Source organism: Candoia aspera, chromosome 1 (assembly GCF_035149785.1).
Source record: "Candoia aspera isolate rCanAsp1 chromosome 1, rCanAsp1.hap2, whole genome shotgun sequence".
Classification (NCBI taxonomy): Eukaryota; Metazoa; Chordata; class Lepidosauria; order Squamata; family Boidae; genus Candoia; species Candoia aspera.
Window position 1 is genome coordinate 242,463,419 of NC_086153.1, and position 122,661 is coordinate 242,586,079.

At 39.8% G+C, this 122,661-nt stretch overlaps 2 protein-coding genes across 2 annotated transcripts; both read left to right on the top strand.

Moving 5' to 3' along the window:
• The first annotated feature begins 2,371 nt into the window (after positions 1 to 2,371).
• TSPAN32 (tetraspanin 32) lies at positions 2,372 to 35,613 on the top strand. Its single transcript, XM_063292987.1, has 8 exons — positions 2,372 to 2,444; positions 5,733 to 5,850; positions 7,707 to 7,804; positions 16,455 to 16,529; positions 29,336 to 29,437; positions 29,965 to 30,057; positions 32,363 to 32,446; positions 35,421 to 35,613. The coding sequence occupies exons 1-8, from the start codon at positions 2,379 to 2,381 to the stop codon at positions 35,529 to 35,531; spliced, it is 747 nt and encodes a 248-aa protein (XP_063149057.1). The 5' UTR covers positions 2,372 to 2,378; the 3' UTR covers positions 35,532 to 35,613.
• A 14,023-nt stretch (positions 35,614 to 49,636) lies between these two features.
• Positions 49,637 to 116,610, top strand: CD81 (CD81 molecule). Its single transcript, XM_063289345.1, has 8 exons — positions 49,637 to 49,876; positions 74,729 to 74,843; positions 94,845 to 94,942; positions 99,593 to 99,667; positions 105,484 to 105,594; positions 109,112 to 109,180; positions 110,097 to 110,186; positions 111,955 to 116,610. Exons 1-8 carry the CDS (start codon positions 49,811 to 49,813, stop codon positions 112,015 to 112,017), a joined length of 687 nt encoding a protein of 228 aa, XP_063145415.1. The 5' UTR covers positions 49,637 to 49,810; the 3' UTR covers positions 112,018 to 116,610.
• The last annotated feature ends 6,051 nt before the right edge of the window (positions 116,611 to 122,661 follow it).

The following is a 122,661-nucleotide window of genomic DNA, read 5'->3' on the forward strand; positions in this document are numbered from 1 at the left end:
AATAGAGACAGAAGGATCCCAAAGAGAAAGAAGACATTCCCATGGGAGTAGTAAGTACTTAGAGGCATGTGGCAGAAGAGAGTGAACAGACCAGGAGGAGATCCATGCCACTGGAGCTGGCCAACCAACTAGAGACTCTGAACATGGGAGACAAGCCCCAACCACCTGAGGGGGTCCTATCATCCTTACCTCTCCCAAACAGTAGAACGGACACTTAACTCTGCAGAGATTAAGAAAACCTAAGTTCTCCCCTGAGAAAAAAAGAAGAGTGGTGAGAGAAGACTCTTTAGTGAGAGAGACAGAAGTAGCTGTGTGGACCAGTTAAAGTATTGCAAGATCTATTTTTCTGGTGTATGCTTATTCAGGACATGGTAGAAAGACTGCAAAGGCTCATCAGACAGACTGATGGGTATCCATTCCTGCTTACCCACACAGAGACATAGGACGCTGCTCAAAGAGGATACAAATTTCAAAGAATTTCAAGTGATTATAAAGCCCTGGTTTGGAAGGGGAAGGTTTGGGGGCACAAGTGATGGTGCTCGAAGGACAAGAACAGAAAGCAAGATCCTGGGAATGAACAACTGGCTAAGAAGATAGCTGAGAATTGCCGATCATTAGGAACATGGGCCCACATAATAATGGAGAAGAGGATGGGGCAGGAAAGGCTTAGGGTTACTTGCAAATCCTCAACACATGATAACAGGGATAATAGACACACACACACACACACCATTATTTCACTGCCTATCCAAATCACTATGATGGTGCCATTTTGAGTTGAGTCCAGACCCATCAATAATTGTTTCCAACTTTCCCTCTTCTTTGCCAGCAGACAATACCCAGATAAGCAGAGATTAACACCAGATAAACCATCAAGCAGAAAACAATACCCTAATCAAGGAACTACCAAGGAGAAAACCACACCCCCACCCACACTGGCAGGGCAAGCTACTGCATATAAACAGGGAGCAAACCCCACACTCACCAGCACTGATGATGTTACCTAGTCGGGTAATGAAACGTCTGCAATGAAACGTCTACAAGCAAACAACCAAACTCAGAGAGCACCAAGGACTCCACAGTTCAACTCTGAGCTACTGATATACTCTTCTATTGGAATCTCTTCCTTCCAAGGCACACTAAGCAAGCCCATTGACTACAACATGCCCATTTATAACACATTGGAGTGAACAATTGGGCGGGTTATAGATGTCCATCCCACAGTCAGGTGAGTTAAGAACTATTCCAGATTGTTCCAATCTGTACCATGTTTTAGCTTTTCTCTGAGTCAGAGCATAGTTTTAGTAGCTCTGTTATGGGTCCCAAGTTTATAGTTGAATATGTTCTTACAAGTGTTACACTGACACAATTGTTTAGGCTATCACTGATGTAACTGTGTAAAAAGAGCAGATGCAATTAAGATATAATATTCTAATATTCACATGTATCTGGAGGCCTAATATACTAATATAAGCCTACAAATACAGGGGTCATTCATATTAAAGTAATATTTTCTGGGCAAATCAGTGAGTCTTTGGATTAAGGCTGCAATGCCTCATGGACTTTCCCAAGTACGTTTCAAATGACAAATATTTATTTACTAATTTATTCATTTATTGCATTTACATCCCACCACAGACCAATGACTCTTGACAACTTACACAGTGTGTAATGGAAAAAACTATTTAAAACATCCACAATATGATTAAAATGATTAATTTGAATAACAGTCATAAAACCACAAATACAGAAACCGCAAGCCTATGGTTAAAAAAAAATCCCTTGTGGAGTACTGATAAGATCCTTAGCACTGAAAAACCCTGAAATTTAAGTAGAGACTCCCTATAACCACCTAAACATTCAGCACCACTAATAACTATAGGTGGATATTAATATATTAGGGAATCAGATACACACGGCTTGATATAGGCAACAGTATGAATGATACACTCTATTCTTTACATACAAAGACAGACAAAAAAGCCTTTTAAAATATGCTAACATGCCAGTTAATTGTCCAGATAACTCTGTTATTCAACCAATGCCTATAGGGCCCTATGCATTGATACGGACAGGTATTTGCCTGTAGATACCACAGTCACTTCTATCACTAAATGAATGTTATACGCACAGTAATGGGGGGGGGCAACACTGGGAATTTTTTTCTATTAAAATAAATAGAAAAGAAATATTTTATTAAAATAAAAATTAATTTTTTTTATTTTATTAAAATAAAACAGTCACATGAAAGTATACAAAAACAAAAAACCAAATACAGTTCGTCGTTACGACTACATTTCCCAAGATGCAATGATGCAATTTTTTCTGGCAGTCCCTTTAGCAACTTCTCTAGCAGTCAGTGGTAAGAAGAGGAAGGCATGGGAAAGAGATCCTGGGTCCGGGCTATGAAATGCCAGCTGCTGGTGATCAGCCTCTTCATTATGGTAATAAAACGGGAAGCTAGGAAAATGTAGGTTGAACTATATCGATTGCTGCAATTTTAATAAGGTGGTAATTTCATTAGGAAAGTTATTAATGGTGCTGGACGTTTAGGTGGTTTTAGAGAGTCTCAGCTTAAACTGAGGATTTTGCAATGTTGAGGGTCTTATCATGACTCCACAGGGCTACATTGTTTCAACCAGAGGCTTGCGGTTTCTCTCTCTGTCAGCTGAAATGTGGCTAGGAAAGATCTTTTTTTATATAAGAATTTTATTAAGTTTCAAGCAAAGCTAAAAGCTACGGAAAAACAAAAAACTACAAAGAAAAGAAAAAAAACTAAAAAAGTGTAGAAACACAAGGGAAAATTTTTCAAAATTACAAAAAGAGGTGACTTCCGGCTTCTGAAATGTGGCTAGAAAAGATCTTGACGGTGCAGCCTTCATGCAAAAGCAGATGAATAGTCACTTCTTTGCCCAGAAAGTATTATTTTATTTCGGGTGAGAAATATTTAAAGGCTTAAAAAAAATTGGAAAGTGATGGAGCACCAGTTTTTAAAACAACTTTGCTCACTGATGTAAGTCTTGGGAGATTAGCTTTGGGTGACTTTTAGAATAACTTAGGCAGGGGGAGCAGAGCATGACTTCTGGAATTCTTTCCAAGCCCCTTTTCATCAGTGGCCATAGGAGGCATCTATTCTGTGTAATGAACTAACATGTGGCATCTGTGTATGAGCGTGTGCATTAGTCTCCCTAGAGACTAATCTGGGTGGCGTACATGTGAGTCGTGCATGTGTGTTTTGGCTCTCCCTTTGTGTTGCATCTGCATGTGTGTTCCCTCTGGGTCATGTGACCGGGAGGGAGGGAGCCTTAGAATGGAGCAATTGCCAGCATTCCATGCTGCTATCCTCCTGCCTCTCCCATAGGGATTCATTGAGGGTATTTATTCAGCAATATTTTTCTCTGCAGCCCTGGTTGAGTCAAGCTCATGAGCCCAAGCTAAGGTGCAGCCCTGGCCAGTAGGCAAGTAATGCATGTGGCAGACCTGATGAGATCCACGGGCCTCACTACACCTGTGGACATCTCCCCCAACACCTGCTCAGCCCTCTGATGCATCTGACAATTTTAACAACACTTAATGTTTGTTTTGAAAAAGCAAAATAGGATGCTAGCATGTTGTGCATGAGGCTCACAGGCATTCTTAGAAAATGGATGAAAATGGGAGATGGACACAGCCTAGTGCTTTGTTTCCAAGGGTGCCCACATGCCAGGAAAAAAGAGAAAATGACACTTTGGTGGCAGAGAGTATCCTGAGAGGCTAAAGGGAGTGGCAGGGAACAACCTTAGCATTTTGCCTTCTAGGAAATGACTATGTGATGACTAGCCAAATCAGTCATTTTTGAATACACAAGCCCATATGTAGCAGTCATCTAGTTAGCCCACTCTCAAAACTCCTGATGTGCCTACCAGCTTAAAATAGTTGCACCCTGATCATGGGCATACAAGCGGGGGGGGGGGAGGCAAGGGAGGGGGCACACATATGCAACAAGATCATTAAACAAATACCTTAACTTACATACTTGGTTCAAATGTTGGGATTGTGGTAAAGGGAAAACACCAGCCTCCTTGGGAGGAAGCCTTATCATCAAGGAGTGAGTATTCTCAGGGCTTGATGAGCATAAAAGCTGCAAGAGAGGGATTTTGAGTGGGGAGGTATCAGACTGTCCTTGAAAATAAGGACCTCCAGGTGTAGAGGACTTTGGAGAAAACCCAGGAGAAAGAATACAAGAACCGTTACGTTAATGTCAACTTAGTCCTGGAAGGGAGGAGAGAGTGAGAATGAAACTCAAGTTTGCCCTGCTTTGATTCTATTTGGTATAAGCACAGGGAAACTCTGACAGGGTTTTGAGGTTCGATTATCAAACCCTACAACAATAAGTAGTCCTTGAGGTGTCTGTTTCCTGACCTGGCCTAACTCGAGTGGAGTGGATGTGAGCCCCATCATTTTCATTAGTAAGAAATTATTACCTTGAGAAACAGGCTATGCCACAACAGAATGAGTGTTTAGCCAGCAAATGGGCCCTCAAATCCCTACATTATTACCTGATAGAAAAGCAAGTATGTAATGATGGTGTTTACAAGATGATGTCATCACCCGCATGCCATCATTGCGGTGTCATTGCAGTTTGCTGTACAGACCGCTGCCCCTGATATAGACTCTTCAAGAGATCTAACAGTAACAAATGCTGTTCATCGGGAATGGTGGATAGCTAATGGAAGGTTAAGTGAAATGATTCTTTTGTCTCCTTCTTCTGTGGCACTGAGAAATTTTCTGGAATCTACGTGGAACATCCTGAATAGGGAATGTTCTCTTGACACTCTGCTGCTGGCCCAAGCTCTCCGCCAAGTCTAAGTTGAGGAACTAGAAATTGTTGTCCTGGAAATTTGCTTCTTGAGATAAATAGTCTTAGCAACTTCTTTCCCTGTAGACTTCATCTCCTTTTCTGTATATTCTATCCCATTCTGTGAAGTGCAAAAAAGGTTGCAGACTTCTGGATTCAGTCCTGGAAGCAGATTGGGAATTTTCTTTACAGCCCTATTAAAAACTCCCCCTCAAGTATTCCTCAAGGCAAGTTTCTCTCAGTCCACAGCCCTGAACATCCCATGAAATGAAACTAAGCACATGCTTATTCCCTTCTCATCAGAATCTTTCAGAAACAGCAGCAGCACTCCTGCAAGCAAAAATCAACTATATATTTTACTGGAATCAAAAAGTAGTAGCAGAATCTAAGCACCTGGACCAAATCATACCTATCAATCCAGCTCAGGTAGCTACGATACAGGTGGTCCTCGGTTGACAACCATTCATTCAGCGACCATTCAAACTTGTGACAGCGCTGAACAAGTGATACTTAGGACTGGTCCTTAAAGCATCAACCTGGGGGAAGATTTGCTAAAATTCTCTAGAATTCTGAGAAGAGTACAGATCAGGGCTGCAAACATCCAAATAACCACTAGATGACAGCAAAGAACTTTCTTCATCTCTTCGCTGCCATACAGTGGTTATCTGGAGTTCTGTAGCTCTAATATGCCAACCCTAACTTAGTCCTACTTGCCTCTTCCTGCCAGCCCATATAGCTAATCAAACCCAACCCGTTCTATCCACGTTTTTAATAACTTAATTAAGTATGTCATGATAAAGAGAGACCAATGAGTTTCCATGGATGAGTATGGACTTGAGCCTGGGTTTTTCTAGCCTCATCCAACTTTGTAAACCTGCTTCTTTTCTCTTCTCAGCTGCTTGGGGTATCAGTTGGCATATTGGCCATTATCACCTACAGCGGGAAACACTTCACTGTCATAAATTCTGCCTCTTCAGAGACAAACTCCTACTACAGAAATTTCTGCACTATTGGTAAGTGTTGGGGAATTCAAGGTTCAGTCTCTTATAATTAAAATTAAAACTCATCTATTTAGCTGATGAGATAGGAATTTGTTCTGTTTGGTATTTATTTTAAAGCCTGATCATGATCTAAGTTTCTTTGTTTTATGTTCCTTATATGGGAGAAATTATACAGACTATTTATTTCAACTTTTTTTAGGCTATAGGTTTCAATTGGTTTAATCATAGATTGATCAGCTAATGAATTGCTTGGTTAATGAACAAATGATATTCCTGAGGATAAATTTAATTAGTGGAGTTAGTTAAGATGTTAGACTTTGACGGGGGAGACCCCCATTCAAAATGCTCCCTCAGCTTCAGAGAACATTGAGTTTCTCTGGGCCCATTACACTCCCTCAATCCAAATGTAGTTTACAGCCAAGTTGTTGTAAGGATAAGATTAAGGTAATCTTCTCATGTACTGCCCCAAGAGGAAAGGAAGGATATGAATGCAGTAAATACATGTGGTAAGAATTATTAAAATAAATGACGGTACTAAGGAAATGTAGCTTTGCAAGACGGAAGACTTGATAAAGCCACCTGTAATTGAATTTTAAAACTGAAGTTAAATCATTAAAAGATTAACAGTCAACGGTAATGATTTTACTCTATTAAAATGATATAGAGTTGGAAGGGCCCTTTTACCCATCCAGTCCAACCTCCTACTTACAGTTATAAGGGTGCTAAGCAGCAGAAAATAAAACATAATGGAATGTAGAGAGCTTAATTGCCCACATGCAGAGAGGATTTAGAAGAGAGAGACTCCTAAATTCTGAAATGGAGCTCAAATGTTCCACATATCTTGGTAGATGTTTGATGTTCAGGGATCTCGTCTGTTAAAGAACAAATAACATAACACTAATTTTCCACAACTTCACTAGCAAATGAATCTAAAAAATTTCATTAGTGGCCTTATTGCCTCCTTGTATACTGTAAGTTGATTATGAAAGCCACTGAGTGTCCTGGCTTGGACATAAAAGCAAGATACTTTCATATAATCCCTCTATTTACTAGTAGAATTCAACTCACTAGGAACTACCTTGGGAATTAAAATGTGAAACAAAGATACAAAAGTTGCTAGCTGCAAATTAGCCTTGGTTACAACACAGATAATTAGACAAATGTCAGCATCTAGCTGGCCTTGGCTGATCTCAAAAAGCCAGGTTGGTCAGACTTGCTTTGTTCTTGAATGGGGGACGCTATCAGGAAGTTCTAGTTCTGTAGATTAGACTGGGAAATTGAAGAAGACGACAGTGGCAAATGTTCCATATTTCTTCAGACTTGAGGCAGAAACTAGCAGTTCCCAGATCAGAGAGAGCTGTTATATAAACATAAAATAACCACTCAGTGTCAAGGCCACCAAATGCCACACTTACAAATCCATTAATTCAGAAAGGAAAAAGGCAATAATTTCATCCCCAAGATTATAAAAGTCATTTACATCTTCTCACTAGCAACGGTGAGTTGCTCTTGGGTATGACTTCATTCTTGGCTACCATAAAGATTCTAATCTAGCCAAGCCATGTCTTTGAGTCTTTTACCAGGTCTAGCTAAGGAGTCAGGCTAAGCCATGAAATGTCAGGAAATCTGTGATTTACTGCCAAGTCCAGGTCAGAGGACACTGACAATATTCTTGCCAAGAAAAAAATATGGAGGTGTCCATTTAGTCATCAGGCATCAAGAGTGACTTTACTTACTCTAATATAGTTACTCTGATGTAGTTACTCTGATGCATAACTACATGCTGCAGGATAGTTATCACAGAATTGAGGGCACCTTAATATGACAGCGTTTTGTATACTTTTTTCTGTGTTACCTCCATTTCACAGTTTTCTATGTCGGGATATGTCTGAGTATCATTCTGGCTATGGCTGCTCTGGTGAGCATTGTCGCCACAATAAAAGAATTGGAGGGTGCTATGGCAGCGGTAAGTAGGCTCAGTAGTTGAATAATTTAAACATCAGTTAGGAATTCTGGACGGGCTTTTGTAAAAGCCATTTTTAAAATGCAGTATTTTTGTATTTAAAATGGGAATGATTTCCAGGCAAGGTCCTGAATACCACAAGTGATTCCATCTTGGGATTCTGTCTTGAAATTATTATAAATATCAAGATATGTTGAAAAGTGCCTAGGTGTGACATCTTGTACAATCTATATTGGAAAAGGAAATAATACACATGAAAATATATGTTAAAATCAATGTAATGCAACCAAAATACATAACTGAATTAATGTGGAAAGTTTTTTTTTCTCCCTCAGTGTTTCAAATCTAAATTACCTAAAACAAAATCCTCATATATTATTAGAAATTTACATATTGGGTGCTAAAAATAGCTTCCTTACCATTAGCTTACACTTTGCTTACAATAAGGCTTTCTAGTATGTGATAAACTTGAGATGATAAATTAAATTTCGGAGACTTGGCTAAGTATAAAGATAGTCCTTCATGTTAAATAGTCTCCAATTCTGTTTCATAATGCCTCATTTTTAGAATTTGTCCAGATTTTCTGAAGTAAATTCTTCAGTTTCACTAACTGGTTCCACATATATATTATTTTTTTATTGTACCCTAAACTAACCATGCCCTTCATAAGCATAGCATTATCGCAACCAATGTGTCTGATAGAAGTGTTATCAGTGACATTAGATAATCTGGGAAATGCTTGCTATACATTTTCACACAATGTTAATCTGCTTTCAGCTTTACATTTAGAATCAATTAGGCTATGCTACTGGCACAACATTGGGCCAGTCACTTTCCCTCAGCCCTAGGAAGGTGGCAATGGCAAACCACTCTGAAAAACCTTGTCAAGAAAACTGAAGGGACTTGTCTGGGCAGTCTCCAAGAATCAGACCTGATTGAACAGATTAAAACAAAAACAAAAACTGGCACATAGATCCCCTTCTTGGAAAGCATATAGATTTACATTGCTACCCTGTAATTTCATTGCTGCATGAACGATCCATGCATGCATGTGCAACAGACAAAGGAAGGTTAAGTGTACCTCAAGGATTTACGGCATCAGTCCTCCCAAACGTCTCATTCCCTGTTGTTACTTGGATATAGTCATATTGTCTAGACTTGCCATGACATCAATATGTGGTTCTGAGCCGCACCAAGAGTCACAGGGTGAAACAATCCTTTTGAAAAGCTGGTCTATGCAATACCCCAAATGTGCTTACTTTATTCTGTGCAAGTTAGGATCTCGGATTTTGCAAGTTGACATGCATTTGCCTGCATCCCACCAGCCAGGAGGTTTATGCAGTGTACTGACACACTCACCCTCAGGTCGATAGGAGTTAACCATTTCCTAAATCTAGAGGAAACACATTGGCAAACTTCCTCTAACAATTCATGTCAGAATTCTGAGGGTTTTGTAGAAAACCCGCAGCTCCTCCTTGCAGCCTCATTCTAAAATGCATCTGTTAGAATATGTTAGCATAACCAAATATTCCCTTACTTTGTTGCAAAGGCAAAGGATCAGAGTTCACTATTAAGATCTTGGATTTATGGGAGGCCTCTTGCCAGCGTAACCAACTAATTGCTACTATTTAAGACATATGGTTAAATTATTCTGCATAAGCCTTACCTGCTGGCTGAGGGTGCTGGGAACTTATCTGGAGGGCACCACACTGAGGAAGATTGTCTTGTATTTGCAAGTACATCAGAATAACCGTTGCTCTGTGAAAGCTGCCAGTTCTAATCATTTGGGAATTGACTTAGCCTGAACCGCATTCGATTTGCAATGTGTTCCGTTTGTCCTTTAAATAATAGTAATTTCTAACTTAAAAAATAAGTAGAAGAGACTCCTCCCATTGTTTGCTTCTAGCCCCTCTTTCTGATTGTAGTCCCTGCTCCCTCCTTGTTACTGTTGACAACTCTAAGAATTGTAGAGCCTGGTTTTCCATTTCAGGGGAAACTGATTTTGAATTTCTACTACCTCAGGCCTACACCTACCTATTTTTCAGCTGAATGGCTGGGTGGTAGCCACATCATTTGCCTGTGCCCCTAAGGGCCCACAAAGTATTCAAGGGTGTGTGCATGGATACAGTACACGTGAAGTCATTATCTCATCAACTGTTTCTTTTAATAGAAAGGTATGAGACTGTCTTCTAGAACCAAAAGCAAAGCAAAGCAAAGAACCGTCAGTCAGAGAAAATAGAATACAGTATTCAAATGGTTCCAAAGATAGGTTTAATCAGTATTTGAGGAATAACATCCAATACCAAGAGAAGGTATGCATGGGAGTAAATAAGTCTGTGTGTGGATGTAGACAGACAGACAGACAATCACAGATGCAGCATCCAGGAATGCCATGTCATCTACAACACTCCCAAAGGACTCCTAGTCCAACAAAATATCAATTGATTTTTTTTAAAAATATGGCTAAAATCTCATACTTGATCAAATGGTGATTTCTACTTCTGCCTTAAAGTTCATGAGCTTTTGTCTCATCAGAGATCAGGTAAGAATGCTAGTCTCATGAGAATTCAGGCAAGAATGATGAAATCTTATGAGATTTGATGTTTTGGTGAGATTCTGGCATTAGAACATTTTTCATTTATTTTTGGCACCCTGTTATCACTCAAAATCATGTGATGGCTAAGGACTTGGACATATTGTATTCAGTCCCAAGCATCATGTTTTAAGAAGGATTTGGAAAAATTGGAACGCATTCAGAGAAGGGCAATGAAGATGATCAGGAGACTAGAATCTAAGACCAGTAAAGAGAGATTGAAGGATCTGGGTATGGTTAGCCTTGAGACAAGACCACCAAAGAGGCCAAGGATATGTTCAAATATCTGAAAGACTGTTACCCAGAAGCAGGTCAAGGCCTATTCTTTCTCATTCCAGAGTGCAGAACACACACACACACAAATGATTTAAGATGCAGGAAAGCAGACTACTATTGAATGTTAGAAAAAAACTCCTAACAATAAGAGAAATTGGCAGTGGAATCAGTTACCCAGGGAGGCAGTAGATTCACCTTCATTGGATGCATTCAAGTAGAAGCTAAACAGTAATTTTTCTGGAATGCTTTAATGAGGATTCCTGCATTGAGCAGATGGTTGGGCTTGATGACGTAAATGGCCTTTTCCAATTCTATGGTTCTTTACTACAACAATATTAAATCTTTCCATAGCAACAGCAACAGGTTCTGGTTGGATTCAAGTATTCTTATCATGCACTTACGTTTATTTTTCTGCAAGCCATCTTAAACACTGGACTACATATTACAGTTATTGTGTAGCTGTTTTGAAAAACAGTACCTATGTAATTCATAAGGAGACATTAAAGCTCATTAATGAAGACTGAGTTGCAAATAAATGTACATGTTAGTATTACAGAGCAGGCAGTGACAACTTACAAGCAGGTATCCTAGTGTCACTTTTGTGTATACCAGCTTTAACAAGAATCAGTGGGCTAAATGATTTCAAGGAAGTGAATTTTGAGTATGGAACAATATTAAATTCAATATATTCCAGTTATTATGAAAAAGTAAGGAACAATATACTGTTCTAATGAGCTGCAGTATTGATAGAACTGAACTGTGCTTGGGACTTTTCTTTTTTTTTCCTGTCAAGAGATTAGTCAGTGGATTTTATAACCAGCCTAAGGACTAGTTAATTATGACTGCTAAAAGCGTTTTGCAGAAGAAAGGTAAACATCTCTGTTTAGTTGGCTCTGTAGGCACACTAAAAGTGTTTGCTATATATTGCAAAGAAAAATTAATCACATGCAAACATACACATACTGAATTCCATACCCTGAATGATTCAGGTGAAATAATGTGCATATGCTTGGAACTGATAGCCTTCCTAGAGACAGCAACAGTTTTATATCAGTATATGAGAGGGCCCAGAGTAGTGATAAGCATAGACCACAGTGTTTGGTTTGGAAACCCATCTCTGAGTTTTGAAAATAATCCAATTTAGCTTAGTCCAATTGGAGGCAGGCTAGACTGACTAGGTGCCAAAATCCAGAGTCATTCAGAAAATGAAGCTTCATTCCTCTGGTTCTTTTGCATGAGAAAAACACTAGTAGCTTTCACTTTTTTTCTTGGCAGCAAAATGGGATGAATCAAGTCCCTTTCTGCATGATCATGTCCAAGTATTAGTCATCCCTACTATGTAAACGCTTTACAGCAGAACTACCTGCATCACTGTTTCCGTTGTGAGGGGAATCTGGCTATGTTCTGACAAACATTATCATAGTTGGTTGAAAACTTTCCAGTCCACACCCCCTGCCTCTCCCTGTTGTAGTATCATCCACCAGCTATGCAAGCACTCAACTCTTCCCACAATCCACTGTACCCAGACTGGCAATTTTCCAAAGAAAGCTACTCAGCTGAGTGGCTGTCTGAGGAGGAAACCTACCTATGTCCCTCACAATCTATTTGTTGGCTGTAAACACATCACAGTCACAAGTGACAGCAAGGAGGAATCTTTAACATTAGACCATTCTTTCATCACATTCTAACCTCTGCTGGGAAAGTGATAAAAGCTCTTGTGCAATGACACAATGACAGCAGAACGTCCTTCCAAACAAAATACGGTTAAAACTGGCAGAGGTGGGAAGACACATCTCATTAACTCTAGCGCAGCCTTTCTCAACCTTGTGACCCTGGAGGATCCCTTGAAATATTTTTCAGGCCTCGGGGAACCCCTGCACATTCAGGCTTAAATATAGGCCAGAAGTCACAAAATTATTATATTCTTTTCATGGGTAGGCCTGTATGTATGCACTAACAGTGTTCTTAAACTGAAAATAAAGAAAGAAACTTGCCTCTTTAATGTGAAGTTGCCCAAATTTGAAATATTTTTTTAAATAAATCGTGATCTCCCAGGGAACCCCTAGTGACCTCTCATGGAACCCGAGGGTTCCATGGTACCCTGGTTGAGAAACCCTGATCTAATGAGTTAAACATGCATCAAGGCAATTTGAGGGCCATACCAGACAGACAGTATATAAATTTGAGATTCAACCCTCCAGGGCTGATGTATGTATGTATTTACTTACTAACTGATTATGTTTTTATATTACTTTACTTCCCAAAAACTCATGGCAGTGCACAATTAAAATCAAAACATACCACATCAATTCAAATAAATCAACATAATTAATAAAACCCAATAGAATCACATATTAATAATAAAGTAAAACAAATATAAATATGCATCCAATCACCAGAAGTCAACACCCAAATGCGCTCCTGAATAGTCCCATTTTCAAGCCTTCCTGAAGTTCAGAACCAAAGGCATCTTCTGGATTTCTGGTGGGAGATGGTTCCAAAAGGTGTCAGAAAAGACCTCATTTCTCACACGGGGAGAAATCTCCTACAGGGGAGGTGCCCACAACATGCCCACGCAGGATGAATGTACCAGACAGGTAGATTAGTCAAGTGTTATAATGAGTATTCATGCAGAAAAACTCCAAATCAGATTTCCAAATCACCAACATCTCTAAATAAGAGAGCTAGAGATTGCAAAAGTTTCCATTTTCATTTTTTGTAACGCTTGAATTGATATTGCTGAAATAGGGATTTTGGAATGTACTGTGGCAATGTAATTCTGTAGCACAGTACATTGCTTCATCTCTGTGATCTCACAATTCATGATGTCAGCTGGTTGTCATGGATACTTAAACCAGATTTTTTTTCAAGCACTTCCTTTTTTCCATGGTTGTATAAACAAAATCTGGCCTGAACAAACTGGCCAAGCTCTCATTCTGAAAGGGAGTTTTAAGAGCTTGGGAGTCAGCTGGATACCCCTCTGTTGGGTTTCCTACATCGAGATAATTATTTCATATTTATTTGATAAACTACCCTGCTTTTCCTTCAATAGTTTCACATTTTTACTTACTTTTATTTTGCCAATCTATTATAAGAAACCAAGTGCATCATGAGAACTAAAGCTTTCCTTTATTCAGAAAACCATGACTAAACCCACTGAAATGGAGTCCTGCACAAAACCACTGAAATAAAGAATAAAGATTATTCTGAGGAAGAGAAAATAGGAAAGCACCAAGGAAGAGAATGCTTAGAAATTGTAGGGCTGAAAGCTGTAATCATTGCACTTTACTTAACTAAAAGCATTAGCTGATTAAAACTTGCTCACAGTTGTCACTCAGTGGGATTCAGGATGGTATGTGATTACTCTGGGGACTATTTTTGTTCAAATACATAAGCAACTAAGGAAATGAAAAAGAAAATATTAAAAAAGTGTTTCCTTCTAATAACAGATTGCTTGCGTTCCTTTTATATTATGAGATTTCTGTTTGCTTTAATGTACAAAATAATAGAGAAAAGAAAAAGAGCCAGTGCGATGTTTTGAGTGTTAGACTGGCATCAAGGAAGACCCAGGTTCAAGCCCCTCTTCAGCCATGGAGGTTCCCTGGGTGACTTTGAGCCAATCGCTCTTTTTCGGCCCAACCTACCTCACAGGGTTGTTTTTGTGGGGAACAACGGAAGGAGGGAACTCTCTGCAAGCCACCTTGAGCCCCTGAAGAAAAGGTTGAGTAAACAAATAAAATGATAAAACAGAAGACAAAATACATCAGAAAACACCTAATTTTGTAAAGACATCAATCCTTTACCTCCCAGAATAATCTCAGTCAGTCTTTCCATTATAGAGAGCCAATTCATAAGCAGAGAGCAAGTACATATCATAAATCTGGCACTCCGAGTCCAGTGTGGCACAGTCTTTCCACTGTAATCAAATAATCTTTGCTATGCTCCTTGCTTGATAAATGCATAGTTCTTCATATAATGATAAATTCCAAATTCTCAGTATCTAATTCAGCATCACATTGACATCTTCCTCTTCCCAAAACTATATCAAAAAACGTATGGATATTAAATAAAAATGGAACGGTTGTGAGATAAGTTGCCCCCATCATATACCTAACTATTCCCACCACCATTTTATACTTGTAGCAAAATGAAGTTGACAGCCAATCTGTTCTAAACTTATTATGAGGTGTCCAAAAAACTTGAAAAAATATTAATCTCATCTGATGGTCATAACAAACATGTTTAATGTTCTTAGAACCCTGAACTATTTATTTGCTTATATAGGATGCTTCCAATTTTTCAGTGATAAATAGTAAGTTATCTTATTGTCATGTACAGTTTCCCAAAGCCAATTCATGATGAGGCTTTACTCTGAAATGTCATTAAATTTTGATCAATTGCTGATGAATCCATATGGTGCATTAACTAAAAAAGCTTCATTTATTGTCCTAATGGTTTGGCAGGTAATTAATCCTATCAGTAAACAATCCTGTCTCTTGCAAAGCCTCATCGTATCTAGCAGGCCTGGAGAATTTTGAAAGCATTTGGAATTATGAGAGCCTGCAGTGGCTGAGGTCACAAAGGGGCAGCCTTTGAAAACTTGCTGGTCAACAATGACCGCTGTGAAGATTTTTTTTTTTTAATCCATTCAGTTGTGTCTGATTCTTGGAGACTGCCTGGACAAGTCCCTGCAGTTTTCTTGGCAAGGTTTTTCAGAAGTGGTTTGCCATTGCCTCCTTCCTAGGGTTGAGAGAAAGTGACTGGCCCAATAGCTAGCCATAAAATGCCTATTTACTATAAAGTGAAGTTGCTCCTTTCCCCAGCTAATATCCCAGGAGTGACTTTGTGTGCCCCCTGTCAGCCCTTCAAGGTAGTCCAGACAAGAAGCACCAACCATGAGCGCTAACACTACTTTTATTATAAGTTACATTGACAAAATCTTGCAGTCTGAAAGCACTCCTTCCCTCCTTTACTTTTACTTTCCAGAAAACTAGGGAAGGTCCCTTCTGAGACGCTTCCCACACCCCTTTTGCTTCTGTGGGCTGAGATACCTTTTGCATCTGCAGTTGTCTAGGCTGCAGTTCTTCCTCCTGTCTCCCCAGGTCACTGCCACATACCATTACACCTCCAAAACATTGCAAGAAATAGATTTGATGCTTAGCTTTATAAAAATCTGAATATGGAGGAGGAGAGAAAGGAAAAGGGATAGACAGCATGGGAAAAAATGTTGGGATATAGAGGAAAGTAAAAGTTGGGAAACTAAAAGAGATGAGTGAATTATATGTGTTGATGAGAAAGAAAAAGGGACTGAAACACCTTAAGCCAAAAGAACAGTAGTTTCGTATGTATGTTGGAATTTTTATCAAGTACAGCTGGCAGCAGGCTTAGCACTTTCTTTTAGCTTTGCATAATTTACATTCCCTGAAACCAACAGAAATGCTGGAGTACTTGCAAACCCAAACAGGAGGGAGAAGGTACATACACGCAAAACACACACAGTGGCAGAAAAATCCATTTGCTCTTAGAGGAAAAAAATTACTCTACGGCTCAGTGCCTTTCAGTTTAAATCAATTAACTACACTAAGTCTGGAAGTAATTTAGGGAAATAGAAGAAATACAGTTTTTCATCAGTAAGCAGACTTTTGTTCTGTTATGGTTATGAACAGCAACCTTTCTATTTCTTAAAATTTGTGTGTTAAAAGTATATAAAAACCAAATACTTGAAGTAGCGATGAGAGCACTTACTAAGGTACTTATTTTGATGATGGCTTTTGTTTGTTGTAGTGTTTTTTCTGTTTTGCTGTGGTTTTCTGTGCTTCAGGACTGGCCGCATATTGGACTGTTACCAAGAGTATTGTGGTAAGTGAGCAATGTGAAAAAGTAAATAGTTAAATGTTGCACCATGCATCAACTGCCAAAATTATTTTGTACTTTCAGATATATTAATTGCAACGTTCTCATTGATGTAAACTTAGAGCCATAAAACATTTCAAGCCACTCAAGTTTTCTTCAGGCACTTCTTTTTGTTGGTTTTGTTTACAAGCATCTGCAGCAGAGTCAGCAAACTCTATGACTCTCAAATAAAACATGCTTCTGAAATCTACTGCGTGGTATTATCCCATGGGAAAATCTCACTGGAACTTATAGGATATTTGGAAGGCTAATTTCCTGGATTATACATTGCTTCAGTAGGACTGTTATCCTGAAATGCAGAATATAAATAGGAATGAAGGGAAAGGAAAGTTACAGAGCCATTCCCCTTGAGTTTTTCATGCTGCTCCTAGTTTGGTTGGCTGGAGGGAGTACTGGTCACCTCAAGAAAGGTTCTCTGAGTTGTGAGGTCAGGAGTGGTGAGGATACTCTCAGGACAGCTCAGAAATGTTTCTAAGGTTTGGGGAGTGAAAATCATACCAGTGTGGAAATGCTTCTACATGGAAAAAGTTCTAGAACTGGAAGGATTTGGAGCAAAGCCAGAAAGAACAGAAAGCACATTACCCCTGAAATGTACTCTGAGAAATAGCTGTGCTATTTCTGTGAGTGGTTCCAGCTCACGTGGTTTCTGTCTAGGCTCTTCTGTCAGCCCTCCTTTGCACAAAACGTGACCTGCATAAAAGGCACGTGCATCTGTCTTCTCTTCACCAGTCCGCCTTGACAGAATCCTAAGCATATTCATACATAAATCACTTCTGTAGTGCTGTGTGAACTGGGTTACTGAGCTCAGTGGGATGAAGTAAGTACAGTTTACTCCTCTTACAAAGACTGGGTTTGGAACTGCAGTTTTAACCTGAACAGGTAGCTCATTCCAAAAGAAGAGAATATCAGTAGCTCAGTGTCAAACTGTGGAGTCCTTGGTGCTCTCTGAGCTTGGCTGTTTGCTTGCAGATGTTTCATTGCCAGACTAGGTAACATCATCAGTGCTGATGACGTTATCTAGTCAGGTAATGAAACGTCTGCAAGCAACCAGCCAAGCTCAGAGAGCACCAAGGACTCCACAACCAGCTGATTGCCCCCATCCTCTGGCAAGCAATAGCATTGGAAAGATACAGAACGATTCTACCACCTCTTGGTGAAATTTGTTTTGGTGTATCATTTAAAAGCACGTGATTCCTGTTTAAGCACAGTTGCCTCCAAGCTGGAAATATATTGTTTATCAACAAATGCATACAGTTATGCAGTCCTTGACATCCCGGTTTTATATTCCCAGCAAATATATTCAGTTAAATATATTATTTCAAAATATAATCCCAAGAATAATTTCACTGAGCTGGACTTGTCTGCACTAGTGGACTGTTGACTTCAATGAAAAAAAAAAAGAGGAAAAAGTACCTTTACTTGGAATGCAATGAGAAGAAAATGGGAATAGCTGCAGGTGAATATTCTACCTCCTGGACTCTCAAAATCTTAAAAGAACTGTGATTCAGAATCAGTATTAATGGAAGAATTTGAAATTTCATAATTTAGGACCTAGCTAGGGACGCGGTGGCGCTGCGGGTTAAACCGCTGAGCTGCCGATCGGAAGGTCGGCGGTTCGAAACCGCGCGGCGGGGTGAGCTCCCGTTGCTCGTCCCAGCTCCTGCTCACTTAGCAGTTCGAAAACATGCAAATGTGAGTAGATCAATAGGTACCGCTTCGGCGGGAAGGTAACAGCGTTCCGAGTCGTCATGCTGGCCACATGACCCGGAAGTGTCTATGACAACGCCGGCTCTAAGGCTTAGAAACGGAGATGAGCACCGCCCCCTAGAGTCGGACACGACTGGACTTTACGTCGAGGGAAACCTTTACCTTTACCTTTACCTTTAGGACCTAGCTATCTTTGTGATGTCCTGCTCTCAGTGCTATCTACCCATCCAGTAAGATGGGGGAGGGAGCTCTCTCTTCAGGTCCCTGTACTGAAACAATGGCATCATCAAGGACATCAAAACCAGATCTTCTCTGTTTCCACCGCTACCACCACATTCCCCTTGTGATTAGAGTAGCCCCAACTATTTAGCAGTTCAGAAGGTCATCCAGACCCATTTGCTTCAGGAAGCCTTTCGGGACTGAAACAGGGATAGGCCCACCATCAGCTTGTGATTGTCCTTTGAGAAGTAAAAATGATATTCTGGTTTCATGCTTTTTTTAAAAGAACAATCCTAGTCCCATAGAATTCAAAATTCAAATACATAATGTTATGAAAATAATCCAAAGCACCACTAAAACAGGTTATGTTTTTAAGCGGTTCAACAGATAAGTAGAATTTCCAGTCATCCTTCTAAAACTAATATGGAACTGGCAATACACATCACGAGATCAGTTTTAGTTATCAAGAACCTTAAAACCTGACATTATTATGAATTTTAGGAGCTGCTAAAATGCAAACCAAGCTTACAAGCAGCCTGTTAGGTCATTGGCATTTATACTGTATTTGGATAAATAACAGTGCAAGGGCATATACGTCCATAACAGCAGACAAACCTCACAAATCTCTTTATACAATCTATTATTGCATAATTGAGAATTGGGCTAGAGTAAAAAGGTTTTATTAGAAGCCTTTATAAGCACAAGCTGTGTCTGTGCAGGCAAAATTTGAATAACATAGAATCAGTGAGTTGGAAGATACTGTAAATATCACCTTAACTATCAGTGAAGAAAATCCATATTATACCATATTGACAGACAGCTATTTAGCCTCTACTTAACGCAGTTCTGATGATGGGAAGTCTGCCACTTTCTAAATCAGTCTATTCCTCAATCATTTTAATTCATGATTTTTAAAAGTTACAGGTAGTCCTCGGTAGTCTTCATTTAGCAACCATGATTGGGACTGGCAATTTGGTCATTAAGCAAAATGGTCGCTAAGTGAAACTGCAACTATCCTTATAATCAGCTTTCCCTTGCTTTACAGACCTGCAAAGGTTGTAAATGCAAGGATTGGTCGCAAAGTTACTTTATCATCACTGTTGTAACTGCAAATGGTTGTTAAATGAAGCAGTTGCTAAACAAGGACTACTTATATATACTAAGAGAGTCTATCCAGAGCTTAAGAAGGTGGTCTTACCAAAATTCTGCTTCCATGGGCTCAATATCATCCATCTATCCATGTTGCTTCAATTTAAGTTCCAAAAAACTGAATTTGTTGGGATGAAGCAAGCTAACAAGCATGAAGCTTAGTTAAAAAAAAAATGAGGAACTTTATGATGCTTTGCAGTCTTTGACAGGTGAGTTTGCCTGCGTCTGTTGGAAAAATAGAAAATAGCATTGCTGTTCAGGATATGAAACCAATTTTATTCATTTTTGTAGAAGGCAAATCTGGTAGACAGTTTGAATAGACTGTTCGATGCGTTCTTTGTAAACCACCTATGGTTAATCCAAAGTAGTTATAGACAAATTTCAGTGAAGATAAATATATTGCTAAACAAAGTACTGATAGGACAGATCAATAGATTACCCTGCTCAAGCAAACCTCTGAAGGAACAGGGCTGCTCCTGTTGCTAAAAGCAATGCAAATACTTGCAGTCTCATCCCGGCATTTCAAGTAGGTGGGAGAAGCTTCTGGGCATGCTCTGCAGCTTCCATTGCAGCTCATCCCTTCCTTCACTGGGTTATCTCCACATTCCTTTCCATGAAGTGAATATGAATAATGAAGTATTCCACAGAAGAGGGTGCCTGTTGAAACCCTGCATGATTTAATGCTCTGATCTTCAACCTTTCAAGTCTGCCTCTACTAGAAGCAGACAATTCTTCCTGCTACCATTTCTGTGGATACTGTAGGAACATCCAGTCATCCCCAACACAGAGTCCCAATTCAGAGAAGGCTGCATGGACTCAAATCAGCCACTCACATTTCAGCCTAATATATTGTGCAAACACTACCAGTATGGTTGGTTTGCAATTTGATGCATCCTGCAAACCCAGAAAATTGGCTTGCATAAACCATGGTTAGGTGAACTATGGATATGTGTGTCATATAAAACAGCCACTACCTTCATAACTGTTTGTGGTTTATCCTGTGCAGAGCAAAATTGTCAAGTCTAGACTGTGGACAGTAGTTTGGGATGAACAAAGCACTATATAGCTAGACTGCAGTTAGGACTAAAAGAGTGAGCTTTTAGGAGAAACCAGGATATGGAGTCAAATAGCTTGGAAAATACCCAAGAAGTTCTTGGAATGTTCTACTGACATAGGAAGTCCTTCTTGTCTTTATAGGACTATGCAAAGTTCTGAAGAGGGACTTTACTTGGTGATGCTTTGAGTGAAGCACTCTTTCAGAGTTGTTTCCAATACAATATGCTCTCCCTGCTACATTACTTTCTTCCAATGGTTTCTGGTTATTACAGTGAGCTACTGGGAGTGTAAGAAGATGGTTAAAAGCATGCTCAGGAGCCTCTTCCCATTATTGAACATACCATAGAAAGTCATCAGAGCAATGCAAAGCATGAACTGAATCATCAGTGCTTCACAAGATGATTAGAGTCACCTCTGAAGTATGGCCTTGACAAAACGAATTGCTGTCCCATCAAGCTGCCCCCTTATGCAGATTATTAAATGATCCAGTACCAAACTGAGCTAATGAAGAAGCCACCACTTAAAGCTGAAAAATTTATCAAAGGGATAGCTACATACAAATTCAACAGTTCTTGAGAAAAGCCTCACTGTAGCTGAGTCAGGATCCTTGCTCCAGCACCGAATCCTCTGGACTGCTACTGTGCAAACTAGGAATTATGGGTACGATATGCATATGTGTATATGGGAGATTGCAATAAGTTTAATTTCCTTTTCCTTTCTGAAGTTCCTTCTCCTTTGGTGCTTGGGAAGTGAGCCATGTTGCATGAGATTCTTCAGAGGATCTTGTCTCTTCATGTATCACTGTAGCAATGATGATGAAAGAACCTTTTGTGAAGCTGCCTTGGCCGGCAGTATTTTGAGTGGAGAGCAGAGCTTGGTAAACTCACCAAGTTTATTATGTCAAAGGGCCCCCAGAATAAGCTTTTAGTTTGCTATGTCTGACTGGCACTAGGTTGGGGAAATCTGACTTAATCTAATGTGCTCTAGTGGATTGTCTGCCATTGCTTGGTGACATTTATTATAAGACTTCTGGAACACTGTAGTAAGAAACAACTGAATTTGATTCCAGTGACAGTCCCGACTGAAAACACATGGTGTTGCTGTATTTTGAAAACACATGGCATTGCTGTTTTAAAGCCAAGAAAACAGATAATCTGGCATGCTAGCTAATAACCATCTTTCATAGATGTTAATATGGGGTGTTCTTTTGGAACTTTTAGTTGAGGATCTAATTATAGCTGTTTTGAGCTATACAAGCACTATTTTCCCACAAGTAGATTTATTATTAAAAAGAACTCTAGCTTAATAGGTTTGGAAATGCTTCACATATCAGGGGAAGGTATTTCTTAAAGCAGCTGTATCCAATATTGCTTGTTGTGACATGCACAGCCAGCTAGCCCACATTCCAGACACGATCCAAATGAGACATGGATCTTGGGCACATGGAGAGTCAGATTATCCTTGTCCCTCCCTCTGCTGGAGAGAGAGATTTTGGAGTCCTTTAAAATCAAGATGCAGAATTTGAGGGGGGAATTCTGGCAGATTTAATTTCAGTGTTATCTTCTCCCTCCTCCATTTCTTAACTCCACTGCCGACCAATCCTTGCCTTTTCCTCCCCATCAAATGACATTCTCCCCTCCCCAAAGATGTTTTGAGCACCCATACATTTTAGGATTATCCCAACTCACTTGATGCCTCTCTCTTACTCCTGAGTAGTGATGCTTTGGCTACTCAAACCATTACAAGAGTATAAGTGAGACCTGTGCCAAAATGTTACAGCATGCCCTGCTTTTTTCCAGGCAGGCTTCCAGCCCCTCCTCACTTCCCAGTTTTCTGTTTTTCTCAACATATTCCTCTTTCACAAAGCATGTTCAGTTTTTATTGTCCTACGTGCCAATCAGTCATGATTCCGTGTTTTGCACTGAGCACTTGAAAAAAGAATACATCTGAAACACATTGAGTGTGATTAATAAAGTTTTCCACACTAGTGCTTAGGGTTCCCTTCCCTTCCCTTTCCCACCCCCACCCCCTTTGATTTTTAGTACCTGTTGTCTTCTCCAGGTTCAATTTTTCTCGCCCATTTTTAATTTTTTTGGGAGGGAGATGAATTAATGGTATTGATGCATAGCATGAATGAAGACATTAATTTAGTATATTTAGTTGATTTTTATTAGTTATTGGATCCAAAAGAATTCTAATGTAAGTCAACATACCTTTAAAAAAACACAGCTAGGACCACTTGTATTGAAAGAGTTAAAAAAGAAAGAAGGCTAAATAAAGGGTGGGGGAGAGGGAGGGAAAAGAGAGATGGGACTGATATTTTTTTTCAGTCTTCTCCTGGAAGTTTATCTCAACAATTATTCTGTCTGACTGATTCCAAGGGAGTCCAGAAATGTGGAAACAGGCAACCCTTGAGAAGCTTGCCTTCATGATTCATTTTCAGAAGTTCCTCTCTGTCTTCTTTCTCTGGGACTATGGCAAGGAATAAGCAGCAATCCGTCTTACCCAACTATTGATAATCTGAATGCAAAATGAGAAAGGGAAACCAGTACTTTCATAGGAGAGTAAGGTTCCTCCTCCCCACAATTCTTGCCAGCAAAAGTTTCTGGCATTTCATCCAGTCCACCTTATTGCAAAGGGTAGGAATGAGCAGCCTATTCCATTACAGGCTATTTTACAGCTCGATTACGAGGGAGGTGGCCCAGAATGTGTCCCTTAAGATTCTGTGATGCTTCTCTCTACCAATACTTTCCTTTCTGGCATTCCACTCAGCTGCCTGAATTAGGAGTATCTTGCTTGCTTTTCAGATTTTCCCCATGAGATGAGAAAGGCTCGCTTTTAGAAATGACAGCCAAATATTTCAAGCAAATATTGAAGGGAGCTAACAGAGTATGTAGAATTGACTGCCTATTAATGGAAAATAAATCTGCACCAAGGCTTTTGTAAAACAGAAGTAAAAGGGTTAGCCTGTTAATGTCAACAGGAAAGACAGCTCTTTCAAGGAGAATCCAGAGCCTATTTCTCTGTTAAACTTAGACAAAGCATCATGCCTCGTTTGACGTCCAGAGTGGATCAGCCCTTGAAATGTTCTTGCTGCCCAAGGTTATTTTTCACTGTGTTTCAGAGATCTTGGTTTCTGCTTTAGAACTTCCATTTACAACGTTACTCATCTCTCATTTTATTTTGATGTAAACTCAATTTTCTACCAGTTTTTGTCCTGCCTTTCACATATTTCAGTTAAATGTTCCCTTATGCACATTCATTTTAAGAACTGGATCAGAATACGCCATTAAGAATAATTTAGTCATGAAACATATGTAACCTTATTTTATATTAGAGTTGCTTATTTAATAAATGCCCCTCAATCAGCCATCAAATATAATACATGTACAGTAATATATTCAAAACAAATTTAAAAATTTCCTTCTCACCCCTATGGATGGTAGAAAAGAAAAGAAAGAAAGAAAGAAAGAAAGAAAGAAATGAGGGAGGAAATGTACTCTTAATATAAAAGATGCTTCTTGTCATTATTTACATAAGAGGTACAAAAAGTATTGCATTCCCCATCGGGGGAGATGGGCGATGATATAAATTTAATAATAAATTAAAAAATAAATCCCATACTTTCCCCATCCCCAGCCTTCAAAGTCAGAAGGGCTTTAAATTTGATTGTTTTTTTACATTAATTGTTGGGGGGAGGGTGGATACTAGCCCCACCAACATAGGGAATGTGGCCCTTTATGTGCAGCTTACCACTGGTCCTTGAGCAACAGAAGTTGCAGCATCCTGATTTAAGTAGATTATGCATTGGAGTAGAGTAGTAAAAGTATGTTCTGCTGCATCTCTACATTCTCAAACCGAACTTACTGGTGATAACAAAAACCTTGTTAACAAAACAAACCACCATCCCGGTTTGCCAAAGATAGAAGTTATAAACATTGTATTAACTTAATCAGTCCTGCTAAACTAAGCTGTGGACCATAGCTTTATGGTCTACACAGTGTTTCTCAACCTTAGCAACTTTAAGATGTGTGGACTTCAATGCTGGCTGGGGAATACTGGGAGTTGAAGTCCACACATCTTAAAGTTGCTAAGGTTGAGAAACACTGGTCTAGCATTCCATGCAGAAGAACCAAGGTGCAATCTTTGGCTTTGCCAACTAGAGCTGGATAGACTTCTGCTGAAAGCTTGGAGAACCGCTGCTAGTCAGCGCTGGCAATGCAGTGCTAGAGTAGTCTGATTCAAAGTAAGGTAGTTTCCTATGTTCTTAATCTGTGTTCCTTTGCTAAGGAAGGGATATAATCAGTGTACCCCACTGAACTCAGAATATAGGACTGCACTTTTGGTCCATGGTGTGAAAATCAGTAACAAGGAAATAGTTCTATAATTATAACAATAGATGAAGCTTTTTAAATTACTCTGGCTACAGAAATCATCCTTGGCTATACATTTAAATAGAAATGCAGAAAAGAATAAGGGAAGAGTACATGTATATGTATGTGTGTGAGGGTAATTTTATATGTTGATTTTCTTTTAAAATTCTGACAAGGAAATTTTCTGAAAAAGAAAACTGATTATTTCAGTTGAACCAAAATTTTACTTTCCAAGCAATCCCATGCATGTTTTCATAAAATCTAGAGGCATTCTAGTGAGCACTGATCCAGGAAAATTTGCCTAAAATGAAACTTTATTTTAAATTAATTGTTAACACTTAAATCATCTGTGATAAGTGGGGAAACTGCCATACAATATTCTTAAGGAGAAAAATATTCTAAGAGGGTTTGCAGAATAACTGTGGTATTAATTTGCTGCAACAAAAGGAAGAGACTTTTGCCATTTTAGCAAATTTATTATTGCAGAAACTTTTTTTGACCAGAGTTTTATTAGATGCACCATTGAATCCATTCTGCCTTTGGGATGTTACTTCAGGAGAAATCAAAGAAAGATAAATAATGCAGACTACATAATAAATAATGTACCAAAATCGCACATGTAATTGAAAGCAATTGAAGTTAAAAGAGAACTTTCTGCTTTCCCTACTCATACTTCTAGCCAAAGCTGACTTTAATTTGTGTACCTCTCATTTGGCTTGCTTAGAAGTTAAGTACTTCTGATATACCATACAAAATATCATTGGCAAGACAGAAGTCTGGAAGTTATATTCAACTAGAATAGAGAAGAACACATTTTAGGCTAACAGGACCTACTTTGTTTTTCACAAGAATCTCAAAGCCCACCAACTGGTGTTAGCTGTAAATTAGTGCTCAAGAATGCATATATGGACTGCAAAGGGCTCCTTAGTTCATCCCAACTGTGCCCATTCCTGGACTGGGAGACTGTTTGGATTACTGCAATGCACTCTACTTGGGGCTGCCCTTGAAGACCACTCAAAGTTACACTGGCCCAGAATACGGCAGTGCGTGCAGTGTTGGGCACTCCCAGGTTTGCCCATATTACACCCCTGTTGCATGAGCTGCACTGGCTCCTAGTTTCTTTCTGGGTACAATTCAAGGTTCTGGTTATCACCTTTAAGCCCTGTGTGGCACAGGACCAGGTTATCTGTGGGACTGCCCCTCCCTGAGGGTTTCTGCCCATCCCACCAGAGCAGATGGGGTAGACATGCTCCAGGTCCCTTCCCTTGAACACTGCTACCTCATCAGTCTTCAGAAGTGTGCCTTTTCTGTTACAGCCCCTGCCTTATGGAACACATTCCCCCTTGAGATCGAACAAGTCCCCACCCTTTTAACCTTCCAGAGGGCACTTAAGACCTGGCTGGTCCCCCAGGTGCTGGGATAAGGCGAGGTCAGAGCAGGATGAGAATGTTGTCGGTTCATCAGGGGAGTGTGGTTGTGGTGCCAGGTTTTTCTGTTTTTCGTTTTGTTGTCTTTTTTGCTTTTATGATTTTACTGTAGCGTATTTTACTGTACTGTTTTGGTTGTAAGCTGCCTAGAGTTTGGTTTTAAGATGGGCGGCTATACAAATGTTCATTCATTCATTCATTCATTCATAAATAAATAAATAAATAAATAAAATGAGTTTGCACATAAAAGTCATACAATTTGCTGCCAACCTTTGTTGCATATGGAACCATAATGAGTTTTTTTTTCGGGGGGAGGGGGGAGGCTTTGTTGTTAGCCTAAGTGTAGAGGTTAAACAGGATCTCACAGTGGTCAGTTTCCTCCATAACTTAAAAACCTGTTTTTTGCCCAAGCTTTCCCTTGCTTTCCTATCTGCATTTTGGTCAGCTATCCTAGTAATTACTCAGTTAATTTTTCATTGTTTTCACTAGACTGTTATTTTTATTGAATCTGAATTTTTTTAAGTAAACTGCTTTGTTACTTCTTTGAATAAAAAGCAGTATATACAGCACATAATTAAATATAATTTTAAAATCTGCAGAAAGCAACCTACAAACCAAGCTGATTGAACAAATGCACAACTTTTAACCCTTCACTTTAAAAGGTACCCCAGAGTTTCCTGTACATACAAGCCCTTTTATAGGGATACTTTACATCCTGCAAACAGAGACAGAAGATAATGCAGGGACATGAACGGATAAACTGTGGGATAGAGTCTAACAAAACTCTTTATCCATAGGTTTTAGGTGCTGAGTTCTGTGCAATGAAAAGAACTGGTTTATTCCTTTTAGGTTGCTACAGTAAAATAGTTGCCTCCCCTGTATTTTTAAACTGTTCTTGGAGTGATGCCATATATAACTCCACAAAATGGTTTTGCTTTAAAGCAAAGATTTTAAAATCTCACTAAAGTCAATAAAGTTACATTTATTTTAATGGCCCTTTGATTATCCTTTATTGGACCTTTCCTCAGTTTTAATGCATTTTTATTGAATAATTTTCTACCAACCAGCCAACCCAACTAACATCAAGTTAATAAAATATTCCAAACTTCCCATATTCCAGTCTGATTTAGCAAAATGTGCATATGCTGTTTTTATTAGTTGTCTTTCTATATTTAAAATACTGAAGGCAATACTCCTGAAAACAAGCACTATGTGTGTGAACATAAATAATATACCCCCAAAAAAATTATATTAAGCAGTCAGAATTGCTAACTGTGTAATTGTCCACTGAATCCCATATTAATTAAGTCTGAGAAAACAAACAGGGTATGAATTGCCTAAAACTGAGCAATAAACTACATTTGGCAGCAAATAAGGCTGGGCAAAACATCCAGCACACAAACTGTTTCAAGCACAGAACCACCACTTTCAGATAGTTACGTTGAGTCTGAAATGGCTGTTTCTTGGTTGGAAAGTATTTCAAGGTGGGGAGAGTAGGAAAAAGGGAAGGCCCACAGCAGCAACACATGGTGGCTAAGAGGAAGGAGTGGAAGACAAACACTGGACAGATCAAGGGTAGGGTTGGATTTGCCACTCTTGAATTCAAAGGGAGCAGGGGCATGTGGCAACTTAAGTAAGGTGAAGAAAGGAAGGTGCTGTGAAGATCAGAGGAGGGATGGGTGAACTGCCACTGCTTCCCTTGGATTCAGGCATGGCATATCCAACCTCCATGGAGGTATGGGAAAAGTCTGGGAAGATCAGAGGTTTGTGGATTATGTTTTTAGATTTGGGAAGGTTCCAGTTTAAAGTCTTGAAGAGTTACTGCCAACGAAGTAACTCTATGTAGGCTTTAAGAAGTACACGTGAGGGTTATCAGTGCAGCAGTAATGAAAGAAAGATGCAATTCACCGACTTCTTCCCAACATACCTGGTTTTTCTGTCCATCTTTTTGTATGATGCCTGAGGCTTTGAATGGGGAAGACTTGTCAAGATGTTCAAATTATAGCACCTGGAACAACCAAACTGTTCCAGAGTTTGGTTGAACAGAACCATAACCCATCCAGAAAGGTTCAGTCAAACTTCTAACCACAATACATGTTTTTCAGGTTCAAAACAAGACACACTTTCCATTTTATGCACACTCCTCCTCCTTCCTATACTGGAAATTTAATAACTCTAATTACTGAGAAATTAGTTCTGTGTTGATCAGTTTGCAAATGGCAGAGCTCAGGTTGCTGAGTACACTACCCACTGGCAGTAGTAGCTGACAGTATCATACATGTGTAACCACTATAGATGAATTTGTTCAGTTTTCCATCAGTGCAAGTCTCCCCAATTCCCAATCCTTCCATTGTACATGATCTAGAGCATAGTAATATGCCCAAATCTACTGTTTTTCTGGATTTTCCAATGATGTATGTGCAAAAATACATGGATGGTTGGTTTTGGACCTTCAAGTTAGTGCTGACTCCTGGCAACTGCCTGGACAAGTCCCTGCAGTCTTCTTGGCAACATTTTTGGAAGTGGTTTACCATTGCCTGCTTCCTACGGCTGAGAGAGAGAGAGTGACTGGCCCAAGGTCACCCAGCTGGCTTTGTGCCTAAGGCAAGACTAGAACTCATGGTCTCCTGGTTTCTGCATACATTTATGAAGGGAAAGTAAAAGGTAAAGGTAAAGGTTTCCCTTGACGTAAAGTCCAGTCGTGTCCGACTCTAGGGGGCCGTGCTCATCTCTGTTTCTAATGCAGATGCACACCAAACACCATGTTATATTACCAAATCATTGACATCTATAAATTGTGATGGTAATGTCATCTTTGTAGGTTGAAAATGCCATGATCGATGTATATGACTTTGTTTATGAAGATGTGAGAAGCAACCTTTCCAGCACCAGAAGACAGGAGCTATATTCCATTCACAAGATGGTAAGTTGCTTACTGGTTTTGGACTAGGTCAACCTTGTCCCAGCCTGGTTCTCTCTTTCCTCTTTCTCTTCCATCCCTGCCAGCTGGGATAGCCATTCAGCAGCTTATCAGTGGGGGTTCAATGTAGGGGACATCTGGCTGAGGCATTTTCAACAAAACCAGATCCAATGGCCATCAACTATTTTATTTCCACAAGGTTTCTTTCACATTTTGCATAATGTGGAACTAATTTGATGTTTTTAACTTGACGTTAGCAGCCCAGAATCAGATGACAAGTGGGCGGCCATACAAATTGAACAAATAAATAAATAATCTCATGAGTAACCAGCTGGAGCCAAGACCATACCAACCATATTACAAGAAGGAGCAAATCAATAACCCAAAGATTTGCAAGTAAAATGATGATAATTAAAAAATTAGAAACAAAATCAGAAGTGGGTGAGTTCTTTCTCAAAAGCTTACAATAACTCCAATCTATTCTGCGTCTAAATAAATAATAATATGATTAGTGTTCTATTTTATTTTAGTTTCTTTGTTGTGGGAAGAAGTCACCCTTTGGAGAAACAAGCAGTATAGAAGATGAAATGTGTGCATCAGAAACTCTGGGAATAGCAGAAGAGGTAATAGAATGCAGGACTATGAGGCCATTCCTTTCTCTTCAGGCACCCAGTGATACTTTCCCTACAGTATGGGAGTAACATCAGAGTTTTTTCCCCCCATCTTTGTCCCAGGATCCTCTATCAAGCAGGTCCTCTGAGCAGTTCTCGAGGCTAGAATATAGTGGTAAAGATTGTCACTTTCACTGTGGCACTGCAATATCTCTAGGGTGAGGCACAGTTCCAAAAATATAGTAGCCCTGGAGTTAACACCATAGAAAAATGGCATCCTTGCCACTTTTGAAGCATATAATGCTTGGGTGGGCAAGCTGTCTTGCAGCCCTAGGGTACAGAATTTTAAAATTATTGCTTCCATTGCCCGTGGAGCATGGTAGGCAGGTCGATTATGTATTATCATCACCAGAGGCTGAATTATCGACTTGTTTTTACTGCCTTTTGAGAAAACTTAGGGGGTTTTAAAAAAACAAACAAACTTTCATAGCTTTACTAATCCTGCTGGAAAGGAGCAGTTGAAATGAAGAAAATGTACACTGTGTCAGTTTTGCCTCCTTTAAAACAAAAATAGGGCTTCCTCTGTTCCAGTGTTCCTCTATTCAACAACGACATCTTTATTTTTTTTAAAAAATGAATAAAAATCAATCAAATTCCAGTAAGAAGATTTTCAGCCTTCCTTCCAGATCTTACACAACTTTACTCAGAATTTAAGGACCTTGTGCCCAGTAGAATCTCTTCCTGTTTTGTAAGCTTAGAGAAGCCCTGAGAGAGAGGAGAAAGAACTTGCTTTGCAAAACACAAAATGAATCTGCAATCCAAAGTGAGTGTTCTGCTCTTTGGGCAGTTAATTAAAGAGATGCAGCAGTGAGAAAACACAGGGCCATTACAAATGAATTATGAGGGCATCCGGCTCCTCCATAAAACTTAGTGGTTGAAGGAGAGAGACTGTACAGAAACAACTTTTTGGAAGAATGTTTGTTCTTCCCTTTTGAGAGAACACTGGTTGAAAAAATATGATAGAAGAACCTCACTCCCTGAAACTAGATACCTGCATTTTGGTTGTGGCTTCTCCTTTTGCTGGATCTGGAGGTGCTGCCCTTCTTGTTATGTCTGCTTTCTCCTTATGGCATGTTGTAGTCCACAGGTCAAGCATGCTGACTTGTTGATGACAAAGAGGTGCATACGCTTAGCTCCAGGTTCTACAGGATTATCTTTTTGGCCCCTTTCAGTCCAATACATTGGTTCCCTTTTAAACAGCAGCAATATGATATGTCATGATACTGTCCTGTAAGCCAAAATGAGGTATTGTAGTTGATGATTTGCCATTGCAAAAACAACTACATTGCATTCCCTGTTTTCCCCTCTTCCTATTTAAGTGTTCAGCATAGCAAACTATACAACCTGGCTTCATTTTGTGGTGAGCTTCCTTGCATGGAACAGGGATGGAAAGCACAAAATATGGTAAGTCGACATCATGATTAATTCTGCATTACCTTATATGCCTTTCTAGCAGAGAAAGGCATTTGAGGTAATGCAGAAATAATCATGACTGCACAGCATCTCACAACTCCCATAAATTAGGTGAAATTTCATTTTTATTCTGAAGATCATTTGTATTCTAAACTGTAGAATTTAAAGTGCAAGCATATCCAACAGTGCAGAGGTAATGGCATGAACATTACAGATCTCAGTGAAAGCATCTTCCAAATGCTTCTTGTTTGTTTTCAAAAACAAGCTAAAACATTTTTGGTCAAAGTCTGCTATCTGTTATCTCTGCTGCTCACTCTTTTGCTTTATAAATTTATTTTGCTTGGGAGGCTGTCAGGTAGCCAAGACTCTGGGGCTGACAATTCTTCATATTAACTTTCTTTCCCAGCATGATCACAATTTAATTTCTTAGCAGAAGTGGAGTTCCACTCAAGAAAATAATTTCCAATTTGTAACAACCAAGCAACATATCATGCTAATAGAAAGCTTACAGTCAAATCTATATTCTCCCTTAATTAATTTCAAGCATAGGTCAGAATTGTAATGAGCATCATTGTGCATGAAATGGAGAGGAAGAGGAAAGCCTTCCTTCAAACCACCCCACCGTCCAGACAAAAACCTCCTTCTTTCCACTCCACAGAGTAGCAATGAAGCTTAGAGAAAAATAATCTGAATCCTGATTAACAAGAACCTGACTAGGAGTAGGAAAGGCAGTATAGAGCTGGAACCTATCTATGAATGTTGACAGGGCAGTAAATCCCACTGTGTTTCAATAGGGGTTATTCCCATGTGAGTGGATATTAAGCCTATTTCTTTCACACTACAGGATTGTCTCCAAGAAATCAAACACTTCCTGAAAAAACATATGGACATTGTCTCTGTACTGATGACCATCACAATTTTCTTCATGGTAACTCCTTGTGTTCCAGTATCCGTGTGTGTGTGTGTGTGTGTGTGTGTGTATGCTACCTATTGAAGCAGAACTGCAAATTGAGCACTAAATTGGGGATGGCACTAAAGTTCTGCAAAAGTTGCATTTTGTTGAGTAAGAATTAAGTTTTGGTTAAGCCAAAGGGCTGGGAATGCTAAATCATTTGTTTGGAGCCCAGACTTGTTCACTATGACCATCTGATCCACTTTGAGGGCCAAATCCAGAGCCCCATAAATGACTCAATCCACTTTGAACTGCTCTTGGGATGGTCCAGCCCAACACAATTTCTGGTTTTGGAGCGTGGCTGTTCTTCCACTGGTCTTTGCTCTTCATTCTTATCCCAGCCAGCTGATGAAAGTAAGCAGAAATAATTTTGGTGTCATGGTTATCAGGGATTACAGTCTATTCCTCTGGAAAAATGAAATGCCAGCTCCATTGTTCTGAATAAATAACACCAGTAAATACAGTCCAATTCCATCTTCGGGCATTTTTTATTTTTTATTTATTTTCTATCCTGCCTTTATTATTTTTATAAATAACTCAAGGCAGCAAACTTACCTAATACTCCTTCCTCCTCCTCTTTTGTGTATTTATGTATTTATTTCTCAAATTCCTAATACCGCCCATCTCCCCCCAAAAAGGGGGATTCTTTCCCCACAACAACCACCCTGTGAAGTGAGTTGGGCTGAGAGAGAGCGACTGGCCCAAGCTCACCCAGCCAGCTTTCGTGCCTGAGGCGGGACTAGAACTCTCAGTCTCCCGGTTTCTAGCCCATTCCTTAACCACTAGACCAGACTGGCTCTCCAGTTTGTATGTTTCTGTATGAAATTTCTTTGATCCATATCAGTGAATCATTGTCCTAAATCTAGCGGGAGAAGTGTTTCCATATTGGTGCTCTCTGATCTTTCTGAGGCTTCATAGTAAGATTGACATCATCATTTTAAGCCAAAATGTGATTTATTTAATTTTGGATTAGCATGTTGTGTGGCTTAGGACTGAATTTGGCCCAGCAGCATGGCTTATGAACCATGGTTTATGGCTTAATGTGGTATGTAACCTCAACCAATTAAAACACCTTTGTATTAGTTTACAGTAAATGGCTCTAATAAAGGTACCATTTAGCTGTGATTTTGGATTATTTTCTTTTTCTTTTTTCATGGAGCAATATAGCTGTTTGTTTTCTAATATTCCATTTATTATTCTACCACATTTATAAATACAGATCTAGGTAATCAGATCTGCATAAATTTGCGTATAGTTACAAAGTCTTCTTACATAAAATAATCATATTTGCTTGTTTTTGTATATACACATGTAAGTATAAATCAACATTTCAAAAGTTGCATTCTTTTCTGTATATGTAAGAGCTTGCAAACACTTGCTCTGTGATGGTGCTTGCCATCACAAGTTTCTTTTGTAAATTAGTGAAGTAAAAACAGCATTAGGTTGCCCAGTAAATAAATCTAACATTTTTAAACGATCAAGATGTTCTTCCAATGGATTAATTTAATCTATCAGCTGAGAAGCATTGCAACTCCATGCATCTGTATGTGAAATTAAGCCTCAGTAAATTCAGCAGGACTTACTTGGGTAGATTTGCATAGGATTGGACTGTAAATGTTACATGCCAATATGCAAATATCATACCTCCCCCTAATATGTTGGGGTATACTTTCTAATTCCCAGTCTGATATAGGCATTTCTTTCCCAGCTCAAATATCAAGACAAGCTCGGGTTATGTGATTATACAGTTAGAAATGAATTAATGAGCAATCTTTTTTAAAAAAATAATCTACTTGGATTTTGGCACTGAGGTCAGCTAAAGCTGCTGCCCACTGCAGTTTCTTAAGATAAACACTGTAATTAGTGCCTTGCTTTTTTTCCCCAAATCCTGATGGTTGGATCTAAGTGTTTGTGTCCCATATTCTATTTTGCAGTTGGTTTAGGATTAAACTGGATATAATGGCAGAAAGTGGACACATACACATATACTGTAATTGCATCATCTGAGTCTGCTTTATCCTGTCCTGTTGCTCCCTCCTCTTTTAGACCTTTATTGCATTTCATTATTGGTTTCTTTAATTGCCGGTAGCTACACTAGGGTATAAAAGAAATGGGTTGCTGGGAAATTGCTTTGAGAAGAAAGATGGCATAGGAGTATAAGAATTAATGTGAAAGATTACAACATTTCCTAATTATGTTTTAAGAACAAAAAGTATTGATCTTCTCCTTTGGAAAGAACATTTGCCTCTTCCTCTGCATCTATCTTTCCATCTTTCATAGAATTAGTGTATAACAATGCTTTGCAAGTCACTCCTTTCTGCTAATGGTATGCAATGTCAACCCATTGATCAGCATTTTTCTGTTTACAAGGACTACCTCTTCCCAGTGAAATGGCCTCTCCAGCTGAGATCTAGTCAGTAGGTGTTATTCTGTGGGCCAAGTTGAAGCTGGTTGGAACAGCAGAGCTGGTTCAGCTATTGCTTAGAACAACTTTTTGGCCATCTGCTCCAGGACTATGGAGCCTTTTCCTGGAAGAGGTGAAAAAGATCTCTTTGCTTACTTTTCTGAAAGGCTTTCCTTTTCTAAATCATTTCAGTAATTGATTGTTTGGGCTTACAGAATGGATTGAGCATTTTTATATACTGAGGAAGGAGAGGATATAAAATGCGTGTGCATGGGAGGATACATGAATAGATGTTGTGTGGGGTGTGGATGCGGCTTGGCCCCACATGCTTGTAGCTTTGACATGCATCCTCCAACAAGTTATCCATGAGAAAATATGGACCTTGGTCTAAAAAAGTACCCTATTCCTAATTCAAAAGGCTGGTTTTGTTTTAATTGCATTTTGTTGCTGCTGTTCTGATAGCTTGGAAGAACAGTGCAGAAATATTCTATTTAACCTATATATATTCAAATGTTTGTTTCCTTTTCATTTATTTATTTTGTCTAGATGTATGGGATGGTATTAACTTCATTCCTTTGGTACTCTATCCATTGTAAGAACAATTTGGATCGGAAGGGCAAATATGTTCTGGCAAAGTTATCAGAAACTGGCTTCTGACCTGCACAGAAGAAGGACCAGGACTTTCCATGGATGTGAGTGGACAATAAGTGATGCTAACTCTCCTCATTGCCTCCCCCCCCCCACACACAAATATAGTTGAGCAAACAGGCAAGCAAGAAGCCTGCACTATCTGTCGATAGGCTGTTCAAAATGGTGCTCAGCTAGGACCTCAGAAGCATACAGTATTGACTGTAAACATGAAGGCAGGATATAAACCCAGCATCAAGAAATTGTTCAACCACAAGCATGCTTGCCAGCTGAAAGCCATAATTTGGGACCCCCAAAATAGCAAGTCAAAGCAGAGCAACTATTTCCACAGAAGGAAATTGCTAAGCTCATTAACTAGCAGACAGCTTTTAAAATTCAGCTGAATGAATGAGAGAAAATGCTCAGTAGCTACTTTTATTTTTTATTTTTTGCCCATCAATTTTCACCATGGCCAGTTCTGCAGCAGTACCTGAATTTAAAACCTACTCGCATTTTTGTATACTTTCTTGATTTAAATAAACTAAGGTTCTCTGGAGATATCTTCTCATTTAAAAATAAGTCTTGCAGCTATGACAGAAATTGAATTTTTTTCCTATTTCATCAGAACTAGATTCCAACCTATCTAAAGTTAATTGTTATTTAGGCTGGAATATTAAAGAAATTTATGGAACCAAATGTGACTTCCCATGCATACAGCTTTGCTTTGCTTTGCATTCCTCATAAATTTATCCACAAATATATTAAACCATGAAGGAGAAATTACAATCCTTGTCTTACTTTCTGTGCAATATTGAATCATCTCTAATAATTCCATTTGTACTTTGCAGTAAAAGCACTATATGATGGAAGCATTCAACAACAACAATTTCAATTCCATTCATATGCAAAATATTATATACAGTAGTTCAAGATTATTTACTTTATTATATGGTTCTCTAACTTTCATATACTTTTCAGTTATCTGCTGGTGAGCAAAAATCTGATTTGAAAACCTTGCTCCACTCCCCAAATGTTGCTCATTGTCACTTCTCATACCATTTCAGTCAGAATTCTACCAAGTCTCTTCCAGTCACACTTAACAATTGCATTTAACAAACTAAATCTCCTGTAGTTTCTGTATGCATTCTTCCTACCTATAGGTTAGTAGAGGACAACAGTACAGGTAGTTATGACAGCAATTGGGACAGGGATTTCATCACTTTTATTTTTAACTACATTTCACTCGGTTGCAGGAAGCTCCTTGTTTAACCCATCTTATTTATTTCCAATGCTAATCATTTCTTGCTCTTTGACTACATTAGCCAAAGCGGGTGGGGCCGCAATGGTTCCATGGTTAAGACACTGAGTCAGAGGACCATTAAGGTCAGCAGCTCGAAACCTGAGAGCACGAGCCATGTGATGGAGTGAGCTCCCATCAACTTGTCCCAGCTCCTGCTAACCTAGCAGTTTGAAAGCGTGCAAATGCAAGTAGATAAATAGGTACCACTTTGGTGGGAAAATAACAGGGACATGAAAGGATCCTTCACGGGCATCCCCCGGGCAACGGTGACGTCACCGGTAAATCCTTTCAATACAGAAGCTCCTTGGTAGGTGCTTCTGACATGGGAAAAAAAAATAGCCAAAGCGAGTCTGACTGGACATGGGTAAGAGCCCATATTAGGGATTACCTCATGGCAATAAGGGCAGCAAACAGCAATGCTTTTTTGGTCTTATTGCATTCCCAATAAGGGAATTAATTCCCTTATTAACTGGACAGCAAGCATAGCTGTCCAGTGGCCTTGTTTAGAGTGAACCAGTCCCTATTGGATAGGGAGGGTCCCCCAGAACATCTGCTGGGATGTTGTGAGGATTATTCAGGCTATCTGTCAGATAAAGCCACTCAGATTCACTCCTCCTTGGACTCTGACTGGGATGTGATTTGGGATGAGTTTGAGACAGTGACTCCTGAGGAAATGGACAGGGCTTTCTGTGCTGTCAGTTCAGCCACCTGTTACTAGATCCCTCCTGGGTCATGAAAGTAGCCAAGAAAGTGACGCGCGGTTGAGTCCATGCTGTAGCATCCGCCTCCTTGATGGTGGGGGTAGTACTCCCAGCCTTGAAAGAGGCAGTGGTGTGCCCCCTCCTCAAGAGGCCATCCTTGGACCCAATGGTCCTCAATGACTATCAACCACTCCAACCTTCCCTTTTGCGGGAAGATTGTTGAGAAGGTTGGTTTACAGCTGATGAGAACCTTGGAGGATATGGATTATCTAGATCCATTTCAGTCAGGCTTCAGACTTGGATTTAGTACTGAGACAGCTTTGTTCATGCTTGTTGATAACCTGTGGCACAGTCAGGATGGCAATGGTGCACCCATCCTTGTGCTCCTTGATCTCTTGGTGGCTTTTGATACTATTGAACACAGTATCCTTCTGAGCCAGCTCCACTGGTTGGGGATTGGGGGCACCATTTTACAGTGGTTGTCTTCCTTTCTCCAGGGCCAATTCCAGTCAGTGTTGATTGGCAGGGGGAGTCTGTCCCCTAGGCCCCTCATTTGTGGGGTGCTGCAGGGTTCTATTCTCTCTCCCCTCCTTTTCAACATCTACAAGAAATTGCTGAAGGGAGAAGAAATAAGTAGCATAGGTATGAATTTACAATATATTACCTCAAAACCAGTACAAATAACTTTTTACATAATTGTTATTAAAGATTTTAATTACAACAGTAAAAGCGTGCAAAGTAAGAAAAAGAAGATAAATAAAAAGAAAATATGTAAAGAAGTGATTTCCAATCCTCATCACAACTAGTAAAAACAAATTTGATAACTCTTCACCCCCCATAAGCTTACAAACAAATATCTCTTCTTCCCATAACCCATCCCTTATCTATAGGCAAAGCCATAAATCAGTACAGAGAAGATTTTTATAGAGATAGGTTTTACTTTTCTCACATGTGTGATCTGTGTTGAAGTTCTGATTAATGAATTTCTAAGGCAGAATAAGCTAAAGAGATAGCTTGAAGTTAAACAAGCACTTTTGCTGGCAATAAATACAGAAACTTTGGAGGGAAAGAACAATGACTTCAACAACAGAGACTGGAGATCCCAGCCAATAAAGCTGTATATCCTTTGCAACAAGCTAATCTTCATTCTTGTTGTGTTGCTTGGCAGGCTGCAGAGCAAAACAAATGACATGCTATTGATGAGGACCTGCTGAAATCAGGAGATAGAGACATGGTACACATGCCCTGTGGGGATGATCTTGCAAGAAAACAGAATAGATACTAATGTCAAATGACACTCTTCATACATATATTCATGACATATCAAAACATGTTAAAGAACAAATGACTGAAGTAATCCACCCAGAGTCCCCCCTTTGGGGGGAGATGGGCAGTGGCAAAGTTTAATAATAAATAAATGAAAACAAGTGAACAGTTTGGTCCTCAGCTGAATGAAACAAGTGATGCGAGTTACAATACAGCTACCTGATATGGAAGAAGAATTTCTTTTTGCCGGCCACTGATTACCACCACAACAAATTACTTATTTGTAATTAAGTAGATTTATGTTTTAGTGAAGTTAATCTAACTTTATCATTCTGCATTCAAGTAACTTTCAAAGAAATGTTCTTCAGCAAGTTTTAGTACCATGCAATGAGATGGAAACATTTTTGTCTGAAAGAAATCATTCCCTGGCCTTGTGATTCTTGGATTTTATATTGAAACTCAACTATCTTTCAGATACATTTGCAACTTATTTGAACTCAATAAGTTCAATACTTCCAGGCGACATCATGATCAGGCAGTGGCTGAGCTAACAGAACAGGTCACAGCTTTTAAAGGAAAGCTGGAACTGTGGAAGAGGAAAATTGAAGAGAACAAGATTGCTGCTTTCCTAACATTAAACTTGCTTCTGGGAGACAAAAATGAATTGTCTGACATAACATACAGTATGTTATCATTCAACAATTGGATGAACGCAAACTTGACTTTGGTTCCTTATATAGTGGAGTATTTAACTAAATATGGCTGGGTGCACAAGTCATTTGGCAATCACTGATGGAGAAGATTTGGTTGATGACAATGAGCAGCTTATCAAGGTCCAAAGCATAAAACATCCAATTTGCAGAAACAGGATCACTGAGTATGTTAGGGATCAAAGTGAGAAAAGAAAAACCAGACCTCAGAAAGCTTTATTTCCTTTCTGTTCAGCATATTTTTGCGAAGCAGGTTTTTCTGTCTGGCAGTTGCAACATTTGAAACCACCTGCACCAAAGCATAGCTTAAGATGCAGCCTTCCATATTCACAGCCACTTTGAAGAATGTACAAAACTTTTACAAAGTCAAGGATTGCATTAATAGAATGAATAATAATAAAGGCAAAGGTCACATTAATGATAGCTATTTCAATTTTATGCTGTTCTTCTGATATTTATAAAATGATTGTTTACTTCCTAATAATAAAATAATTATTCAATGTATCGCATTATTATATTGTACAGGCACCTAGCTTCCTAAGGATTAAGTTATATTTTGGCAATAATGATATAGCTATTTCTTTTTTAGAGAACAGTAAAGTAATTAATTGGAAGCATTATTAATTCCAAACTGAATTAGAGAGGCAAGAAAGTGATGGTTGTGTCCTTTTCTGCTACTCTGTAGTAAAAAAACAGACAACCTCTGTCTCTGGAATGAAAATGAGCAATTGCATTCAAGCAGAAATCATTACTTTGTTCACTAAACAACTAGAGCTTGCTTTTTTTTAGGTAAGGTCAAAATTTATCACAAAGTATAATAAATGTAGTGTTCCATATATTTTTGCACTGGAAGAAAAAGACCAGGAAAGGTGAAAAGGAACTGTCTAAGGATCCAGGTGTTTAGATTGTACAAGTTCATGATCCAGTCTTTCACTATTATTGTTCTCACTGGATTGTGTCTGCTCAGCTGTTGGAGGCAGACATTTCCATTGACAGAAGCCTCTTTGTTGCAGAAGACCAGGGCAAAAGCACAGTCCACTGTGCTTGAGATGCAAGGAGTTTCAGGGGGATTTTCCCCAAATCCACTTCCCCTCTCCCTGGTACAGTTCAATAGCTGCAGCTACTTACTCTTCTGTGCAGAGTTACCAACCAGGAAAGAGTTAAATAAACCTTCCAAAAAGGCTCTCAGCTGTCACAATGGCCAGAGGGCAGGACATATGACTTTTGCCTGCTTGGAGGAAAATGAAATTAAAGGGCTTTGCTTTCCCTCCTTTATGCATGCAGACAGCATTGTTAGAGTTGACAAGAGTTTAGCATAATGGGTGCTAGGGAGTAAAACTTCTGGCATTGGGAAGTGACAGAGACATAAAAGACAAAAAACATGTAAAATTGACAGGTAACCCGATTTGGCTCAGATGGTATTTTCCTAGATTCTGACCTTGGTTTTCCCCTTTCCTCCTTATCTCCTACCATATTCATTAAACTGATGAACATTAGAAAAAATCAGGAGTAGGATCCAATCCCCCATCAAATTCTGCTGAACTGCACCCCTCACACCATTGACCAGGGTGGGCAATTCATCAATTGTTGGGAACATCAGGAAAGATATTCTGAACAGCTCCCCATCCTTGGGAGAAACAGGCACAGGAAAGCACCACCATAATCCCACTTGACATCAATTTCAGAACAGGATGTTGGTATACAGTTTGGTTTCCAATGGTAAGACATGTGAAGTTGACTGTCACAATACTGTAATGGATTGCTTTGCAATTGAGAATTGCTTTGTGCATTTGCACATTGGAAAATATGGCTGCCATCTTGGGTACTTTGACACAAACTCACCCCCATGAACACTCCTACACTAGGCTATCTAATTGACTACATTTATATTAGCCTGTTCCAAACCAAAAATGGATGACATTGTTTTTAATCTTCCATTTTTGTTCAAGCCACACATTCATGTCATACATATGATTCCTCACTGTATTTTTTAAAAGAGAAATATTAAGTGTGAGGGAACCAATCCAGATCAAGATATAGGAAGAGAGGCAGGAGGGGAGAATGCCACCATGCCCTGCCATTGGAGAAATGGCACATGTTGGTATGGAAGGAAGCTTCTCTCCCTATGTAAATAGCAAGCATCAGAGCAATGATCAATATTGGAATGGGGGTGGGATGCAAAGGGTTAAAGCCCACCAAATAATATTCTAACTTCAGTAAGGTCTTCCACCTTTATTACGTGTTTTCAAAAGAACACTGTGTTACTAACTGTGTGAGTGGCATCTCAGAGTTTGGTTCTGATATTCTCATTTATATGGAGCAGGATAGGGTGGAATAGAAATTCATCACATTTGAATGACAGACTGGCTCCCCAGGAACTCTAGTATAACGCAGACCATTTACTGTAGACTCGGGATATCTTGTTCTCATTTTCCAATGCAGAAAGAAAATGCTATGTGCAACCAAGGTAAGATTTGGGGCCAAACAATGAATTGTTTTAAAATACTTTCCTGACCGAGAAACAAAAATAAATAACGACAACGACCAATTCCATATGTTATGTTCAATCAGAGTCCCATTCAGAATCTGAAGTATATTTAGCTCATTGCTGTAACAGGCTGTTTGTTTGTTATTTGGTCTCAACAGCTGTTGGTCTGTGGCTAACTCTGTCTGGGCTTGGAAGCTAAGCAGTACTGGGCCTGGTTAAAATGTGGAGGGGGACTGCCAGGAATGCCAGGATTGTAAACTATACCGAGAAGTAAAAAATAAACATATCTCAGAAGATGGCAATAGTAAATCACTTCTGGATTGTGGTCAACAATACTGTATGGACATATCCGTGCAGGATGTCTTTACTTCTCTTGTTTGTTTAGAACAAGTTTGACAGGAGGAGCACTAGAACCATTTAACATAAACAGTGTCTGCCTTCATCTGGAAGAAATATAAAACATTTGCTTGATCTGGGTTCCTATGCTGAAGGAATGCTTTAAAATGCAGCCTGAGCTATCCAGCCAGAAATCTATTATACTGAAGCAGAGTTTCACGAACTACAGCCAAACTCAGGCCTGGAAACTATTTGCAATGCTAAGAACAAATCTGGAATCTGTCTTTTTTTTCTCAGGCACAGAAACAGCCAACAGTGGAGGCTGTGGAGAAGAGGGGAAAGAGGATCAGATTCCAAATTCTCCTTTCCAAGATGAAGTGGGGGGAGGGAGAATCCAAAATACCCCTATCAGCATATGCAACTGAGAGGCCTAAGGACTGTGCCCTAAGTAATCTCGTGCTAAATGCTTGCCCCCCCCACCAATCTTTGATCTTAACAAACTGTGTTAATTTGTAATCTGTGGCTTGATTGTATAGTTTGGGTGCCAAAGAATTGGTCCTGCACGTGCCAGTTTGTTTACACTACAGGCTTAAATCAGGAGCAAGGAAAGAAAAGATCAGCTTAGTTCTGCATCATGAAAAGGAGAAGCTCCAGCTAGCATTTGCTCCTTCCATTCTTGAAAATGGACCTGAATTTCTTAGAACTGCACAAAAGCTAATGGTTGGAGAAGAGCCATGTTAGTCAATCATAGCAAAATACCAGGAGTCTGGTAGCACCTTTTCCAGTTAACACACTTTATTAGAAGGCATAAGCTTTTGTCAGAAGTTCACTTCATCAGCTGCACAGAGTAGCTAGACTCATTTTTTACAAGAGTTAATATAAACTAAGTGGTGTAGCAAATATTGGGGTGAGAGGAACCATAGTAAGTGGGGCAATGATGCAAAATATTTGGAGTTTTTAGCAGAGCTGAGATATTGGACTTTCCCCCCAAGTTTGGGGTAAGGAATGTGTGTAATGGTAGGAAGTCTTTCTTTAAAACTATGCTTAAAATTCTATTTTAAAGATAATTATTGTTTTTAAATGTGACTGCAAACTGCTTTGATATGTTTTAGAAGAAGTGGTATGCAGATGCTTGTAATAAATAATGATTATGTTAAGCCTAGCCTAGTTTTAAATTTCAGCTTTCACATGTTACTGCCAAAAGGGATTCTGAGGCTAAATGCAGCCCTTGGGGCAAATACTGCCCACCCCCTGAATTATCTGATCTCCAGACACCAACTCTTTGCAGAGGCAATTCTTGTCCAGATTTGAACTGATTTTGCAGGCCATTAAAGAAAATTAAGTTTTGATGCCAGGACTGATTACAGCACCATACACCTCTCTCTCTCTCTCATCTATCTATCTATCTATCTATCTATCTATCTATCTATCTATCTATCTATCTATCTATCTATCTATCATATTTGTATATCTTCCAGCTTCTAAGACTTGGAGTGGTTCCCAATAATCAACACTGAAAGCATAAATCAAACCACAAGGGACAAAATAAATAATTATAGTAGCACAATCAGTCCTCTCCAGCCAAAACAACTATATCTTAATCCAAATAAGAAATGACAGCCCTTTCACCATAAAATCCAGTATAAAAATATTTAAAAATAACCCAAATGTACAATTAAACTAAATAGTCTTAACTGCCCTGTGGAAGGCCAATAAGGAGGCTGCCTGATTAATCTCTGGGGGCAAGATAGTCCAAACTCAGGAGCCCCCGTCACAAGGATTGCCTTTGGGTCCAAGGCTCCTTGATCTCTCACCATGTCCCTGGGAGTCAGGTGGCATATAAATTTAATAAGATGATGAAGATGATGATGATGGGTCCCTCTGAGTGTTCCCTCCCTAAATACTTGCAATGGACAAGCAGAATCAATCTGCAGGAGACAGTCCCTAAGATGTCTCACAGCCAAGCCATAAAGGAATTTATAGGTTAAACCAAATATTTCTGAATTGGATTTAGAGGTCTACTGGCAATCAAGGCTGCAATTGCCAGATTAGTGGGGGGGGGGGGGTTAGATTTTTTAACCCGTCTTTATTATTTTTATAAATAACTCAAGGCAGGGAACATACCCAATACTCCTTCCTCCTCCTATTTTCCCCACAAGAACAATCCTATGTGGTGAGTTGGGCTGAAAGAGAGTGACTGGCCCAAAGTCACTTTATGTTACAGTTGCAATTACAATTGCAAAAAAGTTACATTGCAATTGCAGCTCTTACCTGCTTACGACCTGGCTCCCACATTTTGTACCAATTGCAACATTTAAGTCATCTTCAAAGGTAGTCCCACATAGATCACATTGCACTGTCTGAAGTACATGAGGATGAGGGCATGACTCACTGTCACCATGACTTCTCAGTCCAGGAAGAGCTGCAATCGATGCACCCAGTTAACTCCATCTTGCTGGGATTCTATTTAAGCTTGTTTTGTCCTATCTAGTCCCTCCCAGCCTCCAAGTATTAGCATTATGTGAGGACTTCAGCAGCATTTCTGTCCTGGCCTGGGGTGGCACTATATAAAAGTATCATCAGCATACTGATAATACTTCCCCTCTGACAGATGACCTTGTCAGTGGCTTCATATAGACAAAGGAAAGAGAGCCGAGCCCTGGCACCAATACTGAAGCAACCAGGGCCTTCACTGCTCTTTCCCCGTTACCTTTAATTGGAACGGTCCATAAAAGAAGAGACAGAATCACCATAAAGCAGTGCTCCTTACTCCCAAACCTTATAGGCAATCCAACAGGATACAATGGTCAATGGTACTGAATGCTGCCAAGAGAACAAAGGACCAGGAGGCTTAAGACGAAAACAAGGAAATTTATCTTATTAATTGCTAATAAGGTACACCATGATGATAATATAGGGTATTATATGTCTTTCAATGTCTTTCAAGGAAGTTCCTTCTCTTAGCCCATATTTTGTTAATCCACAAGAACAAGTACATTGTATTGATTACAGCTAAATTCAAATATTCAGAAAGCATTGTGAGACTTACTTAACTTTTGTGTGCTCCTTTTCCAGCATGCAACCCTTGCTTTTTGCTGTTGTGTGCGTGTACCCTTCTCATCTCTTTGCAAAGATTCCCATGTTGATTGCAACAATAATTATTGTTCCCAAAGGAGTCTTCTAACTATAATCATCCTCCTTGTCCTCCACCATTCTCATACAGAACACGTCATAATGGAATCAGGTGGCCTATAAATTTAATAATATAAATAAATAAAAAATAAATGTCTGGCTCACCTTTCATGACTATAAATCTTTAAGTCTGACAAAACTCATACTGCACACACAGGAAACATGCCTAAGTCCATTAAAAAGAAAAAAGTAAGGAAAAAGAAACAGTAAATTCTAATAACACTGTTTATCCTATTTCTCAGAGAACATACCCCTGCCAAAATTAAGAACTTTTATACCCCAAAGATTTCAAGGGAGAACTTAAGATCATAGGTAAAATATTCCATTAAAACAAGGGGATTTTAAACTGTCTGATTTTGAAAGGATAAGCTCAAAGAATAGAAAGAAACATTGAGTGTATTCATCTAAAAAGAATAGATATATGTAGAAAACTGGCTAAATTCTCAGAAATTCAGAAGTGAGTATGTGTGATAGACAGACAGATGTAACTTCTATGCATGCTTTTACTTCACAAAAAGGAGGAAATAAATGCTCCCAGTGGACTAGACAACGCACTTTAGAAATGCTTCTGAATCAGACATGAATAATTTTTTCCACTCTAAAGAGAACTGCCAGCTATAATTAACATATGATACATTACTTCTGTTAACTCTATGCAGCTCTTACTTTTACAGTCAGTGTCCAGCCCTTTCCCAACTGGTCTGTGTAAAATTTCATTATAATTTTGAGTGGAAATTTCTTTCATAGGCAGCCATCTGCCCAGCCAAAGGAAGGCAAATATTATTCAGTTGCTCCCTAGGTTTTTGTTTCACTTCAACATGAATTCTTTATTTGCAGCTTCTTGTAGCAAGAGCCAGACCTTGTTTGAGCACCTTTAGAAAAGTGCAATGATTTAGAAAGATGATCCAAACCTTTTGTTGAAGCTTCTCTTCCCCTACAGCCCTGATGTTTTTTCTATCTATCTATCTATCTATCTATCTATCTATCTATCTATCTATCTATCTATCTATCTATCTACATTTCTGTCACCACCCATCTCCCCCCAAAGGGTGGACTCTGGGCAGTTTTATGCTGAAAAGCCATGGGTTACTATCACTACAAAATAAGATTAGAGGTGAACAGGAGTCTATTAGTAAAAATGTCAAAACATGCTTTCGTTTTTTTAGCACTTCTTGTGAAAATAGTAACTTATGTTGGTCTCATACCTTCATTCTCTTATGTCACCACAAGTATTCAGTAGTGTCATCATAAAGCCAAACCTATTTCATGATCTTCAGACATCCTACTCACAGTATAATTCCTAACTGGAGAGATTCACATATGTAATTAATTCAGGGAGAAAAAAATGAATTATATTCCAGACTAGGTGTATTGAACCCATGTCCCTCTAGCTATTGTTGAGTTTCAGAACTTCCATGAGAACCACTTAAGGCTGATGTGACCTGGGGCCCAACAGGCTCTGTAGCAGTATTTTTCAACCTTGGCAACTTTTAAGACATATGGACTTCAACGCTCAGAATTCCCCAGCCAGCCTTGCTGGGAATTCTGGGAGTTGAAGTCCACATGATATAAAGTTGCCAAGGTTGAGAACACTGCTCTGGAGAGCTACCTGATCCTCACTTGCCTTAGAGTAGTTTTCTCCAGCCTTTGGATGTATGTTATTGAACTCCTAAAATCATTAATAATGACCTTGCTGGCTGAGGAATTCTGGGAGTTGAAATCTGCATACCTGGAGAATACCCAGTTTGTGGATGCTTGCCCTAGACAAATTTTACAGAGACACAGAAATTACAAGGTAATCCAGATCCAAAGACTAGAGGCAAAGAATCCTTTTTTTGCCTTTTGTTTAAGATTAGGCACTTCCAAACCACTAAATTTCAAATCCCAACTCCCTCACTAGCTAGTTTGGAGCCAACCTGGGATCATTTTCATAACTGTTGATTTCAAACTGCAAAACACAGGCAGGTAACACCATGAGCCAATCTGTGCTTTTCCTGCAGATGACTTTTTTTTTTTAATCTGTTCAGTCATGTCTGATTCTTGGAGACTGCCTGGACAAGTCCCTGCAGTTTTCTTGGTAAGGTTTTGCAGAAGTGGTTTGTCATTGCCTCCTTCCTAAGATGACAAATAGGAGAACAACAACAACAATAAAAATAAGGACTCTGCAACCAGCCTGACCAATTGCATAGCCAGATCCTGGGTTCTGGAAGTAGCCCAACTCATTTCCCACTGATGCAGATGCTTGTCTGTTTTAATTTGTGCCAGTTCAGAAGCATGAATTTGGAAATACTGAGCTTCATCTGCATTAAGAAGTTTACAAAATAATCACATATCCCAGGGTGTGTATTTCTTTCTATGTTTCCCCTGTTCTTTCACAAAGAAGATACTTCCCTCCTCCTTCCCCATTCCTGGCAGCAGTATTTCAGAATTTTTCAGAAAGTGGCAAATGTGTGATGGCTGGAGGTCACATTGAATACACACACACGCACGCGCGGATGGCCAAGGACTAAGTGGGTGAGTGAACGGCCAGTGCCATGATTTCCCAAGGTGGGATCTTTGAGTTTCAGGAGAATTTGGAACTTTTTTTGTCTGTTTTGTTTGAACTATGCAAAGTCTATCTTAGGGGGGGTTATACTGTGTTTTTCAACACCTCCCAACTCAAAATGGCAGCACCTGCAGCAATAGACGACTCTAGGCTCACAAAGAAAGGGATCAGGTCAGCCTGTGTTCTTGGGGTCCTAGGTTGCCTACCCAACTTTAAAAACATTTCAGAAACAGGTAGGTTTAGGCCAAGACTTCTTTTATAAGCCACCTTCCTAAGCCATGGCTAGGAAATCACAAGAGCCCAAGTCTCTGCAAAGAAAAGGAAGAATACTGTATACTGTATACTTTGTATACTATAGGAAGAAGGGGGTGAGCCCTAATCTAAAGCCCCTCTCCAAAACAAAGCTATTTTGGCATATGTCTTGGCTATCTTTCAAGCCAAGTCCACAAACTGTAGTCTGAATCCAGCATAATCCATCACAGGTTCTACATTTTTGCTACTTATGCAGGGACTTAAAATTAAGCAACTACTTGCTCAGACCACTTCTGCAACATTGAGAAATATCTCAAAAATCCTTGGGACAGAAACTTGACTGAAAGATGACTTACCCTTGCCTATCGACCATGTTCGATCATGGTCAGATGACAGGGGCCACTTTGATTTTAGGGCTGACTTATCAATGCAATATGCCCCCTCCCCTACTACAACATAGTATTTTATTTGAGCAGCTTAATCCCCTCCACCTCTCCCTTTTTTTTTTTGGCACAGTTGCTGTAGATTGCTGTAAATGCCATCTGTTGCAGAGCTGGGGAGGAGCTCCCAAGTAACATCTTGTAACAGAGATTGCAGAATCTGCTGGGCTGGTCTAGGAACATCTGTTTTGCTTCTGGAGGATGAAAACTATCAGTCATGGTCCGGTTTTGTACTACAGTCATGCTGCAAGCCAATTGGGACCACAGGCCGAATATATATTTTATTAAATAGAACAAAAGGGTAGGGGAAAAAAGAGGGGAGGAAGGAAAACAAAACAAGATGGGGGGTGTTCCCTGTTTTTTGCTCCCTAGAAAAGCCCCTGTCTCTGAAAATAATTGGTGCATCTCTGAACAAACTTGTTGCTTGAATCCTGGTTGGAAAAGGATGCTCTTGAGAATTAAGGATTGGAGGCAGCCACAGATCATTTGATTGACCAATCCTTTTGATTGGTTCACCCCCCTAGGAACCTTTTCATCCATACTGCCATCAGGACGTCGGGCAGCTGATGGCTTATTAATTAAAAACCTTTAGATTTTTTTAAAAACGGTAAGCAAGTAGCAAGTCTCCTTCCCTCCTTTTGGTGGGGTGTGCATGAGAGGAGGGAGCTCTTTCCTTGGTTATAAATTGTGATTCCATTTCAATACAGAACCAGCTCCGCAGTTAGATTTCACCCAAACCCGCACCGGGACCACGGATGGGTTCTTTCGTCTTCCCATGGGGAGCCCACAAACCTCCACCTCCGCAGTCGACAGGCGGCGGCGGCCATCCGCAGCCAGGGCCTCTAGGAGGCAGTGTGCGTTTTCCTTCGCCGTCTCTCGAGCCAGTGGGAGGAGCATTTTGGCTGGGGGCCAGGGAGGTGTCTGCAAGCCAAGCAAAGGAGGAGAAATAACGGGAAAATACTGTAGAAGGGGCAGCTCGGCTATCTGTGGTCCTGAAGGGGAAGAAATATCTCCGACCCCGCAGCAACCGGACCCGCAGCTCCTGATTTCCAAAAAGAGGCCAAATCCCCGCCGCAGCAATGGGAGTGGAAGGCTGTACCAAGTGCATCAAATACCTGCTGTTTGTCTTCAATTTTGTCTTCTGGGTGAGTGGCGTCTTCCCGGGCCTTCCTTGCTCCGTCCTGGGCTGGTGGTGTCTTTCCGTGATTAATGTCGTGTGGGCTCGCGGCTTTTCTTCTCGCCTTCCTTTCCCACCAAAACAATGAAGCGGGTTCAGAGCGGAGCCCAGCCTGGCGTTACCTCGCGCCCGGTGCCGGAGGAAGACCAGAAGCGCGAGCCTTTTCGCCCGACTTCTCCTCGGCGGGGCGGAAGGATGGCCGCCTCGTACGGGGAGCAGGGCACGTTCTCCTGCAAGGCGCTGCTGCAACCATGAAAGGGATGTCGCGTGGAAAGAGAGCAGCAGAGCTCAGGACCCGGGTTTAACTGAAAGCAATCAGGGTATGGGGTGGAAGGGAGGAGAACCGAGAGCCGAACGCGCGCCTACTTGCAAAACACGATTCAGAACTGCATGTTTATTTCTTAGGGCTCTCCCTTGACGTCCTTTTAAAAACAACACATAAAGTAGAGAATCCTCGTTTGGCTTTGATGCCATGTGATCTTTTGTGCATCCTGTACTTGTAGCGTCTTGAAACTTCGACTTGACCAACTTTCAAGTTAGTGTTTTTGCTAGCTCCCAACTGAATGCTGATGTAATAGGAGACTGTTTTAAGAGCTTTGTTGCCTGGGGCAGAAAAGATTTGAATTTCCAAGAGACTTCTTGTCCCTTGGAATACATGCCAGCTACACTCTAGAAATCTAGTGGGAACCATTAGTTTCCTGTTTAGTAAAACAGCTATTTTTTAGGGGAGTTTGTATCCAGTAGATTTTGGGGTGGTGGTTTTGGAACAGTGTCTAAGTGGGTATGTCTAAGTGGGATTTCATTTCTTTCTTTTCCAAAACAAGTGTTGGAAAACAATCTAGCATTTTGCTTCTTTGTGTCATTTAATGAATTATGGAAATAATTGTAGATCTCAGCCTGAGAACTGAAGTGGTTGGGAGGAGGAGTGTTCGTGTCTGTGTAAGAAGAAATTGAACATCTTCATGTGAATGTTGGTTTAAAATGGAAGGCTTGCAGCATTTTTTTTAGACTGCCTTTCATGATCTCATCTTTTCTCCTTGGTTATTGCACCAACCACACCCCAAATCTCAGAAGGTCTTGAGTTTTTTCAAGTTCTTGTGGTTTCAAGTAGAGAAGAAATTCAGATCTTCAGAGATGATTTTTGCTAAACATTGGGAGCTGAGTTGTAGGAAATTGATGGTTCCTATTCACTTTGAGATGGGATTCTGGAGGAGAGACATGGATCCCTTTAATTCTTAATTCCAATGTTCTACCATAAAGCTGCTAACAGAACATGTTCCAGGCATCGCTTTTGAGTTCTATCTCCAAATTTGAATTCACTTAGTGAATTCATACGGATAGGGAATTAAGTTTTCACCCTCAGACTTTGAGGATTGACCCTTGATTAAAAAAAAAAAATCTGTAGGGATAAAAATAGTGTGAAACCCTAAAAAACATCTCTAAACCTAATTGCTGTGCAGCACTGTAACTGTACAACCAACTGAATAGACAGACTTCACAGTTTGGATAGCATTACCGAGCACTGAAACGATAATAAGGTTGAGTACTTGTTGAGAAAGAGGGCTAAGATATCTGTATCTGCTAAATGCTCATCTGAAACTATTATGTTTGCCCCAGTTAATTGTAGACCACTTGAGAAGCAGTACAGAAATGTTTACATGCTATCCTCTCAGATAAGTCAGGGCTTAGAAGTAAAGAGCAAGATTTTTTATGCCTGTTTCTTGAATTTTCTCTATTACCTGGGAATAAACACCGTTCAACTTACTTCGGAGTAAAACGTATACAATGCTAAAACTCTTATTCATAGGGATTCTTCGGGACATTTTATTTTGAAGTTCATACAATCTTAAATAAAACAATTATTGTGTATTTTCTTTTATCCTATGCATGCTAGAATTACACTGTTTCCAAGCTGTGTCATTTTTTGATGCTTCTCACATCTGAGCCCTGTGCTGTTCATTAAACTATGAAAAGAGAAAGGGTAATAGATTACGGCTGGGTTTATTTATTACGTTAGTCCCAGTGTGATTAACTATCACTTTTTGAACAACTAAACCATAAGTTTATATGTTGCAGTTTGTGTTTTAATCCTTGTACACCACCCAGAGTCACTGTTGTGAGTTGGGTGTCCTTATAAATAAATTTGTAGTTTATAAATCCCAGTGGCTGGTTTCACACATAGCCCTGTTTCCCAAATCAAACACCCAGTGTTTTGATTTAGTACAATATATGAACCCATGCAGTTGACTAGATCAGCTTTCCCCCACCAGGTTTTCCTACAAATGAACCAGAATTCACAGAACAGTGAAAGGAGCTAGATCAGTTTACAAACATCTGGTTTGGAATCTCTGTGAATTCTAAATAAACAACTTCTGAAGAGCTGAGTCAATCAAGACTATTTCTTACCATGATTTTATCTGTATAGAGAGAGAGAGAGTGTATGTGTGTGTATCCATCCACACACACACACACACATACAGTGGCAACGGGTGCACCGTTGGGAGACCTGAAAGGCCAGGTTAGGGATAGCTCATCATGGAGAAAATCTGTTAATGTAGTCTATAAGAGTTAACAACAACCTGACGGCACAATACATACAGACATACATACATACATTTAATATGTTTGAAAAATTGAAGTAATCTTGGAATCTCATTCTTAAATGGATTTTTTTTCATGGTTAGTTACATAAAGAGTGGCATGAATATATCTATGTGCTCTTGGTATATCTATCCATCCATAGAATCCTAGGTCTGAAGACAGAAGAGAAGGAGAGGGTGGAGAAAGGCTGTCAGATTAGTTTTCGTGCATGCACCAACTGAGTTCATGAATTATCCTTTAACTTCACTTATGGAAGCTCCTTCTGAATTAAAGAGGCTAACTGTGACAACATTTCGAGAAAGAAAAAACAAAACATACTGTAGCCTGTGATAAAATAGTTGTGGGGTGGGGGGAACAGCTCTGTTCTGAAAAGTGATGAGAGAAAAGGTAGCCTAGAAGTAGCTTGGCGTGTAAAGAAGCAGAACATGGGAAAAACAATAATGGAGATAATTTTTGCATTTTTCCAGAGTAAGAAATTATGGAAAATGATCCTATTAATGAATATTAGCACACATGTCTCCTTTCTCTCACTTCCACAGAGCATCTGTGATTGGTATTGGGCACAATGAGTTAGCAAATTCTTATAAACAACCACTTGCCAAAAAAGTGCTTGCAAATTAGAGGGAAGCAGGGAGAAATAAATTATGTTTCCAGCTGCAAATGGCTTTGCCAATAACATTTCAATCAAGGCCATTCCATGGTGCTCTTATGCTAGCTGGGATTTACGTTTAGATAAATATTTACCTCTGCTCTTCCTATAATAGAACTATCTGTTATCAAGCAATAGCCCCCAGGAACTGTGCTGGGTGTGCAATTTGCTAAATTCACAGTTGGAGGAATCACAGAACCAAGAACTTTAATCCTGACCAGCAAGTGAAAAGTGATTGCTGAGGACAAGTGAAATATTGAGGGCATAGAAGTTAGCCCATGTTGTAAATCATGTTAATCATGATTAAGAGCTGAGCCTCTAAAGATCCTGTTTGAAAGTATCCCCAGATATTCTGTGGCTTCCAGGCAAACAAAAGTGTAAGGGAGTCAGAAGGATTCTTAGAAGCATCCGCAAATCCAGCGGTCAGTAGGCAAGTCTGTTCTCTTAGTTCTCAGTGTTCATTGGTTTATCTGTGTATTGGCATTGAAGGTAAAGGTAAAGGTTTCCCTTGACGTAAAGTCCAGTCGAATCCGACTCTAGGGGGCGGTGCTCATCTCCGTTTCTAAGCCTTGGAGCCGGCGTTGTCATAGACACTTCCGGGTCATGTGGCCAGCATGACGACTCGGAACGCCGTTACCTTCCCGCCGAAGCGGTACCTATTGATCTACTCACATTTGCATGTTTTCGAACTGCTAGGTGAGCAGGAGCTGGGATTAACAACGGGAGCTCACCCCGCCGCGCGGTTTCGAACCGCCGACCTTCCGATCAACAGCTCAGCGGTTTAACCCGCAGCGCCATTGAAGACAACAAGAATTATGAAGCTGAACACACCCTCCCTCCCCAAATGGCTGCTTTGTGAAGTCAGTGAGAAGCTTGTTTGGAGGCTATGGAAAAAGAAAAGCAGTATAAAGGTTGATTGTATAATCACACAAGAAGTCCTCCTCCTGTTTTTTTATTTTAATCTTATAAATTCCAGTGTGAATAAACTAGCAGATTCTTCTTGAGAGGTATTTAAGGATGCAACTAAATAGCTCTGTCCATCTACAAATCTTTCATTCTACTAAACTGACCTTTCCAGTCCTTTCCAATTTAAGCAACCTGTAATTAATTATGGCAGTGTATACTTGGAGGTACGGGAAATGAGGGATGCAAAATAAAGTTTAAATGCATATAGTTCTTGCTGCTGTACACACCAAGATTTAACACTGGCTTAAAAACTTGAGCAGTCTTTAGGCACAGTAAGTCAGCTGTCTCATGGCAGCTGCTGATGATCTGAGAACAAAGGTGAGATGTTACAGAGCAGTTGGATGTCCCACCTGTATTCTTGCAACTATTCTATTATTTTCAGGTGTGTTGAAGAATCTCTCCCATCAGCAAAGTTGAAATGTAGCAGCTTATGGATTTACATAAGGACTCTTGAATGAAGGAGACAATTGATGAGGGTAAGGGAGAGGTGGACATACAGGCTCATGATACATTCCTAATCCCCCAAACCATGACTGGAGCAACATCTGAACTGAACCTTCATCTCCTACTGTTGTATCACTTCTGGGTTGTTTTTGAGAACTCTGGAACTGTCTCTTAAATCTCATGAACATTGGAAGTAGAAGGAGAGGCATCAGATGTACCATTGGGGATTTTGCCATCTCTCTGACTCATAATATACTTCATAATATAGCATTCATAATATAACTAATAATAAAGAATTAAGGGCAGCTTTATATTCTTTAAAAAATATCTATGCTGCTGCTAACATTGTCAACATTATGCTTGTTCCCATAGCAGCTGAATTGATGCAACTGCTTTTGTCCTTTGATCTCCATTCAACTGAATATTATTGAGGGTTAGCTCACACCTGTGCTCCTGAAGGCCAGTATACTTGTACTTTAGACAGTGTTTGAAGTTCTATCTCCCTCCTCCCCTTTTTTTGTAACTAAGGGTCATACTGTATGTGACTATCAGGCTACAGGAAGCTTCCCCCATGCTGTAATCCTTTACTATTAAACTTAATGTTGTGTTCCTAAAGTATATCTGACAAACAGTCAAACCATTTATTGAAGACTCAGAGAGATGTGATCCTACTTGATGGCTTGTTCTAGTGCTCAGCTGCTGTTTAGTAAATATTTACTCAGCTGTGGTTTCCCATTTATTTAGTCTAAATCTGTTTCCCTATCACAACTGTTAGCTTAGAGTGAATAACTAATCCTGTTAACAACTTAAAACTGTTATATCCATTTTTTCCTCTAATGATACCCCAAATTATAATCTTAATCTTGTTGGATTGCTTTATATTTTATTGGTCATCTTTGGAACTTGGAATGTTAACTTGGATGTTGCTCTCCTGTATACAGTTTGGAGGACAATGAATAGGATGAGGGTGGGGGTACCAAAGTGTAAGACGAATCTATTTAAGTGGGGGTTGCTGGCTGACAGCAATATATTATGTGAATGTGGAGAAATCCAAATCCGGCGCATCTGATGGTGTGCCAATTATTGCCGGAGCCTTGTACTGTCAATGACCTACAGCAAGCTAATGATAAAACTGTGGCAGTGGCTACATTTTGGCAGAGCACAGTTTGATCTGGACACGAAATAAATAAATCCATCCCAAACCCATGGATGAGATTGGATGAAAAAACATGGATCTAATGAACAGGTGGTTGGTGGCCTCATGTAGATGCTAAACAAAAGAGGCAACCGTGTCAATCCCTGGGGCATCCCAGAGTTACCCACAGAGAAAGCAGAATTACTGAAACACCCCACTTCAAACCCCCAAAGGCAGTCCCAGAGGATATTGTAATCCATGATATTGAAAGCTACTGAGAGATCAAGGAGAATCAGGACAGTTTCATCACTCTGTCCTGGTCCCCCCAGAGGTTATCAGCAACCATGATCCATACTGTCCCAATACTATGCTGCAATCTGAAGCCTGACTGAAAAGAGTCTAGATAATCTGTTTCCTGGAGGGCCTTCTGGGGTCACACCCTGACCACCTTCTCAACAACCTTACCCAAAAAGGGAAGATTGGAGTTCGGATGAAAGTTGTCTAGGACTGTTGGGTCCAGCAATGGCTTCTTGAGGAGAGAGCACACCATCACCTCCTTCAAGGGGACTAACCCTGTCACCTCCTGGGCTGCCTTCATGAACCAGGAGGGACATGGATCTAAAGTGGTTGGGTTCACAATCCCTGAGGATTTGGTCTACTTCAGGAGTTACAGTTTCAAACTCATCCCAGCTAAACATGCAAGGCTATACCTTAGCCCCCTCAGCAGGACTTTCCTAATCAGAATCTAATTCCAAGGGAATCCAAGCAACTTTATCTGTCAGATAACTAAAATATTCCTCACACATCTCTGTCTCTAATTCAGGCTGGGGCAGCTGTCTAGGTCAAGAGCATGCATTTAACACGGAAAAGTGGGTAATATGATTACAAGTAGCAACTTTCAATGTATTTCCATTGTGTCTTCCACTCCCAGACTTCACACATCTATTTTCTTTTTCCTGTGGTGGCTGTAAACATGATTTGGACCTAAAACAAGAGTTTGAGGAATGTATAGTGGCATTTTTATTTCAGTGTGATTATATACATTTGGATTAGCTATTGGCAATTTCCTGGTCAAGGGCTGTAATTAGGATCCTCATTCATGATCTCTGTAGTTGTCAATTTTAAAACAGAAGGTCTTCTATTACTATGTTGTTTTAATTGCTTATCTACAGTATAGTCAGCTGGATTATATGTTACTAAATTTTGCAAGTTCTAATCTACTTTATTTAGCTGGCCCTTATGGCTTTGTTATGCACACAAGGATTTTGGAAGATTTGGATGTTGCCTTTTGTAGGAAGAAAGTCTTGGTTATTTCGTAAAAAGATAGAGGCTAGACTGCTGTGAGGGTGGGTTCTTTAGTACAGTCTCTTAACTCTTTTCCAAAGCTGCCACATCTTTCCAGAGATCTAATGGGCACCAAGAATTCTAGTACTTTTTTAAAAAATAATTTTTATTGAAGAAGTTTTTTAACAGAATTAAAAACAGTACAAATTTTGGATTAAAGAAGAATAAAGAAAAGTAATAAGAAAGTGAAAAAGAAATACTGTATAGAAAAAGGAAAAGAAAAGAAAGATTCTAAAGAAGTGGCTTCTGATCTTCTTGACAGCTGTTATAGAAACATTTATATTTTACCCTCTCAGGAATTCTATACTTTGATGTTCAGTGAATGCCCCATGAATGCCTTCCCCCTGCCATTGAAAAACATAGCACTATCCTAATTTAAAAATTTAAAACGACAGAAATAAAATCACATGTGTCATCCTTGATGAAAAGACAATATTTTAATAGCAAGGGCATAGTTTTTCCTTAAGCTATCACAAAGAATGATTTGTTTCTTGCAACAGTCACTATGCCTAAATATAGGTTATTTAGTCAGGGTTATCATAATTTTTTATATTTTCAGAACAAGCTTTCTAGCCTTTTGTTTTGTTTTACTTTAAAATTTTCTTTTCCTTCCAAATTATAGATGTTTGATTGCTGCAATGTGAGAGTATGCTTATTACTATAATATAAAATTCAAAATTAAAATGGGATTCCACCCCCCTCCCCGAAGTGGCCTACAGAGTAGAATTGTTCTTCATGCCCTCCCCACACATGCTTTCCCCCCAGAAGCTGAATGAATTTGGGATCATTTCTGGGGAAACATAAAAATAAAACAAAAGGAGAAAGAAAAAAAAGATGCAAAGGTACCATGTTGGGAGGTTAAAAGAAGGTAGCAGGGAGGACATTCGTGGTAATAAACAACTCCCCTTATGAGTATTATTGAATTACACAAAACTATAGTGCCACTGAAATCATTTTATTTATTTAGGGGGTTGGTTTGTTTTTCATTTGGTCTCAGGAAAAATGAAAGCCAATTCTGGGCTGATGTACGGTTATAATGTGATTTATAGGTGACCTAAAACTTGTACAGTTTTCTTCCTTCTCTACCTGAAGGAAATTCCTCCTGCTTTTTCATTGCTTCTATTCAGGGGTACACGTGGTTAGCAATACCCTGAGGAAGAGAGTATTAATACATGATGATTAATTCTTAAAATGGAAGGGAAAAGGACATACAGGGCTTGTCCAAAAGAATCAGTAATCATATGATGTCTCCATTAGTCCAAGAAAGACAAAATGTTACTCTGTACACACAGAAGATGATTGCAGTGGTGAAGCAAACTTTCTAACTTGTCCTGGTTGACTTCATTCATTGGACTAATTTCTTTCCACCATGTGAGAAAATAAAGCCAGGAGGTCATAACTTACTATGATTCCGAACTTGGGATCCTGGTTTGTGGCTCCAAAATAAGCCTGGATTTGAAAGGTAGCAGCCAACCTGGATTCCAAGTTTAGAAGACATGATAAAGACAAGGAATGTCTTACTTGACAGTAAGCTAGGATACATATAAAAATAATCACACTAAGCCATAATGTTTGTTTTTATCTGAAAAGTGTGGCTTTAGTTATAGTAGGTATCTAAACAAGCTATGACTTAGTGCAATGTATAATCCAATTATGGTGTCTTATGACAGTATCTTAAGTATGAAGTATCCTAAAGCTCTGTGCAGATGTAATTTAAGATGTCCAATCTTGGGGCTGCTAGGTTTTCTCCATTTCACAGGTCTGTAAAAATAAGGCAGAGAGAAATATCCTTGCAGCAGCATAATAATTATAGAACCCACGTGTAGGAGTCTTAAGTTTTTTCTTGCTCATTTTCATCTGGAACCACTGTCTCTGTTTGGCTGTTATCAGTTCAGAGGGTAGATACTCACAGCCAAATGCATCTCAAAACTACAGTTTGAAACCTAGTTTGATTATATTTGCTTATGCTGACAGTGCTCTAGGGATACATGTTATGACAGTGTTCTAGGGATACATGTTAATGTTTGCTAATTTCCAAACATAACATTCTCCTCTGACAATTGTAGATTTTTTTCTTTTAAAAATAATTCATGGGTTTGCTTATCTTAAATGTTTTACCCATATTGGGAGAAAGAATAATACAGGTCTTCTCTTCAGACAACTTGAGTTAACACAGCTTGTTTTCAAGGTTCATTTCAAGTTCAGTTTATAGTAATTCATAACAACCCAAGCAAGAGATTACACTCCTTAATGTATTTTGTCACTGAATATTTCAAGTGTGGTTGTAAAACACAAAATGACCGTAGTGACTGGAGCTCAGTAATAAATCACTTTTGCTTACAGAAGTTCCCGGATTCAATTCTGGGAGAGACCTCTGCCCAAGACCCTCCCTAAGAACTTTTGCCTATCAAAGCCACAATATGGGGCTGGATAGATAAGTCTGATCTTAAGACAGCTTAATAAAACAAAATATTAATATTCCCTTGAGTTAAGCTTGACTCCTGGTGACAATGCAGATACATTTCTTGGCAGCAATGCAGAAGTGGTATTTATTTATCAATTTATTTATCAAACTTTATCACCGCCCATCTCCCCCACACGGGGGGACTCTGGGCAGTTTACAGTAAAACAGGATTAAAATTCAGAACAATTACAAATACAGTAATACAATAAAATAGAGATATAATAGAATCTAAATGGCTAAAAGTTGTTAATCAGTCCGTGAGTGTAGCAGGTCCATCAAAGATCACTTTAGGGTACTAGCCATCCCCAGGTATGACTGTTCCCCCTCCCATTCTAAGCCTGCTGACAAAACCAGGTCTTTAATCTTTTTCAAAAGTCCAGGAGCAAAGGGGCCTGCCTCACCTCTGGGGGAAGGATGTTCCAAAGGGCGGGAGCTACTGCAGAGAAGGCTCGCTTCTGAGACCCCGCTAGATGAAATTCTTTTATAGATGGGGTTGGTAACATGCCCTCCCTGCATGACCGGGTGGGGCGGGTCGATGTAATAGGGATGAGACGGTCCCTCAGGTAGCCTGGCCCCATGCCATGTAGGGCTTTAAAGGTAATAACCAACACCTTGAACTGGACCCGGAAGCAAACTGGAACCCAGTGCAGCTCACGCAACAAAGGTGTTACGTGTATTTACCACTACCTGCTTCCCGAATGCTCTCTCAACTTCCCAATCTAGCCTATAACCCTGAGATTTCTGGTGTCTATCATCAAAGTAATAGCCAGGTCTGATTTTGCTTAGCTTTTTGAGATCAGCCAAGGTTAGCTAGGTGCTGTCACCTGCTGGGCTAATAGAAGCTTTGTGAAGTTGAATTTTACCCCTGTTGACTCCATAGATAGAAGCTGTCTTTGGACAGTAAGACAAAAGTTGTTTGCTGTTGAATACTTCAGTACAAATGCTGTGAAGCAGGAATGTGCCAGATTGAGCAGTTGTGTTTTCAAGTTACCTTCAGTTTGATTACAAAGAAGTAACTATATCATTTTAAAAGAATAACATTCTTTTATATTTTATGTACACAAATATGCTCTAATTAATAGCAGAAGTAACAACATTTGTTGCTGAATTTCTGGTGAATGAATTGTTTTTTTCCCAGGGAAAAGCTTGCCTCTGTGTATTTGATATGGTTTTTCCTGTATAAATCTGTCACAGATGTCCCAGGGAAATGTTGGAGACGGCCAGGTCGGTTGCAGTTTTGGCCACGAGCCTAACTGCTCTAATGTGGAAGGTCAAATTATTTCAATAGAATTATTTCCATGTAATGTGTATCGCCATTGCTCCTGGTTTGCTTTGCTGCTTTAATTATGATTTCTGGTTTGCATTATGGGACTTTGTTTTTCTTTTAGTCCAGGGAGACGCCCTTCCATTTGAAAGGATTAAAATTCACATCTATTTTTGGATCATAGTGCATGCTGTTCTTTGCCAGTGTTGGAGGTGGCCAAGTGGTCTATTCCTAGATAAACGTTCCATTCTCCTCAGAGGCTTCAGTAACGAGAACTGTTGCTTCCCTCCTGTCCGCCATGCAACTGTTGCTTCCTTCACTCTGTAAATAGCAGTATCCACATATTTATAATAATAATAATAATAATATGATGATGATGATGATGCTTTCTGTTCAATCGTGTCCGATTCTTGGCAATTCTGTAGACCAGCTCCCTCCACTTTTTCCGATCTTGTACCACTTTTTTCAGTTGTTTTATGCTCTGGCTGGTGTCGGCTTTGAAGGTATCTAGGCACCGTGTTTTTTGGCAGCCTCATTTCCTTTTACCGCTGACCATTCCAAACATAATTGCCTTTTCCACCTTTTATAATATGCTCAGTATAATTTCTTACATTCATATTATGATCATAATTTATTTCCTTGAAAGCCCCATGAGGTTTAATAAGATTATCTTCATGATGCTACTGTTTTGTGTATATTATTATTATTACTACTACTACTACTACTACTACTACTCCTCCATATATAGTAACTCCTGAAAAGAGGTTAACAGGAGCAAAGAGTCCAGATTATGGGAGGTAATTGCCCTATTGCCTGGTCAGATTTCAGTTGGAATACCATGTCTAGTTCTCAGCATCAAAATTCAAAAATGATAGTAACAAATCGGAGCAAATTCAGTGATGATGAAGGAATTGAAAACCAAGCCCTATGAGGAATAATAAAAATATCAGGGTATGTTAGCCTACAAAAGAGATGAATGAAGTGTGATATGAAGGTTTGTCACACAGAAAATGATGTGGACTTACTACCCTACAGGGCAGGAGCAAAACCTGTGGGTTAACAGTATCAGAAAGAAGGTTCTGGCTAGAAGGAACTTCCTGACTATATTAGCTGAGTTGCCAAATGAAGTGGTGAGTTCTCCTTTGCTAGAGGTCTTCAAACAGCTGGATGGTCACCTGTCAGAAATCCTGTACTGATCCAAAGTGCAATTTTTTCATTCGCTAAGCTGTACCAACCCATATTATCTATGCTTGCCTTTTCTCCTCCATTTTGTGCTCATATATTAGAAAACTATTCTTTCTTCCTCCCCCAAAGGTAGTTAAATAATGAGCCGCACAAAGCTTTGAGTCTTCTCTTGCTACAGTGAAGTGTGGAGGAGGAATCTGGAGGTACCAAGCAGAGTTTCACAGTGCTATATTTTTAGCAGCACTGATATCTGTTCTGGTGGATGAGGTCAGCCCTTATAAGACCCTTGTTGTATGCCTAGAATGTGGAAAGAACAAGCCTTATTTTATATTTGAAAAGTCTTGCCCTTGTTTGCATTTCTGAAGGCCAGATTATGCTTGTATATTGAAACACTTTCCTGTGGGAAAACTCTTAATTGGCATATTAATTTTGCCAGCATTCCTTAGCATAGTAGTTATAAACTGTTGAGCTTAACATTGCCTTCTACAACCCAGTGTCCTCCAGAATTGCTGGTCCAAAACACCCAGAATTCTCAACCCAGCCATGCTGAGGAACATTTGGAATAGTAATGATACAACAACTATGGACTGGTTAACTTGTATGACCCAATGTTACTTTCTAGTAGACAAATATAAAACATTGAATATAATAGCCTACATTCTAGTAACAAGAATGAAATAACTCATGTCCAAGGCCAGTCCAATGTAAATTGAAACCTACAAATAAGATTAATAGATGGCATGCCAGTCTTTGGCCACCAGGCACATCAATATCTATTGTGGCTAGATTTTGCTTGTTATTAGTATTTTTGTATGATTGCAAGGAAGGCTTTTGTTTTATTGGTATGGTACCACAGTTCTTGTGTTTTAGAATCACTCTACATGTCTACATTGTTCAAATCTTTCTGGTGAGTAATGTGGCTATGATGCTGCTTAGAAAAATTGGAAAGTATTTATTTTAATTATTTCTCTGCTGCCCCATTCATATGACTCTGGGCAGTTTAGGACAATTAAAACAAATAAAATTGAAAAACAGATACTTGAAGTTAAAGAATAAAATTAATAAATTAACTCTATGTGATAAAATATAAGAGCCCCTTGCATCATCAGGCAGATTTTTGGTAGGATACTCTAGATCCAAATTGAGTTGTTGGGCCTTTTAAAATCAATGACAAAAAAATTCTACTCAATCCCCTTTCTACTCTTTTTTTTCCTCTGGTGCCTTGGAGTCAGTGTTGACTCCTGGTGACTGCCTGGACAAGTCCCTGCAGTTTTCTTGACAAGATTTTGAAAGTGGTTTGCCCTTGCCTCCTTCCTAGGACTGAGAGAGAGTGACAGGCTCAAGTTCACCCAGCTGGCTTTGTGCCTAAAACAAGACTAGGACTCACTGCTTCCCGGTTTCTAGCGTGATGCCTTAACCACTACACCAAACTGGCACTACTCTCATTGACTGTAGTTCAACTCTGATCCTCAAAATATTTAATTCTGGTTTGATCACATTCAGATCTATCTTCCTATAGTAAACCCTTGATTCAACAAACCTCAGTTTAACAGACTTTAGATTTAAGAAATAAAACTTGCTGATTCTGAGTTTTACCAAAATTGAGAAAATATCAGCCTTTGGTCTGAATGATCTATGCTGCTGCTACTCAATATGGGTATTCACTGACATTAGGCTTTTTCTTGTATGAGTGATTTTGGGTTCAAAAATCCCATTTGCTTTTTAATGAATGTTCTAACAGATGGCCTTTTCCCCTTTCCAACATTAGTCTATGAAATTGAAAGTGTAAAGTAATTTTTCTTTCCAAGCAAAGTGTCACTACTTTTAGATGAGAAACAGAGGTAAATAGGCAAGATAACTGCTTAATTCAGGGCCCTCTAAAACTGCAAGGCAACCACCTTCTCCCTTCTCCAAAGAAGGTTGAAGGCAGGGCAAAAGTCATCTAAAATGGTTGGGTCCAGGGATGGCTTCTTGGGTGCGGGGGCGGGGGATCACCGCCTTCTTAAGGAAGAAACTGCCCCTGTTTCAAGGATGCATTCACCACCACCCAGAACCAACACATGTCATCTCTTGGGCAGCCTCAGACAGCTAGGATGGACATGGATCCAACAGTGAGGTGGCAGAACTTACAACCTCGAGAATCCTGTTCATTTCCTCAAGACTAGCAGGCTTAACTCAGTCCAGATAACAGATAAACAGATAAATGGTTCAGTCAGCTCCAAGGGACCTGCATCAAAGCCAGAGTCCAATTTGGAGAAAATCTGAGTGATTTTATCCACATGATGCCTAGCATATCTTCCTCACGGCCCTGTAAGTAGATCTCTGGCACGAAAAGGGACCTAGTCACCCAAAAGAGGTGCTGGGTGGCTATTTGTAGAAAAGTAGTGGTGCTTTGCCATCCTTATCTTGATGAGATAGACCTTAATAGTGGCCCTAGATAGTGTTTGGTTGGATTTGCTTCTTGGTGCCGTCTAGCAGTGCTCCTGGTGTTTCCTCCTCCACTTTATCTCCCTAAGCTCCTCCGTGAACCAAGGAAAGACCTGGGATCCAAAGAAGGGAGGAGGCCTCATAGGCTTGATCTAATCCAAAGCCCCAGTCACCCTCTCATTACAAGCAGCAGCTAAGGCTTCAGCTCGGCCATTCACCAAACCTTTGGGAACAACCCAGATTCCCTCTGGAATACCTTTGGGTTCATCAGGCACTTGATATGGCCCAATTGAATAGGTCCTGCCTCCCTACACCAGAGAGCAGCCCCAGAACACTCTAAGGTAATCAGAACGTGATCTGACCATGACAAGGGAGTCATGGAAATCTCCCTCAACTTCAAATCACATTGCCATTGTTGTGACAGCAAGATCAGATCCAATGTGTGATCACTGCTATGCATCAGGCCCTCAGTTACTTGAGTCAGTGCCATGGCTGTTATGGCAACTATAAACTCCCAAGCTGCTTCCGACTCTACCCCCATAGAAGACAGATTAAAGTCCCCCAAGACTATAAGCCTGGAGAACTTGGTTGCCAGTCGGGTTTCAGGCCAGGGAAACAGCGTTGTTTGCACTTGTGGATTTGCTCTGGAGGGGGCAGGGTGGGGGTTGGGTGTCCAACCTTGCACTCCTTGGTCTCTCAGCAGCTTTCAATATCATTGACCATCATATCCTTCTGGACTGGCTTAGGAAGCACAGCATTATGCAGGTTCTCCTTCCTCTGGAGTCTGTTTCAGTTGGTGTTGATGGGGGGAAGAGGACTGCCCCACATACCCTCTTATTTAGGGTGCCTCAGGGCTCAACTCTCTCCCTACTCCTGTTGAAGCCGCTGAGTGAGGTCACTGAACCGCATGGGGTGAGGTATATGCTGATGATACTTTGCACAGCTTTGTTTTGTGCAGCAATTGTGCCCTTTCCTGGACCAGGAAGTACTGCGTTTGGTCACTCAGGTTTTGGTCACCTCCTGAGTGGATTACTGTAATGCACTCTACATGGAGCTGCCCTTGAAGAACATCCAGAAGCTTCAGCTGGTTCAGAATACAGCACTGTGGGGAATTTTAAGTGTGTCTTACTTTGTCCATATTATACTTTTACTTCGCAAACTGCATCAGCTTCTGTTTTGCTTTTGAGTGCAATTCAAGGTGCTGGTTATCCATAAAACCCTATATGGCACGGGGCCAAGGGATTTAAGGGACTGCCTTACTCCCATTGTTTCTACCCATCCCATTAGGTCATGCAGGAGGAGCATGCTCTAGGTCCCATCTATCTGGAGTGTTATCTAGTGAGACCCAGGAAGCATGCCTTTTTTATTGTTGTATCTTTAAAATTATACATGTATTTTTAGTGTATTTTGATTCTTGTTATCCACCTAGAATTGTATTGGTGAGATTGCCAGCCATATGAATAGATATAAACAAACAAACATACCAACCAACCACATACATTTTTAACCTTGCATACAAATCCTGATGTTTCTTTCTGCATAGTTGAATCAGTTTAGTGTTTAATTATGTGGATTGCTTAAGCATCTAGTTTAGATGGGAAGAAAAAGTAGGGTGTGGTAGCCATACTATTTCCAAGTGGCTTCCTGAGTTCAAACGAGTCAGGGCGCTGTTTAGAGAAAGACAGACAGACAGTTGTGGAAAGATTGCTGAGGATGGAGCTTGTCCCTTCCTTCTTTCCACTTTCCCGCAACTACAGTTTCTACAATAAATACAAATGGTAGCTTGTTGTGGCTGTGAGAGAAGGATCCCAGAGACAGAATCTAGCAGTATCGACAGAAGCAAACGTATTTGTGATAATGAATGGTTTTGATTTATTGCAGAGAAAAGCAAATGTATTTGTGATAATGAATGGTTTTGATTTATTGCAGAGATTTCACCATTCAAAACCAAGAGTTAGTTTCCGGCTTTGTTTTCAGTAGCCTTCTAAACTTCCTCTTCATAGGTTGGTGGTTTACGTTGATTAACTTTCATCACAGTTTGGTCCAAGGATATCCTAGCTGGATGACTTTGTGCAGTACTTCCCGGTCAGTTTTCTTCCCAGCCCCTGCCCAATTACTACATAAGGATATGGGGCGGGGCGGCGGGGGCGGTAGAACCAAAGTAGAGAATTTCAATATTCCTTCCTGGAAACAATCTCTCTCCAGCTGGAGGAAAAGGAAGAAAGGAAGGGATTCAAAAGGCTGGGTTGTGATCATGTGTACACAGGAATTTGCATGCATTCAGGGTTTCCTTCCAAGGTCAAAGCCTTCTTTATGGCCCCCCTGAGGCTGCGTCAGCTGAACACTGTGAATTTGGTTTCCTTCCTTCATTTTCCCATCTGACTTTTCTGTAGGATTTTGTAATAGAATTGGCCAAACTTTCACGTCACTTCTTGATTCTGCTTCCTAAAGTCATTTTCAGAGGACTATATCCCTGATAAATACCCAATGAGTGTTCAAAAAGGAAATCCCATAGTCTCCTTAGACTAGGGATACAAAGATGATGATTTATGACCTATAAATAAATATCCAAGTATTGATTTGCAATAAAATTGACCAGGATTTCTAAATTGCAGTGGTTTAGCAATAGCAGCAGTAAAATGACACTTCCCCAGATTAATTTAGTATTGTTTCTTACTCCATTCCAGTGATATACAGGGTTTGTGATATAAAATATTCTCTTCGATTAGTGTTTGTGAGTCACCAAGGGAGCATCAGTTACAGAGCTGCCATGTTAATGCAATAATGAATACGTCAGTTGAAATGAAGGAAGCTTGAGGTTAGCAGGAGGGGATATTTGTGTGAAATGACGGTATTCTTTAAATTATTACACACTTTACATCTGACTTCATTTGGCAAATTACTGGGTTCTAGTTAAAAAAGATCTCACAGACTTGTAGCTTCCATACCTGTCCCTGAGCATTATAGTGCATATAATTATAAGATATTTGATAATATACTTTCCTATTATTTTGAAAGCAACTTTTTGTCATCACTGGTGAAATAAAACATCTTTTGAAATATATGGAGAGAGTCAGACCACATTATCTCAGCCAGTATTCACGAGAAGCTGGCCTCCTCTTTTGCAGATTGCTGGTTAAGCCTCACAAATGCTCAACACATCTACTTTATGTTTGTTTTTCCTAAATTTGCAATAAATCACACTATCAAAAATTGGTGGTTTTGGCAAAATCTGTAAGTGCTGTGGAAGCCATGTAAGATTGCAAGGCCAAATATGGAAAATGAATTGTCTTCCTCTACTTTAAGTACTAGAGAGCCAATTCAGTGTATTGGTTAAGGTGCCAGGCTAGAAGCGAAGAGACCATGAGTTCTAGTCTCACCTTCCACACGAAGCCAGCTGGGTGACCTTGGGCCAGTCACTCTCTCTCAGCCCTGGGAAGAGGGCAGTGGCAAACCAATTCTGAAAATGCTGCTTAGAAAACTGCAGAGACTAGTTGAGGCAGTCACCAGGAGTCAAGACTGACTTGAAGGCACCTTCCCCCAAAAAACACCTGTAGATACTATTGGGCATGCACATTTGTATCTGTATCTAAATTCTGGAAAGAGTATGTGTGCCTATTTTTGAAGGAAAGGTTTGATGTAAATCTAACAAATAAATATATAGTGTGGACAATTTTTTTCCTGTTGAAGGTTTTTTGTGCCTAAATCATCCCAGGCAAAATCAAAGGATTCCCCTTTAGTGATTCCATATTAATTTAAGGGAATATATCATTTCAAAAGGATAGAAAGGCTGTTATAATAAGGAAAACAGTTTACCACTCTGATTTCCTATCAAAGGACAGCTGGAGGAAATACATGTTGTCTTTACGACCTCATATTTCCTTCTCTCAGCTTGACTTTACAGTGATATGTTACACTTAATAAAAGATATGTTTAAAAAATAAAAGATCAAGAAGGCCTTTTTTATCATAGGCAGGAGTAGAATTTCAATATTAATTATAATAAGCAGATTGATATGAATGATATTCCCAGCAGCTGTTTGAACTTACTGTTTGTACTGTATTACAAATAATGTGAGGACCATTTTTGGATTAAGCAGATAGAAATGGAAAAAATAAATTGACCCAGTCTCTCTAACACCTCACCTAGGGGCCTAATGGAGTGCTGGCTTCATCTGGGAATATGATGTAAGAATCTAATTAGCTTTCCCAATAGAAATTTGGCATACTATGGCACTTAAAGATTAAAAACACATCTTAGAGCCTAGATACAATGCATTTTGCTGGAGACTGAATTCTTTTGACATTTATATCCAACAAAACATTTTTTCTTAAAACCAAGCTTTTGATTTAGCACACAAAAATGCACTTTGAAAACCTCAAAATCATCAAAAACAGATATACCAACTAAATTGTAGTCTTCCCTACAGGTACTTGTATCTTTTTTTTCTCTTGTGGGGGAAAAGGCAATTTTGAAGGCTGATTGAGATAACATCAGGGACTGTAAAGAACAGAGTCCTCCACTCACCCACATACATGCATTATACACTTCCACTGCAAATCACACTTTGCTTCAGTTGGTTCTGGTTTAAACTTATTACCAACATTTTAACTTGAACCCTAAAAAGTAGCCTTAACAAAACAAAAACAAGCAAGCCCATTTTGTCCAAGATACCATGTACTTTTTTATTACAAGCTGGAATTACAGCAGCTGAATATGGAACAGGTAGAAATGATCACGGCACATTTATACATCTGCGTTTCTGGCATTTGAAATACAATTTGATGAGTACTGGTTTAAAACTTGTTCAGCATTAACTCAAATTTCATTATGAAGTAAATATTATCTACCTTACATGTGATGTCTGCAAACGGCAAAGCACTAGTGTCTAGTTTTAAAAGTTTCGATGAATTATAGAATGCAGGGGTCACAAGATAGGTTTTTGTCTGTGAATGTGTGTATGTGTATGTACCCTACTATACATACGCACAAGTATATACACATACATGTATATACATGCACACATGTATGTACATACACATACAGAGAGAGAAGACAAGCCTCTACTATTTCCATGCAACATATAGCATGTACATTATATTAGCACATATTATATCTGCTCCATTTCACCCCCTGGGTTCCTGTGGGAGGGAGGTGAGGAAGAAACTCAACAGGTGACTGATTGCTAGAAAAACCCAATTTCTGCAAGGCCACTCTAGACTCTTATCTTTGTTTCCAGTAGCTGAAGGAAAAGTTAACCCCAAGTTAGACCTTGGAGGGAGGCATGTGGTTTGCACAATGTGGCTGCTCAGAAGAGTGTTCTTTGATTCATAACAAACCTGGGGAAATTTTGTGTTAAAGCTGATTTATCACTGATATTTTTGTGTTTGCATGACAGCTAACCCCACCTTTGACCCAGTAAAGCATGTTGCATGAATGTTGCTCAAAAAAAGTATTGCAGAAAAGAGGAGGTAGAAGATTAAAAAGTGATAATCCAGCAGCTGAGACTCCAACAGGCTGCATGGAAGGTTTTTTTTAAGAAAAAAAAATTAAACTGTACTGTGTGTACTTTTTATTGCTACATACTGAATTCTGAAAAGAGGTTAATGAACATGTTCTTAGTTTATGATTAACTTTTAACAATCCAACTAATACACACACACACACACACCAGAATCCTGCTACTAATACTTGTTATGATCAGAATGTTTAATTATTCTTTTAGCACAAGTGAAATAAAGGCTGTTCTTGGCTCAAAGTAGAGGATGCTGCTAGGTTATTTCATGGCATCTCTCCCAAATTCTGAAACTTTCCTCAATCTTAAAGAGCCAGATACAGATAGATTCTAAGTTTTTCTGTTCTGAAGCTGACAGCTTTGTACCAGCCTTCCTTCTCTACTTCAGCATTCATTGCTTTCTAATTAAAAGAGTCAGGGTTCTGCCATTGCTGAGCACATCTGGAGGCACTGGCTTTCAAAAATAAGCATCTTACTTAATGAATGCAAAGGAGCTGCTACATTTGAGTGTTACTGATAAATTTTTAAGAGCTGCTGAATCAAATATCCTAGGTTTGGTGAATTTTCTCTGGATAATGCTGGACTTTCATAGGGATCCCATTGACTACAAATGGCAATCTAATGACTGGGTCCTGATTTTATCACCATTTTTGGAGCACATGGTCTCCTTTGGTTTGTCATTTAAAGTAAAATTCATCATTAAGTGGTTTAAGTTAAGTGGTTAAGTGGTGATGGGCAACACATCACGTGTCCGCACCCAATTTTACATTTTTGTGGCAGTTGTGAAGTGATTCACACGGTCATTAAAATAATCATGCAGTTCCCTATTGACTTTGCTTATTGGAAGCTGGCTGGGAAGGTCACAAATGTTGATCATGTGACTCTGGGACTGTCCTAACAGTCAGGAATCACGCTGAGACGAGGAATAGGTCTCTAGTGTTTATTACTGCTACATTAGACAGAAAATCCTAACAAACTGAAGAAGCGTGGGAAAACCCAGACAGATAAACCCCAAAAGTCAAGGCTGGTCTGTTCTGTGTCTCTTTGAATGGCTGCTCAACTCCTCAGTACTACGCATGCGTTTTCCACCCTGGATAGAGGCCCCCTCCTGCTCACCATCAGTACTCATGACAGGGACGCTGCAACCGTCGTAAATACATGCCAGTTGCCAAGCACTTGAATTTTGATCATGTGACCATGGGGGTGCTGCAATGTTTGTAAGTGCGACGACCAGTCCTAAGTCACTTTTTCCAGCACTGTCATTACTTTGAACGGTTGCTAAACAAATGGTTGTAAGTTGAGGATTACCTGTATTATAAGTAGGAGAAATTCTGATATAGGTGGACTTCCTAAATAGATAGGCTTCTAAGTGAAGACAGCATGGCTCAGTTTTAGCCTACAATGCTGTATGTGTTTACTGTACTTGGAAACATTGCTTTATATTCAGTGAAACTTGGAAATGAAGTCTCTGTACTATGATAGAAAATTACCTCTGAAATAATGTTGTTTTGATAAAATCCTTTATTTAACAATAAAGGATTTTGAGACTGCAGGCTATGGCAAGCTGAAATGTATAAGCAACTGAATTTAAGGGAAGCTGCCATATCCTTTGCATTTCTTTATGTAGGACTTCAGTAGGAGTTTCCTTTGCTGCATTTTCCTCTGTATCACTATAATCATCTTTCTAGGTGCTTGGTCCCCAGATAACTTCTACACTTTTGTACAAGAGCTCTGCCATTTGCATTTCATTATCTTAAACGTAATTGTGATACTACTGCATATCTTTCTCATAGCGCTTGGTGGGGTTTTCCGTTGTTGTAAAAAGTAACTAAATTTTACTTTTACAGTTCATACTGAAATACCTTAGTATCACGGGTTTCTTGCAGTGAAAGGAAGCACTTGGGAACTTAAACTTGGAGAATATGCAGCAATGGCAAAATTAACAGTATATATTCACAACAGAAGCTAACCAAATTTAAACAAGATATACATCACACAGCATGGCAAATACAAATATTTACAGTCTGGCTTTTAAGGTGGCCCAAGTTTTTCTAAAAATTGTAAAATAGAAAAAGCACAAAAAAGGGGGAAGTCAGAAACTGAATAGTTTTTTTTTTTCCCTTTCTTTATGTTTTGGTGGTTTAATTGTCAAATTTGCTTTACCTTCTCTTTTGGGAGATCTTAGATTTTGGTATCTACCCTTGTTGGTCCTTGCTATTATAATATATTATCTATTACTGGGTGGGTTTTAATCCTCTGGTTTTTCTGTATATGCCTCTCTGAGTATGACAGAAATGTTAGTAATAGAAAGTAATAAAATGCCATTGCTGCTTAATCACCATTCATACTTTCCTATTTAAATCTGTCACTGAAAGCATTAGTGTTTTAATGTGCATTCTTCTCTAATGACCCAGTTTGTCTGTGCTTTTCTCTGCATTTCATTTCTTTCCACAGTCTAATTCAGATCCTGTAACTGTGGCTAATTATTGCCACTTCCAAGCTAGCAAGATGAGTTCACACATACATATTCATTACTTGACAATTGGTATGTACAAAAGTCCCTCCATAGGTCAAAAATAACAGATGGGACTTTTTTGTCTCTTTATGAAACACTTTTCACCATGTATTTGTTTCCTCTCATGTTGTTAGTGAACTGAATAGGTATTTCAGACCTTTTTTAAAACTGTATTTAAAATAGTGAAATACCCCCCCCCCCAAAAAAATCTACATCGCTAACCAAAAAAGGGTAAATAGTGAAAAAAACAACAAAAAAACCCCAGAAACTAAATATAATTATTAAAATAAACTTAACAAAATTACCTGTAATTAACAGGGAAAAGATCTATATAATAACTATAAATAACTATATAAAATTAATTCAGTTGTTAAGCTTATCATTACATCCAGACCATGCAGCAGCCTGCTTTGTCATCTTCCCATTTTTAGAATACAGAGACTTTTCCAAAGTAGGTAACAAATTTATATCATGGATCCATTTCTTAAAATTTGGAGTTTTCCAGTTACATAAAATTATCTTCTTTGCCATATTCCAGTCTTGATAGAGCTAAAGTTCTTCATGAGATGACAATTCCATATTTAGGAATATAATTCAACATCACACTGAGTTCCTTAATTTCCAATTTTTCATTTCACAGTTTAAATATATAACAAATGCTGAGTTACATTTCATATTTTAATACCTTATAAAAGTAATTGTTAGTTTCTGTTCACATACTGCATCTCTTAAGCTATTGAAGCTAAGTCAAACTCAAAAACTAAAAAACTAAACATCTTTGAAACAGCCATTCAAAATCAGCTGATTTAAAGTATTAATCCCTTGTTTAGCTCAACCATTCCAATAAAACATCTTCCCCCCTATTTTCAGATTTTGAGTTTTACCACAGCATCAGTTTCTCATGTAATTTGGGATTAAAATGTAACCACTTATTTAATAATAACTGAATATATCTAGCAGCTTTCAAAGCAGGAAATGAAAATCTTGTTTAAGTATACTTGCACTTGCTGTCCAGGTGGGCCCAAAGAGGAGAAATCTTATTCCAAAAAAATATGGATGTTAAAATAAGAGTCCAGTGATAAAACCAAAAATCTAATTAACACTACTATCATCATAAAGTAGTCTCAATTTAGCCAACAATATTCCGGAGGCTTTAACCTGCCATAAAAATGGCTCCATTGAATGGTGTTTCAGACTGACCTTTAGGCATTTTGCATTTTATCTACCTATATCTATGTAGGTATCTATCTATATATCTACAATTATATCTATATCATTGCTAGTCAAATAGCTATGTACAAACTAGTGTTCTATACAAACTGGTGTTGGGAAATCAATTCCTTGTCCTGTCCTGTATGTTTCTTCAGAAATAATGCTTTGGCCTTCATACTGAAAAAAAAAATGAGCTTGAAAAAATATGCATTGTGCCTGGTGGAATTTCAGCAGACACTCAATTTATGCATTAACACCCAGTTAGTAAATGTTTGTAAGACAGGGCAAATGCTAGTCAGAAATGAGAGGTGGGGAAATAAACCTTATTTGCACAGCAAGAAGTTTATTTTGGGGGGCAGCTTATTGATGTTGGAATTGGCTTCACAAAAATCTGGACTGCATGGCAATCCCCACACGATGCCTTTAAAAAATTATGCCAAAAATTTTGCCTGGATAATCTATTTTATCAAATGTGTATTTCACCTTAATCAATTGCATCTCTGTATCCATTGCATAAGGCAAGCATAAAGGTAATGTCTTCTTCAAGTCAAGTTTGATTCCTGTGACTGCATGAAAATATCCATGTATTGTTGTGAAGAATATGGAAGTAGTTTGCCATTACCCTCTTCCTTTTCAACTTCTTACAATTGCTTGATAGTCTCCCATTCAAGGAGTAATCAGATCCAAGCTTGTTTAGCCTTTCTGAAGTCAGAAGGGTACTGTCATCTACTGTCATCCATAAGTAATTGAAATTGGTGGCAGATACTTAAATGTCTCTTGACAATTTGATTAATGTTTACTAATACAAAAGCAAAAAGTCACGAAAGTAGGCTTCTACTTAAGTAGATAAAAGATTCCTTCATAATTATATTAAATGACTTGTAAATATGGGATTTTTAATCTTAATTTTGTAAGTCAGTTATTTTTATGGATATGATGATCGGTCACTTTCTCAGAATGTATATACAGTATACATTATGTACAGTAACTGTCATATTTTAATGAAATGTTTATAGTATGAACACCTCTTTCATTTATTTGATGGGATCCTGGTTATACTCATCGCTTTCTCTCCCCCCCTCCCCCAATTTCTTTTCAGCTGGCAGGAGGAATCATTCTTGGTGTGGGATTATGGCTTCGTCATGATTCACAAACCTCACTCATCTTGCAGTCTTCACTAGATGACCAGCACGCTCCTAACACATTCTACATTGGTAAGCAAAAAAGGCTGCGTAACCAATGTTTGCTAAAGTTATGGGAGGGAATTGAATTAAGGACTGTTTGGGCTTTTTTTTTTTTTTGCATCCATGGAGCCTCTGCAACTGACCATCACTAGTCTTTGGAACAAAAAATGCTGTTGAGAGAAGAATGTAATCCTACTTCCTTGCTTAACACTTCTTGTCCATTTATTTGTTTATATGGTTTATATAGCCACCCATCTCCCACAAGTGACTCTGGGCTGTTTACTAGATTAAAACAGAAAAAAATCATCAAACTTAATGCCCTGGTGCTCAAAGATAAACAGTTGACCCCACTCACCATCAGCAGTACCCACCTGACCCAGATGCCTAGGGAAACCACCAGGTCTTCAATGCCTTTTGAAAGGGTAGCAGGATTGGGGCCATCTGAATCTCCAGGGAGATGCTGTTCCACAGGTCAGGTGCTGCCACTGAGAAGGCACAACTCTGGGTTCTAACAAGATGACATTGTTTAAGAGAAGGGACCCAAAGCATGCTCTCTCAACTACATCTGGTCAGGTGGGCAGAAACAGTAGGAGAAAGGTGGTCCTGCAAGTAGCCTAGCCATATGCCAGGAGGGCTCTACAGAGCTCTTCCTTATGACCTTGTGAAACTGATACAACTTGGTGGCTGCTGCTTTCTGTTTGGGATGGAGTTCAAATTATTTTAATAGTGTGTTCTAGAAATACTGTTTTGGTTACAGAACATGCTGTATTAGTGCAAACAACTCTCTGATACTTCTTGGAACAATTATTCTGTTGTGTTCTCTGTGCTAAAATTGCATGCAAAATATTGTACAATGTTGAAATTTCAAAATCCAGAATCTTATATGTGTATAGTGCTGTAATAGTCAAACAAGTGAAGAGGTCTATTAATGAAAAAGTTAAACTTTGGAATCTCTCAGTAACCAAGTAGAGGGTCTATCGATTTGAATGCCATTGTTGTAACTTATTCCTGACAATCTCACTCTCCCTTTCTCATCCTCTTGCCAGCCCATTTTTGCATTTTCAAGTAAGACCACCCCTTCCCTTTGATATTACAGACTGTTTTGTTCTGAAGTCAGTACAGTTGTAGCATTGTGGTCCCATAATTGCTGTTGGTTAGGCCAAACAGCCTGGAGTCTGGCACAAGGAATTATTTATTGGCTACATATTTAATTGGTTTATTGTAATTTTGATTGATTTATGTTTGTGTGTGTGCCTTGGCAACTGCAGTTTTCTAGGGAAGATTTTTGGAAGTGATTTGCCCTTGCCTGCTTCCTAGGGCTGAGAGAGAGTGACTGGCCCAAGGTCATCCAGCTGGCTTTGTGCCTACAGTAGGACTCATGGTCTCATGGTTTCTAGCCCAGTGCCTTAACCACTACACCAAGCTGGCTCTCTTGATCAGTTTAGTCCAATGTAATACCTTTATTTAGGCCACTGGGTCAGAATTTTCAAGTGGATCCTTTTTGATTCAGATATTAAAATGAGGACATTCCCCCAAAAGAAAGGAATGATCTGTGTTTATGTATGATAACATTACTGCATGTGTTGTCTTCAGACAACCTATACTAATAGCCCTGTTTGACAGTGATAGGATACCCACAGCAGTGTATTTCAAAATTCTTGAAGCAAATAGAATAGAGAACAATTGGACTGAAAAGGAAAAATCTGATTCTATGATACAGTGCACTTTCAGATGTTTTCAGCTAGGGTGTGTGAGGGTCATCTAGCATTGTTTTGTGTAAATATTTGTCCACTTCTGAGCCTAAAGGCTATAGATTGTGGGGTAATACATTCCATACTGGCTTAAGAAGAGTAAAAGAATAAGATCTCTCTTTCTGACCCCCCACCCCCTAAAGTCAGCCACAGGAAAATATAGTATAAGAGCAAAGCAATAATTCATAGCTGAATAGCTTTTCAAAGGTCATCCACTTAAATCCATGACTGATGCAGAAAATCAATTATTGCAAACCTGAAAGGTGTTCATCCCACAGCAGCCTAAAAACACTTATGAAAAGAGATTCCACAACATATCAAGACAGTCTGTTCCACAGTTGAGTTGCTTATACTGTCCAGTGGCTCATTCTTAATGTTTAACTTTTATTGCTCTTATTGCAATTTACTACCCATTGGTTCAAGTTGATTTTTTTCCCCAAAACACAGTGGGATCAGAGGACAGTATAGAAAAGCGCCCCCCTCTGAATCTCAGTGTTTCTGTGTCAGAACTAGTTGTGTGCAAGAGGGAGTGGTTTATTCCCAGAATGTTCTGTTGTCTTCTAGAACATCAGGTTTTATCCCAAGAACTGATATATCTGAACATCCTGGGGAGATTTGTTTATTTTAAAGCTAGACTGCAACTGGAACACCATGAACCACTTCCTGTTCTAAGAGGAGTTTGCCAATGGCATTCAAAAAGAGGAAAAGGCAAGGAATAGATGAGAGAGATTAGGAAAGAGCTATGTATTCTGGAGTTGTGTGCTGAGCTGTTCAGTGTGAAAAAGTGTGATGCAAGGAGTTTGTCCTGAGAGCTGTTGATTGCCGATGTGGGTAGCTGAGGGCTCATTCACACAGACTCCTTGCCTCAGGTCTAAAAATCTCTCTTACCAGAGGTTGAGGACCTTTTCTCACAGCAGAACCTCAGTCTCATTGCTAGCCTGCTGCTGAGGCAGGCTGAAACTGTTCCTCCAAGATGATCTGACACAAAAGTAGTATTTTCCTTGGCAAACAGAAGAAGACCTCCTGTGGAGAGAGTCTTAGTCACATGGAGGAGGGAGGTTGGCAGTCTGCTGGACTCCACACTGCAGGACCACCCCTCCCATCTAGCAGAAGAGTTCTGAGCCTCCATGGCCATTTGTGCTATGACTTCTGGAGAGACTGGATAGCAAAACTGGTTTTAATAAACCAATGATAAGTAGGATTTTGTGGCAAGAGAAGATAGTGGGAAATGGAGCCTAAGATGGATGGGAGTTCCTAAAAATGAGCTATCAAAAGCCATACACTCTTGGAAGAGTTGTAGGTAACACTTAAGGTAGCCAGCCCGCTCTTCTCTGGAGCTGAGGATGAAGGTCAGGAGGAAGAGGATCTGTCTCCTCCTGAACCTGAGTTCATGTCATGAGATGAGACACTTTCACCAGCAAATCACTCACCATAACCAAAGTAGGTAGTCCACAGAGCTGAGGGCATGGTAGATGAGCACATCAGAGATACTCTTGAAAAGTCATGCTTTACTGCGTGGGTTGGGCAGCAGTCAGGGCAGCAGGTATAGTTCATCCTCAGGTGTTTAAGCATTATCAAGGTGTCTTTCCCATATCTGGCAGCACTAGGCCGAGATAAATGCTATTGTTCATTTTCAAAACAAAAATCAAAATCAAGGCGTAGAATAGGGATACCTGTCTTTGTAGTAGAACCCGTGAAAAAGATCCTGGAATAGTAACTGGCTGCAAACTGAACACAAGTCAGCAATGGATGTGGCTGAAAAATGGTAATACAATTATAGACTGCATCAAGAGACATTACTCCGGATAGTAGTTGTTCCGTTTTACTATGCTTTGGTCAAATCCCATTTCAGGTATTGTATCTAGTTCTGGCCTTCACGTTTTTAAGAACGGTCCAGAGAAACTGGAATAATAAGGATGATCAGTGAACTAATCTTATAAAGAGTAAAGGAACTGAGCAGGTTTAGCCTGAGAAGAGAAAACCAAGGAGAGTGTGATAGCACATTTTAAATACCTGTAATAATATAACACAGATGAGGGCCAAATACTTCATCATTAGAAAATATAGGACATGCAATAATACATGTAAGTTAAAGGAAGACAGGTTCAAATGGAATGGTAGAATGAACGTTCTCGCAGTACAAACAATTATTTGGAAAGGTTGTGTGCAGTTTTTCACTGGATGTATAAAGGCAGAGGGTAGACAGCTATTTGTCATGGATGCTTTAATTTGGATTCCTGCATAGAATTTATTGTCTAAATTATTCATTTTAACTCTCTGATTCTAAGACACAGTTCCAGAAATGCTTGAATTGCTCCTGGAACACTGTTCAAGCCATCCTACAGGAAAAACAGAAAGTTCTGATAATGAAACCTTTTTCTTTTGCACATCCTTAGTTGAAAAATTCAGTCTAGCTTGGATTTGCTAATGGGAAAAAGAGCATCACCTTCCTGAACCCTAGCTTTCAAGTGCTTCAGATCCCTCAGTGAGAGCTGCTGTTTTACTGCAAAAAACTTTGAACAGTGACTTCAGCTGAAAATCAACAGTGGTGCCTAGGATGATTCATGCTTTCCCAATCCATTAATCTGTCTGTCTACTTCCATGTATTTTTATTAAGGTCTCATTTTTACAAGTAAATTGGACAATTTACTGGCTTACTTAAAAGCCTGAGTGTCCTTTGTCATTCCTCCATATCTGCTGCTCACTTTCTATGGGTATTATATGTTGGTGTGGAGAAGATAAAGTTATGTTTGATAGTTGTGGATATAAAACTGCAGGACAAATGGAAAGTGTAAACAGCTTGCACTGTTTTTGGGGTGAGGGGAGCCTTGTAAGGAAGACCAAACCATTCTAAAGCTGAGCATGTTGCACAATTTAGAATGTGAATTATGCTGTGACCTGGTTAGTAGGTTACTTAGGTATTTCTGCCAATTTTGCTGGGGAGAAGCAAACACCCAGTTAAACACCCTGCATTCTGCTTTCTGGTTTACAGTAAGAGTGAGTAAAGCTTATATGCCCCCCTTCCTGATTTTTGAAAAATAGAAATTTCAAAACAGCAGTAAAACTAGAGAGAGCCAGTTTGGTGTAGTGGTGAAGGCACCAGGCTAGAAACCAGGAGACCATGAGTTCTAGTCCTGCCTTAGGCACAAAGCCAGCTGGATGACCTTGGGCCAGTCACTCTCTCTCAGCCCTAGGAAGCAGGCAAGGGCAAACCACTTCTGAAAAACCTTGCCAAGAAAACTGCAGGGACTAGTCCAGGCAATTGCAAGGAGTCAACACTGACTCAAAGACACCTAAATAAATAATAATAGTAAAACTAGCCATATAGAAAACTTGTCCGTCTTTGTTTTTTTGAAGCCGTCTACATTTGCTGTTTAAAAAACATAATTAAAAGCTCTGCTTAGATTCCTTGAGATATTTGTCATTTCCATTCAATAATAATGCATTTTCTGCACCTGCTCCTAACCCATTTTCCCAGATCTTTGATGGCATACAACTGAGATTCTCACCACACCCGGCTTGCTCCAAAGTCTTCTCTCCATTCTAACATTCCTGCTTCCTGGAGAAAAAAAGGCTATGCCTTGAGCACATGTTGCTGCATTATGTACTTCTGCCTCCTAGTTTTGTATATCATATCTCTCAGTTGTTCTAAAGTCTTTCAGTAAAGCTGCCTTACCCAGAAAATGTCCTAGTGATTGGAACACATTTTGTAAAAATATTTAGATGTTTTTACACTGGTATGCTTTATGCCAAATTTGCAGTTACATAATTTGAAAGGGGAATGTTTCCAATGTATACCATTTCTCTGGGAGCTGAGGAATGAGGGAATGTGCCCAATATATAGATGAAATAGCATGAACAGTAGCTGTAAAGGGTTATATGACAATTTTGCTGAAATCCTTTCCCCCATATTTTGTCCCACACAACAATCCTTATTGCACATCTCTAGAATTTTCCTTTGCTTGTTATTTTTGTAGAAACTGCCAACTGACGTGTGATGCTCCCCTCTTTGCCTGGCCCCCCATGTCTAGAAATTTCTTAAAATAAAAGTTGACAGCTGAGATTTCCAGGGTTGTATTCAGTTTGCTGAATTCAGCCAAATGTTCCCTCAGAGCCTTTAGACAGATAACTCTGAGAATCTGCACCCAGGTTAGGGAAGGTGCTCAAAGCCAGATAGAATGAGGCAGTTTCCTCAGCAGCCAATTGGTTGTGTCTTGAACTGCTAGCAAATGGTTTATTATTTTATTGTATTTTTGCTGCCAGAGTGAGAGACTTGGGTACCAGAGTAACTGAATGTACTTAGGGCTTTCTAACCCAGAAGAGCTGTGTCATGTCCTGGCCAGTCCTGAAAGCATTAAGACAGTTGATGGTAGAATGTGCAGAAATGTCCCCAAGGCTGGGCTTTGGAGCAGAACATGGCAAGGAGCTAACAGTCGCCTGTTGCAATCACATTTACCAAAGCAGAGCTCAAACTGGAACCGGACCTTGGGGATGCCCTGCATGGCGAGTGGGGAGCAACAGGCGGCTGCAAAGGATTAGTTGCTCAGAAGAAGAGGCCTGCTGGGCATACATGCTTGGCCCTGTTTGGGCTGTACGGCTTCATCTCCTTTTGCTGAACTGGAGCTCCTAGAAGAGATGTCTCCCTCCCCTGGTCCTCCTCTTTTGCTCTGTTTGTTCCCCAGCAGTTTTCATCCTGTCTTGGGAGAGTGAGTGAAGCAGCTGTATGTCTGTTTCTATGATAGGAGAAGGGAGGGCTTTTTTTGTTTCTGCTCCATCCCTTGCTGGGCCTCCAGGCTGTAGAGCCTGTTTACTGTCAGTGAAGAGAGAAGATCATATCCTGGAAGCCAGTCAGAGAAGAGCCATTCGGTGATAGGAAATGGAAGGGCAGGAAAAAGAAGATGCCCCTTATAACAGTGCTAGGATCCAAAGATCAAACACAAGCCTGTATCCTGAAACTATGGGATATCTAGACGAGGACAAGTTTCTTTGCAAGAAAATGGCAGTTATGCTTATGCTTATTTAAACATTTGCATATCACTTTTCAAAACTGAGTTATTCCAGAGCAGCTTACTATATATGAAAAATCACAATATAAAAAAGTTTGAGAATAAGTAATAATTACAACCTTGATATATAAACAATAAAACCAAAACAGTAGACAGGTTAATTAAAACTAATTTATGTGTGAAATATATGTATGGATTAAACTAATTTATATATGAAATGTTTTGAATTGGAACTATTTCACATTCAAAGTAAGCTATTTTGTGCCTGAAATGGATTGTTTCAACCATCCTGCAAGTATTTGGAACTATTTGGTCCTCCTGTAAAATTTCTGTCCAGTTGACGAAAATTCTGAAGTGACCACAGATAATTCTCAACTCTAAGAAATGTCAATTTTCAGTTTCGTTGTCTTTCTTTTGGGCCCTCTAGTTTTCTGTATTCTGTATCGTACAGACCATTCCGTGCAATGTTTCATTCTCTCCTGCTCTCCTTGTGATCTTTTTTGTTAATCAATGACCTTGGGAGACAGGAAGAAGAGCCACAGCCTAGACAATGCTCTGATAAACAAAATGTGAGTTCAAAGGAGAGGTGAGGGGGAAGAAGTGTCTCAGAAGGGACCCTCCCTAGTTTTGGGGAGAGTAAAAGTAAGGGATGTACTTTCAGACTTGCAAGATTCTGTTACTGTACCCTTACAATAAAGGTAGTGTTAGTATTCATGGTTGGTGCTTCTTGTCTGGACTACCTTGAAGGGCTGGCACAGCCCTAGAGTGATGCATGCAGGGCCAAATAAGGTTTTCTGTTGAATTTACAAACTAATTGAATTTACCTTACTATAAATAAAGTAGATGTATTTGTTTTCCATTTATTTTGAAAACAAGTGAACGCCCCTGTGGTAGGTATCCTGTCCAGAAAAATCTCTCACTTTTGATTGAATGTATGTGGCATTTGGCTCTTGGAACAGAATATGAATTTCTGTTAGGCTTCTTGATCTCTGGTTCCTTCCTGGCTTGACAGAGATAGTTGTGTTGAAAACCTCAGCCTTGATTCTCTCCCTGTTTTCTCCCCTGCACCAAACCAGGTTACTTGCAGCTCAGCATGTTATGGTCTTCTCAAACATTTTAGGTCAGACCTTTCATCTTAGCCAGGTTGTATATTTGCTTTTGCCTTTTTTTAAATGTGTGAATGAAGTTATTCATGAATTGATTTTTATTATTCCCTGGTATTGAAGAAAGAATTGAAGTTTGGGCTATAATTAACCTCTCGTTAAGATGCTCTGCCAATATTTAAACCATTATTTTGAAGCCTGCATATCTTCACATGGAGGTTTAACATGTTTCCCTTTCCCTTCTTTTCTTTTATGTTTTTTTTAATTTTGTTTTTTAACTCTTTGAGTTGCCTTTTTTTAAAGATATTTCTCCACCCTTGACTTGTGCAAGATTTAATAGAAATGTATCCCATAAACATTTTTCCTATCAGATACAGCCTAAGAACCACTAAAAAGAGTGGGATTTGTATGGGAGATAAGCTTACAAGGAAAGCAGCAGAATCAACCCATTGCAAAACTAAATAAAAGCAAAACAAAATAGAGGTCCTTAAACAAGACTGTATTTTAGTATTGCATACTTGCTTGTTTTTCCTCTGCTGCCCTGGGAATGTATCAATATGAAGCAAAGCAGATCTACAGCATAGGCAGCAAATGACCACAAATTCCAGGGATGTTTCCGTCCCCATGGAAAGTTCCTGCTCCACTCCAAATGGATAGGAATGGCCTCTAGTCATAGCCACATCTGGAGAACTCTGCTCCAACTCTAGACTTGTGCTTATCCCATCTCTGCCAATAATTGCCCTGCTTAGCATCCCAGTGCACACTTGCTACTGGTGAGGGTGATCAAGAGTTTCAAGAAAGCAGAGGAGCAGTCCTCTCCAGAAGGTAGACTGGAGAGCAGAGCTGAGTAGCAAAGCAGGAGAATGAAAACTTCTGTCCTCTGCTCAGAGATGATATATGTATGAGAAGTGTTATCTCTCTGTAATGTTGTTCTGATGGCAGGTATGAGTCTTGTGCATCAAAGGTGCAAAGGAACTGTCTATCAAAGAACTTACAGTTTATAGAATAATCTAACCTGAGGTCTCTTCCTGTTCTTGCATGTGACACTTTGTGCCTTGGACAAGTCTGAGCATTTGCAAAGAAGGAGAGCTACAAAACTTCCAAGATGCTTTCCCTGTGAGCAATTTAGAAACAGCTGTCAGATGCTAGAGTGCAATGTCTGTGGCTTAGCCTTTAGAACAGGGTTTCCCAAACTCTGAGGTGTACTTTCCTTGTAGTGCTGCAGACAGACTCCAGGGGAGGTGTGAAGAACCTTTTAGTTGTGCATCATTATAATAAATCCACCTTTCCCAAAGTTTCATTATATTGTTTTCATTATTCACTTGTGTTCATTTTGGTGTTTGGATTTTTAGGGGAGGTGTGTACATTGAGATTACACTAAAGAAAGGTGTGATGGCCAAAAGTTCAGGAACCCCTGCCCTAGAAAGAGTAGAAGAGCCCAAGAGGCAGAGTAAGGCAAGAGTTCCTGACAGTGGGAGAATGTCTTGACTGCAGAGTTTAGGCGTTAAAAAAATCAGCTCACAGTGCGATTCCTGATACACTGTAGCTGAGCTAGAAGTACATCTGGCTGTGGGACACAGAGATGTGAAGCCAATCCATGAGCAGAACAACTGCTGCATGTAGAGGTACCCTTTGCCTTAGTTGTCTCCCTCGGTAAACTTGGTACAATCTCCAAACTCCGTTTGTGTGACTCAGTTTAAGGAAGTGAGGCCATTTGCTTGGTACATAAAGTATTTTTGGATATCCTGTATGTGGGGGTGGAGGGATGCAATTATATTGGTCCTGCATGTATGATGTGTGTTTAAAAAGTGTGTGACCCATAACAAAATACCTTGAACTGACATGAACTGAATAAGATCATTTACAATCCACATACTAGATTTTGTAGTTGCAGTGTTAGCTGCTGGTGTGGTTCCATGAAGAGCAGTCTCATTCCATGCTGCTTCCAAGTGAAGAAGCAGAGCCAGGGGATGGGACTTCCATTCCTGGCATTCACAGCGGCAGGCATTTCTTTCCAAAGCTGAGTGGCATATTTATTTAGGCAACCTTCAGAAGCACAATTCAGTTTGGAAATTCCAGCCAGGGGTGGGGAGTTTATGCTTGGCTGCTCTGGCTCAAGAGGCTTTTTCTCTCCTCCCGTGCTCAACATTTTGTAAGACCTTAGCTTAAGCCACAAAAACTGGCAGTACCACCAGTGAATTCTAGTATTTCTCTAGGCAGTTCTCAGTCTTGATTGGGAATTGCCTGAGTGTTGCAGTGCTTTTCCATGGCTGCCCCTACCTTGTGGAACACCTTCCCCCTGGTGATCTGGCAGGACCCTACCCTTTTAGCCTTCTGGAAGGCCATCAAGACCTGGCTTTTTACCCAGACACTGGGGTTGTTAGCCCTTCGAGGTAGTCCAGACAAGAAGCACAACCAGGAGCATCAGTACTATCTTCATTGTAAGGTTACATTAAACAGAATCTTGCAAGACTGGAAGTATTTCTCCCCTCCTCTCTTTTTAGTCTCCAGAAAACTAGGGGGGGTCCCTTCTGAAATGAATGCTTCCCCTGCTCTTCCCCCACCTGCGGACCGAGCGGCCTCTTATCAGACTGTTGCCTAGGCTGCGGATCTTCCTCCTGTCTCCCAAGGTCGCTCTCACATACCATCACAGGGGTAGAGTCTTTGGGGTTAGTTGTTGGGGCATCCCACAGTTGAGGTGCTGGGTTTTTGGTTGAGTTATACTGTTTATGCTTTTTATAGTTTGGGGTTTTTATTGTTGTTGTGAGCCGCCCAGGGTTGCGTTTTGAGATGGGCAGCCATACAAATATTTTAAACGAACAAACAAACGCTTGCACTCATCCTGCTAATATGCTAATGGTTAGTAGTTTTCCATTACATCCTTGATCACAATGTGAACTATCTTTAGATGGCTGCTTTCAGTTTGATAATAACATCCAAAAATGTAAGGGTGACTGGATAGGCTGCTGATAACAGCTCTATTTTGCCTATAGAAAAGGGTTTCATCTGATCAGGGCATTTCTTGGGCATTCACTGTGGCTTCCTAGTAACCCTAAATCCCTGTGAGACATTTCCCATGATTATGTGTGGGTTGGTTAGTGATGCAGCAGCTGCATCTTGAGTCATCTGTGACTACAGACTTAAGAAATGTGGGGCTTTCCACCACTTTCTGCCAGCATCTGCTCCACATGATAAGAGAAGACATAATAGCAATGTGAGCAGAACTAGCAACTAAAAGGCACATGCCACTTCTAGATCTAGCTACAGGTAGTTCTCGGTAATGGTGGTAATTAGGACCGGACTTTCCATTGCTAAGTGATGTGGTCATGAAGTGTGACATCACGTGATCACATCATTTAGGGACAGCAATCTCAGCAGTTCCCATTGCTGTCATTAATTGAATCCTACCAGTTGTTAAGCAAAGACCCCCCGATCCAAGCCATTCCTGGCTTGGTTCATCCCACCCCTGAGCCTCAGTAAGGTAAGGGACTGCCTCCTCTTGAGCACCCCCCACCCACCTATCTCCCTCCCCCATCTCTGCCTTTTTGGCTGCCCTGCACAGCGGCACTCCTCAACAGCAGTGGTGGCATTGAGGCTGAAGTAGAGACCCGGGGCCTTCAGCAGTTTCAGTCTGCCACCACCACCACCCCAGGCCTCTACATCAGCCTCAGTGCCGCCGCCACCGAGGAATGCCACCTCAAGCCCCATGCCATGGCCAGCCACCCCAGTGCCTCAGTGCAAAGCCCCAGCTGCCCCCACTGCCCTGCGCTCCACAGGGCCTGCCACATCCAGCTGACCTTCACTGTCTTCCTCCCACTGCTGATGAGGCATGCCCAGCTGGCCCTATGCAAGGCAGCTTCTGGCCACACCAGGCCTTCCTCCCGAGGCCATGTGCACTATTCTCCAAATAGTGCGTGCTGCTTCGGAAAGCCTTCGGAAAGCTTCTGAGGCCTTCAGAAGCATCGCAAGAATGATGCACACGATTTGGAAAACAGCAGGTACAGCCTTCTTGTGATGCTTCAGAAGGCCTCAGAAGCTTTCCGAAGGCTTTCCGAAGCATTGTAAGAACAGCGTACAAGAGTTGGAGAATGGCACGTGCTATTTGCCTTGCATAAGGCCAGGCTGGACGAAGGTCAGCTGGGTATGGTATGGCGGCTGGGGTGGTGGTGGTTGGCTGAGACTGCTGAAGGCCCCAGGACTCTACCTCACCCCAGTGCCACTGCTGAGGAGTACCGCTGTGCAGGGTGGCCAAAAGGGCAAAGATGGGGGGGAGATAGGCAGATGGGAGGAGTTGAAGCGTTCCTGCGGTTGTAAGTGCAGGTGGGCTGCCAGGCGCCCGAATATTGATCACGTGACTGCGGGGGCTCTGCAACGGCCGTAACTTCAGGGACTGGGCATAAGGAACTGCCATAACTTTGAAAGGTTGCTGAACGAATGGTTGTTAAACAAAGACTACGTGTACTCATTTTGCTGCCTCCCTATTAATATACTACCCAGACATCTTGAATTGTCTGGCATGAATATAGATGGGCTGTTAACAAAGTTTTGTGAGTTTTTTTTTAAACATCCAAGCTGTGTTTTATTTCAGATTATTTTCTTCTTCCTCTTTACTGCTTCAAGCAAATTTTCAGTGTGGCTTATCCAGATTGCATTAAGATTCTGTGACATAAGAGGGTAGGGTGCATTTGCTTAGTTTTTAGTATAGCCAGTTGCTTTAGAGCATTGACTTGTTTTGTCACAAAGCTGTGGAAGGAAGAGTTATTGGATGAGTAAGATGCAAAATATGAGACTTCCTATACCATAACTGAAGTGATTTCTTGATAGATGTATTCTTTAGATACCAGAAACTTTCCCTTTCACGTTATCTTTAGTCCTTTTTAGCACTTGGAGAAGGCCTACATGTTATGAATGTTTAATGGAAGCTACCTTATACGATTTCTAAATACCAATGAACCATTTATTGATGGTTGGAGATCAGAACTGTATGCCGAATTTCTGTGTTTTGCCATGTAGGCTCCATAATTTCAACAAGAAATCTGATGTAAGCTACACTTGACCTCTTGCAACCTTACATTTCCCTATCTTTCTGAAGCAAAGTTCTGTTTAGGAGTGTTGCATGAGAATAAGAAAAGTGTTTTCCCAAACGTTCCCTTATGATAACTTTTGCTTCTTTGACAAGACTAAAGAGTCGAAATGGCAGTCAGAGAAAGGACAAGCCTCACACATTTTCTAGTGAGGCATCTGTTGCTACTTGTCAGGGTCTGTGTTGTTGTTTTTTTTCATTTTATAGTTTTGGCTGTAGTTCTGAAAATTCAGTTCAGCATTCCCCAGCTTGAAGATTTCCAAATAACTTTCACTCTAGACAATTTGATTCATAACCATGTGAGTTTTAGTCCAATACATCTGAAGAGCACCAGGTTTTGGGAGGCTGGTTTGAATTAATTCAGATGCTTCACACTCACAGATGCAGAATGAATGTGAGTGTAGGCTTTGGGGAATTGGTGCCTCAGAAGGGACTTTCTGATTTCTTCTACAGAGATGGTTGTTTTGATTGACTCTCAATGCCAAAAGAAGCTCGAACATGTGTTTAAAGGCTAGGAAAGTGCAGGCAAAAGTGGTTCATTAACACTATTAAAGATCTATGACACTCTCTTGATTTGCTCAAATAGTGTAGTCTGATGTAGAAGGTCACTGTGTGCTTGGGTGTTTTGTTATTGTTTTTGTTTTAAATTAAATTGCACAAAATAGTCTCATTTTATTAGTCTCCAGTTGTCTGCTTGGCTCTGCTGTCAGGGACAAAGAGAAACTCAATAAAGGCTATTTGTCTGTATTTCAGAAAAATTCTGGCTCTACTCCCAATAGCTTCTCAATTATTTTATTGCTTCCTGACTGCCGTTAAGTGATCAAATCTCTCTCTTCTCTCTTTCCATTATGTTGTATCCTATCCACTTCTCTCTCTTTTTCCTTTTTGTGAGCTCTGCTGAAAATTTGGGAGAACCAGTGTGCTGATGCCATCCATTGTGAAGACTTAAATTCACCCTAGAGCTCCTCAGATTTCTTGGAATATAAATCCCATCACACCCACCCAACATAACAAGTGGTATTAGGTTCCCTAGATGGAGATGAAATCAAATTTAATGCATGAGATTTTTTAAAATAAATAAAATGTTGCAGCCTCAGCAATACATTGTTTTTTTTTTTTTACTTGTGAATAACCAGCAATAAATTTGCATTTTATCTTGTAGTTTTCTGGTGTGAAATCAGTGAGTTTTAAGTTGGATTGCAGAAGTAAAGTTTAGCCCATGCGTTACAATTTTCCTTTCACAGTCTTTGTGATTTTATAATTGGCAGTACACAGTTATCTTATGCTTCTGGAATTCCAGTGTAAAGAAAAATCACACATAAACACAGTTATGCTTACAGTGTATTGGTACAATATTTGGTATTTCAACCATTCCAGTTTCACAAGAATAAAAAGAACTATGTAAGGAGTTGCATAAAGCAGCTGCAAGTGTGCTTATAATTATCACACTGTTGGGAATGAGAGATTGAGATGGGTACAATAAACATTTTGTACCCATGAGCAGGTGGCAGTCGTGGCCAGAAGGGCCTTTGCGCAACTTCGTGTTGTGTGCCAGTTACTCCCTTTCCTGGATCGAGAGGCTCTCCTAACAGTCACTCATGCCCTGGTCATCTCCCACATAGACTATTGCAATGCGCTCTACATGGGGCTACCCTTGAAGAGTATCCGGAAGCTTCAACTGGTCCAGAATGTGGCCACGTGAGCAGTTATTGGTGCCCCAAGATCGGCACATGTGACACCACTGCTGTGCAAGCTGCACTGGGTACCAGTTTGCTTCCGGGTCCAATTCAAGGTGTTGATTATCACCTTTAAAGCCCTACATGGCATGGGGCCAGGCTACCTGAGGGACCATCTCATCCCTATGATATCGACCCGCCCCACCCGGTCATGCAGAGAGGGCATGCTACAAACCCCACCGGTAAAGGAATTCCACCTGGCAGGGTCCAGGAGGCGGGCCTTCTCAGCAGTGGCACTCGCCCTCTGGAATATTCTGCCCCCGGAGGTGAGACAGGCCCATTCGCTCCTGGACTTCCGGAAGAACCTAAAAACCTGGTTCTGCTGCCTCGCTTGGGGTGGGAGGGGCACCAGTTCATCTTGGGAGCGGCTATTATAGATCTCTCCCCAACAAACAAGATCCGCGCTGCTGGATTTTATATTTTATATTTTATATTCTATATTTATTTTATTTTTATAGAGTTATTTATATTGTAATTTATGTGTTTTAATTTTGATTGTAAACCGCCCAGAGTCCCCTTTTTGGGCAAGATGGGCGGTGATGGAAATTTGAAATATAAATAAATAAATAAATTTTAGAGATTTGCTTAGAGGAAGTAAAGAATACTTTTGTGTGTTTCTGTGCGTGCCTTCAAGTAAGTGTTGACTCTTGGCGACTGCCTGGACAAATCCCTGCAGTTTTCTTGGCAAGATTTCAGAAGTGGTTTGCCCTTGCCTGCTTCCTAGGGCTGAGCGGGAGTGACTGGCCCAGGGTCACCCAGCTGGCTTTGTGCCTAAGGCAGGACTGGAACTCACCATCTCCTGGTTTCTAGCCTGGTGCCTTCACCACTACACCAAATTGACTCTCTTTTAAAGGCTACTAATAGAATCAAATAAATGAACAGGCAAGTAATATGTCGAAAAGCAAAGAGAAGGGGCTACATCAACTTGTTTCTTTATCCAGTTCTGTTCCTTGAAAGTATTGTTAGCTTTCAAACAAGTGGATCTATATTAGCCTCAAACGTAAAATACAGTAGTCAGTGTCCTTCTTGGTTTCGCCATAGCTTGATGCAGGAGAGGATCTGTCTGTTATCAAAGGACAGCTGAAAGATGAGTCTGTTCCTTCAGTTTAAAGAATTTGTGCCCCTCTTATTTTGAATCATCCCATCCCTCCCAGCCCAGTGCTCTAAAATACTGGAAGGTTTCAAATGAAGTCTTTGCAATGGGTTTCTTTTGCTTTTCTGGCCTCCAGCCAGTCTACTTAACACATCGTATTCATGGCAGCAACTCCCAGTCTTTTTACTTTATGTGCATCACTGTGTAGTCAACAAAAGCCTTTGTGGGCCACTAGGCGCCATGGTCAACCTAACTCTCCACTTCGTGTCTGTGGGACTCCGAGCTTAAATTTAAAATACTGTTGTTGTTGTTGTTGTTGTTTTTAATGGCTAAAGATGTCATTAGATTTTGAGCAAGAATGCCAATATCTCAGTATCTCTATTCCTTGGTCCATATCAAGCATTCAGTTCTCTTCTGCAGTAATTATCTGGCTGAATAATGTTATTTCAATAACTTTCCAATGGAAGGACATCTGCATTCTGTAACAAGCTATAAGATTTAGACTGTATTTTGCTACAAAGCTGTATTGCATCCCTGAATATCAATTCTTCTTGCACATTTTCACCAGTTGTGAGAATTACTTTGTAGTGTTTCTATTTTAAAAAGCCTTTTCTGTAACAATCTAGATTTCTTCTTGGTTGATGTTTTGTTGGAACAAGATAAATCTGACTATAGTGCTATCAGCAGTCAGGATTTTTCAAATTAAACTTTTTCCTTTATATTCCAACAGTATGTTCAATACTTTCAAAATATAACCCCCACCACTACAGTACCTTCCACAACATCCATGCTTTTTTATTTAATTATTGGTTGGTAGCCTTTTGTCACAGCCCAAAAAGAAACTTTGTCATAAATTACGTTATTTCAGAAACTGACTTTCTTGCTGCCATGAAGGTTGCCCAGTTCCAGCATAGAGCAGGTACCCTTCTTGTCAGCCTTGTGAGGTAGTCCAGACAAGAAACACACCCAGAAGTACTAACTCTTACTTTATTGTAAGGATACATTAACAGAATCCTGCAAATCTGAAAGTACATCTCTCCCCTCTCACCTCTACAGTCCAAGAAACTAGGAAGGGTCTCTTCTGAGATGTTTGCCACTTCCCCATTCCTTCTGCAGACTCAGCTGCCTCTTATCTAACCATTGCCTAATCTGCGGCTCTTCCTCCTGTCTCCCAAGATCATTCCCACATGCCATTACACTTCTAGAGGAAGGATTTTGAGCCGCCCAGAATCATTGAGGGTTGGGCTGCATAGAGGTTTAGATATCATCATCATCAACATTATCATCATCATCACCATCATCAGGATTGCTTCTAGAAGGAAAGGATTATTTATTTGTTTTTTGTTTTTTTTTGTATTGATTGATTTATGTGGCTGCTCAACTCACAAAAGTATCTCTGGGCAACTTACAAAGAGTTAAAAGCATAAAAAAACAAAGGAATGAAAAAGAAAACATAACAGAGATCCAAAACAGAATGAATGAAGCCAACCACAGCTTATTCAGTTCATGTCCTTTCAATTTTGAACAGGCTCATCCCATGCACTGGCCCAGTGCCTGGGGAAGACTCAGGCCATATGGAATGCCAGCAAGGTTGGGGTGTGACAGAGAAAGTGTGCCTCCTAGGTCCCACCAGGTGACATTGTTTTTGAGAAAGGACCTCAAGCTTTCCCACTGTGCTGAATCTCATGGGATGAGCAAAGCTCATTGGAGTACTGCAGTTCCATAAATAACCCAGCCCTGTGACAAGAAGAGCTTTATAGGTGATAACCAGCATCTTAAATTGCACCCAGAAGTCTGTAAGGACTTCATGAAGTAGTAGTAGTGTTACAAGGGGGCACCTTGATATGCCCATAACTACAGTACTTGCACTACTGTATTCTGGATCAATTGTGGCTTTTGGATGGTCTTCAAGGGCAGCCCCATTACAGCACAAATGTCCTCATCCAGCAGTTTTATGTAGATGTCAAATAGGAGTGGGGAGAATGTGGTGCAAAGCAGGGGATCTCAGGCTAGATCTCCCCCTCTGCTACCAACACCAATTGGAACCATCCCTGGAGGAAGAAGGAGAACCATTACAATACTGTGTCTTCCACCCCCAAACCTGAAAAACATTCCAGTTGAATACCATGATCGATGCTATTGGAAGCCATTTAGAGATAAAGGAGGGCTAGGATAGATGCATTACCCTCATCCTTGTGCCCCCCAAAGGTCATCTACAAGTATGATCAGTGCTGTCTCAGTACTCAATTCTCATCTGACTGAAACCTGACTGAAAGGGATCAGATAATCCATGTTTTCCAGGGCCTTCTAGAGCTGCAAACCTTCTCTCAACAACTTTCCTAGGAAGGGGAGGTTGGAAACAGGATGAAAATTCTCCAGGAGTACTGGATCCGGGAATGGCTTCATGAGGTAGAGGCAGATTGCTCCTTTAAGAGCCATAAAAATCACCCCCTCCCTCAAGAATGGATTTATCATTGTCTCCCAGGAGGCCTTAACCAACTTTGAGGGATAAGGATCTAATACACAGGTGGCTGCAGTCACAGATCTGAAGACCCAGTCCACTTCTTCAGGACCAACAGGTTCAAACTCTTCTTAGGTAACCATTCCAAATCATGCTTTAGTCAATTCCAAGGGACCTGCACAGCCAGAATCTAATTCAGAGTGAATCTGAGCAATTTTATCCAACAGATCCTAGAGTAATCTTATAGATGTTTTCCAATCCCTCCTTCCCCAGAAGAGACTGGGCTATCCTTAACAAGGTCATCTGAGAATGCAGTAAAAGCAAAAACATGGCTATGGTTTGCTGCTTTTTTTGGTAATTCTTGAGAAAGAATTACCTGTTCTTTTTTTTAAATAGAATTCTATTTATTTATTTATTTATTTATTTATTTATTTATTTATTTATTTATTTATTTATTTATTTATTTATTTATTTATTTATTTAATCAATCAATCAATCAATCAATCATCAAAACCCAAAATCAGAACTTCATTTTTTTTACGTTACAAGCAAATAGTCCAAAAGTGGCTTCCAGATAGAAACAAATCCAGTTACAGTATTTTCTCTTTTCAGTGATCAGATTCACTCTTCATCTTCCTCTTGGCTCTTGGCAACTTTTCTGCCATTTCATCTCCTGGAGTTCCTCAGAAAACCAAGGAGTTCTTTGGGGTCTGTGGATAGAGAGTGCACAGATGTGATCCAAGGCCATGGCCATACTTCCAGGTGGTGACCAAGCCCTTCATCAAACCATGCATCAGAGTTTGAGGAACAGCCGCAATTTCTCAAACATAGTCCATTGATTGCTTGGGGTGGACCAATCAGATAGGTCCTTTCTCCTCCAGGGCAAACGGAGAGTGATTTCTCCATGGCCAGGGACTGATGGTGATATTTTCCAAGTCTAAGTCACATCACCACTCTCCCAAAACAAAAACCAAGTCTGTGTGGTTGGTGTGTGACCACTGTATGAGGCCCAGAATGTGCCCCTTCATGCTTGCTACAGTCCTGAAAAATACATGCTTCCCTCAACTGATGGTAACTGCAAGCAAGCAAGAAATCACATATAAGAAGCATTTGACTTCCCTATGATAGCATTTGATCAACTATTCTTTTACAACTTTATTAGAAATAATACCCATGAATAGCATAGTACTGTCAGACTGGATTGTCTCTAACTGATTTTTTTCAAAGTAATTCAATATTATATAATTTAGAAGAGGGATGTTTAACTATCTAAAGTTGTTCATCAAAAATTTCAGTTATCCTTAACTTTGGCAATGCTGAATGGAGCTGATATATATGGGACCTGGGCAGTAGGGTTCTTTCTTCCCAACAGAATGCTTAACTGACATACAGCTTTCATTGCTATTAGCTTCTATGCCTTCGAAAAGGGATTTGACCAAGTTGTGGATAATTGCTGCTTTGGAAGTGGTAATTGAGAAGGCTTCCATCTGCAGAAGCTATCTTGATTTGAATATGAAATGCTGGGAAACTCCCTTCATGCACATCTTTGTGAGCTATTCAGAAGCACTCACTACTTTTAGAAACAGAATGTGATCCAAGGCACAGCTTTTGTTTGATCCAGTTTGATTCATATTTATGTTCTGAACATATCTACGTATGTGTTGGTGGATTGTTGTCTTCCTGGCACTATCTAATTCTATAATCCAACTTTCATAGAATACCCAGGCCTGTTAATCACATAACAAGATGTTTTCGTCCTAAGTTAATGAACATGCCTGCCTTTCATCTTCCCCTGCAGGAATCTACATTCTGATTGCAGTTGGAGCAGTGATGATGTTTGTGGGTTTCCTAGGATGTTATGGAGCTATCCAGGAATCACAGTGCCTTCTTGGAACAGTAAGAGACCTTTTGTATTCTTGTTAATATTTTCAAGCATTTCCCATAAGATTTTCATGACTTTAATAATCACTATTATGATAGCTAACAGTAGAAAGAGTTGATGATCACAGAGGCACTCTCATTGTTCCATAGCAGAATTTCCTATGGTGTAGCAGTAATTACGATTTATTTTATTTTATTATTTTCCTACGTCCAATAAGCTGATATTAAATCGGACAACATGGAGGTGCTCTGGTAAGTAGGGGGTCAAATTTGGGGACTGAGGTTCAGATTATTTTGAAAAAGGTTATACATCCCCTGAAACAATAGGTTTGTACTCTTGGAGTGCTCCTTGATCCTTAGCTATGACTCGATTCACAACTGTGGCAGTTGTGGTGAGGAGTGCCTTCTCACAATTACATCCAGGGTGCCAGTTTTGTCTCTTCCTCAGCTGGTCAGATTCAGCAGTTGCTAGCCACAACTTGCTTACATTCTGTCATTCTTACATTACATTCTATTGTGATGTGCTTTATGAGGAGCTGCTCTTGAAAACTGTCTAGAAATTGCAGTTAACGGAAAATGCCCAACCAGTTCAGGGATCATAGTATATGCCCAGAGCAGTGCATGGTTAGATACTAATTTAGTGAAGGACTAAGATCAGAACTGACAAGGAGTAATTATGACTTTCCTTCTCTGTTTTAAAAAAGAGGTAGTATAATCCTGATATTTGGAGTAGGTTACATGCTATTTTCATTAAGTGTGATGAGATTTGCATTGAAAAAGGTCTTTGCCTATATCCTATCTGATTATTTTGAATTATGCCAGTGCAGTGTGAAAATAAATGTAAATATCTGCTAAGGAAGGACCAATGTGAAGAAGGAAAGCAAACGTGGCTGAGCTCCAGAGAATTAGCAAGTAACAGATTTCAGGAAAATTAGCAAGTAATTCAGAGAATTAGCAAGTAACAGATTTCAGGAAAATTGGTGACAGAGTTTTCCTCCTTTGATCATTTAAAACAGAGCTGTCTAAAATTGGATACAGTCCACAGAACATATTCCTCACTGACAAAGTGAAAGTTGCTTCCCCATACAGAGTAGCTTGTTCCATTTCATTTATATTCTTCTGTTAATGGTTCCTCTGTCTCCACTTTCCATTGTGTCTCCGTGTATTTGGTCACTGTGCTCCAGGACCTGGAAACAGTTATCTTCATACTGAATGACATATTTCAGCAAAGGGGCTTTTAGATCATAACACACCTAATATCTATATTTAGATCTAGTAAAGGTAAAGGTTTCCCTTGACATTAAGTCCAGTCGTGTCCGACTCTAGGGGGCGGTGCTCATCTCCGTTTCAAGCCAAAGAGCCGGCATTTGTCCGTAGACCCTTCCGTGGTCATGTGGCTGGCATGACTACATGGAACGCCGTTACCTGCCCGCCGAAGCGGTACCTATTAATCTACTCACATTTGCATGTTTTCGAACTGCTAGGTTGACAGGAGCTGGGACTAGCAACGGGAGCTCACCCCGTCACGTGGATTTGAACCGCCGACCTTCCGATCAGCAAGCTCAGCAGCTCAGCGGTTTAACCCGCAGCGCCACCGCGTCCCATATATTTAGATCTATAACACACCTAATATCTATCTTCATTCTTCATCATCCTTCATCATTCTACCTGTTCTCCTTTCCACAAGCCATTTCTTCAATCCATTTTCTTTCATTTCCCCCTTTGCAACTTATTTTAATTGGCCTACAATATTGAATAGATTGGTTTTTTTTTTTAATTAACCCTCTCATCAAAACGATAATTAGCAAAACAATAATTGGATTGTATTTAACACAATTAAAATGTTGACATTCTTGTACACCTCCTAGGGACTTTGATAATGGGTGGTCTAAAATCAAATTAGATAGATAGATAGATAGATAGATAGATAGATAGATAGATAGATAGATAGATAAACTTTATCCAATAAGCAAGAGTGGGCAGCAAGTGGTCTTTGACTTAATTTCAGAAGTCCTTTGCAAGTAGGCTATTCCAATTTCTGGCAAGAGCAATATGCTAGGAAGGTCTGAATAGAGAGTGTCAGGAAAGAAAAAAAAATCTATTGGTTAAAAAAAGAGAGGGAGAAGGAAAATGGAGCATCAGAAAAATATCTGGCCTCATCTAATTTTGGCTCTATCACTGCCCATCATTGGTATGCAGTGCAAGATCCAGTAGATCACCCAAGAGAATATGACTCTTGGTTAAGATTGCCCATCCTGTCCCACATTGCTCTGGGGTGGGGAGCACCTACTCTGTGAAGCAGCTGTCGACTTTCTTTTTGCAGCCTTTTTTTCTGATTGTGTTTTTAAATATTTACTAAAATAAATACAAAAAGCAGCAGCAGCAGCAGCTGTTGAGGACACAGCATTGTTTGAAGAAGGCATAAAAGCTTCTTGTATAAGACAAGCCTGGAATTAAGCCAGTGCTTTCTGTATGTGAGAAAACCCTTTTACTCTCCCTCCTGCTAGCCCATTCATTATAGGTTGTGACTGCTGTATGGAGCACCTTTCTTGTTTTAACCTTTTGGCCACAAAGAAACCAAGATGTCACTTCTGGACCATTTAGTTATTTTTCAGTTTTGAAAATGCAGTAAAAACTGAATGTCCTTCTGTGTCCTTGTGTTTTACTCTGGGAGGGCACATCTTTTTGTGTTGTTGGTTTTTTAATGTGGTAACACTGCTGCTATGCTTTTGGGGAGCCTCTGTCTTTATTTCACTCTTTCAAGGCTAGGGAAACTTCTGCTTGCCCATGATGGAATGCATTGCATGGTTAGGTGATATACAGATGGTTGTAATAAAAAGTAAATGATAAAACAGTATATCAGTTCGGAAGGAGTTACTCTGGCTGTCTTTCTGGTGCTGAGTACAGTTCAACACCAGGTTAATTCTTCCCTTGAAAGACTTAATGAGCTGGAAGAATTTCTCCTCCCTTGTCAGCCTCTCCATGCATAAGCTTATCTGAAGATGGCCTTCTTTTGGTTGCTTCGATATTTATTTGTTATTTCCATAGCATCCAATCACATATAAGAAAAGTTCCTTTCTGAACTCCAACACCAACAGCCTTCCCTGAAGTGGTGCCCTGGCTTTGGGATGCCATCCCATGGAGCATCCACCTAGGGCCAATATTGAATTCTTTTCAGCTCCAAGTTAAAAATATAAGAGAACATACAGTTAAATGTACTATTTTTATATATGTAACTCTGTGTTTCTAAGCTGGTTGATCCAGATGTTTTAGACTTCAACATTAGTCCCAACCAGCACAGCCAGTAACAAAACACTATGGGAATTACCACCCAAAGCATCTGGAGGCACCAGCCTGCTTACCTCTGTTTTACTGGATTAATTCCTTTTTCTGCATACAGTGCCCACAGATCCTTTCTGGGATGACAGTTCAGGGTATACATTTCTGAAAAAAAGAAAAAAACAAACGGAGACTACATTGGAGAAAGCTTTTCTACTATAGGTCCTCAGGGAGGAACTGTACCACTCTTCCATTGGCATTTAAATGAGTATGTGTAAAAGTCAGTTATAACTGCACCTTAAATGTTTGGAGATTAATGTTTTATTTTTCAAAACACTGTTTTGAACACCTAACACCTGTTAGGTTACTTTTAGCATCTTCAAAGGAAGAGAATGAATAGCTGAGATATGCATCTCTACATATTTCCTTTGACTAAACCCCTTCAGCCACATTTATTATTATTTATTTATTATTCAAATTTTGTTACTGCCCATCTCCCCCAAGAAGGACTCTGGGCGGTTTACAATAAACTTCGTACCACAACAATAAACATTAGAATCCGATAAAAATAAACAAATTACCAATATAAAATACAATATAAATAGATAAAAAATCCAAGTGGCTTTGAGATGCCAATACAGTGGGAGGGGCTGTAAGGCGCAAGCCACCCCCAAGAATGGCTACCCACCTTCCCACCCCAAGTGAGACGGCAGAGCCAAGTCTTCAGGGCCTTCCTAAAGGTCAGGAGCGATGGGGCCTGCCTCACTTCTGGGGGAAGGATGTTCCAAAGGGCAGGAGCTACTGCAGAGAAGGCCCACTTCCTGGATCCCGCCAGACGGAATTCCCTTGCAGACAGGGTCCGCAACATGCCCTCTCTGCATGACCAGGTGGGATGGGTCGATGTAATGGGGAAAAGGCGGTCCCTCAGGTAACCTGGACCCATGCCATGTAGGGCTTTAAAGGTGATAACCAACACTTTGACTTGGACCCAGAAGCAAACTGGCAACCAGTGCAGCTCACGCAGCAAATGTGCATCATCAGCATGATAGGTAGAATAACTGGTCTTTGATGTTGGGATACAACTGGGAGACACGTTCTCTGCTCCTTTTTATTCCAATCCTCCTACATTCAGTGTGAATAAGAAACAAACTGGTAGCAGTCTTGAATGGAAGGCTAAGTAGAATCTATCCCTTATTACTGAGGGCTAAAACCAATAACATTTAAAAACACAAATAAAAACATTTTTGTTTGGGGCTCTATTTATGAAATCACCAGTTGAGTCTTCTTTATATCACGGCTTAAACACATATGCTTGCACCAAAGACCTTTTCTGTTACAGAAGTGCCTCTAGACTTCTTTAATCTGATGTATACCTTTTCTTTTCAGTTTTTTACATGCCTTGTCATCTTGTTTGCTTGTGAAGTGGCTGCTGGCATCTGGGGATTCGTTAATAAGGATCAGGTAAACATTTGATTGTGATGACTTATTATATGTATTTATGCACAGCTTTTATGTTTACAGTGCATCCGAGAGCCTTACAACATCTTGAGGGCTAGCACGTTTATTGTGGCATAGGTTCTTCAGGTGTTCAAAGTGACTTAATTCTCCTCTTCCCAGTCTCCTAGTAGATTGGTTTGACTGAGTGCCAGACTAAACATTTATAGAAGATCAGGTAGTGGTGCGGCTTCTTTACTCACTTTCTTCTTCGGATGGGTAATACAAACAGCTTCATGAGACATCATCCTTCTCAATACCTCTCTGCTCTGGGCTAGCCAACCTGGTGCAGCAGGAAGATTATTGCCACAGTTTGCATTTAATGGAGTACAAGAAAACATGACATTTGATATATTACAAGGAAAGGAGAGAAAGATGGGATAAGCAAGAGCACTCAATCCAAACTTCTCACAGAAAGCTGGTGGTAATACCAGTGCTTTCCAGTGAGCCTTCTGATTAAGTGGACATTGAGTCCTGGGTTTATTACCTCTGAAACCAATCCTGTAGCCATGTTACTTCAGCAGCCATGAAATGGGGTCAGTGTTAACCTGTGCAGGATGATCAGTCCCTGGACAGCAGCTCAATGCCCCATCCTGGTGGTGCCATAACAAACTATTGGCCTGCTGCCCTCCCTTCTTTTCCACTTGCTGTAGAAAGCAGGGTCTGATTCTGGAAGCTGAAGTTCATGATAGGCAAAAGACAAGTCTTCATCCCCAGGAGTTTAACCGTCCTGATTTCAGGATAGGGTGAGAAAAAGGGCCATTGAAGAGGTGGGTCTTAGCATGAAAAGTTGCTGTATAGAGGGCTGCTATTCCCTATATTAGCCTGTCAGTCATTCCACTATTCCTGGTTTCCTTCCTGACCTTTCTTCAGCAGTCACATAACAATTAGTGCTCAGTCCCTCCCACCTTCCTAAGGATGTGTTTTCATTTCTGCAAACCTTAGGATCCCTCAGGTCTGCTATTCACTCTCTCTTGAGTGCAAATTATGCCATTTTTCCTACATAAGATTTGGTCTTTGGAGAACTGAATTTGCTGGTTTTTCTACGCCATTCTAGTTTCCAGGTTTTTCATGCTTTTGTAGTTCACCAAAAACTCTTTGAACCAAGGCACTAGTGAGATAGGAAAAAACCCATGCACTTTTTTTGAATAACAACAACATGGTCATATTTTCTTTTATTATCTCTCTCAAAACCTATGTAAAGTGAACGCCAAGATAACAAGACTAGATCTTGGGGAAGGATTTGTTTTACTTCCTGTGTTGAATGAAGTAATGCATTTCCTCAAGAGTATTTACACCGAGTTCAGGGATAAGGAAAAATGAACATCTGTATGTTATGCTTATGAATAGTCTTCAAAAGAATGATGAGATTGGAGAGAGGAAGAGTTAGAAAGATCTTCCAAATAAGATTCTGATTGGGCAGTTTGTTTGTTTGTTTGTTTGTTTGTTTGTTTTCTATCCCGCTTTTATTATTTTTATAAATAACTCAAGGCGGGGAACATACCTAATACTCCTTCCTCCTCTTACTTTCCCCACAACAACAACCCTTTGAGGTGAGTTGGGCTGAGAGAAGAGAGTGACTGGCCCAAGGTCCCCCAGCCGGCTTTCAAGACAAAGGGGTTTTTAAATCCAGCAAAGATAAATATAGCAGTGAAGGGTGAGAAATTAAAGATAATGGATTTCTTTTAATTTGATACCAATTATTTTCATTTGAGATTGTGGATTATGTTGTTATAGCCTCGGGATAAATTCACCGATTGATTGATTGATTGATTGATTGATTGATTGATTATGTGGCATCAAGTCAGTGTTGACTCTTAGCAGCCACATAGATAGATAGATGTTCTCCAGGCCAATATGTCCGTAGCTTCAAGACTTCCAACACTACTGTAACTGAGACCAGCCACCTTGCTGCTAATCATCCTCTTCTGTTTCCTTCCACCTTTTCCAGCATTAGAGCCTTCTCTAGTGAGCTGGGTTTTTGCATAATGTGTCTGAAGTAGGATAATTTGAGCCTGGTCATTTGTGCCTTGAGTGAGAACTCTGGGTTGACTTGTTCAATGATCCATTGCTTTGTTTTCTTGCCTGTCCATGGAATTCTCTGGAGTCTTCTTCAACACCTAAGTTCAAAAGTTTCAATATTCTTTCTATCCAGCTTCTTCAGAGTCCAACTTTCACTTCCATAAAGTGTCACAGGGAATACCATTGCCTGTAGTATTCTGACCTTTGTAGGTGTAGACACATCATGAAAGTGAAAGGTCCCCTGTGCAAGCACCGAGTCATGTCTGACCCTTTGGGGGGACACCGCTTTCGCAACATTTCCTTGGCAGACTATAGAGCGGGGTGGTTTGCCATTGCCTTCCCCAGTCGTCACCTTCCCCAGCAAGCTGGGTGCTCGTTTTACCGACCTCGGAAGGATGGAAGGCTGAGTCGACCTGAGCCGGCTACCCAAGAATCCAGCTTCCGCTGGGATCGAACTTGGGTCGTGGGGAGAGTTTCGGTTGCAGTGCTGCCGCCTCCCGCTCTGCGCCACACGAGGCTCATAGACACATCATAGTATCTGAATATCTTTTCCAAGCCCTTCATGGCTACCCTACCATGCAGTGTACTTCTTGACTGCTTGTTTTGTTGCTATTGATGGTTGATTCTAAAAGACAAGAGGTGTCTACAGCTTTAATGTCTTTATTGTCAATTCTAAGGCTGGTGGTTGTACCTGCTGTCATTAATTTGGGCTTCTTTATATTTAATCTGAATCCCATTTTTTCACTTTGACTTCTGTTACTACATCTTGCAGATCTTTTGCATTTCTGGCTATCAGAGTAATGTCATCAGCTTAGTGCAGGCTATTGATGCTTCTTCCTCCAGTTTTAAAACCATGCTCATTTTTTTTCCAATACAGCTTCCCTTATATTCAGCGTATAAACTGAATAAATTAGGTTAAAGTATACAGCCTTGTCACATCCCTTTGCCAGTCTGTTTTGCCATGTACTGTGACTTCCTCATCTGCACATCAGTTTCACATGAGATGTTCTGGGATTCCCACTTTTCTAAGCACATTCCACAACTTGACCTGATTGACAACATCATATTCTCCTAACAACCATATTATTACTTATTTGCACAAATTGGTAGCAATAGTATTCATTCAGTGAATCACAGGATCATTAATTTATCCTTTTTTGGAGTATGTGTTTGAGGTTACAGTAAAACCTTAAGCTGCTTAGTAGTACTGTTGTTTCCTTTTCTGAAACAATAGTACTACTGTCCCTTTTTTTGTCCTCCTTGTTGCCTTCTGGCTGAGTCTCTCCTCGTCTGTCTTTTTTCCACAACCTCACCCATTCCTCCAAACTGACTGCACCAATGAATAGACAATAACAATGATCCTGATGTTACTCCAGTTTCCATTCCTACTGCCAAGAGGTATAGTTTCAGTTTTGATTATGCAGAAAAGAATGAAACAATTCTGCTGCACAAGAATAATTTAAATGACCCACACTCGTTTTTCAGTATCAAATAGCCACTTTGCTTTAATTAGTATTGCTGTCTTCTGAGACCTTCAGTATACAAATGGGTGAAAATTCTATTGTGCTTTTATCCAATAGTCAGTTCCAGATGGCACTTGGGAAGTGGCATATGGGCGTTATGTAGCACTTAAAACTCCTCCCCCAGGGCAGATTATTCCATAATAAAGAAAGTCATCATTCTCTGTTTTTAAATGAAATCAGACATGCTGCTTCTCATGTCTCAAGGGGGAATTTAGAAAAGGAAAAACAAGTTTACCGTAGCATTTTAGTGGACAGCTGGCTCAGACTTTTGGTGGTCCAATTTAATTGTTCATTGTTGGCATTTTGGCAAAAGCAAGAGAATGGGATGAATTTCTTTAAAAAGTTTCAGCCCATTGTCTTATTTGCTCTACTGCAGCACCACGGACTACTGTATAAAATGAATGCTTTGGAATTCAATCTCTTGCTTACATATTTGAGTCTGGATACATAAAATTAAGGAGATCAAACCAGTCTCACAGATGCAAAGGGAGAGAAGGCTTTTTCTGTTTGTATCTTCTTCTAGATAGTACCTTTCTGATGTTTTGTTTATTTCTCCTGTTTTCCTGTACAATACTGATCTAGTGTTAAACAGTCTTATACATCTTAGCGCAATGCCTTCTAGGTGTATTGGATTATAGGTCCCATTCTTTCTAGACATTATGGAAGGTACCAAGTTGGGGAAGACTGGGAGCGTCCTTTAGTAAGTTCACTTTAAAAGAAGATGCCCTGGAGAAAGAGAAAACAAAGGGAAACACATTTTTATAGCCTTTATAGCTTGCTTTTAATTCTGAAAGTTAGTTACAACTAAATTCATAGCAGAATTAAGAGAAAACAAGAGAAAATGTTTCAAATAGTTCCTCTAGAAGAATTTGTATTCCATAGTCGTATCTGAAAAGTTTTCAAGATGTGTCCAAAAGGACCAACAAAGTCTACATGTTGTGCTTGAGGTGAAAAGATATTTCACAGTTGCGGGGTATCTCTGAGAAGTTCCTACCGCTAGTGCTGGCCAGTCTTCTCTTCTTATGAAATGGTCACTCCTTGCAAATGCAGAGGGTCGATCCATACTGCTCTCTAGTCAAAGCATTGTCGAAGTTTAAAGATGAAAAATGACACTCCAGAGTTTGTCTAGAAATGAATCTGGTAATAGGTAGAGAAAGAAGTACCAGCGTGTTGCGTTCCACATGGCTGTTTTTTAATACAAATTCTGCTGCGGAATACAGTAGCAGTTTGAAACTCTTCAGAGGCTCTCCCAGACTCATTCTCATGGCCAGGGCAAGTGTCTTCAGCATTCACAAGCTCTTCCCTTTCCTAAATGCTTGCAGAAGGCGGTGTACACAACTACAGCAGCCATTGGAATCCAAGATACTTCCAAAAATGCTACATCTTTCCTTTAAAGGAAATATAACCCAATTCACTCTCTGCCAATGCTAGTCAACAGGCCATCTTCCTTAGCATCTTACTTTTGTCCAAACTGAGCTTCATGTGAGTACTTCTCTTGCTCACTGCTTCAAAGCAGCAGCGGTGCATGACTTGACCAGGAACACGGTATTGGTAAAAACAGCTCTTGGTGGCATTTCCCAGGCCCCAGGAAGTAGCGCTTAGGAGACATGCAGTGTGTGGTCTTCCCTATTTTAAGGCTTATAGATTACTTCTTCAGTACAACTGAACTTTGCCCTAACTTATTTAAGAATTGGACATGGAGTCCCTGTTCATCACTACAATTGTGGAGGAATGCTAAGATTCATGTCATGAAATATTCTGATCACTACGAAACACTTTCTGCTAGCGCATCCACAGTTCTTGAATGCTTAGTAGGATTGTTTTACACCAGAGCCAGGATGTTCAACAGTGGGTATTTCTTTCCCACTCCTGCTGGAAGCAGAGTCTAAAAAGTTCTGACATTGCCTCCAGTGGCAGGAGATGTATCCCCTTCGCCTGTTCCCCACCCCCCACTTTTAGAATGACAAGCCAGAACAGAAAAAGGACCTTCACAGTAAGTCCAGTGCACTATTTCCTGGATACACAGTTCCATGTTCTAAACTAGCCTCAACTGAGTGGGGATTATGGATCTGCAAATTCAGTTCAGGCGCCTGAGCTTGTTGCCTGGCTATCCAATTGTTAAGATTATTGGAGTTAATGAGATCGAGTCACTTACAGACTAGTGGAGGGAAGTGTGCCTGTAAAAGCCAGTGTCTGTTGCATCAAGGGTATAATACTGTTTCCTGTCCTCTTTTGCAGATTGCCAAAGATGTCAAACAATTTTATGATCAGGCATTGCTTCAATCGAAAGACAAGGATGAGAACAAAGCAAAAAAGGCACAAACTGTTGTGAAAACCTTCCATGAAACAGTAAGTTGTACAGCACACTTTGTGGGGAATCAAATTTAACCTTCACAATTTTTTGCTTGCTCAGTTAGTTGGTTAAATATCTGCTTGAAGTAACTACAGATTACATATAGTCCTTATTTAGCAACCACAATTGGGACCATCAATTGGATCGTTAAGTGAAGTGGTCGCTAAGTGAAACCGCAGCTGTGCTTATGATCTTACTTCAGTTTTTCTTTGTTGCGAAGGTTGTAAATGCAAGGATTGGTCACAAAGTTACTTTTTCATCACTGTCATAACTGCGAACAGTCACTAAACAAGGCAGTTGTTAAATGAGGACTACCTGTTGAAGCCCAGGTGTATATTCTATAAAAAAGGTCTAATTTTTTTGCGATACAAAAGGTCTATCCCCCGTTCTTTATGGCTAAAGCATTTGTAGTTTTCCCAGGAGAAATCTCTAAGTCAAGTTGAGGTCAATATGTAGAGAAGTTTCTACAGAACGTATTTAACATGGAATTGTTATTGATCATTCACTCAGTTTGAAGCAGCATCCACGTGATTGCCTTATCTAAGCATTATCATTCTGTATTTGTGATCCTTTCAATTTTTAAAAAAGCAGAATCTCCAACTTTTTTCAAAAGAATGAAATGGTGGTACAGTCTCCAGAAATATATGCTTTTATTGCTACTAGTTTTTAAAAATATCTTATAAACTGACATTAGCGTCTCAAAGAGTGAATTTCTCACAGCTGAACATGAATTCATTGTAACTTCACCAAAGCTGATGAGTCAGTTTCTCCATTTTCTTAAAAAAAACCTTGCCTCTCCAGTTGCTATTAACAGCAATGATCAGAGAAGTATGTTACTATTGTAGGAGATTAGGGTTGTAACACATATTCTTTTTTATTCAACTAAATCATTATTTTATTCTCAAAAATTTGCAGTCACTACTGATGCACAAGAAATTATTTTAAGACTACTGTGTCACAAGACTTAGCATGTGTAGCTTGATAAGTCTAAACTTAAAGTGTGAGAAGAGCTATAGCAGGCAAAAAAAAAACCCTCTGGAATTCATTCTTTCATCCTTTTCAAGTTTATGCATTAATTTTGCAAGTGCAATCAAAGAAAAAAACAGGAAAAGAATAAAAAAAATTTACAAAGATTATAAAATGAGCTTTAAAAAGTAAAAAAGAAGACATTAATATAAATCTGCATGTTGCAATATCACATCAATTTGAAATTGTAGATCAGTACTGAAAGTCAGTATTTAAATTGGGCTATTATGCAGTAATTAACAACTATAACCAGTATAACACAAATTATAAATGAAGATTTAAAAAATGCAATAATTACTGCTTAATCTATAAAGTTTAACGAATGTATCAAATCATAATCTTAAATTTAAAAAAAAACTAAACTCTGGGTGTGGTATGAACCTATTTGTAAGATTATAACCCAAAAATGCTTTTCACATTGTGTTAAATTCTGTTTCAGATTTGTTTTTCAAGTTAAAAACAAAAATTTTAACTGACTTTGAAGCATGCTTCAGTAACTTAGTTTGACATTCTTCTACAGAAGGAATTGTTTATAATTTCCAGTGAGAAGCATATAGAATTCTTATAGCTATTACCATGCACAAAGCCAATTCAGTATACTTTATGGGAATATAAGATTTAGTAATATTTAATTTAAGAATGGCAGGCTGCCATTAAAGTAACACAATTATATTTAAATGTAGTATTTATTTGATTAATTTATATCTCACATTTTTTACAGAACCTCAAGTGACACACATCTGTGATGCAATATACTTTCCTGCCTTTAAAAAATAGAAAAATACTTTAGCATTTATTAAAATATCTATTTTTTTAAAAAAATAGAGCCACACAATGACATTCAGCTACAAGCTGAAGTACAAGCTAAATTACAGCTACTATAATTTACAGTGAATGTGTGCTGAGCTTCAGATGGCCTCACACACAACTGCTGTTTCATGCCAATAGTTGCAATCAAAACATAGTAGGGCACATACATGGAAAGTGCCTTACTGATGAGAGGGTGGAAAAGTAATTTAAGTGGATTTGTAGCTTACATGGAAAATGCTTGGAGTCACATGTCCAGAAGGAACCCAAAGTGCAAGAAAGACTTGCACTTCCTTATTGCACTTACAAAGTGTAATTTGTAAGTGGTACAATGAATCCGAAGGAGAGAATATCAAAACAATTCTCAGTAGGGATGTGTGGCTCTGGGGGAATCTTTTCTAGGTCATTGCCATGGAAAGTTCATTTTTAAAACAACTGAATGTGTCTAGTTACTATTGGGTTTTGTACATATAAATTATTCTACACAATTTGCATGATTAACTCAGCATAGCTAACCGCATATTTTCCTATTACATGTTTCATTTAAGAACAAGCTGCATTTTCAAAATATACAGTATTACATTTCCTAGCTGCAACGAAGTTTACACAAGCCTTCTGTATTTATACTCATGTTATGAACCTTTCCAGGTGAGAAAAATGAATGGCAACAGACTTTGGTCATTGCTTCCTTGCGCCGGTGTGCTTCCATGGAGCACGGTATTTCGAAGGAAAAGAACTCAGTGCCAGATTCCTTTTGCATACTTGGCCCTAGCCCTTTTTCTTCCCTTCAGAAGTCTTCTGCAAAGAAGAAATGGATCATATGTAACAAGAGTGATTAAAATGAAATCTGTATCATGAATCCCAAATCTTTACTGCAATCATTAATCAGCACAAAGCAGTTATAACAGAAGGCCTAAAGATGGGCCTAGAAAGATTTTCAAAAATGACAGAGTGTAAAACAGTAATTTTAACTAATTTTCACGTTACAGTAGACCTAAGAATAAAACTAAAAGGGATTAAATAAATGATTGGGGGTAAATATAAAATGTAGATTTTGACTAAAAAAAAGTTCGCTTAAAATGTGGGTGGTTTGAACTAATAAAAAGTCAGTCAGTCCTGAACTTAGTGTAAGGAATAAACCATATCTAGCAGACCATATTCAAGCAGGTTCAGTTGCTCTTAGTTAGTGCATGCCTTATTTTACATGGTCCATACAGAATCGGGTTAATCACAAATCATGCTTTTTTATTAGACTGCCTCTAATGGCATGGCGATCTGTTTCTAAAAAAGGAAGAGGGAAATAATTCTGCTGTTCTTTCTTTATGGAGTATAACTCTTCATTGAGATCTTAGCTTCTGCAGAACTTCACTTAAAAATCATTTTCCAAAAAAGGATTGCCTGCTTTTGAGATTCCAGCCTTTTGAAACTTTCAGTCCAGTGTTTCCTTCCTGGTTGAAAGCTCTCTTTTATAAAGATTCTGATACTCTACTTCCCCTTTATCCCTGCATGATGTTGTACAAATTCACTGTAGATGGTGAGTAATAGGAAGACAGTTCAGGCATCAGACTCTGCACACCTCAAGACACAAACTGGGATCTTTGAAAAAAATGTAATTTAAAATACTTGTAGAAAATATCCATAATTAATTTTCTCTCTCTCTCTCTCCCCCCACCCCCATAGCTAAACTGCTGTGGCAGAGATTCTTTAGATTGGCTCACTTCTGGCTGCAGTGCAATAGAAATGGCAAACGTAAGGAAATCATCTAAAGATATATCCATTTTCTTCAGCACAGCAAGTTGATTGGGGCAAGTGTTCCAGCACACCATTTTATTCTTTCCAACTCAACAGAATGCTGGAAAGAAGTTTTGTAAAGATGCTTAGGACTCTTGTCTGTTTGGTTGCCGGTCAGCAGGATAGCTCCCTGACATCTCCTGCTCGAAGAATAGGTGGCAGCTGTGGCCAGGAAGACCTTTGCACAGCTTGAGCACTGCTTGTGTCCCTTCCTGAATCAAGAGGCCCTTTAGACAATCACTCATGCCCCAGTCACTTTGCAGCTTGATTACTGCAGTGTGCACTACATGTCGCTTCCCTTGAAGACTACCTGGACGCTTCAACTGATCCAAAATGCAGTGGCACAGGCAATGACGGTCATACCTCATTGTGCCCATGTGATATCACTGCTTTGTGAGCTGTACTGGGGGTGCTTCCAGGTGCAATTCAAGGTGCTGGTTACCATGATACCAGGCAAGGTTATCTGAGGGACCGCTTATCTCCCATGGCTTCGGCCCATCTGGCAAAAGCTGGCAGAGTTGGCACACTCCAGTTCGCTTTGACTAAACAGTGCCATCTATCAGAAACCAGGTTGTGTGCCTTTTCTGTTGCAGGGCCTGCCCTCTGGAAAGAAATCCCCCCCAGAGATTCACGTAGCTCTTAAAAGTGTTCCAGAAGGCTTTGAAAACCTTGCTGTCCTACCTTGGGGTAGGATGGATATAGTCCCCTTGCTAGATGTGTTTCTGTCTATATGGTGTATTTTTCAGCAAATGTTGATTTTGTTTACTTATATTGTATTTCGTATTTTCTTACGGTTGCATGTTTTATATTGTGAGTCGCCCAGAGTAATATTAGAATCTAATATAATAAATAAATCTGTATTCTTTTACCTCAGGAAGGCACTTGTCACTATAAAATTGATGAGCTGTTCTCTGGAAAGCTGTACGTGATTGGCATTGTTGCCATAGTGGTGGCTGTAATCATGGTAAGTGCTGGATGTGGTTGTGCACAGTGGAAGATGGAATGTTCCCAAAGAGCAGAATGCATTGCCATCCATGCAGGAATTGTGTGTAGCTGGACACTGGGAGTTAAAAGATGGAAAAGCTTGTCCTTCTAAGCATGTATTGTCCTGTTCATTATATTTGTGGTCTTGGATGGGGGAAGGGAGATTACCAAGATGAAAGAAGGAAGAGAAATTGATGAGTTTTTTGCCAAGGATAGGAAACCAAGGACACTCAAAAGAGATCTTCTTTCCATCTCATTGAATAATATTCAGTCTTGCTAAGGAGGAAAAGCAGACATGCCACTCCTCTCTTCTGTTGTGATGGCTGGGCAGATAATTTCCCACACCTATCAAGAGATCTTTTGACCCTGGGGAAGCTAATGTGCATTATCTCAAACACAAAGGAAGCCCCTCCTACTTCCTCCAACTTTCCCTCATTTACTCCTTCTTGAGGAGAGAAAGCTGCAGGTTATTTCATGCAAAAGCCTTCTTCTTGGGCCTCCAGGCAGCAAGGCTGAAAAAGGGAACCTTCTAGCTTAGCCTGCCCCATGTTGGATGACCTTCACATGTGTGGAGCTCAACTCCCAGAATTTCCCAAACAGGACAGCTAATGCTGAGGATTCTGGGAATCTGCATTAATGCATCTGGAAGGGACAAAAGTTAGGGAAGACTGTTCCAGGCAAGCAACTCACACAAGCAATGACCCTAGATCCAAGGACTCAGCATCCTTGGATCTAGGGTCATTAAATATTCCTTTCTGCCTTTTCACTGAAGATGATGGATCATGTTATCATTCTGGTCTTCTTCTAGAAGTGACTTCTTTTACAGGTAGTCTTGGGGTTACAATAGCAGTTGGGACCAGGATTGCTGTTGGTAACAATGCGGTCATAAAGCGCAACGTCATGTGACCGCATTGCTTAGCGACGACAATCCCAGCAGTCCCAGTTGTTATCATAAACCCAAGATGCATGGGTCAGGAAGCAGCGGAAGTCCAAGGTAAGGAGTGCAGGGGTGCTGGGGGTGGGGAGGCCCAGGTCAGCCCACGTGCAAGTTGGGGGAAACTGGGGGAGGGGGTGCTGCGCAGGGAGGCCATGGGGACTTACCAGAGCGACTTGCAACCTTCCCTGCCGGTTTCCCCTTAGACTTTGCTTGTGGGAAGCTGGCAGGGAAAGTTGCAAATGACAATCACTTGACCGTGGCTCCCTGCAATGTTATAATCACTTATGATCATGTGACCGCAGGGGTGTTACGATGGCTGGAACTTCGAGGATGTCCATTTTTTCAGCGCTGCCGTAACTTGAATGGTCACTGAACAAATGGATGTCAGCCGAGGACTACCTGTAAATCTGTTTTGGTTTTATCCAGCTAAAGTTAGGCTTGGCAGCATTTAATTTTTAGTACTATTAATTTTGCTGATATTGTGGTTGAAACGTATTTGCAGTGCAAGAAAATTTAGAAATCCAATAAAATTTTCAGCAATAACAAAATCCCATCTAAAGTTGATGTTTGGTCTTTACCATTCAGCATTTAAAACAGTTAGATACATATTAGATTTTTGCTATATGATTTTAAATATTTATATTAATGACAAAGTAAATTCCATTTGCATTAAAGCCCATTTCAGACTTGCTAACTAGAACTTGTTTATACATTAAGCTGTAGCTGCTTGAAAATAAGAATAAATGGTGGGTTTGCCTGCAGTTAACATGACTGGACTCTCATTGTCCTTGTCTGTCTTCTTGGCCTGCAGATTTTTGAAATGATCCTGAGCATGGTTCTGTGCTGTGGCATTAGGAATAGCTCTGTCTATTGAGAAGCAGAAGAACAGGGACAAGTAGTGGTGCCGAAGCAACCCCAAGTGCCACTGCCTGATCAGAAGACACTTGTAACAAAATGAAGAAAATTATGTATATACATATTTCAGATATTATCATACAGAGCGTATCATTCTTACTTGGAAGTCTTCTTGTTCGTTTTAAGGGGTGGGGGAAAGGGGAGTTTTCTGTATATTTGTGGCAGAGTTAGTTACACATCAGTTTATGGGGTAAAAAATGCTATCATGCCAGTGGTTCCAGGCCTTTATCAAAGATAGCCTTTCTCTCCCTGTTCTCAGCCATTGTTCCCATTTTACCAAGATGGAATTTAAGAGTTTTTTCTTCAGGAGTTTATCCTTATGAGGAACATGGAAAGTGTTTTGCTCCCCAAAAGTGGTTATTTTTTTCCCCCTCTGGAGGAGATAAAGTAAAATCTTCCTGTTCCAATTTTTTTGTCTTGATTTCTTATAAATCTTGGATTCTTGGACTAAATGTGTGAGCATAAGTGTACAAGAGTCGCTGAGCAGAATTAAACTGTTTTGCTGTTCTCTTACTAAACCTGCACATCTGTCAATATTTTTTATAACAATAATACCCCTTTCATTAAAAAGACTTACTTCATGAATTCGCATAAATCTATTACTTTGATGTCCATTATATTTCCCGGAGACAAAGCATGGATACATGTCATAGTCAAGTCTTCAAAAGATACTAATTTATAGAAAGGGAGATTTAGCCCCCAACCTGGTCTTTTAATTTTGATGTAACTCTCTTTTTTTAGATGTAGATCCAATAATGGAATATACACTCTTTTAATATCTTAACACTCACATTGCTTAGATTATTACTTCTGCTGCATATATTGCCTAACATTGTTTGCTTGGTAAATGTGTAGTATTCGGATGCCAGAAGTAACTGTTTGGGGAAACCAGTTAAATAATTTCTGGAAGCCTGTTCATTAAATGTAATTTGTTGGTTTTTAAGGAGGCACCTATTCTTTGTCATTGAAAAGCCTTTAATAAAGCTGGATAATATACCTCAAGATACATAGGGGTATGACACCCACAAATAAAACTTTGAACCTGTTCTCCACTAGGCATCCTTTACAAACCGTGATGACAAAGAATTGATTTTTTAATTGCATAGTCACAGTGCAAACCTCAGCCTTTCATACTTGTGTTCTGGCACTGGACACAAGTACCCAAATCACAAGGTTTTTGCATCATGACATGAATTTCATCATTTGACCCTACCCCTGCAGATCCCTGTGTATTCTCATCTCCACACACCAGAAATAGAGCAAGAGAACTATAAGCTGAGCAATTTTCCAGAACTCCTAACTCACCCATTACAGTTCCAGACAGATACCTCTTTCATATCCATCCAGCTGATAGCTCAAGAAATTATTTTCTCTGTGGTTGGCTTATGATTTCTGACCATTCGTCCCCACTTATCCATCCTTAATGCAAAATTGAAAATTGTCTTGCTCTTTACCCCTGTTCTGCTAACTGTATCTTCTGTTAGCCTCCAGATGTTTTCAAACATCATCTGGGACAATTGGTATTGTTGTCCAATACATCTGGAAGGTCCCAAATCAGGGAATATACATTGCTATGTCCTCTATGCCATAGAATGGCCATATTGTACCATATGCATAGCGTTTTGTTTTGTTTTATTTTATTTTTGAAATAACAGAATTCATTGGTACAGATAATCCTATCCTGTTACCACCTCTTAGTTCCTCAAGTGTAGCTTCTGTGCTGTTCTCATGTTGTTCTTGCAGAAGTCATTTTAATCTTGGTTTCTTCTGCTGTGGTCACATCAGTTGCAGTGGATTCAGTGTCCTTTAAAATAGTAGTTGGAACAGATGAGCTGCATGTGAACTGGATCTACCCACATTTACCCAAAAGGAAGACAATCCTAAAGTTAAAAATACCAGTCTCTTCCCCTTGAAAGAGCAGAGAGAAAAACTCAACTGCCTCCTTTACCATATTCTTGTCTCTTTTTAAGGTAAATTATTTGGGGTAAAAACTAGTTTTCCTTTCAGGTAAGTGAAGCAAATATAACCATCTGTGTAAACTAGAATCTCAGGGTACACAAGACACATCAGAAAACTAAAGTGTTGATTAGACCTTTCTCTCTCTCTCTCCACACTGCCCCTTCTCCTTCTGACTTCTGGAATAGGCAGCAACCAGACATAGCTCCTCCATAGGGGTTCTTTAAATATCTGTCCCAAATCAGAAACGTTTTGTTTCTGGCATTCTTAGGGAACTATGTCTCAAGAGTTTTGCTGATATAAGGAAGGAAATGAGGAAGACATCTTTTAGCCTTAGAAATAGCCTTAAAGGAACCCTGCCCTGAATGTCAAGTTTTGCATGCACTAAAAACAAAAGTGATTCTGCCAGTCTACCCACCTTTCAAAGGCTTTGGGGTTACATGGTCCAGTATAATAGACTACTGTATACATACAAATCTTAGGTATCAGTTGTGCATGTACATTTTATCTACATACATATATTGTGTGTGTGCATGTGCATTGGGGTTACCAGAGTACAGAATGGATATGTGTAACTCAAGGCCTTTTATTGAGTGTCCTTGAGAAATGTGTATAAATGTACCACTAAATAGTCTCTGTCTTGTTTTTCCTATATTGTATATGAATATTGTTCAGCGTTCAGTTGGTGACATGTAAGCAGCCAGAGTTCTCTTCTGAAGATCAGTGTGTCCCAACCTCAGCAACTTTAAGACATGTGGACTTCAAGTCCCAGAATTCCCCAGCCAGCCATGCTGGCTAGGGAATTCTGGGACTTGAAGTCCACATGTCTTAAAGTTGCTGAGGTTGCGAAATACTGGTGTAGATAATGATTGGATATCCTGGCTCAATATAAGTTTTAAATAGGGCAAGAGGAAGTTAAGGAAGTTTTTTCCCAGGTTTTGGGCAAAACCTGCCTATATGAATGAAAAACAGATATAGTTTTAAATGGAGAAGGGGTGCTTAAAAAGATATCTGCCCATCTAGAAGTTTTTATGAGGAGCAAAACACTTTTTGAGCAAAAGGAAAAGATTGAATATGCACTCTGAGTAGCTCTTCCTCTCTAAATGAGGTGATGTGGAGCCTGCTGGATTTTTTAATTTATACTTTTCATTAAAAAAAAAACATTGGCAAGTATGTCGCTTTTGCTCCTGGAAGATTAGCAGTAAGAAGTAAAGTTTGACAAGTAAAAGTTTTGATAAGTTTGAAGTCTGATTTGTAGAATCAAATTCCCATTCTAAAAAGAGAAAATTGAGTAGCAATTGAGCCCTAAGGCCAAGAGTATTAAATTATTGCATCTTTAGCAATGTGAGGGTAGAGTTGAAAGCATTTCCAAAACAAGTAAGGAGATTGCAATGCTTAGTCAACAACAAAGACAGGTAACAAGTATCTTCCAACTGTTTTGAATTTCTGCTGCAAAGATCCTTTGCTTTTCTGCTGGGGCTGATGGGAGTTGTGGTTCAAAACATCTGGAGGGCATAAGTCTGATTATTCCAAGATCATATTGGAAAACAAGTTACCCACTCTATTACTTCATGCTGCAGCTGACAAATGATGAACAGAAATGAAATTCATGTACTGAAAACCAGCTGATGGGAGAGCATCTTGATATATTGGATTTTTTCCCCCCTGTGCGTAGATTTTTTTTATCTCTGTCTAGCAGAGCATGCACATGCATGCTATCTGAAGTGATACAGTCTCTGATCAGTCGTATTGTGTGAGCTGCTGTTTGTGTAAATGTGCCTAAGTCCTTTTTCTGTACCAGTAACAACAGGAACTGTTTCCACTTTCTTTAATCTGTCTGCAAAGAGCTGTGGGATTAGCAAAAGAGACACAGATGCCTTCCAGATTCAAAAACTGGCTGATAAATTGGCTAATGAAGTATTGCATGTGTGGTACCATCTGCCATAAATTCAAGCCTTAAAAGTGCCTTTGCTGAGATTGAAGGAGTACAAAAATCATCATTCAGTACAGCTCTAATGTTTGAAAGCAGAGGAATGAAAAAAAGCTCATTCCTAAAATGAGGTGAAAGGCAGACAGAATAAAGGCTTCATGCCAACTGGAGCCATGTTCAACAAACTGAAGTTTTATCTTCACAAGAATTTATGTTAGATGTAAGAAAATTTATACTGGTTATGGTTCCAAGACAATGAAGGTTGGCAGAATTGAGATATGAATATGCCCCAGTCTTAATTTTTTAAGATGCCTGGGGAAGGGTGGGAGGGAGAGAGAAATTAGGATAGAGAAGTCTCTTAAAAAAAGATGGTGTAAGGACAATGTTCCTTTTTAAAGCTGCTTATTTAAGAAGAAGGGCAGACTTTCTCAGTCCTTTCATTTCTGTAGTGTTTGGGGAATTCTAAGAGTTGAAATTCAGTATTCTGGAGGGGACCACGTTGTGGAAGGTCAATACAGTGGGAGGCCAAAGTGAGCTGCTAGCAACATGGAACTGAATGCTTTGTTTTATTTTATATAAAAGAACCTGTCACAAGCTATGTTAACTTTTCTTCTTTGGCTTTTTTTTTTACTTTTAAAAATTTCAATAAACATTTTCTCTAGCGTGTCTTGTGCTAGGAACCTCTCTGTTTTTTACAACCAGTCAATCAGAACACCTGAATGCTTCAGCTGTCACATCTCCATAGCAGCAGCAAAGCCAGCCCTGGGAACAGAGAACAAGGGGGTATCAGCCAAGAAAATATGGGAAGGGCACCAATATGAATCTCACCCACTTCAAAGAAAGCCTGGAAGAAAACTCCCCTTAATGGTCAAAACCGATAGGTTTAATTTAGAGGGGTAAATGCAGCATCTACTTTTCCAAAGCTGTCAATCTTCCTCTTCTTCAGTGGTAGACTGTAGGTACTCAAAGGGCTTTCTGTTATCACTAGGTACAAATAACAGCAAACCTGCTTTCAAGTCTAAGGACAATACATAGAGTCATGATCCTGCAAATGGTGTTTGTTCTCTTGCAGGGCAGTCTTGCTGCTTGTTCCCAATTCTCTCTAAAAATCCAAGTAGGGATATACTAGGGAGAGTGGCCTGGCATTGCAACTTCCCTTCTCCCTTCACTCTTCTCATCCCTTGGCTGGTCTTGTGCCCTCAAATCACATCTATTTGCTGTTGTCCTGCTTGTTTATTGAATGTTAAATGAATCTCTCAAAATAATGTTTTTTTTAAAAAAAGATACATGAAAATAATGAAAACAGCCAAAAGTAGTGGTATGCTGTCAAATTTATTCCTGGTCTAATATGGAATGAGTGTGCTAACTGACATTCTGGATAAAGTCCAGTTTCACTTCGCTTCCTTCATACTTTTTAACTTTTTTTTCTTTTCCTGTTTCAAAACAGGCCACTTCCTGTTCCCCAAAATATAAGTGAAAATTGAAATTGCATTGAAACTCAAGTATGCTTCATCCTGGCATTGTGTAGCATGACTCCAGTATGTCCTGTGTCAGAAAGCGTTAAATATCTCTAGAGGGACCTCAAGAACAAAACAGATACTGCAGAAAGAAGTGAAGGTGATACGTGTATGTAGGAAGGGTATTAAAATTAGTTTTATACTCACCTTCAGAAATCTGAATAACCTGAAATGAACCAGAAACTATAGATTGATTGATTTACTGGATTTATACACTGCCTTTTTGCTCAAGTACAGCTATCAGGCATATAGGTAACACTACACATCTTATAATTCTCATATCCTGGTTCTGTTTAGGTAAGTGGCCCACTTAAAGTGGGAGAACTCCAGCTAATTCTGTTCAGCTCTTCATTATGAAATACAGTAAACTGGTTTAATGATCCATTTGGGAGTGTCTGTTAAATCCAAATTTATATCATGTGCATCAGTTTGTCATTTGCATCCATTCATGTCATTCATGGAATTACATAATCAACAAAAATGATATTTGAAATAGTTGTGCAAATTCTGATTTAATGCTCAAACCTTTGTGAGGGTGAAGTCTGAACAAAAAGTATCTGTTGTATCCAGAGTTTACTAAACCGATGTGTATTAAATTGGGGGGGGGTAGTTTTTAAAAATTATACATATCCAGAGCCCTCTCAAAAGACTGGAAGAATTTTAATCCGAATTCTGTGCACTCTTTTCCACCTTCTCTTCCTACCAATGATCAAATGATCAGAAAAGATTCAACTTTCTGAAAGCGTTTCACATCTGGTTCTCTGAAAAGCATAAAGTAGTATGTGGTATGTTCTTCAAAGAAAAACTACAGCATGGTGCTGTAAAAATGTTTTCTGAAGAGCAAATCTTTGTTGACATGGAGTATAGGAAAAGACAAGTGAGGAGAAAAGACTGAGTCTAGCATCGTCACTGCTATGTTGGTTCTGACATCTCCACAGCAACGGACAAAGATCATCAGTTCATTCCTGAAAGGATTGGGCTACACTTACGGCAGAAAGGATTTTGTGAAAGTATATGAGAAATCAATACTTGAAGGGTGGAGGGAAGGAAAATAGGAAGGGGAAAAAGCAGAGATAAACATTTCTGGAATACATAAGCATGAAATACTCCTGCCTACATTTGAAACTATTTTGCTGTAAGTGAACAAATGGCATCAAAATGAAAAGCCTAGTATGCAAGTCCTATAGATTTGCAGGAGTTTGAGTTTCTATAAAGAAGGAGAGGTGGGGGTGGGTGAGGCGATGGAATGTGGAAGACTAAGCCAGTTTGGTGGACTTCCTTTGCTGAGTCATACCTTGTGATCCCTCTATCACAGATGTGAATGCCATTCATTTTCATTAACTATAGTACATACTCAGCATCCCTGTACTGCAATAAAAATAAAAACCTATTAATTTATTCCCATCCATCTTTTTCTCCTGCCCCCCCACCCCAAATAGTAACCTTTCATATATTACTCTGTGCTTCATGTTGATCAGGTGAGCAGTATCTTCCCCTTTTCAATTGAGATTTGTGCATCCTGTTCTCTGTAAGGAAATTCCATGTTCTTAGCTATGGGAAATCTTCCAGGTGGCTGTGACTCAGCATTTTTCAGCTCTAAATATAAGAAAGGATTCCCTTTAGTCAGGCACCATGATTTGCTATCATCATCTTTCTATATAACTTCCTATGCCAAGGCATCTCACAGCTGTTTGCAAGAAAAATTATACAACCAGCCAGAGACACTGGGAGTCGGGCAGCTTATGCATTTAATAAATAAGCAAGCAAGCAATACATTAAAGGTGGAAGAAAGAAAAAGAAAGATTATTCAGCCATTCATACCAGGCAGCACAAAAAACTGAATTGTCAGCAGGTGACTTAAAAAGTTATAATAGGCATCTTCCAGATTTCACAAGGGCAGAGCATCATAGAACATGCACACCTCCACAGAGAAGGAGCTGCTGGCTGGCATTCTCATTAAGCATATCATTACCTTCCATGATGATCCTAGTCATGAACCAGGCCTATAATGGCAAAAAGGACCTGGTTCCAAGTTGCTTCAGACCTTGTATGTCACCTTGATTTTGGTTAGCAACCAGGGCGGTTGCTTCAAACAACATGTAATGTGTGTATTGCCAGGTACCCTGCTCAGCAGCCTGGTCACTGCATTCTGTGCCAACTGCAGCTTCTAAACCATGTGCCAAGGTAGCGCCATACAGAGTGCACTGATCTAAACATGAGTTCAGCATGTGAACAGCCATAGCTAGGCTGTCCCTGCCTGGGAAAAGGTGTACATGCATTGCAAACCCAAGCTAACCATGGGCATTCCTAGCCAGGGAGGTCATTTGGGACCCCAATGGCAATGAAAGCTTGAGGAGCACCCTCAAGCTTTCATTGCCAACCTGTTCTTCCTGAGGGAGTGTGACTCCATTTATAACAGATAAACTCCACAATTCCCAAATCGGGAAACAGGTGGAGAATTATAATCGGTAATTTCCAGTTTAGTTGGCACCCAGCACAGTCCCAGTCAACCCCTACATCCAGATCAGAGCAAACACATATGCCACTCAGTACAGCTAGCAAAAATATAGCTTGTTGTTTATTTATTAAACATTAGTAAACATTTGAATTAATGGCAAAACGGGATAAAAGGCAAAAACGTGGAGAAAGAGAGATGAATTTATATTATCTATGTAGCCATATCAAATGATGCAGATCTTTCTAAAGCCACTGGAAACAACACAGTGGGTAATTAGCAAAGACAGTCCCAACAGGGATGGTCTTTGGTTGTTCCAGCTTTAACTCTTCTATGTACATAACAGCAGCAGAATAGAGATGGGAATCTGGTGGTCCTTCTATACTATAAAGGGAACAATTTGGTGGATGGGGATGATGTACTCAACAGAAACTACATGTCCCACCCACAAGTTCTTTGACCTGTTGGGATTCCAATGCCTTCTTTCAGGACTTAGTAAAGTCAGTAACTTCCCTATCTCATTTATAGCTCTGGAATTCCCTGGTGATTTCCCACTTAAGAACTAACCAGGCCTGATTCTGCTTAACCTCTGAGCTGGTAGTTATGGCAATCCATCTCAGCCAGGAAGACTTTGGGCTGTGCCTTTTGCTTTACTCTCCTCGCTGAAATACCATTTGGAAGAAGTGACTTCCTGCTTCCTTCTGGACATCCCCTTGCATTGTAACAAGCCCCAAATATTACCACTGCTAATAGTAAAAAACATTATACTTATAATTCTGTGTTATCATGTCAGTTAAAAACAAATGTCCTTATTACTCTTGATCCCTCAGTCTTCTTTTCCTTGATATGGGTCATCAGAAGGAAGAGGAATGCAAAAGTAAGCAAAATGCAAAATCAGAATGGAACTACATAGTGTGGTGTGATTAGTTTTTACTTCCTACTGAACTGCTAAATTAGGGAAAGAAATGGGATTGACACCTTTGTCTCAACTGTTATGACACCCAAACAAGGCTCCTCGCTTAGTGAAATTATTCAAGGAAATTAACTACCAAGGAAGAAATTCAAAAGATCAAGTGTCTGGTAGTGGCTTTTCAACATCAAAATGGCACTGACTGAGAAGGTGCCCACATCACTTAGTCAATTTCAAAATGGAACAAGGATTATCTCTACATTTTAAATCAGAAATCCAGATCAATTGAAAGTATGAACTTGCTGAGGACTCAGCCCAGATACTGCATCTTACTGTATCTAAGTTTTTTAAAGGCTGTTAAAATCTCTGTCGCCTCATAGCATTTGCCTGTCCTTGCCATGCATCCTTGTATCTTTAATAGCTTATATGATAGACAGATAATTAGTAGTGTTATATCCAGAAGAAGAATGCTGTCATCCCCACTTATAGGCTTCTACCTTTTAATTGCAAAAAAGTGAAAAATGTTGGTTGTCACAATGAGCAAAACCTCATTGTTAATAGGTTTGTCAAGTTGTTCAACACTTCCACTTACCTTTTGCTTCCACTACTGATGGTTGTCATATGAGCTGTTTAACTAAATTTGTCTTTCTAAACTTATCTGTCGTACAGGGGTTTTTTGAAAACATTCATCTTGTTTCCAACTTTCCCTTCCTAATTAAGATGTTTAAGAATAGGGCAAATCAGCTACAGAAGATTTGTATTAGAGTCCTTTTCTCTCAGAATTCAGGTCTGGTTATGGGACAGAGATGGCAATGGTCGCTTTGATTGATGACATTCATCAGGACCTAAATGGAGAGAGAGTGGCACTCATGATGCTTGATCTCTTGGTGGCATGTCACACTATCAACCATGGCATTATCTGAGACTGACTGCAGAAGTTGGAGTTGGGGCTTGTTTTATAAGGTTCTTCTCCTCCCCAAGTCAATGGTTATGGGGGATCAGCATTCAAAGCTTTGGGAACTCCCATAAGGAGAACTTCAGGGCTCCATGCTCTCCCTCCATGTTATTTAAAATCTACATAAAACTGTTTGGAGTTTGGGGTAAGGGGGTCATCAATATGCTGATGACACATCATCATCAGTGGAGACATCACCAAACTGGAGATACTGAAGAAGTCCCAGATCCATCCCTGGAGGTTATAAGAGTCTAGATGGTGTAAAAGAAGCTCATACTAAAACCCACTGAGTTGGTGTTTCTAGTTGTCAGTAGACATCTGGAAAACTTACTTTTCAGGAAAGACCTGTTTTTCATCATCTATATTTTGCACCCATAGGGCAATTCTAGAAAAGCTGATTCAAAAGTAAGGAGAACTGACTTTGGTGCAACCAAGTAAGCATGCCTATAACTGCTGTCTAAACTTGCTTTTCCCTAAACCTTACTAGGAGCAGCTATTGCACTTAATGGAGCCCATGTTGGCATAATGTATCAGATTTGATTTTCAAATTTTCTAAAGAGAATATAAAAGGGTCACGGCACAATGATCAGCAGGCACAGCCACAGAATATGACAGGTTGCAAATGAATTCTGAATACGGAATAAATTGCTTCATTAATATCACATGATCTGGCCTTCCATCATATTGCAAGAGCAGGGAAACTTCGTTAATCCATCTGGTTTATATATCCTGCTGATGCATATCTAACTCTTCACCATACTAAACATTCAACAGACTAGATCTCCTGGTTATTTTTAAAGCTTGGTCTGCAAGCTCATCTCTCTCCATTTCTCTTTTGGAAAAAGCTCAAAGAACCACATTAAAAAAACAGAACTTCACT

What these genes read in the sequence shown, in the direction of transcription:
- CD81 (XM_063289345.1), top strand. Translation starts at nt 49,811, where the DNA reads ATGGGAGTGGAAGGCTGTACCAAGTGCATCAAATACCTGCTGTTTGTC. An exon ending in GATTCGTTAATAAGGATCAG is followed by an intron (nt 99,668 to 105,483) that starts GTAAACATTTGA and finishes CCTCTTTTGCAG; the next exon opens with ATTGCCAAAGATGTCAAACA. An exon ending in GTGCAATAGAAATGGCAAAC is followed by an intron (nt 109,181 to 110,096) that starts GTAAGGAAATCA and finishes CTTTTACCTCAG; the next exon opens with GAAGGCACTTGTCACTATAA.
- TSPAN32 (XM_063292987.1), top strand. Translation starts at nt 2,379, where the DNA reads ATGGGAAAGAGATCCTGGGTCCGGGCTATGAAATGCCAGCTGCTGGTG. An exon ending in CTCTGGGAATAGCAGAAGAG is followed by an intron (nt 30,058 to 32,362) that starts GTAATAGAATGC and finishes TTCACACTACAG; the next exon opens with GATTGTCTCCAAGAAATCAA. An exon ending in CCATCACAATTTTCTTCATG is followed by an intron (nt 32,447 to 35,420) that starts GTAACTCCTTGT and finishes TATTTTGTCTAG; the next exon opens with ATGTATGGGATGGTATTAAC.